Source organism: Corythoichthys intestinalis, chromosome 18 (assembly GCF_030265065.1).
Source record: "Corythoichthys intestinalis isolate RoL2023-P3 chromosome 18, ASM3026506v1, whole genome shotgun sequence".
NCBI classification, from domain to species: Eukaryota; Metazoa; Chordata; class Actinopteri; order Syngnathiformes; family Syngnathidae; genus Corythoichthys; species Corythoichthys intestinalis.
Genome location: NC_080412.1, coordinates 16,205,790 through 16,349,968, shown reverse-complemented (window position 1 = coordinate 16,349,968; position 144,179 = coordinate 16,205,790). Strand labels below are relative to the sequence as shown.

The 144,179-nt window shown below is 39.5% G+C and overlaps 2 protein-coding genes across 6 annotated transcripts; both read right to left on the bottom strand.

Annotated features, from left to right (window-relative positions):
- Positions 1-73,130: 73,130 nt before the first annotated feature.
- On the bottom strand, positions 73,131-81,376 carry ca4a (carbonic anhydrase IV a). Its single transcript, XM_057820947.1, has 8 exons — positions 81,227-81,376; positions 78,013-78,057; positions 77,762-77,926; positions 77,547-77,692; positions 75,820-75,912; positions 75,674-75,740; positions 75,424-75,587; positions 73,131-74,316 (listed from the first exon to the last, which is right to left on the bottom strand). The coding sequence occupies exons 1-8, from the start codon at positions 81,294-81,296 to the stop codon at positions 74,146-74,148; spliced, it is 921 nt and encodes a 306-aa protein (XP_057676930.1). The 5' UTR covers positions 81,297-81,376; the 3' UTR covers positions 73,131-74,145.
- Positions 81,377-90,908: 9,532 nt separating this feature from the next.
- On the bottom strand, positions 90,909-143,588 carry mtmr4 (myotubularin related protein 4). 5 transcript variants are annotated; one of them, XM_057821312.1, is made up of 20 exons: positions 143,479-143,588; positions 136,255-136,337; positions 122,722-122,811; positions 116,956-117,072; positions 111,178-111,207; positions 110,718-110,800; positions 110,402-110,568; positions 110,143-110,239; positions 108,846-108,959; positions 108,580-108,779; positions 107,389-107,517; positions 106,071-106,182; positions 103,580-103,775; positions 103,264-103,449; positions 101,811-101,981; positions 101,465-101,619; positions 98,700-100,050; positions 95,471-95,581; positions 95,287-95,375; positions 90,909-92,194 (listed from the first exon to the last, which is right to left on the bottom strand). In XM_057821312.1, the coding sequence occupies exons 2-20, from the start codon at positions 136,255-136,257 to the stop codon at positions 92,017-92,019; spliced, it is 3,579 nt and encodes a 1,192-aa protein (XP_057677295.1). In that variant the 5' UTR covers positions 136,258-136,337; positions 143,479-143,588; the 3' UTR covers positions 90,909-92,016. The 5 variants fall into 5 exon arrangements, with proteins under 5 accessions (XP_057677295.1, XP_057677297.1, XP_057677296.1 ...); XM_057821314.1 differs by lacking the exon at positions 143,479-143,588 and adding an exon at positions 143,064-143,111; XM_057821313.1 differs by lacking the exon at positions 143,479-143,588 and adding an exon at positions 139,562-139,707.
- Positions 143,589-144,179: the final 591 nt, after the last annotated feature.

Here is a 144,179-nt window from a genome sequence, read left to right as displayed (position 1 = left end):
TTGTGAAGTTAAAATCACAGTAAAGAACTGAAGTGCAACTGACAATATGGCAACTAACAAGACACGAGGGAATGGCGAGTGAACAAAATCTGTCAAGTAACACACACTTGCATTGCGACAAAACAAGAGACAGCTTTGGGAGATGCAAGAACTCATTGGCTGACACGGGAGGAGCTGGCGGAGACAACTTGACAATGGACTCAGACAAGTGGAGAATTGGAGGAAGACACACAATTCAACCCTAAATCTTCGGACAAAAAAGCAACCTCATACCGTTACCAAAACACGTGCAAAAATAAACCCTTATTGCTTGATATTAACTCATTGGCTGCCATTGACGGAGATAGAAGTCCAATCCATTTTGACTGGCACTCACAGTCAAAATGTCAGTCAATGGCACTGAAACATGATCTGTTACTCTACTTTCTGAGTAATAAAATCCTCATTAACCTATTGTGAAAGTCACATTCTTACCCATTCGGAAAATAATGGGCCTATATTTGAGCATGTCGTTGGCAGGCAACGTAACGACCTGTCTAATATTAGCTCCTATTAGATTAGGCGGCGAGTTGAACATTAAAATTAGACGTAAATGTGTCACCAGGCAAGGAATTCAGGAAGCAGTTGTCATTTCGGGTCAGTTATTGCTCATGTATTGTGGCATTAAATATGAACATTTCTTTACACTCATTGTGTCCTTTCCTGCCCTGACGATTGTTTCCCTCCTGAGGTATTAGCAATGGTTACAAGGAGCAATATTATGACAGATTGATTGTGTGGGCGCATGCACGATGGAGGGGAAGACATTTTTTGAAGCCTCGCTGCGCTCCACTGTGCCAACGTCTATCTGCCAAGACTCAAACTGTGATCAAGTGCCTTCTTCATCTCCACTGCTCCATTTTTCAAACCCGCTTTCCTTTAGCAACACTTGTTTTGAAAGTGGATGTTAACTCTGGATGTGCCGAAATGAAAAACGAAAGCTGAAAACTATATATTTTATGGCTGGGCAATGATTAAATTTTTTAAATCCTAATTATTCATGGATATTAACTGCAAATGATTTTCATTAAAGAAGCATATATTTTGAGTAGGAGTGTGAAATTATGACGTTTTAATCACGATTAATCGTGTGGGATTATCTGCAAGTAATCCTTAAAAACTAATACATGATTATTTTAAATGTGTTGCTATATTAATGAAATGGTACGTTGTATTTACTTACCGGGAATGTATTATTGCACAGTTAAAATATATAAACTATGGATGTACCGCAAAATTCTTGGCTGAAACCTGAAAGCCGAATATTGGGAAACACTTGGCTGAAAAACCGAAATGCTGAATAATACACATGTATACAATTAATTTCTACTTATTAATTTTTTTAATTAATATTTTATTTCATTATTTTTCGTGGACGTCGTAGAAAAAATGTGACAAAAAGAGGAAGTGGTCGTGCTATGAAATTATTGTACTAAACCACAGAAAATGCACATTAATGCATTTAAATACTACTTTATTTGTATACTGCTCGCTTGATTACACGCCAAACTACTCACACATGCACAGGCTCAAATGCACTAAACTCGATGTGATGCGGGACATCAATAGAAAGCAACATCAGAACGTGCGTGTAGCAGCGATGAAGCAAATTTTGTTTTCCTTCATTTAATAATTTATATATTTCTCTGATACTTCAAAATACTTCCAAACCACTGACATGTTGGCTGAGAGCTAGTACTGCTTGCTCGCCGTGGTTTGATTACATCATCACAAGAGGACTACAGTTCTTCACACTGTTTTTCTGAAAAAAAAAAAAAAAAAAAAGAGGACTTAAATCACATAATCTATTTCTATTCTTATATATAGATGGAACTTTGTGTGTGTGAATGTGTGGGCTGGGTGGATTTGGACAAAATTTTGCACGGTTGTACTTTATGTTATGTTGTACAGTAAGTGATTAGTTTCGGCTGGATATTAATACTGTAGCAACTGGTATTTATGTGTTACACCCGCAATGGTTCATGGGTAGTTGTGGCAACCATGACTGAGTGTGGTGGTTGCCGTCGTTATGTTCCGGTTTTCTGTTCTCTTGGTGGTGTGCTTTGTTTGGGGCACAAGAGTAACAAGTGTGTTTCTCTGATTCTTTTCCACGTCGCACGCTCCAATACTGTACACGGTGAGGGAAAAGCGATAGCGCACTAACTCTTTTATGGCGTCTTTTTACTATTACAGTGATCCCTCGCTACTTCGCACTTCAAACTTTGCGCCCTCAGTCCATCGCGGATTTTTTTTCAATTGAAAAAAAAAAACAAAAAAAAAACACAGATGAGCTTTCCCAAGCCCATCGCGTAGTTTCACTGTGGGGATGAGGTGTTGATGTTGGTGAGCTGCTCCATTTTCCCTCCACACAAGAAGTGTGTGTTACTCCCAAAAAATTCAACTTTGGTTTCATCAGTCCACAAAATATTTGCCAAAACATCTGTCAAGTGTCCAAATGCCTTTTTGCGAACATTAACAAGCAACAATGTTTTTTTTTTAGACAGCATTGGCTTCCTCTGTGGAGTCCTCCCATGAACACCATTCTTGGTCGTAGTTTTACATATACTGTAGTTGATGTGTGCGGAGATATTGGACTGTGCCAGTGATTTCTGTAAGTCTTGAGCAGACACTCTAGGGGTCTCTTTTACCTCTCTGAGTATTCTGCGCTGAACTCTTGGCGTCATCTTTGGTGGACGGCCACTCCTTGGGAAAGAAGAAACAGTGCCAAATTCTCTCCATTTGTAGACAACTTCTCATGCTGTCGAATGATGAACAGCCAGATTTTTAGAGATGGTTTTGTATCCTTTCCCAGCTTTTTGCAAATCAACAATCCTTGATCGCAGGTCTTCAAACAGCTCTTTTGACCGAGCCATGATGCACATTAGACAATGCTTCTAATCAAGACATTTCTTCCCAGGTGTGTGTTTTATAGTGGGCAGGGCAGCTTTAAGCCACTCCTCAGTGATTGGGCACACACCTGACTTAAAGTGTTCGGTAAAAATTGGTTTCAATTGCTCTTTAAGTCTCCTTAGGCAGAGGGTTCATTTACTTATTTTTCCGTCTTATGTCATTGTTTACATGCTATCCTCATTAAAATATGAAAACCTATAAATGTTTGGGTGGTTTTAGTTGAAGCAGACACTGTATTTTTATCTGGGTGATTTTGACAAAGATCAGATCACATTTGATGGTGATTTTATGCAGAAATGTGAGAAATTCCAAAAGGTTCAGATAGTTTTCATAACACTGTATATGAATATAATTTATGTTCCAATATTGCAATTTATGTCTGGTAATAAAATCCAGACATTTATTCTGGAAGTTTTCAAAATGTTTTTGGTAGTTTTTGAAAACAAAGATTTAAATTGAACGGTGTATCACCTCAACCAATACACATTAAAGGTAGTAAAAGTCAATACAGATTCATTTTGCATTGATCATTTAGCCCATCAATTAATTAGGTTCATATTCATGAGAAACTTTGCTTCACCCAATCTGTTTGGTCTTATCAGACAATGATCCAAAGCACAGAAGTAAATCCACTTAAGAATGGTTTAAGACGAACAAAATGCACATTCTGGAGTGGCCAAGTCAAAGTCCAGACTTGAACCCCATTGAGATGCTGTGGCATGACCTAACGACAGTCATTCATGCCAGACATCCCAGGAATCTGACTCAACTACAGCAGTTTTGTAGAGACGAATGGGCCAAGATTAGTCCTGATCGATGTACCAGACTGATCTGCAGCTACAGAAAGTGTCAAGTTGAAGTTGCTGCCAAAGGGGAGGCCACAAATTATTAAATGCGATGGTTCACTTACTTATTTTTCCCCCTTCTGTCATTGTTTACCTACTATCATCATTAAAATATGAAAAATTATGAATGTTTGGGTGGTTTTAGTCAAAGCAGACACTGTTTTTCAATCTGTATGATTTTGACAAAGATCAGATCATATTTGATGGTGATTTTATGCAGAAATGTGAGAAATTCCAAAAGGTTCAGATATTTTTTCATACCACTGTATCAAAGGCGTAGGTTTGCATAGGGATGGTGGGGACATAACACTGCCAACTTTTCAGGATGCACAATTTGTCCCCACTAACTTTCAAGCAACCTTATTTGCATTATAAAATAAGTTCAGTTGTACAGGTCATTTGCATTGTCTCCCAATGTGTTGTAGGGACAGAATTGACCCTACCATTATTAAGTAAATTATTTTCATAATGTTTAGACTTACAATTACCCCTTTTCGCATGCTGAATGTGCTGGTCTTTTCTTCTTAAACGCACTTTTGATTGGCTGATGACTTAACACCCCACACATGCACACACACCCATACGCACTCACCGACCCGACATAAATATGTTGACAACATGCTCCCTCCTCTGTTTTTTTCCGGCCAGCAGGAGCCACTGTAAGTACTGTGAAAAAGACATCAATCTCGTGGAGGTGGGGAACACACCAATAAATTTGCTACTGAAAGTCTGAGCTGCATCAGATTTAGCATAACATTAAACTGTGTGAACTTGTTAACCTGCAAAAATCGAGTAGGAAGCTGCTTAGAGAGAGGTGTTTTCTACTGTAAACCTCCATTAACTGTGAGAAATGTAGTTTTTTACATAATTGCTCAACACACTGATGCACTTTAGAGATGAAAACAAGGGGGAGGAAGGTGAAAGACACAACCAAATAAAGCAATGTATTACTCTTGTGGTGAAGGACAATGTAGGCTAACATAAAGTTCCATAAATTAAATCCAGACACTTATTCTGCAAGTTTTCAAAATGTTTTTTTTTTTTTTTTTTTTTTTAAAACAAAGGTTTGAATTGAACAGTGAACCTGAATCAACAGTGTTGGGCACGTTACTTTAAAAAAAAAGTAATTTGGGCCTGAGCACCAACATGGTGCGAAGTTAGTTGGATCCTCCTCAAAATTGGTGAGACTCTTCATGAGACATATGCGATGTTAAGTTATCAAAATGGTGAGTTTTCATTCACGGGCCTGACCTGGTCGGAGTACCAAATTCAAGCTTATTTCGGGATTAGGTTTAGGGTTAGGGCTTCTTCAGGGCAAATGAAAATGGCCAATTTGAAGTTCTGAACATGCTCAAAAACTCACCAAAATTTGCACATATTAAAAGGGTGACCTTTCATTCACGGGCCTGACCTGTGCGGGGCGGTTTTTTTGTGTGTGTGTGTTAGGGTTTAGGGTGAGGTTTCACACTCTGCTACTTCTTCTGTGGAAGAAAAAAAATACTATGTATTTTTCGATGAAATATTTGAGGGATAAAACTACTTCTTCTGTGGGAGAAAAAGAATACTATGTAGTTTTCAATGAAATATAGTAGGAATAAATTGGTTCATCTGATGACAGCAGTGAAGAACTGCTTTGACTCATTAAGGCTGTTGCTTTACACTCTGCTACTTCATCTGTAGGAGAAAAAAGATACAATGTATTTTTCATCGTGCCAAAGTAAATGGGGTCCCAAAGTCATACATTTTTTTTGACAAAACACCAAATTCAGAAAATGACTAATAACTCCACGATACAAAACACCAAAGTCAGAAAATGACTAATACCTCCCCGATACAACGTTCAATCTTTTTCATATTTAGCATGTACGTGATGTATCCCAGCCTGAACTCAACTTCATTGAAATATCACCCATTAAGCCTGGCGCCCCCTGCTGGGAACAAGAAATGTCCTTTTTTACGAGACCGACTGCTCCTGGAAGGGAAAAAAACTAATGAGCCCCCCAAAAAATCACCGAAAAGAAATTGGAGAAATTATTATTGTTATTAGGTGGTTGATATTTCTTATTTTCTTGCATTATTCTTTTTTTCATGGCAAATGAAAAGGACCCTTGCTTTTTTGACATTATGTCGAAGCGTAGGCCAAATGTATTTAGCATCCAAAAAAAAAAAAAAAAATCACTGAAAAGAAATTGGAGAAATCGATAGGTTCCCTGACAAGAAATTGGAGAAATCGATACGCTCGCCCTGTGCCCATTGAGTCCTGCTTGCAGGGCTAGTTAGTTATAGTTACTCACTACTTCTTCCAAAAAGTAACTGAGTTAGTAACCGAATTACTCTATTGTAAAAGTAACTAGTTACCAGGGAAAGTAACTATTTCCGTTACTTTAAAAACAAGTTGTTGTATGCCAAAGAATTTGAAATTTTCTGAGCAGTATTCGAGTCAGTTGAATAGAGAAGAACAGACAGGTAGTTGTGTTATAGGACCTTGTAATATTTATTGCACCTCACCAGCAAGTTTTATCCTACACTTGAACTGCAACAAAAATAAACAGATTTGAATTGCTTACCACAGATGTCGACAAAAGCTTTGCCCCGGGACATAAATTACACTTTACATGCACGTACTTTCCTTTGATTTCGACCAACTTGAAATAGTGTTTATATCTCCACCTCGTAAAGGACAAATTTTCCTCTGAATGCTCTGCCATCATATCCCTCTGCATCTGTTTTGCGTGTGTGTTTGCCGCACGCGCTGTTCCGGTTTGTGTGTGAAAACGCCGGCTCTGAAGTACATGCGCTATTAGGCTCGAGCGTTTACGTCACAGAATGGGGGATCACGTGAGATTTGACAACAACGCAGCCATATTGGAAGCAGGTCTGGCTCGCGGGACATTACCTTGCCAGTTCGATAAAGAGACAAACTCGTTACTATGGCGAAGAACAGATATGTGATCAATAGGGTTGTTCCGATCATGTTTTTTTGCTCCCGATCCGATCCCGATCGTTTTAGTTTGAGTATCTGCCGATTCTGATATTTCCCGATCCGATTGCTTTTTTTTGCTCCCGATTCAATTCCAATCATTCCCGATAATTTTTCCCGATCATATACATTTTGGCAATGCATTAAGAAAAAAATGAAATAAACTCGGACGAATATATACATTCAACATAGAGTACATAAGTACTGTATTTGTTTATTATGACAATAAATCCTCAAGATGGCATTTACATTATTAACATTCTTCCTGTGAGAGGGATCCACGCATAGAAAGACTTGTGACTTTGTATATTTTGACTAAATATTGCCATCTAGTGTATTTGTTGAGCTTTCAGTAAATGATACTGTAGCCATGCCCAAATGCATGATGGGAAGTGGAACCATGACTGCGCGTCGTGCTACCAATTGATATATCTTCTCTGCGTCAGGAAATAACATAAGGTGTTAAGAAAAAGATCAATTGCTACCTTGCTTCCCCACGTTGCTTCCCATGATATTTCTAATCATAGGGTGAGGCATTGTAAGACTTTATCCAATTAAAAAAAGGCTCCAAAGGCTGCCAAAACTCACTCTACTCATTTTACGCTGCCTTTTATCTCTCTATATAGGTAAAACGGCGCCATTACAGATTGAGTGCGACAAAGCGTGAGTGGGTCGTGCAGTGCATGCATTAATTGCGTTAAATATTTTAACGTGATACATTTCTTAAAAAATTAATTATCGCCGTTATCAGGATAAATTTGATAACCCTACCTTAAGCCTAAACTAAAGACTCTGGATGAATGTAACATATTATGTCTGTAACGTTAAATACAATTAGAAAACGATTTAATTAAAAAAAAAAAAAAAAATTAAAAAGGCATGGCCGATATTTTTTTGCCGATTCCGATACTTTGAAAATGACGTGATCGGACCCGATCGAATCAAACTTAAGGATGTGAACAATGTTGACCCTTACGAGCAAGCCGAAGACAAATGGAGTAAAGATGTCGACGGGCTTCCACAATTATGCGAAATGGACATTCTGCTATATTTATTGTTTGGTGTATGTTACTAAACTCATCAGCAATTCCGAAATTACAAATCGCTCCAAAGCTACGAACAGTTTTGCTGCGGATGGGTGCAGGACCTGCACATTATGACCGTATCAAACGGCAACTGCATCGTTTTTGCAAAGGTAGGCTATGTGTGTTTACTATTTTCATTGATGAGCATGAACGCACCCCAAGTCTTGGTTGACAAATAAACAGCCGAGTAGACTGGCTACGGCTGGTAGTTTTTTCAATTTATTCAATTTATTCAAAGTAAGTAACCCACCCCTTTTGACTGTCAGTAACGGTAACGTTGCTGTAACGGCGGGAAAAAAAATTAGTTAGATTACCCCGTTACTGAAAAAATAATGCCGTTATGTAACGGTGTTATTTATAACGGCGTTATTCCCAACACTGTGAATCAATACCAGGGCTGTCAAACGATTAAAATTTTTAATCGAGTTAATTACAGCTTAAAAATTAATTAAACGTAATTAATCACAATTAATTGCAATTCAAACCATCTCTAAAATATGCCATATTTTAATGTAAATTATTGTTGGAATGGAAAGATAAGACACACGACGGATATATACATACAACATACTGCACATCAGTACTGTATTTGTTTATTGTAACAATAAATCCACAAATGGCATTATTAACATTCTTTCTGTTAAAGTGATCCACGGATAGAAAGACTTGCAGTTCTTAAAGGATAAATGTTATAGTTACAAGTTATAGTAATTTTATATTAAAACCCCTCTTCATGTTTTCGTTTTAATAAAATTTGTAAAATTTTCCATCAAAAGTAGAGTTAATATAATAATAAGAAGAATAAAAATAACAATAATAAAAATAGAGTATAGAATAGTGAATTAGAATAGTGTATTTTGCATAGCTATTTTGATATGGAATGCCAGTTCATTTTGCATTGTTGTTTACCTGTGTGTCAGAATAGGGCCTCATTACTATAGACTGAAGTGCTTTTCTTTTTGTGAACATTATTTTTTTTTTGAGAGATAGGAATATTATTTTTGTTGTGCTTTCACTAAACGATACTTATGTTTGTTGTGAAGGAGAAGCTTATGCCAATAAACGGCGCGGTCCAAAGAACGCCTGTGTCCACTCGCCTTTACTGTATAACATATACAGTTGGGAGAACAAGTATTTGATACACTGCCAATGGGAAAATCCATTGGCAGTGAATCAAATACTTGTTCTCCCCACTGTATCTGTACAAATCTTACCCAAAATACAACAAGAGACACATAATTGCCACTAAAAGAAAGAAAACTTACCGAAATATGTGTGGAGCACAAATAGCAATTTGCATTGTGAATACAGCATAAACATCTCACAACTACTAATTCTCCCACGTTTAGAAGAAGTAACATGAGTATGGAACGGCGCTGCCCCCAAGCGGCCGGTGGCATTCTCGTCACTCTTAATGTCCATAAACGGCCTCATTGTAATCTGTTTGAGGCAATATGCCAGCGGGTCATTCATTGCATGCGTTTATTGCGTCAAATATTTTAACGTGATTAATTTTAAAAAATTAATTAACGCCCGTTAACGCGATAATTTTGACAGCCCTAATCAATACACATGACAGTTATTATAAGTCAATACAGATCTATTTTGGATTGATCATTTAGCCTATTAATTAATTAAGTTCATATTTGTGAGAAATGTAGCCCAACCCATGTAGTTCAACCCATCTGTTTGGTCTTGTTAATGTCCCGTCCCCAGCAAAAGTGTACATGCAGGTTATGCTGACATATCATCCCTACCAATGTTGAGACCAAACCTACGCCCTTGCACTGTATGCTGACATTTGCACAATACAGTGTGAATCAGGTGAAAAATATTTGTAGATGAATGTACAAACCTGTGACCTGCTGGCAACCAGTTCAGGGTGTACCCTGCCTCCAACCCGTCGTTAACTGAGACTTCAGCACCCCCGCGACCATCGTGAGGATAAGCTGTTCAGAAGATGAATGCGTGAATGAATGTACAAACAGTACGAGATGTGCTATAGCTTGAGATAGTGATGATTTCAGCAAGGACATAAAAACAAGCCTTTTTCATCCTCCCGGTGTTTGGAGGCTGGGGAATCGCAACCGATTTGTTCTCGCATTGCCATAGTGAAAATGTGTAAGTGAGTGGGTGGGCGGTGGGGACTCAGCCTGAAGGAGAGAAGAGAACTCAGACAAACGGTACTCCTCACTGTTCTCATGTGGAAATACGAGCCTTGAATAATTCATCGCCTGTGGGTGGAGAATAATAAATACGTGCGAACAAATTAATGCATGCTGATGAGCTGGAGAAGAAGAGGGTTTCCCCTTGCTGAGTGATCTCTTACCTGCCACTGACAGTGCTAGACGTCCGAGCCATTTGAAGTGGGAGGGTTGGCAGCGAATGAACGAACGTTCATTCGCTGCCACCCTCCCACTTCGAATGGCTCGGACGTCTACAAGTGATAAACTCATTGGTAAGCGGGTGCATCTTGGCCAGAGGAAGAACAAATTTTAATTTTCACTTCATTTTTCGAGAGCATTTCTTCCACCTGCCCACTCTTCTCGTCGTTAAAAAAAACGTTGAAAGGAATCGTCTTCAAGCGAGGTGAATAATGCATCACTGCAGCATCACGCAGAGTCGTGTCTACGAGCTGGGGTTTCCTCTTTATGAAGCGCCAGAGCATCTGAGGTTTACCTCCCTACTAGCATAGCGCACAGGTGCTGTTACACTATGTCTGCGCTCATACATATTCATGCACAGTTGTTATATTTCGCAGCGCTTCCAGTGTCGAAAGTAACCGTCACCCTCCCACGCAATGCCCACCGCTCTGCACGGCTAGTCTAAATATACTCCTCACATGGATGTAAAGAAGCAAACGACCCTAAGGCAAGACAAAAAGAGCTCACTGCGCATTTGCCCATTGAAATAATGTAGAAAGGTCATCATCATTAATGCATGCTGGATAAATACACCGGGGAGCAGTTAGTGTGTGCTGTCAGGTCTTAATTTTCTTGTATGTTTGTGTGTAGTAAGAGTTTAAATTGGTTATGTAAGGAAGAGCTCCCTGTTTAATGACTGACTGCGGGCACCGGCGCTGTCGTTTCAGCAGGTGCCGCAGCAATGATTCACTCCGCGGGTTGTGAAAAAAATGAAAAACACTTTGGTGTAAATCTTTTGGCCTTGTAGTAAAGGTCACATATTCACTGAAGAGGAGGTGGTGGTAGATCTAGATAGAAAAATGAGGACAATGCAGCTAGAGAATCAAGTTTAGTCATTTTATTGTGTGGAAAGGCTGATTTTATGAGTTGTTTTTAACTCTTTACTGGCAGTATCAGTGGCGGACTTGGCAATTTTGGGGCCTAAGGGGAACATATCCAGGGGCCCTCTTAATGGGTCAGGGGTTAAAAAGGTGAGAAGGGTGTGGAGGAAATATGTTCAGGTACACTAGGGCTGTCCTAAACGACAAATTTTCTCCTGATTAGTCAGCCGACTAGTTTTAACGATTAGTCAACTAATATAATATTTTTGTTGACGCTTATTAATTCACAAAACCATTTTGAAACACTTAAATTCTTTATTAAAGTACAAATAATCATGTAAATAACAATAATCACAAATAAACAATGAGGTTAAATGCTAATAGCATTTACTAGTGCAAAAGAATGGAATCTAAACAGATTCAGAACACTGACTTTGCCTTTCCAACATTATTCAAAACAATTCTTAAAAAAAAAAACATTCTAGCATTATTATTATTATAGTATACTACTATATATAATAGTAGTGTAATAATTATAATAATTATTCATTGCCAATCATATTTGTCATAAAGAGTGTCATTTGAAAGCTATTCTTAGTGTAGAATCTGTATTCTGTGATACACTGGGGAGAACAAGTATTTGATACACTGCCGATTTTGCTGGTTTTCCCACTTGCAAGCCATGTAGAGGTCTGTAATTTGTATCATAAGTTCTCTTCAATTGCGAGGGACGGAATCTAATACAAAAATCCAGAAAATCACATTGTATAATTTTTAAATAATAAATTTGTATTTAACTGCATGAAATAAGTATTTGATACATTACCAACTGGTAAATATTTCGGCTCTTAGTTCTTTTTTAAGAACCCCTCCTGTTCTCCACTCATTACCGGAAGTAACTGCACCTGTTTGAACTTGTTACCTGTATAAAAGACACCTGTTCACATGCTCAAACAAACAAACTCCAACCTCTCCACAATGGCCAAGACCAAAGAGCTGTGTAAGGACATCAGGGATGAAATAATAGACCTGCACAAGGCTGGGATGGGCTACAGGAAAATAAGCAAGCAGCTTGGTGAGAAGGTAACAACTGTTGGAGCGATTATAAGAAAATGGAAGAAGTTCAAGTTGACGGTCAATCTGCCTCGTTCTGGGGCTCCATGCAAGATCTCACCTCGTGGGGCATCACTGCTCATGAGGAAGGTGAGGGATCAGCCCAGAAGTACACGGCAGGACCTGGTCAATGACCTGAAGAGAGCTGGAACCACAGTCTCGAAGAAAACCATCGAAAACATTATGCCGTCATGGATTAAAATCCTACAGCGCACGCAAGGTCCCGCTGCTGAAGCCAGTGCATGTCCAGACACGTCTGAAGTTTGCCACTGACCATCTGGATGATCCAGAGGAGCAATGGGAGAAGGTCATGTGGTCGGATGAGACCAAAATTGAACTTTTTGGATGGGGCTGTGTATCGCCAGATCTTGGCTGACAACCTCCTTCCTTCAGTGAGAGCCCTGAAGATGGGTCGTGGCTGAGTCTTCCAGCATGACAACGACCCAAAGCACACAGCCAAGGCAACTAAAGAGTGGCTCCGTAAGAAGCATCTTAAGGTCCTGGAGTGGCCTAGCCAGTCACCAGATCTGAACCCGATAGAAAATCTATGGAGGGAGCAGCCCCAAAACCTGAAGGCTCTGGAGAAGATCTGCATGGAGGAGTGGGCCAATATCCTTGCTGCAGTGTGTGCAAACCTTGTCAAGGACTACAGGAAACGTTTGGTATCTGTAATAGCAAACAAAGGTTTCTGTACCAAATATTAAGTTCGATTTTTGTGATGTATCAAATACTTATTTCATGCAATTAAATGCAAATTTATTATTTAAAAATAATACAACGTGATTTTTTTTGTGTTAGATTCCGTCCCTCACAGTTGAAGAGAACTTATGATACAAATTACAGACCTCTACATGCTTTGCAAGTGGGAAAACCAACAAAATCGGCAGTGTATCAAATACTTGTTCTCCCCACTGTATGTACTCAACATATTATAATATTAATTCTTAAGTATGTGGGATTAACTCCAGAAATTGTAGTGTCCAAAAGGGCGTCAAGAAAAATGTTCAAATAATATTTGATGATAGCAGTATTAAAAAAATATACAAGACAATAAAACAAAAGAACAACAATACATATAGTAATAAGTAGGAGTACTAAATAGTAAAAGTAATAAAGTACACGGCAACACACAGCAACAGTGTGTGAAAAGCTTGTGAAGAGTTACAGACAACGTTTGGCCTCCGTTATTGCCAACAAAGGGTACATGAAAAAGTATTGAGATTAGGCCTGTCGCGATAACACATTTTAGTGGGCGATAAATTATCTCATAAATTATTGCGATTTGCGATATTATTGCGCCCCCCCCCCCCCCCCCCCCCAAATTTTTTTTGAGCTTTTACTTATTTATTTATTGTCATCATCATCGGTATCATTGACAGTTGCAAGATGTGATATGAGCAACCCGAAAAAAAAAACGAAGAAAAGACAAGGGCTGACGAGAGAAGCATATGCTTATCAAGTCCTGTCCCCTTTTAACCGATTTACAATAACACAGTGAGAATACAGTATATATTAATTGATCAAGTACACCCATTTAAACACAATAAATGTTTACTTTTAAATTGAAAAATACCTTTTAGGAAATCACAACTAAAAACAATAGACCATGCCTCTTTCAAGTAAAAGACAACAGTATTAACACTGCACAGAAACACATAATTATTGTCTTTTTTCAAGAAAAAAATAAAATTGCACTTAATAACTGAAGCATTTAGGCACATAGGTATAAAGTTGCAGTAACAGTAATTGCACTTCAACAACAACAGAGAAAAATAGACTAACTCAGTAGCAGTAACAAACATTTGGCTCCCAAAGGTATCAAATATCATTTTACAGAGGTAAAACGGTCTCATTTCTTCTGCAATGTAGCGGACTTCACTTTCCGTGAGGGAACGCTATTTTGCGTGGTGTCGTCTGTATTTCTCACATCAAGCGAATACCTCTAATTGTCAATTAACGTGACGAGGAGGCTCCGCTTGTTGCGATGCAGTTTTCTTACTAAGCAGTGAAAACTGGAGGGGATGATAGTGTTTCGAATGAGCATGTAGATTTATTCTGTTGGCCATCTTTGTTGAAACAACCTCCAGAAACATTTTGCAGACTGGTTCGTCCTCTTCCTCATTCCGTTCGCTCATTGCTGTGCCCCGCCAGTGCACTCGGCCCTGCCTCCATCCATTAAATGACGGTCACTCAAACTCAAATGTATAAAACGAACATACCCAGAAGTCAATAAAACAGAGTGGCACAAGGAAGCTGAACTTTAAACAGCGCTGTCAAGCACGTCTGCCACACATCTGCCGCAAGCGCGTGCGTCACGCGCGCACGCACGCACGTGCTCGCGAGGCGATAAATCACAGCAGGAAAATTACCGTCTTCAATTTTATATACCGCGCGATAAATGGAATTATTGCATATTGCGACAGGCTTAATTGAGATGAACTTTTGGTATTGAACAAATACTTATTTTCCACCATGATTTGCAAATTAATTCTTTAAAAAATGAAACAATGTGATTTTCTGTTTTTTTCCCCCACATTCTGTCTCTCATGGTTGAGGTTTACCCATGTTGACAATTACAGGCCTCGCTAACATTTTCAAGTGGGACAACTTGCACAATTGGTGGTTGACTAAATACTTATTTGCCCCACTGTATAGATAGAAAAATGAGGACAATGCAGCTAGAGAATCAAGTTTTGTCATTTTTTAGTATGGAAAGGCTGATTTCATGAGTTCTTTTTAACTCTTTACTGGCAGTATGACCCGGTTTTGCAGGGTATACTCAGACCCATGCAGTCCATAAGGCGAGCTAGGCAAATGCTAGGGGCGTCGCAGCGTCCAAAAGGGCGTCAAGAAAAATGTTTAAATAATATTTGATGATAGTAGTATTAAAAAAATATACAAGACAATAAAACAAAAGAACAACAATACATATAGTAATAAGTAGGAGTACTAAATAGTACAAGTAATACAGTACACATCCAGGCCCGTCTGCGGTTCGCTAGAGGACATTTTGATGATCCAGAAGAGCACTGGGAGAATATGTTATGGTCAGATGAAACCAAAATAGAACTTTTTGGTAGAAAAACAGGTTCTCGTGTTTGGAGGAGAAAGAATACTGAACTACATCCGAAGAACACCATACCCACTGTGAAGCATGGGGGTGGAAACATCGTGCATTGGGCCTGTTTTTCTGCAAAGGGACCAGGAAGACTGATATGTGTAAAGGAAAGAATTAATAGGGCCATGTATCGAGAGATTTTGAGTGAAAATCTCCTTCCATCAGCAAGGGCATTGAAGATGAGAAGTGGCTGGGTCTTTCAGCATGACAATGATCCCAAACGCACAGCCAGGGCAACAAGGTGTGGCGTTGTAAGAAGCATTTCAAAGTCCTGGAGTGGCCTAGCCAGTCTCCAGATCTCAACCCCATAGAAAATTTGTGGAGGGAGTTGAAAGTCAGTGTTGCTCAACGACAGCCCCAAAACATCACTGCTCTAGAGGAGATCTGCATGGAGGAATGGGCCAAAATACCAGCAACAGTGTGTGAAAAGCTTGTGAAGAGTTACAGAAAACGTTTGGCCTCCGTTATTGCCAACAAAAGGTACATGAAAAAGTATTGAGATTAACTTTTGGTATTGACTAAATACTTATTTTCCACCATGATTTGCAAATTAATTCTTTAAAAATCAATGTGATTTTCTGTTTTTTTTTTCCACATTCTGTCTCTCATGGTTGAGGTTTACCCATGTTGACAATTACAGGCCTCGCTAACATTTTTAAGTGGGACAACTTGCACAATTGGTGGTTGACTAAATACTTATTTGCCCCACTGTACAGATAGAAAAATGAGGAAAATGCAGCTAGAGGATCAAGTTTTGTCATTTTTTAGTATGGAAAGGTTGATTTTATGAGTTCTTTTTAACTCTTTACTGGCAGTATGGCCCGCTTTTGCAGGGTATACTCAGACCCGTGCGGTCCATAAGGCGAGCTAGGCAAATGCTAGGGGCGTCGCAGCGTCCAAAAGGGCGTCAAGAAAAATGTTCAAATAATATTTGATGGTAGCAGTATTCAAAAAAATTATACAAGACAATAAAACAAAAGAACAACAATACATACAGTAATAAGTAGAGGTGTGACTAAATATCGAAATGGTGATATATCGTGATACTTTGTATCCCAAAAGGTTATCGATATGCTCCTGCCAAGAATCGAGATATCGTTATAAAAAGGTGTCAATATTTTAAAAAAATAAAATAAAAAGGAACCAACAAGTTGCTACCAAAATTTTCCACCATAATAGTGTCTCAGTTAACTCTAAGGCTGTATTGACAGTGTACGACGCCCAATCCATTTCGACGGTGGGTTTCCAGGGCATTACAGGTCACTTGCGGTTCATTTTAGGGCATTTATAGGTCATTTTCTGTTGAGTTTGAATCACTGCCTATTCATTTGGGTGATTCCCAGGTCACTTCCTGTTCTGTAACTCAAAATCAACAGGAAGTGACCCATAAAATACCCCCAAATCAACAGGAAGTAACTGAACATCAACAGGTAAATGACTTTAAATGGCCCAAAATTACCTCATTGCCTGGCATTGGCTGCCACTGACGGCCATAGACGTTAAATCCGTTTGAAGTGGGAGCCATTTTAAATGGATTGGACGTCTACTAGTGGTAAACTCAGTCCAAATCACAGCAGAAGCTTGTTTTTCTTTTTATTAGATGTTGGTCAGGAAATCATTGTAGGATATTCTACAAATGTATCGATAATCGTTGTATCGCCATATTGTCAGATCGTTATTGTGAGCTTTATATCGCAAATCGTATCGTATCGCGAGGTACCAAGAGGTTCCCACTCCTAGTAATAGGTCTTTAAATAATAATGAAATCGTTTTTCTAATCCGCCTTCTGTCCATTTCACTGTTTCCTGTGATGCGGTAATTTCACCACAGTCTCCAATCTCACTCACTCCCCTACAGACCAGTGAGCTACCTGAAGGTGTTATTTTTATCCCCCGCAATTGAGCGACGTTTCAGTGACGACGTCATGAAAAGACAAAAGCCCTCCGGGTAGCATTTTAGAAAGAAGAGGAGCATAAACGTGAAAAAGACAGTTTTTTTTGTGATGAAAAAAACTTTTTTTAATTACATAAACATGAATACTTAGCGCATTAGCAAGCTACCGGTTATTTACAAAGACTTTAGATGACATACACTACCGTTCAAAAGTTTGGGGTCACCCAGACAATTTTGTGTTTTCCTTCAAAGGTCACACTTTTATTTTTCAAATGAGTTGCAAAATGAATAGAAAATATAGTCAATACATTAACAAAGTTAGAAATAAGGATTTTTATTTGAAATAATAATTTTCTCTTTCAAACTCCTTTTATTAAAGAATGCTCCCTTTGCAACAATTACAGCTTTGCAAACCAATGACATACTAGGTGTTAATTTGTTGAGGTAATTAGGAGAAACTTCACTCCACGCTTCCAGAAGCACCTCCCACAAGTTGGATTGACTTGATGGGCACTTCTTGCGTAACATACAGTCAAGCTGCTCCCACAACTGCTCAATGGGTTTGAGAACTGTTGACTGTGTTGGCCACTCCATTACAGACAGAATACCAGCTGCCTGCTTTTTTCATAAATAGTTCTTGTATAATTTGGAGATGTGCTTTGGGTCATTGTCATGTTGTTGGATGAAATTGACGAGCGTTGTCCACAGGGTATGGCATGGCGTTGCAAAATGGAGTGTTAGCCTTCTTATTTAAAATCCCGTTGACCTTGTACAAATCTCCCACTTTACCATCACCAAAGAAACCCCAGACCATCACATTACCTTCAACGTGGTTGACAGATGACATCAGTCACTCTTCCAGCATCTTTTCAGTTGTTCTGCATCTCACAAATGTTCTCTGTTGTCTTTGATCCAAAGTCCAAACCCCTCAAACTATGATTCGTCTGTCCATAACACTTTTTTTTCAATCTTCCTCTGTCCAATGTCTTTGTTCTTTTGCCCATATTAATACTTTCCTTTTATTAGCCTATCTCAGATATGGCTTTTTTTTTTGCTCCGCTGCCCTGAAAACCAGCATCCCGGAGTTGTCTCTTCACTTTCGACATTGAAATTGGCGTTTTACGGGTACTATTTAATGAAGCTGCTAGATGAGGACCTGCGAGGACTCTCTCAAACTAGAGACTCTTATGTACCATAATTTTTGGACTGTAAGGCGCACCTGAGTATAAGCCGCACCCACCAAATTTGACAAAAAAACAGCATTTGTTCACAGATAAGCCGCATTGGACTATAAGCTGCAGCACTCCTCACTGTATTATGGAATATTTACACCAAAAGATAGTAACCGGTAACACTTTATTTGACAGCGGCACCGTAAGACTGTCATAAGACCAAATGAACCACCATGACGCTTTGAACCAATGGGCTGAAAAGCATCATTGCTTCGAGAAGATTCTTTTGCCCATCACTGCTCCACCTGCTGTCAACACTGTTGTCCTCCAACATGCCTCCTAGCATGCGTTGCAGCACTACAGATGTAAATAACAATCAAAATTAATGTTCTCTGCAAATTATTTCTTCAGTTACTGTTTCAGTTTCATTTATTGCTACAGATGGTATTTGGTAACTCTTTATTTGAAAGTGGCCCCATAAAACTGTCATTAGACAATCACAATTATGACATGACACTGTTATGACAATTAATGAATGCTTATACCAGATGGCATTTAGTGCTATCCGGCAAATTTTCTCCCTTTTGAATGGATGTAAAAGATCCGAGCTGAACATAAATGGAGATAGTGACATAGTTTGCCGGATGACACTTAATGACATCTGTCATAAGCATTCAGTAATGCACATGATAGTGTCATGTCATAATTATGACGGTCATAAGACCAAATGAACCACCATTGCTTCAAGAAGCTTCATTTGGACATCACTGCTCCCTTGGAGAGACAGTCAACCTCTGCTGCCACCTGCCGTCAACGCTGTTGTTGTCCAACATGCCTCCTAGCATGCATTGCAGCGCTACAGATGTAAATAACAATCAAAATTCATGTTATGTGCCAAATTTTTCTTCAGTTGCTGTTCCAGTTGTTTCATGAATTGCTAGTTATGGTATTTGGTAACATTTTATTTGACAGTCGTGCCATAATAGTATAATAATTATGACATGACACTGCCATGAGCATTAATGAATCCTTATGACAGATGTCATTTTGTGTCAGCAAATTATCTCACTTTTGAATAGATTTAAAAGATCCGAGCTGGACATAAATTGAGTTAGTGACATAGTTTGCCGGATTACAATGACATCTGTCATACGCATTCATTAATGCCCTTGATAGCGTTATAATTATGATGGTCTTATGACGCTGCTCTCAAATAAAGTGTTACCTATTAACCCAAATAAATCAACAAACAAGCCGCGCTGGACTATAAGCTGCAGGATACTGAGGGAGGGAAAAAAGTAGCGGCTTATAATCCGGAATTTACGGTACTTGTCTTCTTGCTTGGTTGTGCAGCGGGGCCTCCCGCTTCTCTTTCTACTCTGGTTAGATCTTGTTTGTGCTGCTCTCTGAAGGGAGTGGTTCATAGCGTTATAGGAAATTTCTTGGCAATTTCTCTCATGGAATAGCCTTTATTTCTAAGAACAGATTGTCCAGTTTCACGTGAAAGTTGTCTTTTTCTGGCCATTTTGAGAGTTTGATCAATCAATAATGCTTTCTTGTGTACTGTCTTCAGAAGAGGCTTCCTCCTGGGGTGACAGCCATGCACACCAATTTGATGTAGAGTGTGGCGTATGGTCTGAGCACTAACAGGCTGACCCCCCACCTCTTCAAGCTCTGCAGCAATGCTGACAGCACTCCTGTAACGAGTCACATGACATTTTGGAGGGAAAATGACAAGCAGTACTCAATTTGGACATTTAGGGATGTGAGTTTTTTCATAGGGGTGTACTCACTTTTGTTGCCAGGGGTTTGGATATTAATAGTTATATTTTACGATTGGTGCATGTGCAAAACAGGTCAACAAATCACAATTTATAAAATTATTTTAAAAATATTAACGGAAGTTGAGCCTTCTATCATCAAAGTAGAATGCACGTAGTCTCGATATATGTCCATCAACGTACTGTAAGTGTTGTTGGGAGGCATATCAAGTTGTCTTCCCTTGCCTAACAGTGTTTTCCACCTGTAAAATAAACGAACAAAAAACTTGTAACACTTGCATTTATGCGTTTACATAATTGTACTATCGTACACTTACTATTAGCAACAGGCTAGCATTTGTTGCAGCCACAGCAGTACAGTAGTTGTAGTAAATAATATTAAAGATCATCATACTTACAATCATCATTGTAACAAAAATATTAAAGACAACAAGTCGTTTCATGTGCAAAATTTTAGCTCTAGTATTTTTTGAACACCGGACACATGAAAATGCAGGGATAGGAAGAACATACCTTCCATAACACAGCAGCAATAGAGCTACATAAACACCTGGTCTTTGTGGTGGCACGGGCTTGGTTCCATATCTGCCTTCATTAACATGTTGTCCTCCCATGATGGCAGATGGATCCGGTATTTTCAAATTGTCTTTTTTGAGGGATTTTGATGAGTAATGCCACTCCAACTCCACAGACGTTTTAGTTAGAGAAAGTGTAAATTGGAAGCCGCAGGCAGAAATGCAGAGGTAAAGCAGAAGTACCTCGGAAATTTGTCAATTAAGATGGTAAGTGGGCCCCACAGCAGACAAGGGAGAATTACAGTGATGTTATGCAATAGTTTATTCAGGGGAGCGCGAGGGTGGCAGCAGCTGGCAAAGGTGAGTTGACGGGAGGTCTAACAGGCGACGGTACAGATGAGAGGTCGGGCACAGGGGCTCTGGGATGAGAAAAGAAAATCAGATTAGCTGGGTGTGATACAAATGGAGGAATACCTGAATGCTTGACATGACTGATGGGGATGCTGAGAGAGTTGGTCTGGTGGCGACGATGAGCAGTTTTAAGAAAGCAACTTGCGATGTCTCTCACCTGTGGTTGTTCCACCTCCTGGCTGGCTGCAATCAGGGAGCCCTAACATTTTTTAATTAATAACTTATTTAATAATTTATCAACTCCCAGTCAAAATTGATTGGATGAAGAGTGCTGTCAATGGCAGCCAATGCGTTAACTAGGAAATGACCTGAAAATGCCTCAACATTAAAAGGGAGTGACCAAAAGTGACCTATTGGAGGGCAATGGATCCCTATGAAATTTCTCCAGAAATTGCATGTTCAAGTTGCGTATCATTTTGAGGACATTTTGATAGGCCGAGTGGTTAGTTTGTGTTTCTCCTCATAAAGAGGTCTTGGATTTGAATCAACCCGGCCTTCCTGTGCAGTGTTTCCTCCGTGCTTGTGTTGGTTTTTTTCCAGGTATGTCGGCTTCCTTCCACATTCCATTACGGTGCCTGTTAACTTAATTGAAGACTTTAAATTATCTACGAGTGATTGCTTGCCTCTTTTGGTGGCGTGTAGTTGACGGGTGAACAATCCAGGGTGTAGTCTGACTTTCGTCATTTATGCAAATGCTCAAAATTATTAGTACCCCTCTGTTTACACATTGGTTGCTATAGACGTCCAATCCATTTTGACTAGCAGGGGCTGGAAGCGGTCATTCCACTGACACTAAAGCCCCTTTCAGATTTACTGTATATTGTACTAAATTCCCTTGTAAGATGACACGGGATTTATCCGTGTCATGGATTTCAGACATGGGGAGATGTACAGGGAATAACCCGGGTTGGACACTTTCAGACTTGTCCCTTGTTGGCGACTTGTGCTCTGTGTGGGTAGGGTGGGGGGTGGGATTTTATAACCCGGACATTACATCATTTTTGGTCGTCATCGGCAACTAAATAAACCACACATTTCAGAAGATGGACGGTGAACTGTCTCTTTCTTGGCTCTAAGATCTATTAGCAATTTCATTTTGTTATGTTTTTCAGTTTAATTTTGCTATCTTTCAAGTTTGCCATGTTGATATTTGCGATGTTTGTTTACCGCCTTTTGTCTTACTTCGAAGAAAGAGGAAATGACAATCAGCCCGCCATGATATTTACGTCATCAGCCTTTGCGCTGTGACCCAGGACTAAAATGAGAAGGGTCTGATTGCAGGCCAGAGCCAAGTGACAGCTGCTTCAAACCAAGCCTACTGTTGGTACGATGGTTCAAAGAATAGCGTACCGCACGTATTACGTCACCTATGCTGATTAATATTCGTGACGTTAGCAACAGTTGCAAGGGAGGTCAAACTCGCTTGTCCCTCATGCTCGATGCATGTAAATAGTGAACAAAAGAGATGTTGGCTGAAAATGATGGGGAAAAGAGCCGACCTGATCCAGAGGTAGATTTTTATTGACACCTTTTTCTTGTATGCATTTCCTTACGTCACTGACAATGACATTCTCCTGTTTCAACAAGCTATCCTTTACCACCATATGCCCTGTCTTTGTTATATATTATATCCTCTGGTTGTCTCACGTCTCTCTAGGACTGTTCTTATATTGCTATCTTTGTATAGCAATCACAAATGCTACTCGGTGACAGCCAACGAACACTTTTAATTTTTTTCATTAATCACAAATCTTGATTCTATCAATTTATTTGCACTTCTCCCTTACTAAGGTTCTTTCTTTACAACAGAAAAGGTAAAGCTGTTAAATCTAGAGCCTACTTAAAGCCACACTAAAAAATAAGTAAAAAATATCAAAATGGCTTACCACTCAGTAGCAGGCAATGGATCAGGACTGTCATCTGTAGGACCACGCCGCCCAACAAAATGTTTACTGCATATGAAGGTGAATGGCTCCACTTAGCTGGCGTTAAAGTGGTCTTTTGGACGTCCGCACAAGTTGATTCATTGTTCACATTTTTTCCCTCTGAGTTTTTGGCTTGAAGAAAACAATGAAGAAAACATCCTTCACATGTGGACTCTAGAGTCGTTTGTCCAAGTTCCATAGCAGCAGTGTTTACTCGGCATGTTCTTTTTTTGAAGATTACTGGCAGAAAATAAGCAGTACTTGCATGGGTTGTATGCCAGCGCGCTTCTATGTTGACCCCCTTCCGGTTTACAATGGTGATGTCACGCAGCCTTGCGGTCTAAAAATAGCATTTGTGCGGTACGCTATTCCTTACCCTATACTTAGCTAGACACAGGGGTATTGTGAACACAGGGGCGTGCTTAAACATAGCTAGATTGTAACCTTTGGTATGTTTGGAAGTCATTTAATGTTGTAAATCAACCGTTAAAGTTGTTGAAATTGCTCCCGTTATTACATTATTGCTTCATTTCCCTTCTGTCTACTGTACTTTCGACATGTGAAATTGTTAAAACTGTTTCAGCATTTAACGATAGATTCAAGTCAAGATTTTGCCAATTTTGTAGCATTTTAGATAAAAAGTTACTCATCTTAGGTTCGCTACTGTTTACTTACACTGCCGAGTCTGTCATTTCGCATCTAGTTCTATACACATGTCATGTCTATGAGACGCATCAGACGCTATCACCAAAGCGTCATGTGGGCATAGTTTGTAGGGGTGTGGTTTGTACGAGCAGGGGTGCTGCCAGGCATTTTGGGCCCCATGAAAAGATATCACTTTGGGCCCCACCACCAGTGCCGGGACACACACACACATTTAGAGTATCAACTACGTAATTTCCTGCATTCTGGTGATTCCTTACACACTAATTTGTGCATTTTCTGCATTAATTTAGGATGAAAATATATTTATGTAAACATACAGCGTATAGAGCAATAATGAATAGACTGATATCATCTACAAGAAATGTACTGAAGGCTATCTTTTACAATCTAAATATATTTTTATTAGAAATATTCTCAAAGCAAATACCATAATGAATGACCTAGAATAAATGTTTTAACTATACTACACTGTACATTAACCAAAATTAAAATAACATAATCTTTAGAATGATATAACAAACAAAGCGAGCAGCAGATTTTTTGAACTTGTATACATACTGTAGCAAGTGTATTGCTCTAATGTAGCCATACATTTAACAGCTGTCACTGCATGATCCATGGTCCCTTGCTCAGCCCTATTCACCAAGAGCTTACTGAAAGCTCTCTAGCCAGCTGCAAACATTAAAGGGAGTGTGCAAAATATACGTAAAGCGATCTCGGGATCTCCACTATAGGCGACAGCTCCGAAGCGAGGTCCCTTGTTAACAAATTAAAGTCAATTGATGACAAACTATATTCAATAAATTCTTGACAAACTGGATTCAAGCCGATTTTAAAAAAGAAAATTTCCACACCAACTTTCAACATCCGTAGGGTTAGAAAATGCCATCATTATTTGGAATCCAAGTTTTTGAATAGGTGAATGTCGCGGCTGGGAAAATCCCGTATTTCTTACGGATAAACTGGGACCTCGCTTCGGAGCTTTGAAATAAACATCACGAGGTTCCAGATGGGGCTGGAGTGGGCTAAGATAACGGGTTAATTTTCAGCACTACACTGACACAAGACACCAACCTTCCTATGTGAAGTACTTTGTCACATCCTGTTGGCCTTTTCTACCCCTCTCCTGTTTTGCTTTTTCTATTCTTTCCTATTTTGATAAAAAAAAAAACATTTCTGCAGTACCGCGCCGCACTCCGAGTCATTGACTGGTGTAAATGCGAACCACTGCTCCCGGTCTGATCAAAGAAAGGGCGGACCAAACCATTTAATGAAAATACAGGGGCATATGCTCTCTGGGTGTTTACTTTTTGCCAAAAACAAAAGAAAAAGAAACCCTTCGTTTTATTCCTATTAAAATTATAATGATTAATATTTAAATTTGCAAACAATTACCTAATGTTCTAATTTTCTTTGTGGGCCCCATCAGGGCATGGGCCCTTAGAATCAATATCACTTTTCACCCCTATACCGCGCCCCTGTGTACGAGGCGTGGTTTGTGACGGCTGTCGCTTGGCTCTGGGCTGCAGTCAGGTTTATTTGAATTTAACGCTGCTTTCACACATACCATGTCTCGGGTAAATCCCGAACAATATACTGTATATACTATACCTGGTTATGTCCGTGTCATCTCTGTGTCAGTCGACCTGGGCAATTGCTTTCAAGACATAAGGGCTACCCATTTAAATCCCCGGAATTTAACCAGAGTTTGGCGTATGTCTGAAAGGGGCTTAAATGAGTTAACAATTTTAAAAAAATGTAATTAGTTTTTTTATTTATGTACAATAGTATCAAAAATGGTATCAAGTTCTTTGAGTGTCCATAGTTAACAATGTTTGTGTGATGACAATAATATTGTTGATTTTGGGAATTCCTGGGTCACTTCCGGTACATTTTGGGTCACTTCCTGTTCAGTTTTTTGTTGTTGAAAATAATGACCACCAATGGAGAAACACTGAATGAGTTTTTTTTTTTTTTAAATGGTAATTTTGGAGTATCGGAAATGGTATCGAGTATTTTTGAGCGTCGCTATCATCAGTTTTGTTCAGTGATCGCATGTAGGAAGACTGAGCTTAAGGATGATGCAAATTACAGTAATTGGGTTGTAACTAGCTCTATGAAAATGTTTTTTCTGCAGTTCTCAAATCCAAACCTTTCACCCTGTGAACACGAGTGAAGACAGTCAGTTCCCATTGCTTTATTTTTGACCGATAGGAGGTCCGCTCTCCTGGTGCAACTCTACAGCTGACAAAATAAACCAGAATTCCCACTCTCCACACTGTCACATCTTTCGGCACATTTCCCAAAGTGACTTAATTACAATTTAGAGAAAAACAATGCTTTAAACTCTGAACTATTTCCCCACTGCTGTGTCATTCCATCTATTCATAGTCTCCCGTGACGTAGCGGGCCATCAGAAAAGTATTAGTAGGTATTCTGATAATAGGTGACTAGCGCACACAAGCCGATATGTCGCTTCCTCTTCCTGCGTCTGAGGCGCTTGAGTCACGGGCGACATTGCAGGAGAAAGTCCATAGCGACAAAAAACACAAAGGATGTGTACAGTCTTTGGTCATTGTCCTCGTCTGGACACACGCATACAAACACACCCAAATTCTTTTGCTGGGAAAAGGTGCATATCTTAATTTAATTTAAGTAAAAATAGACGTCACAAGCCCCGTGCGCGGGAATAAAACAATGTGAAGAATTCCTCTACACAGTTGCAAAGGAAAGTTGTCTTGACATTATTTTTGATTCACTTGTTATACTTGAGGATAATCACTGATGCCCGGATGAGGGTGGCGTCTGCCACCCTTCGACTTCAAATGAATTGGGCTAATAGATGTAGATGCAGCCATAGATGTAAAAAAAATAACGTGTTTTTCAGATGGCAATGATGCATCCTCCCATCATTTAGTTTAACAATAGTATATGCCCAATCCATTTGAAGTGGGAGGGTTGGCAGCAAATGAACATGGATTGGACATCTAGCGCGGTCAATGGCAGCTAATGACATAAACAGTGTCTGACAAAGCCGTGATAGCAGTTACTCTGCAGTAATCTATACTTACAGTGGTATGAAAAAGTATCTGAACCTTTTGGAATTTCTCACATTTCTGCATAAAATCACCATCAAATGTGATCTGATCTTTGTCAAAATCACACAGATGTAAAAATGGTGTCTGCTTTAATTAAAACCACCCAAACAGTTATAGATTTTCATATCTTAATGAGGATAGCATGGAAACAATGACAGAAGGGGGAAAAATAAGTAAGTGAACCCATTGCCTAAGGAGACTTAAAGAGTAATTGAAACCATTTTTTACAAAACAATTTAAGTCAGGTGTGTGCCAAATCACTGATGAGTGGTTTAAAGCTGCCCTGCCCACTATAAAACACACACCTGGTAAGAATTGTGTTGATGAGAAGCATTGTCTTATGAGCATCATGGCTCGGTCAAGGATTGTCGATTTGTATAAAGATAGGAAAGTATACAAAACCATCTCTAAATGTCTGGAAGTTCATCAAGCGACAGTCAGAGAAGTTGTCTACAAAAAAATAGGAGAAGACAAACACATTTTGAGATTACTAAAGTATGACTAAACATCTTGAGATTACTAAAGTATGACTAAGACTAATACAGTGTTATGAAAATGTATCTGAACTTTTTTTAATTTCTCACATTTCTGTGTAAAATCACCATCAAATGTGATCTGCTCTTTGCCAAAATCACACAGATGTAAAAACAGTGTCTGCTTTAACTAAAACCACCAAAACATTTATATATTTTCATATTTTAATGAGGATAACATGCAGACAACGACAGAAGGGGGAAGAATAAGTAAGTGAATCCTCTGCCTTAGGAAACTTAAAGAGCAACTGAAACCAATTTTTACCAAACAATTTAGGTCAGGTGTGCGCCCAATCACTGATGAGAGGTTTATAGCTGCACTGCCCACTATAAAACACACACCTGGTAAGAATTGTCTTGATGAGAAGCATTATCTGATATGCATCATGGCTGGGTCAAAAGAGCTGTTTGAAGACCTGCGATCAAGGATTGTTGATTTGTATAAAGCTGGGAAAGAATACAAAGCTTTAAAAGTCTGGATGTTCATCAATCGACAGTCAGAGAAGTTGTCTACATATGGAGAGTTTGGCGCTGTTGCTTCTCTCCCAAGGAGTGGCCGTCTACCAAAGATGACGCCAACAGAGCGCAGAATACTCAGAGAGGTAAAAAAGAACCCTAAAGACTTACAGAAATCACTGGTACAGTCCAATATCTAGTATATGTGAAACTATGGCCTAGAATGGTGTTCATGGGAGGACTCCACGGAGGAAGACACTGCTGTCAAAAAAAATATTGTTGCTTGTTTAATATTCGCAAAAAGGCACTTGGACACCCCACAGAGGTTTTGTCAAAATATTTTGTGGACTGATGAAACTAAAGTTGAATTGTTTGGGAGTAACACACAAAGTCACAAGTCGTGTGGAGAAAAAATGGAACAGCTCACCAACATCAACACCTCATCCCCACTGTGAAGCTTGGTGGAGGGAAGATGATGATTTGGGGCTGTTTTGCTACATCAGGGCCTGGATAACTTGCAATCATTAATGGAAGAATGAATTAAAAAATATAGCAAGATATTTTGCAGGAAAACCTGAGGCCATCTGCCAGACAGTTGAAGCTAAAAAGAGGATGGTTGATGAAGACAATGATCTAAAATACTAAAGTAAATTATCTTCAGAATGGTTTCAGAAGAACAAAATACACGTTCTGGAGTGGCCAAGTCAAAGTCAAGACTTGAACCCCATCGAGATGCTGTGGCATGACCTAAAAACAGCGATTCATGCCAGACATCCCAGGAATCTGACTGAACTACAGCAGTTTTGTAGAGAAGAATGGGCCAAGATTAGTCCTGATCAACGTGCCAGACTGATCTGCAGCTACAGAAGGCGTCTGGTTGAAGTTATTGCTGCCAAAGGGGGGTAAAAAAAAATTAAATATACATACATACAGTACATATACAAAATATTAAATGTGACGGTTCGCTTACTTATTTCCCCCCCTTCTGTCATTGTTTGCATACTATCCTCATTAAAATATGAAAACCTATAAATGTTTGGGTGGTTTTAGTTAAAGCAGACACATTTTTTTCATCTGTTGGATTTTGACAAAGATCACACCACATTTGATGGGCATTTTATGCAGAAATGTGAGAAATTCTAAAAGGTCTAGATACTCTTTCAAACCACTGTAGCTGTCTCTTGGGGTCGTGTGGTGTATTGGGAACAGTAGCAGAAAGTGTGAAACATAAAAACTGTCTCTCTCATTCTTCTCCATGTCGCTCACCACAATACTGTACAAAGTGATGATAAAGCAATTGCGCATTTACCCCTTTAAGGTGTCCTTTTACTATTACTACATTACAGCTGCATCTCCAAGGAAAGTATGTGTTATATGCCACTCGGTTGTATTGCGCTCACATTACACAAACCTGAGCAACGCGAGGCCATAGTTTATTAGTATAAAAAACACAATTTTCATATATTTTCAAAAAACGTATCGGTACAGTTTCGGAATCGGCCGATACCCCATGGCTGGGTGTCTGAATCAGTATCGGGAGCCAGTAAATGCATCTGTACAATACTATTTGAAGACAAAAAACCATGCACTGATCTTCATATCACTTTTGCATTAACAAGATTGTGCTGTTTTACTATGAACAGAAACAGAGCACTGCGCTGAACTGTCGACCCCAAATTTCGAGCACTGAACCCATTGTGTGAACAGGGAGCGGGTCACCATCCTCCCTGGACGACAAGATAACATACTATGTGATTGTGGAGTGATGAAGCTCCTTATAGAAGTCAGGGTGGGGGACAGTGACATCACATAATGTAAACTCCCATCCGATGAGGATGTGCAGAGAAACCTAGAATCTAGTTTGTTTTCAGTTCTGAGGAAGTTGACGTGTACGAGAACTGGAGATAAGAAAAACAATACATCATGGGCTGATTTCATATGAATTAATAACATGACTACATAAATGGGAAACGGACACCTGACAGACTGATTAAAAATGTACAATCTTGGCCTATTGCAAGTACAGTTGTGTCACCCCGTTAAGTTTGTTGGAGGTGGGCCTTCAAAAGGCTTTGACTTTCTCACGATTACCGTTCTTATTTCGTCCCTTAGCAGACAGACCCCCTGCGGGAAACCTCAACGGTGACCACATCCGCCGTCTATAATGTTAAAAAGAAAGGACAAAGAAAAAAAAGACTAAATATTTATTTAAGCTTTTTGAAAGGCCACATAAAAGCTTTTTTTTCAAAGGCCATAGACTTTCACGTCCACAGAAATTAAAATGCCAGCCATTGACTGTAGGACCTCCAATCCATTTTTACTGGGAGGGTTGGCAGTGAATGAACGTATGTTACAATGGATTGAATGTCTAAGCCAAGGGTGTCAAACTGGCAGCTCGTGGGCCAGATTCGGCCCACGGCGTCATCTTGTGTGGCCCGTCAAAGTAAATCACATCCATTGACTTCTTGTTTTTTGCCAAAATAAAATGTCAAAAAAAATATATATATATTTGCTGTTATTTTTTGTTTAACAAATTTAATGTAAAAATAAAAACTAAAGAGAAGATGTAATGTTTCTTTTTTTAAATTAACGATTAACAACGATTTCCCCGCTTTTGTTTGTTCTTAAATCATTCATTTATCTTCAGAGCCACTTATCCTCATGAAGATCGCAAGGGTGCTGGAGCCTATTCTATCTACCTATGGGCATGGACATGCGTCGATTACTGGTTTCAAGATATACTGTGGTATGTAAACGTCAAAGTTTCAAAACCACAACAATTTTCCGTCATACCATCCCTAAGGTATTAGCTATTTTTTATGTCCCAAAAATGCGTGGAGAAATCCCTCGCTTGCAGCTGCAAGGCTAAACCCTCCCCCACTGGTTGTTGCTCCGTGTCAGTGAGTCAGCTGTGCTACACGATGGCTGGAGGAGGTGAAACTCCTCACCCCCCCCATCGAAGAAAACGAAATCGCTGGTATGGGAATACTTTGGCTACAGAAAGGTTACAGATGGCCGCGGCTTAGAGGAGGAGGGCCGACCGACATGTAAAAAATGTTTGCGCAGGTGGCAATACCTCCAATATGATTTTGCATTTATACAAAATTAAAGGTCAGTAAACACTAACATGAACGTTTCCCACCAGCTACGAGGGTTAAATTCAGCTTGTTTAGTGTGTCTAGGTGATAAAGCGTGGTGTTTTTTTCTCTCTGGCAAATGTCTATGTTGAGAAAGAGAGTGTGTGTATAATGTAAACATGATACAAGTCATAAACATGTGCTTTTTAATGGAAAGCAATTCAATGATTTTTGTTTTGACGGTAATAATGTTGAGCTGTGGCTGTGGGTTTAGGCTCACTGAAAGGACTGCATTTATTGAAATTTTATTTAGAATATTTTTTTTCTTTTCTTTTCTTTTTTTTTTTTTTTTTTAAATTTATTTTAACATTATACTTATTTTCCAATATTCTATGTATTTAAAAAAATAAAAATCCTGTTAAATGGAAAAAAGTATCTATATATTTTTTAAACCCGGGAATCTCAACATCTCAACAACCACATTTTAGAGCCGTAATCGTAATACCTTGATACCGTGAAGCCATGATATTTTGGCTCAAGGTTATCATACCGTCAGAATATCATACTGGCACATGCCTGTATGGGCACCAGGCCGTGTACATTTAAAAATAAAAATAATATGAAAATACATAAAAGATTACTTAAAAAAAAAAAAAAAACACGAATGAATAAACGTGCATTTTTTCCGTGTTTGTTTTTAAAAATCAAAAATACATTTAAAATCACAACATTCACTGTTTCCCACTTTTTTTTATTTTTAGAAAAAAGGAAACTAAAAATGGGAAAGAAAGAATTGTTACAGTGGTATAAAGAAGTATCTGAACCTTTTGGAATTTCTCACATTTCTGCATAGAATCACCATCAAATGTCTGATCTTTGTCAAAATCACACAGATGTAAAAATAGTGTCTGCTTTAACTTTGTGTGGTTTTCATATTTTAATGAGGATAGCATGCAAACAATGAAAGAAGGGGGAAAATTGAAACCAATTTTTACCAAACAATTTAAGTCAGGTGTGTGACCAATCACTGATGAGTTGTTTAAAGCCGCCCTTCCCACTATAAGGTAAGAATTGTCTTGATGAGAAGCATTGTCCGATGTGCATCATGGCTGGGTCAAAAGAATTGTCTGAAGACCTGTGATCAAGGATTGTTGACTTGTATAAAGTTGGGAAAGGATACAAAACCATCTCTAAAAGTCTGGATGTTCATCAATCGACAGTCAGAAAAGTTGTCTACAGATGGAGAGAGTTTGGCACTGTTGCTTCTCTCCCAAGGAGTGGCAGTCCACCAAAGATGACGCCAAGAGTTCAACGCTGATGTTTTGAGAAAATATTTTGTGGACTGATGAAACCAAAGTTGAATTGTTTGGGAGTAACACACAACGTCATGTGTGGAGGAAAAAAGGAAAAGCTCACCAACATCAACACCTCATCCCCACCGTGAAGCATGGTGGAGGGAGCATCATGATTTGTGGCTGTTTTGCTTCCTCAGGGCCTGGACAACTTGCAATCATTAATGGAAGAATGGATATAAACTTTATCGGATGTTTTGCAGGAAAACCTGAGGCCAGACAGTTGAAGCTAATAAGAGGATGGGTACTGCAACAAGCCAATGATCCAAAACACAGAAGTAAATCAACTTCAGCACAGTTTCAGAAGAACAAAATATATGTTCTGGAGTGGCCAAGTCAAAGTCCAGACTTGAACCCCACCGAGATACTGTAGCATGACCTAAAGACAGCGATTCATGCCAGACATCCCAGGAATCTGACTGAACTACAGCAGTTTTGTAGAGAAGAATGTGCCAAGATTAGTCCTGATCGATGAGCCAGACTGATCTGAAGCTACAGGAAGCGTCTGGTTGAAGTTACTGCTGCCAAAGGGGAGGCCACAAAATATTAAATGTTTATTTTTCCCCCTTCTGTCATTGTCTCATTAAAATATGAAAACCTATAAATATTTGGGTGGTTTTAGTTAAACCAGACACTGTTTTATCATCTGTGTGATTTTGACAAAGATCAGCTCACATTTGATGGTGATTTTATGCAAAAATGTGAGAGATTCCAAAACATTCAGAAACTTTTTCATACCAGTGTATTAAGAGGTTAAACAAAGCATTTGGACAGTTTTGAGGTCAACAATGTCTCAAGTTTATCGACTTAAAATAGGCAATGATTCATTTGCTAATCGATGAATCAATCTTGGCCGCCCTAGTTTACCTGATTCTCGGATTTGGTTGAGATTGTCAGGAAATCGTCCCGTTTTATTTGAGTATGATGTGAAACTCACCTATGTACTTTCCCAGAAGGTCATCAGGTGACTAATCTTACAAGTGATTCTTCCACTATTTAATATTGTAAAGTGGTCGCTCGCCTGTCTGAAAACACAGGAAAAGCGTCGAGATGTAAGCTTGTATGGCACGACCTCCCCGCAATGACCAAAAGGAAGAGGTAGAGACGGTGTGTCCACTCTGGGACAATGGGAACAAACCTGTGTCGCGTCACGGCACAACCATTCACAGCGCGCTGCCCCCCGTTGCTGGCAGGGAGGGAGGAGAAAGGTCAAGCCAGTTCAGGGCAGGTCGTCTGTGAGCTGAAGCGCTCCGATCTGGAGCAGAAACCCTTGCCCAACGTCACCACGGTGTCCTGCTCGCGCTGGCACCACCACCTGCCTCAACTGATATGATCAAAACGCTCATCAAGTCGCTCTCGTGAAATAGTTGCTGGCACAAGAAATGAGCGAGGAAATCCCTGTGGTGTTCGCAAGAACAATATAAAAAGTTGCTCCCTGCTAGAGGAACTGATCCGCATCGTACATGTAAGATAGGATCACTATTCATTAATGTACAGACATCTTGACAAGTCATCTCGTACCGTACTTTTGACGTCAGCCGTTAACCTGGTTCTAGGAATAATGTGCGTTTGACCTAATTTCAATGGCAAAATTGCTTTATAGCAAAGATCAACAATGGAACGGTGTATAAAGTGCAGTATCCTTTGTGAGGTGTGTCGTTACACATGAAGTACCTGAACGGATGCGGACCTCAAGGTTAACATCGTTTACCTGCTGAGTAGGCCTCAAAGATGAAGTAGTAAAATAGCCAATGTTTATACATTAGGAGCCAAAACAGAAAGAAATTCTTCCTCGGCTCGCGCCCAAATCCTAGTTTCTTGGAAGTCTTTTTCCATTTATCCTTGCGTTTTTTCATTTCCCGCATGTCCGAAAACGCAATTGCATGACAAGTGTACCACAGAAAATAAGTCATTGTTACAGTAACTATGAGAAAAAAAAACCTTGATTAGTATTAAACACAGGAAGTGACATATTCTCACAAATTAGGCCACTGCTCGTCATTCATTAACTTGTAACATATTCAGGATTGGATCAACAACATTTTTGGCTCCGGATTCCGATTCTGTGTGGTATCGGCTGATGCTGATACAGTACCGATACCATTTGTTTTATTTTTTTTTTAAAAACTACACAAATTTAGTTTTGACTAGTATTGTTTTTGGCAGCCCTTTTAGTTAGTTTTACTATTAGTCCTTTGGACTATGATACTTACAGTTGTATGAAAAAGTATTTCAACCATTTGGGATTTCTCACATTTCTGCATAAAATCACGATCAAATCTGATCTGATCTTTGTCAAAATCACACAGATTAAAAAACAGTGTCTGCTTTGACTAAACCCACACAAATATTGTTTTTCATATTTTAATGAAGATAGTATGCAAACAATGACAGAAAATGGGAAAAAATAAGTAAGTGAACCATCAAATTTAATATTTTGTGTGTATACTCTTGGCCCATTCTTCTCTACAAAACTGCTGTAGTTGAGTCAGATTCCTGGGATGTCTGGCATGAATCGCTGTCTTTAGGTCATGCCACAGCATCTCGATGGGGTTCAAGTCTGGACTTTGACTTGGCCACTCCAGAACGTGTATTTTGTTCTTCTGAAACAATTCTGAAGTTGATTTACTTCTGTGTTTTGGATCAATGTCTTGTTGTGGCATCCATCCTCTTTTTAGCGTCAACTGTCTGACAAACGGCCTCAGGCTTTCCTACAAAACATCCTGATAAACTTTTGAATTCATTCTTCCATTAATGATTGCAAGTTGTCCAGGCCCCGAGGTAGCAAAACATCCCCAAATCATGATGCTCCCTCCACCATGCTTCACGGTGGGGATGAGGTGCTGATGTTGGTGAGCTGTTCTATTCTTCTTCCACACATGACATTGTGTGTTACTCCCAAAAAAATTCAACTTTGGTTTCGTCAGTCCACAAAATATTTTGCCAAAACGTCTGTGGAGTGTCCAAGTGCCTTTTTGCGAACAACAATGAGCAACAATGTTTTTTTCTTAGACAGCAGTGGCTTCCTCTGTTGAGTCCTCCCATGAACACCATTCTTGGCCATAGTTTTACATTTGGTTGATGTATGCACAGAAATATTGGACTGTGCCAGTGATTTCTGTAAGTCTTTAGCAGACACTCTAGGGTTCTCTTTTACCTCTCTAAGTATTCTGCGCTCTCTTTGCGTCATCTTTGGTGGACGGCCACTCCTTGGGAGAGAAGAAACAGTGCCAAACTCTCCATTTGTAGACAACTTCTCTGACTGTCAATTGATGAACATCCAGACTTTTAGAGATGGTTTTATATTCTTTCCCAGCTTTATACAAATCAACAATATTTGATCGCAGGTCTTCAGACAGCTCTTTTGACCCAGCAATGATGCACATCAGACAATGCTTCTCATCAAGACAATTCTTACCAACTGTGTGTTGAATAGTGTGCAGTGCAGCTATAAACCTCTCATCAGTGATTGGGCACGCACCTGACTCAAATTGTTTGGTAAAAATTGGTTTCAGTTGCTCTTTAAGTTTGCTAAGGCGGAGGATTCACTTACTTATTTTTCCCTGTTTTGTCGTTGTTTGCATTTTATCCTCATTAAAATATGAAAACCTATAAATGTTTGGGTGGTTTTAGTTAAAGGAGACACTGTTTTTACATCTGTGTGATTTTGACAAAGATCAGATCACATTTGATGGTGATTTTATGCAGAAATGTGACACATTCCAAAAGGTTCAGATACATTATCATTACACTGTATTAGTCTTAGTCATACTTTTGTCATCTTAAGATGTGTTTATCTACTACTAGATTTTGTTGAAGATAACTCAAGACTAATTTCGTCTTGTTTAAGTTGACATTCACCAAAAATGTTTTCGTCTGTAAACACAAATTGATAGTAAATTGTGTGGCGAGTTTATCCATAAAGGCACTGTCACACCTCACTGTTTGTGCTTTTATATCACAATTTATTTCTATAAACTTAAACTGTCACAACACTCAATGGACAAAACAGAATTACATATAAGAATGGTTGAGGAGTTGGCTGAAAGAAAATGTGCTTTTGCGTAGCTTTTTGTTTTGCCTCAAGTGAAAGTACAAAAGGGCAGATGAAGACTCTGTGACATCAGACCCCCCATGTCCCACAACTGTCATTTTCGTGGTTCATTTTGGGGTGGTGGGGGGAGGTAAACCAAACAAGATATAACATAAATTCAGCTGCAGGGGAGGGGACATGACCAGAATTTGACCTGATATCTTAACATCAGTGTCTCCCGACCTTTCGTAAATATTTTTAAAATAATGATAATAATTGCTAATATCTATATATTTTTAAAATGACCAAAATGATCACTTATCCTATAAAGGGGTTAGGCTCTTAATCGTCAACTTAAGAATAGTTGTCCACTGTCGTGACCACTGTCCACGAAAGGGTTCATTATAAAGCGCCATTAACCCTTTAGACTTATTTAAGTCATTAACTGCCATTGATGCCCCCCTCAGTCAAAATGGATTGGATGTCTAGCGCTGTCAATGGCAGTCAATGAGTTAACAAGGAAAATGCGAAAAATTGTTCACTATCAAGAGTAGTGCAAAATATATATATATTCTTTTACCCCAAACAGCAAATTCCTTGTGACCTTTGGTCGCCAAAAGGAAAAAATAACTGAGTACATTTCATTATTGATACTTTGCAATACTTCTGACAACCCTTTTGCAAACGAGTATCGTGTCACCCACTGTTTCCAAATGAATTAGTGTCTTATTAGAGGGTCCCATTCCACACAGCTCTTTTGATGCTGACAAAAGCTGTTGTGTGCGCAGCATCGTGCCAGCTGAATCACTTGGTTGGAGGACAAGGACAGAGCAAGTGGTGCTGAGTGGGCTCCGGTCATGAGGAGTGCTTGTAGAATGGACTGCTACTGTGTATGAAGAGCAAATAATCAAAGTGGATTTTAAGTCTTGTGCCGTCGATGGCATACACTGCCACCTCTCCCGGTTCAAACGGATTGAATGTCTATGCCAGAGGTGTGAATCAGGGGGCCCGGGAGCCAGATCCGGCCCGCCGCATAATTTTGTGCTGCCTGTTAAAGTAAATCACCTCCAGTGACTTCATTTTTTGTGCTAAATACAGTAAAATACATGTAAAATTCTCAAAATAGGTGAATGTTTTCACACTTTTTTTGTTTATTCGCACATGGACTGCCATTTTTGCATACTGTATACCTTAATACAGTGATCTCTTATTTTTCAGGGCGAATGGGGACCTCCGCGATAATCAAAACCCACAAAGTAAAGGCGGAGCCTGTTGTCCAACATGCCGCCTAGCATGCATTGCAGCGCCACAGAGGTAAATAACAATCAAAATTCATATTTTGTGCTAATTATTTCTTCAGTTACTGTTCCAGTTGATTCATTAATTGCTAGTTATGGTATTTGGTAGCACTTTATTTGACAGTGGCACCAAAACACTGTCTTTAGACAATCATAATTATGACATGTCACTGTCATGAGAATTAATGAATGGTTATAACAGATGTCATTTAGTGTTATCCGGCAAATTATCTCACTTTTGAATGGATGTAAAAGATCCGAGCCGGACATAAATGGAGTTAGTGACATAGCTTGCCAGATGACACTTAATGACATCTGTAATAAGCAATCAATAATGCCCATGATAGTGTCATGTCATAATTATGACGGTCTTGTGACAGTCTTATGATGCCACTGTCAAATAAAGTGTTACTTATTATCCCAAATAAATCAACAAATAATCCGCACTGCACTATAAGCCACAGGATTCAAAATGAAGGAAAAAAGTAGCGTCCTATAGTCCAAAAATTACGGTATAAAAGAAAGCAATGATTAGTACATGTATACATGCATATATCTAGCTATTTTTAAATTAAATAACACATTAGTCTGCATTAGGCTTCTTCCCTGACTGACAATGATAATGATGATGATGATGATGAAGAAAACGCCTGTGCACTTCGATGGAGATGATGAAGATGACACAATGCACAGGTGTCATGAGATCCTTTTACAAAAATCTGCATATAACTTGAACCGCAAATTTCGAACCGCAAATTGGCGAGAGATCTCTGTATTTTACTGACTACCAAAGCACATACTATGTGAATACTATAATGGAAGTCAAAGAGTTAAAAATAGCAAACTATTTTAATATGATAAAATATATGAATAAATACATATATGTAAAATTGAATATTTACATTTTTCATTTTTTTTTTTCATTCATTCATTTTCCAACCCCCTTATCCTATGAGGGTCGTAGGGGTGGTGGAGCCTATCCTAGCTAACTATGGGCAGTAGGCGGGGTACACACTGAATTGGTTGCCAGCCAATCGCAGGGCACAAGCTGACGAACAACCATTCAAGCACACACTCACACCTATGGTATCATGTACGGGACGGAGGAACCAGTTGCATATCGCAGACACAGGATTTTATTGATATTGACAGGCAAAGAAAACAATCAGGTCAAGCAGTAATGGACAGTTGACATGCAAGAGTATGCTGAATCGCTGACATTGAAGGCAATTAGATCATGCCTAATATACTGTTCTCAGTTGTTCTTTGTGACACATTAAAGAGCGCACTGTCATTGTGATGGATGCTTTGTGATGCATGAGTATGATGCAATATGCTGGCACATGTGACTGAATATGCAATATGCTAGCAATATCCGTGATGGAATATGCAATATGCTGGGAATATGCTGGCACATGACATATGGAAAATTTAGAGGGCTCAATCACCCTACCATGCACGTTTTTGAGATGTGGAAGGAAACCGGAGTACCCGGAGAAAACCCACGCAGGCACGGGGAGAACATTCAAACTCCACACAGGAAGGCCGGAGCCCAGGATTGAACCCTTGACCCTTGAGAATATTTACTATTTCCCACATTTTTTAAAGCAAAAAATGATGAAAAAAAAGATAATGAAAATTTTGAGTTCAACAAGGTCTCGGAACTGTTTCTTGACCAGTGGCGTGGGAAGTGGGTTGCTGAGGGTGCTGCCCTTGGTGTTGGGGAGGAAAAGGTTTTGGTAGATTTTTTTGGGGTGGGGTCCAAATATATAAATAAATAAAACAATGAAACAATTGTGTATTTAACTTTGGGGATTCCAATTTATAAGTGCTGTCAAATCTATCGCGTTAACGGGCGGTGCTTAATTTTTTAAATTAATCACGTTAAAATATTTGACGCATTTAACGCATGCGCGAAATGACCCGCTCATGCATTACCTCAAACAGATTACAATGACGCACTTGAGAGATAAGAGGCAGAGAAAGGTGTCTTGTTTTGTGCTTCTTCTTAACAAAGGTATACCACACGCGACGTGCTGGCACTTTGTTTCTTTATTAGTACTTTCAGCTTCAACTCACTCCTGCATAATGTCAGTAAACAACATTGCCGCCGCGTGCAATTCAGGGTGCCTGGGATAATTCTATATCAGAATATTACAAAAGGTGTGTGGACACAGGCGTTCATTGGATCACGCCGTTTATTAGCATAAGCTTCGGCAACTCCTTCACAACAAACATAAGTATCATTTAGTGAAAGCACAACAAAAATAATATCTCTCAAAAAAATAATGTCCACAAAAAGAAAAGCGCTTCAATCCGTATTGATGAGGCCCTTTTCCCACACAGTTAAACAACAGTTCAAAGAGAACTGGCATTCCCAATCAAAATAGCCATGCAAAATACACATAAAAGTTACTCAGACTTTGGTCAAACTCTATTCAAACATTTCGTGTATTTCAACAAATACACTGGATTGCAATATTTAGTCACAATATACAAACTATCAGAGTTCTTGTACGTTGTGAAGCCAGCACGCAAATGACCGTGAAGTACGATGGATGGACCAGTAAACAGGGAGCAATGGTGTCAGTTGAGGGACAAAACACACTATTTGGCTTGATTTCTAAGTTAATTTAAAACTCGCCATTGACACCTTGTGGTGTATTTCAATCACTACCTTACGTAGTTAAAGACACTGTGGAAGAACGGCAGGGAGCCCATGTGACGTCCCGCTCGGCGACGTCAACAATGGCGAGCTACTAGTTTATTTTTTGATGGAAAATTTTACAAATTTTATTAAAACGAAAACATTAAGAGGGGTTTTAATATAAAATTACTATAACTTGTACAAACATTTATCTTTTAAGAACTACATGTCTTTCTATCCGTGGATCCCTTTAACAGAAAGAATGTTAATAATGTTAATGCCATCTTGTGGATTTATTCTTATAATAAACAAATACAGTACTTATGTACAGTATGTTGAATGTATATATCCGTCTTGTGTCTTATCTTTCCATTCCAACAATAATTTACAGAAAAATATGGCATATTTTAGAGATGGTTTGAACTGCGATTAATTATGATTAATTAATTTTTAAGCTGTGATTACCTCGATTAAAAATTTGAATCGTTTGACAGCCCTACAATATACTGGATATGTTGAAAAGTTTTTTTCATTATGTTTTTTTTTTTTTAATAACATGGTCACCTGCTGACACCTTGCTTGTTACTGGATCAAGTTGAATAAGGTGAAACAGTGGGGCAAATAAGTATTTAGTCAACCACTAATTGTGCAAGTTCTCCCACAGGACCTTGAAAGGCTTCTTACGAAGCCACTCCTTTGTTGCCCCGGCTGTGTGTTTGATAACATTGTCATGCTGAAAGACCCAGCCACGTCTCATCTTCAATGCCCTTGCTGATGGAAGGAGATTTTCACTCAAAATCTCTCGATACATGGCCCCATTCATTCTTTCCTTTACACAGATCAGTCGTCCTGGTCCCTTTGCAGAAAAACAGCCCCAAAGCATGATGTTTCCACCCCCATGCTTCACAGTGGGTATGGTGCAATTCAGTATTCTTTTTCCTCCAAACACGAGAACCTGTGTTTCTACCAAAAGGTTCTATTTTGATTTCATCTGACCATAACACATTCTTCCAGTCCTCTTCTGGATCATCCAAATGCTCTCTGGCGAACGGCAGACTGGCCTGGACGTGTACTTTCTTCAGCAGGGGGGACACGTCTGGCAGTGCAGGATTTAAGTCCCTGGCGGCGCATTGCGTTACTGATAGCCTTTGTTACTGTGGTCCCAGCTCTCTGTAGGTCATTCACTAGGTCCCCCCGTGTGGTTCTGGGATTTTTGCTCACCGTTCTTGTTATCATTTTGACGCCACGGGGTGAGATCTTGCATAGAGCCCAAAATCGAGGGAGATTATCAGTGGTCTTGTATGTCTTCCATTTTCTAATAATTGCTCCCACAGTTGATTTCTTTACACCAAGCGTTTTACCTATTGCAGATTAAGTCTTCCCAGCCTGGTGCAGGTCTACAATTTTGTCTCTGGTGTCCTTCGACAGCTCTTTGGTCTTGGCCATAGTGGAGTTTGGAGTGTGACTGACTGAGATTGTGGACAAGTGTCTTCTATACCAATAATGAGTTAAAACAGGTTCCATTAATACAGGTAACGAGTGGAGCCTTGTTAGACCTTGTTAGACCTCTTTGACAGCTAGAAAATCTTGCTTGTTTGTAAGTGACCAAATACTTATTTTCCACTCTAATTTGGAAATAAATTCTTTAAAAATCAAACAATGTGATTTTCTTTTTTTTTTTTTCTCCACAATTCTGTCTCTCATGGTTGAGGTTTACCCATGTTGACAATGACAGGCCTCTAATCTTTTCAAGTAGGAGAACTTGCACAATTGGTGGTTGACTAAATACTTATTTGCCCCACTGTATATGTGAAAAGGGGGCGTTAAACCGAGGACCTTTTAGTCTTCAAATGTGTTTGTGTGTCATTGCGCCGTCTAGCTGCGGGAAATTGCATTATAACACACAACAGGCACTTTCATATAAAATACAAAAACTCCAACACACACTCTAGGTGAATAGAACGCTGTCTTTGTAGGAGCCTAGTAGTTGTACGTAAACTATCCAGCATGTGTGTTTGCTGCAATGGTGCACGCCTTGTATGGAGAAAACGCGCGAGATGACAAATTTGAACCAAAGCGGCTGTTTTTGGATGACAAAAATAAACATCCTCAGCATCCCTTGCTGTGAATTCCAGCAGCCTTGTTGTTGACTGTCAAACTAGATTCATTTGCTAATCGGTTGTACAATTAATCTTGAGCGTTCAAGTTTACCTTCCATTGATGGCGAATAATGATGAATGTTCATTTTTCGGTGCCATTGACGGCGCCATTTTGCCTGGGGGGACCGAATGAACGAACTTTCATTCAACTTTCCAAGTCATAATGGATGCATGTTAATGGCTGCTAAATGAATTAAAAACTTACAGCATATGGGTTGGTCCTCCTATAGAAACCATAAATACAAAGTGACCTGTGACAAAGATGTTTTTGACACCCCCTAGTCTCTGCTGATTTTGGGGTAGCCGAGGTTCAGTGAACCCAATTATTTCTCACTATCGCTTTAAAGGGACAAACAACCCCTGAACAAGCAAGTTGAGTGTTTCTTTGTAGCTCCGAAATCAGCACAAAATCACCCGAAGTAAGCAAAGGGGGAGAAAAAAATCCCCAGGCGCAGGAAAACAGCTGAATGAAGCTAAAGCTGACATTTGAGAGGATGGTCAACCTTGCGCAGTGCAGAAATTCTGCATGTAAAATGATCATTTAATTTCACCGATAATAACTTGAATTGTAGCCTTTTAATGGCAGCCAATGAGTTCAAAAAATAATGAATAATCTATTCGTTAAATATACTTACTATATTAGGTAAAATCTTTGGGTTTTACCACCCATGTTTTTAATATTTTTTGGGCATTTTAGACAAGTGCAAAAGAAAACATCACAAAGAGATTTAATGTATTTTCCTCACGGATATCAATAAATATCCGCCCATATTGTACGAACGTTATTCTTTTTGCCCGATATTGTCATTCCCACGGCCTTGCATGCATTTTTGGAAACATGTTTGGGTTTTTCTTCCCCCACCAGATGAGCGACTTTCAAAACATCGGCCCCATAGATTATTAATATTTATTATTCACACATCCTGCCCTCATTTATTCTCCACAATGGGATGAGATTTTGTCTCTAACTGAAAAAACGGGGCAGTGTTTATTTGGGGAAATGGGGGTTGAATGAGGCATTATTTGGATCTGGTGAAAAATATTTTTTTAATATTTGACTCGGATGCTGCTGCCTTGAACCGCATGGTAAACTTCCATTTTACTACAATGATTTCTGCACTCCTTCGACCGTGACGCGATGTGGAAACCATCACGTAGTCAGACCCGAGGCATCTCATTTCCTTTTATTGTCATCCTAAACGGAATTCTAATGAGATTAGAGCTGAAGTGCTAGCGAGCAGGTGTGCCTTGAATGAAGGGGCTGTCAAAAATTGAAGATGACAAGGTTGATGGTTATATAAGAGCACATGACTGACAGAGGCGCTAGGAAATTATATTTTTAATAACTATTGATGTGGAGTATTGTTTTTGCAGCACTGCTGCTTTCCTGTGGTTCTGCAGCCATAATGTTGAAGTGTACAAAAGACAAAGAACAAGACATCATCAATCTCCATCCATTCACACCAGAAATACATTTTAGAAAATCAATTTCTATCTCATTTCCAGGGATTGAGAAAAAGTACCCCCCCAAAAATTCTACTTACCGTATTCACCCGAATATAAGACGGCCCTGATTATAAGACGACCCCCTCTTTTTCAAGACTCAAGTTCAGAGGTTGCGCTAGACTTTTTTGTTGTCTGTCATTTTGACTGACAGGGTCATAAAAATCCGGTCATAATCGATTTTTACCCGTCGATTAAGTTTTTAAAATGATTATAATGACATTGTGGTGACCATTTGTTTGGCATATTTCACCTTCCGTACTTGTGTTTCCATTTGGCCGAGCGGGTTACCGGCTACGACACAGTCACGTGACAGGGACACTTAAGAGCCACGCGCGTTCCGGCTTGAATAGAGAGTTCACAGAGAGCAGCAGAGCTACAGCGGCTGGACACAGAAATTCGAGCTAACAAGACTCTTAACATTGCATACCGCTTCAACATATTCAATAGTATTTAGTTTTCATTCATTTTAAATTAATATTCTGTCCGAACAAGCTTAACAGAGAATCCACACCGTGCCATCACACATCAAGCAGATGAATATGTAACTTTTTCTCCGCAGTGACAAAAACAGCTGACTGTGGCCCCAGTAGGTCGGCTACATATGGAACAATGAAATTAACAGTTCACCTGCTGTGGTCTGAACGCAGTATCACACTTTCCTCCTGGTGCGCATGTTATGACGGCAAGCCGTTAATGTGGATCCAAAAACACAGACCAGGAGATCAATAGAACAAATGTTTGTGTTTAATTAGTATAACAAAGGGCGCACGCTAGAAAACGCGGATATAACAAGTACAACTGAGGACGCACGCTAGAAAACGCGGATATAACAAGTACAACTGAGGACGCACGCTAGAAAACGCGGATATAACAAGTACAACTGAGGACGCACGCTAGAAAACGCGGATATAACAAGTACAACTTAGGGAGCACGCTAGAAAACGCGGATATAACAAGTATAACTAAAAGAGCACCCAAGATGGCGTGAATATAACAGAGTACAAAATCCTAACTACAAAAACCAGAAGAGCACAAAAGTAAATAAGATCAAACCAGAACACGACCGAAGAACGTCGGAAGGCACCGAGGATGACGATGAGCACACAGCGGTAAGCAAGGCAGGAACAAGCATATGCAATAGTCCGACACTCGCAGACGGTGACAGGAATCCTTAAATAGTGAGCGCTCCTAATGCGCCACAGGTGTGCGGCCACGGCCCCGCCCATCCAGCTGAATCAGATGCTGGAAAGAAAAAACAACTGAGAAGGCATACAGATATGACAGAACCCCCCCCTCAACGGACGCCCCCTGGCGGACCACCTGGTTTAGAGGGATGAAGGGAGTGGAAATCCCGCAAAAGCGATGGATCGAGGATCCAGGAGCGGGGGACCCATTGGCGCTCCTCAGGGCCATAACCTTCCCAGTCGACCAGGTACTGCACCCCCCTTCCCCGCCTCCTAGAATCGAGAATAGTACGCACCGTATATACCGGCCCACCGTCGACCACGCGAGGGGCAGGAGGAGGCACTGGTGGAGGGTTCAGGGGGCTAGTGGAGACCGGCTTGAGCAGAGACACGTGGAAGACTGGGTGGATCTTCATTGAACCGGGAAGCTGTAGCCTGACCGCGACGGGGTTCACCACAGAGTCCACAGCAAAAGGGCCCACGAACCTAGGGCCCAACTTCTTGGAAGTCCCAGCAAGGTTCAAATCCCGCGTTGATAACCAGACCATCTGGCCCGGACGATAGACCGGAGCGGGTCTTCTGTGGCGGTCAGCAATCAGGCGGTTGCGGGCTGCAGTGCGGACTAGTGCAGCCCTAGCGTCCCTCCAGACTCTATGGGCCCTCCGCAGGTGCACTTGGACGGACGGCACGACGACCTCGGCTTCCTGAGAAGGGAACAGTGGTGGTTGGAACCCGTATGCCGACATAAAAGGCGACCTCCCAGTGGCTGAGCTAATGAGGGTGTTGTGGGCATATTCCACCCAAGGCAGGTGTGAGGCCCAGGAGGCCGGATGCAGTTGGCAAACGCAACGGAGGGCAGCCTCCAGCTCCTGGTTGACCCGTTCTGTCTGTCCGTTGGACTGTGGGTGGTAGCCGGAAGACATACTTGACGTGGCCCCCAGAGCTTTGCAGAATGCTCTCCAAACCCGAGACACAAACTGGGGTCCCCTGTCAGAAACTAGGTCAGACGGAATGCCATGGGTTCGAAAAACGTGTGTTACCAGCAGGTCAGCGGTCTCCAGAGCTGAAGGCAACTTGGGGAGAGCGACGAAGTGCGCCATCTTGGAGAATCGGTCAATCACTGTCAAGATGACGGAATATCCCCTTGAGCGTGGAAGGCCAGTAATAAAATCGAGTGCAACATGGGACCAAGGACGAGATGGAACAGGCAACGGACGCAGAAGTCCTGCTGGAGCTTGATGGGCCGATTTGCCCCGAGCGCAGATGGAACACGCAGAAATGTAGTCCATGACGTCCTTTCGCATACCCGGCCACCAAAACCTCTGGGAAATGAGGAAGAACGTGCGGGACACACCCGGGTGGCAGGCAAACTTCGAGGTGTGCCCCCACTTTAGCACACCTGCACGCTGAGCGTCCGGAACAAAAAGTTTGCCAGCAGGGCAGCCTCCGGGCACCCTAACACCCCGTAGAGAGTCTTCCACTAGCCGCTCAACCTCCCATCGGAGTGCGCCGATGATCAGGTTCTCTGGAACAACAGGCTCCTCTGAAGACATTTCCTCCACCGGTTCATGAATTCTTGACAAGGCATCGGGCTTCCCGTTGCGTGATCCCGGACGGTAAGTAATCACATAGTTGAAACGTGTCAGGAACAGCGCCCAACGGGCCTGGCGTGTGTTGAGGCGCTTGGCAGCCCGGAGGTACTCCAAATTCTTATGGTCGGTGAGTATTTGGAACGGCACCTCCGTCCCCTCCAACCAGTGCCTCCATTCCTGTAAAGCCTGAACTATAGCGAGCAGCTCCCTGTTGCCGACGTCATAATTTGCCTCCGCGGGGGTGAGGCGGCGGGAGTAGAATGCGCAGGGGTGTAGTCTCTGGTCGACTGCAGACCTCTGGGATAGGATGGCCCCCACTCCGGAACTCGACGCATCAACCTCGACCACAAAAGGAAGATCTGAGTCAGGGTGAACAAGGACAGGTGAGCTAGTGAATGCCCTTTTAAGACCTACAAAAGCGGCTTCCGCCACAGAGGACCACACAAACGGGCGTTTATTAGAGGTCAACCTGGTAAGGGGCTCGGCCCTCATACTATAGTTCCGAATAAAACGCCTATAAAAATTGGCAAACCCGAGGAACCTTTGTAACTGCTTACGTGAAGTGGGGGTTGGCCAATCTGCAACTGCCTGAATTTTGGCTGGGTCAGGCCGTAATTGCCCTTTTTCGACGATGAAACCAAGAAATTGCATTGACCCGCGGTGGAACTCGCACTTCTCGGCCTTGACAAACAGCCTATTTTCCAGAAGCCTTTGGAGGACCATGCGGACATGTTGGCGGTGTTCCTGCAAGTTTCTAGAAAATATTAAGATGTCATCTAAATAAACAAAACAGAAGACATTTAGCATGTCACGAAGCACATCATTTATGAGGCTCTGGAAAACAGCGGGTGCATTAGTCAGACCAAAAGGCATGACTAGGTATTCAAAATGTCCGAGCGGGGTTTTGAAAGCGGTTTTCCACTCATCTCCATCCCGAATCCTAACCAAGTGGTAAGCGCTGCGTAAGTCTAACTTGGTATATATGGTGGCTGACTTTAACGGTGCGAAGGCCGAATCTAATAATGGCAGCGGATATTTGTTTTTAACAGTAATCTCATTAAGACCCCGGTAGTCAATGCACGGCCGAAGACCCCCATCTTTTTTGCCAACGAAAAAAAACCCCGCTCCCAACGGTGAGGACGAAGGGCGAATTAGGCCAGTTGCCAAGGAAGAGGTTATATAATCTCTCATAGCCTCCTGCTCAGGTTTAGAAATTTGATATAACCTCGAGCTAGGTAGTGGGGCATTGGGCTGCAAGTCAATGGCGCAGTCGTAAGGGCGGTGCGGAGGCAGGGTCTTAGCCTGGTCTATACTAAAACCCTGTTCGAGATCATGGTACTCGGCAGGAACATTTACTAAATTTACAGGCTCGGCAACTGTTTGGGCTTGATCCGGAAGCAGGCACGCCGAGCGTAAGCAGTGCGCGTAACAGAAGGAACTCCAAGTCACTACTTGTGTTTTAGTCCAGTCAATATTAGGGTTATGCATCTTTAGCCAGGGGAGCCCTAGCACAACCGAAGCCGATTTACATGGCATAACCAAGAAGCTACGAACCTCAAAATGGTTCCCGGACAGCTTTGTTTTAAGCGGGGGCGTTATAAACCTTACGTCCGCCAGGGGTCGCCCATCGAGATCTAGAACCTTTTTAGGAGTAGAGAGTCTTATTAATGGGCATTTAAGAGCATCAACAACACTCTGGTCTATAAAACATTCATCTGCCCCTGAATCTACTAAAGCAGTGAACCTAAAATTAACCCCCCCATGCGAAACCTCTCCCGGCAATTGCAGTCTCATTTCACCTCGAGTTTGTTTTAGTTCAATCGACTCGTTGCGAGGCAAATCATTAGACTGATTGCCATAATGTACGAACCTGGTCCCCCCTCTGGCGAGAGGAACCCCAGGGGCCGAAGATCCAGGACGACGTGAAGAGATCGCGTCACAGGCGGCAACGTGGTGTCCCGGCAAGCCACAGTAAAGACATAAGCCCGCCCTCATCCGTCTCCGCCGCTCCTCCGTAGAAAGACGACCGCTGCCGAGTTGCATTGGCTCCTCCCCCGCCAGGACCGGACTCCGCGTCGGCGTAGAGGTGGATGGTGATTCGACGAAGCCCTCTGCACGTAACGTTGCCGGACCGTACCGCGATGACGACCCACGACGGCCCCGCTGCTCCAAGGCTCGTTCCCTCTCGCGCTCCTTCAGTCGATTGTCCAACTTCACGGACAAGGAGATAAGGTCTTCCAGGCCCGAAGAATCCTCCCGGGCCGCCAACTCGTCCTTCACCGCAGACGACAGCCCCCTCCGAAAAATTCCACACAGCGCCGCCTCATCGTAACCGCACTCCGCGGCCAAAATGCGGAATTGGATGGAGTAGTCCGCCACGCTAAGCTCGCCTTGAAAAAAATCCAGCAGGCGGCTGCCTGCCTCCTTGCCTCTAACCGGGTGATCAAACACTCTCACAAACTCTGTTTTAAAAGTCTCGAATGACTGACGGATTGCGGGATTAGCGTTGCTTACCACCATTGCCCAAGTGGCCGCTTTACCGGCGAGGAGACTCATGGTATACGCTACACGGGACCTGTCACTCGCGAACGTATATGGCTGCTGGTCAAATACAAGGGAGCACTGGTGCAGAAATTGTCGACATGCGCCGGGTTCTCCCTCGTAACGATGGGGGTGTGGCAACACTGGCTCCCGGAAAGCAGCCGGTGGAACAACCGGAGACGGGGCGGAGTGACCGGGCGCCGCGGCAGCGTTACCTACGCCACCGGACTGTGCAGGTGGGGCCATATTTTCAATTCTAGTGGTTAGCGCGGTGATCACGTTCACTAGTTCATTTAAAGATTGTTCATGCTTGCTGATCATATGACCATGACCGGCAAGCGCGTGGCGAATACCCTCAGAGTCTGTGGGATCCATGGTCGGACTATTCTGTTATGACGGCAAGCCGTTAATGTGGATCCAAAAACACAGACCAGGAGATCAATAGAACAAATGTTTGTGTTTAATTAGTATAACAAAGGGCGCACGCTAGAAAACGCGGATATAACAAGTACAACTGAGGACGCACGCTAGAAAACGCGGATATAACAAGTACAACTGAGGACGCACGCTAGAAAACGCGGATATAACAAGTACAACTGAGGACGCACGCTAGAAAACGCGGATATAACAAGTACAACTTAGGGAGCACGCTAGAAAACGCGGATATAACAAGTATAACTAAAAGAGCACCCAAGATGGCGTGAATATAACAGAGTACAAAATCCTAACTACAAAAACCAGAAGAGCACAAAAGTAAATAAGATCAAACCAGAACACGACCGAAGAACGTCGGAAGGCACCGAGGATGACGATGAGCACACAGCGGTAAGCAAGGCAGGAACAAGCATATGCAATAGTCCGACACTCGCAGACGGTGACAGGAATCCTTAAATAGTGAGCGCTCCTAATGCGCCACAGGTGTGCGGCCACGGCCCCGCCCATCCAGCTGAATCAGATGCTGGAAAGAAAAAACAACTGAGAAGGCATACAGATATGACAGCGCATGGACTTGAATTGCGTGCCCGCTTGTGCAGTCCCTCTTTTTTCACCTCTTTTATCATCACCATCGTCGTTTTGGGGCTTTTTGAAGAAACTTCGGACACTCAGTTGCCTTGACATTTTTCAGAGTAAGGCCAACGACGTCATGCATCAAGAGGGACAATAGCTAATTAATATGCTCACTCGCCACCCTGTGGTCTGGGGTGTGAATTGCAACCTGTCAAAATGACAGATGGACTTCATTTTTTTCCGTCACCGTTTTAAAAAGTCGGTCAACGACGGAAAGTATTCGGTTAACGCGACCCCTGCTCAAGTTTGAAAAAAAGACTTTTTGAACACCAAATTATTTTTTAAACAGAAAATAATTACATTACATCTGAAACAAATGATTATAACAATATATTTGAGAGAAAAAGCATGTTATTTTGCCTCATTCAAATCAATATCTGAACATTTAAATATGTAAACTAAACATTCGTAAATGAATGCCTTCTGGTTTTTAAAATGTAAATAAACCAATCAATTGTGATAAAACAACAAAATTGCAATAACTGCATTAACTATCAAAGTGAAGTCTAATTGTAACTGTAGTCTTGAATCAAATCTGAATAAGGAAAAACATTGCAATAAAATAATGCAAACTGGTTAAACTTGAGAGTAGCTGATATCTGTCAAGACAGAACATCGCTTCAATGATATCTGGCGCCATCTAGCGTTGTAAATGGGTATAACGTCTAGACCGCGAATATAAGACGACCCCCCCCCCCCCCCTTTTCAGTCTTATTTCAATGCAAAAAACACCGTCTTATATTCGGGCCAATACGGTAAATAGACATCATTTGAACAGATCAGAATTGAAATTCTCAAAATTGCTCTTTCAATGTTTGTATCATTGTGTCATTTGTGCACATCAGTGTAGTTTTTGGCAGCCCTTTTAATTTCCGTTTTAGTCATTTGGACGATAATACTTGTTAGTCTTTGTCATATTCTACTGTAATTTTCAGACTATAAGCCGCTACTTTTCCCCTTCATTTTGAATCCTGCGGTTTATAGCCTAGTGCAGCTTTTTTTTAATTTTTTTTTTATTTTTTTTTTTAATTTGGGATAATAGGTTAGACTTTATTTGACGGTGATATCATAGACTGTCATAGGACAGTCACAATTATGACATTACACTATCATGGGCATTACTGAATCCTTTTGACAGATGTCATTAAGTTTCATCATGTAAATTAGGTCACTAACTCCATTTATGTACATCTTGTATCTTTTACTTCTATTAAAAACAATAATCTGCCAGCTAACACTAAATGACATCTGTTATAAGCATTAATTAATGCTCATAACAGTGTGATGTCATAATTATGACAGTCTTATTGCACCACTGCCATATGAAGTATTACCAAATACCATAACTAGCAATTGATTAAAAAAAAAGCTGGAACCGTAACTGAAGAAATAATTAGCACAGAACATGGGAAATGGTGTTATACTTGTATAGCGCTTTTCCACCTTTCAAGGCGCTCAAAGCGCTTTACACTATCTCGCCATCCACCTACTGGTGACGTAGCTCCAGGAGCAACATGGGGTTCAGTATCTTCCTCAAGGACACTTAGACGAGTTCATCAGGGGGAAGAAACGAACCCACAACCTCTGGGTTGGGGGACAACTACTCCACCACTGAGACATGCCACCCCATAAATTCAAACATGAATTTTGATTGTAATTTTCATCAATAGCGCTGCAATGCATGCTAGGAGGCATGTTGGACAACAACAGTGGTGACAGCAGGTGGCAGCAGAGGTTGACTGTCTCCCCTTAAGTGGGCAGTGATAGCCAAATGAAGCTTCTTGAAGAAATGAAGATTTGCAGCCAATTGGTTCAAAGCTTCATGGTGGTTTATTTGGTCTTATGACAGTCGTATGATGCCGCTATCAAATAAAGTGTTACCAGTTAATATCCTTTGGTGTAAATATCCCATAATACAGTGAGGACAGCTGTGGCTTATAGTCCAGTGTGCCATTTTTGTGCCAAATTGGTGGGTGGCTGCATATAGTCAGGTGCGTCTTATTGTGCGAAAATTACGGCAGTCATCTCAAAATGTCTTTGTCTAATATTTGTTGACAAAATTTCAAGACTAATTTCATCTAGTTTTTGTCAATCTTTACTAAAAATGTTAAAAATTAAAAAAATGTTACTCCAAAAATAATTACCGTAATTTCCTGAATATAAGGCGCACCCGTGTATAACGCGCATCCCAAATTTACTTGTAAAATCTAGGGAAAATTATTGTACCCATGTATAACGCGCACCCTAATTTTAGCTCCAATAAATAGAAGAATACAAGAACACAGAGCTCGTGTGCAGATACAGAAATGCCATTTTACTGACTGGTGAAAGCACAAGCATAGCACATTGGTAGTTTAAAACATTACCGTAAACTGACATAATGTACGGTAATAATATGATCTGACAACTTCTTCAACTTACCAGAATTCAGGAGAAAACAAAACAGATTTGACTTTTCTTTTAAAGGCTGCTGTATAACTTGGTCATTTCCTGTGTGGAAGTGATGCCTTTTTGGACATGAAATTGCACATTTTTACACAAAAACTCCGTTCATTTGGGTACGACTTGAACCATTCAAGAGCGACACCTTGAATGGCCACACTGTGCTCAAGATGAGAAATTAAAATCTCATGGTCAACGGCAGTGTTTTTCAACCAGTGTGCCGTGAGAGATCGTCAGGTGTGCCGCGAGAAGTTTTCCAATAACGCATTTTTTTTTTTTTTTTTTTTTTACGTCGTCGGGCGTAGTTTGTAACATTCACCTCCTTAAATAATGTTCCTCCCGACATCCACCAGACGGTGGCGCTGCTTTATTTACATTGAATGTGTTCTTCTTCTGTTGCTGCTTACTTTTATGTTGGAGTTCTGCAAACGCGTGTGTGCGAACCGCTGAGCTCCCGAGTGGTGGATTTATTATTATTTTTTTTGTGATTAATGTGCATAAGTCGAAGCTATATATATATATATATATATATATATATATATATATATAATTGTGTCAAATATTTTAACGGGATTAATTAAAAAAATTAATTACCGCTCGTTAACGCGATAATTTTGACAGCCCTAATATATATATATATATATATATATATATATATATATATATATATATATGTGTGTGTATATAAAATATTTGACACAATTAACGCACAAATGCCCCGCTCAAACATTAACATGACAGCACAGTGAAAGGTGTACTTGTTGTGTTTTTCGGAGTTTTGCCGCCCTCTGCTGGCGCTTGGTTGCGACTGATTTTATAGGCTTCAGTACCAATGAGCATTGTGTAAGTAATTATTGACATCAACAATGGCGGCTACTAGTTTATTTTTTGATTGAAAATTTTACAAATTTTATTAAAACGAAAACATAAAGAGGGGTTTTAAGAAATACAGTACTTATGTGCCGTATGTTGAATGTATATATCCATCTTGTGTCTTATCTTTCCATTCCAACAATAATTTACAGAAAAATATGGTATATTTTATAGATGGTTTGAATTGCGATTAATTACGATTAATTAATTTTTAAGCTGTAATTAACTCGATTACAAATTTTAATCGTTTGACACCCCTGATATATAATATATATATACATGTACATATAAAATAAAATACATAAAATATTTGACGCAATTAACGCACTTGCCGAGCTCAGACAGATTTAAATGACAGAAGAGTGAAAGGCCCACTTGTTAGTTGTGTTTTGCGGAGTTTTGCTGCCCTCTGCTGGCGCTTGGGTGCAACTGATTTTACAGGCTTCAGCACCCAGGAGCATTGTGTAAGTAATTATTGACATCAACTACTAGTTTATTTTTTGATTGAAAATTTTACAAATTTTATTAAAATGAAAACATTAAGGGGGGTTTTAATATAAAATTTCTATACCTTGTAATAACATTTTTCTTTTAAGAACTACAAGTCTTTCTATCCATGGATCGCTTTAACAGAATGTTAATAATGTTAATGCCATCTTGTTGATTTATTGTTATAATAAACAAATACAGTACTTATGTACAGTATGTTGAATGAATATATCCGTCTTGTGTCTTATCTTTCCATTCCAACAATAATTTACAGAAAAATATGGCATATTATATAGATGGATTGAATTGTGATTAATTGTGATTAATTACGATTAATTAATTTTTAAGCTGTAATTAACTCGATTAAAATTTTTTAATCATTTGACTGCCCTAATATATATACAGTAAGAAAGTCAATTACATGCAATGACACTTTTCGACCACCTGGGGGGCCTGCCCCCCCCCCCCCCCCTTTAAAATCCGCTTATGCTGAATGGGTGTCGTTCGTTTGTGCTACGTTTGCGCTACTTTTTGGGACACCCCTCTGTCATTGAGAGAGTTGGTACGCTTCGTCAGCCGCGATTGACGTCGAACGTCGTTGACAACAAACTAAGCAATTTGACGCTTATCTGTACACAATGACACAAGAACTTGCCATTCTGACAGCATTGACATGGTCATTGACTCAGCAATTTAATTCTTTTGGATGGACTGATAATTTTGAGCCAGGAACTGGCTTCTGCAGGAGTTCCATGATGTTTTGCTACTTGTATGATATTTTGCGGAAATTTGCGCCAAGTGTTTCGCAAATGGCGAGGACAAAAGGCAGAGATGATAAACCACGACACTATCAATGTTTAAAATCAATCACATCAAAACATAACAAAAAAATTAAACATTATTTTGTTGTTGTTGCACTATTTGCATTTTTATACCCCCCCCAAAAAAGTAAAAATTCAGACAGACAGACGGACTCACCGAAAGCCCTCCTAGTTCAAATGGATTGGACATCAATCGGCGTCAAAGAGTTAAGTAGGATTTTTGGGGTACTTTTCCACGTCCCTGGAAATGAAATAGGAATTACTTTGTAGGAAGGAATTTCTGCTGTGAATGGATGAAGATTGATGATGACGGTATATCCACCTATTGTGACCCCACCCTGGACTGGCCACTAGTCATCAAAAGGTCACAAAAAGAGACAAGCGAACTTTCATAGTCGCACCTTTATTGACCGGGTGTGCAAGTGAATCACTACACGGTGAGCTTTTGCAATATTTGTCAAGTGAATAATTTCTAATCTGAAGGTGTGTATTTCTATACAAAAAAATGTATCCCCAAAGTTATGACAAAATAAGGAGGCTTCTATTTGGAGGGAGGTGTTTATTTATTTCAAGGGGGTGCCTTTCACTACTAAAGAAACAAAATGAACAAGTCATCTTTGTGCAGACTGTTGCAATCTCTATGGATATGACACCATCTCATTTATTTAGTACAGTACAAACATACAGTACAGTGATAGCAGCTGGCGTGTGCTGAATCATATCATCAGGCCATTCGTGCCACAATGCCGCGTAGTACGTCACACTGTCACGCACCAAATTTGTCATCGCGAAAGGCAAAGCCTCTTTGCAAACTTTCACAACCTCAATGGACCGCACGCACAGCATTTTCATGTATTTTAACTTCAAGTTTAAAAAAGTATTTCTTCTTATTGCATGTGAAGAAGGCTTTCACATGACAATCCTGTCAATCATTCATTCATTCATCAATATTGAAAACTGTCACCAATGGTTCCCGCTCGGTGACTGTGTGAGTATTAATGGATGAAAGCAGAAATCTACTTAATAGGGATGAGTGAGATGGCCTAAGGAGACAATAAGAACAAAAGGCAAAACTCATTGAACTCATTGGCTGCCATTGACAAAGCTAGACGTCCAGTCTTCTTAGCACGTAACTCTTTCAGTGCAATTGGCGATGATAGATAATCATGTGGCTCTTAAAAACTAAATTAAAACTGAGTTTATCACAAGTAGACCTGCAATCAGAGATGGGTAGTAACTAAAGATGTCCCGATCGATCGGGTCCGATCACATCATTTTCAAAGTATCGGAATCGGCAAAAAAATATCGGACATGCCTTTTTTTAATATATATATATATTTTTTTAATTAAATCGTTGTTTAATTGTATTTAACGTTACAGACAAAATGTCTTACACTCATCCAGAGTCTTTAGTTTTGGCTTAAAGTAGGGCTATTAAATTTATCGCGTTAACGGCGGTAATTAATTTTTTAAAAAACTAATCACGTTAAAATATTTAACGCAATTAACGCATGCGCTGCACGACCCACTCACGCATTGTCGCGTTCAATCTATAATGGCGCCGTTTTACCCGTATATAGGGCTAAAAGGCAGCGTAAAATGAGTAGAGTGAATTTTGGCAGCCTTTGGAGCCTTTTTTAAATTGGCTAAAGCCTTACAATCCCTCTCTCAACAATTGCAATAGCAATGAGGGGGAAAAGGTAGTAGTTGATCTTTTTCTTAACACCCTAAGTTATTTCCCAACGCAGAGAAGATATATCAATTGGTGCCACTACGCACAGTCATGGTTGCACTTCCCATCATGCATTTGGGCAGAACAGTTAAATGGCTACAATATCATTTACTGAAAGCTCAACAAATACACTAGATGGCAATATTTAGTCACAATATACAAAGTCACATTTATCCTTTAAGAATTACAAGTCTTTCTATCTTTGGATCCCTCTCACAGAAAGAATGTTAATAATGTAAATGCCATCTTGAGGATTTATTTAAACAAATACAGTACTTGTGTACTGTATGTTGAATGTATACATTCGTCCGAGTTTTATTCATTTTTTTCTTAATGCATGCAATGCCAAAATGTATATGATCGGGAAAAATTATCGGGAATGATTGGAATTGAATCGGGGGCAAAAAAAAAAAAAGCAATCGGATCGGGAAATATCGGGATCGGCAGATCCGCAAACTAAAACGATCGGGATCGGATCGGGAGCAAAAAAAACATGATCGGAGCAACCCTAGTAAAGACCTTAAATAGCCCAAAATTAGCTCATTGCCTGGCATTGGCTGCCACTGACGGCCATAGACGGCCGTAGACATTCAATCCGTTTGAAGTGGGAGGGATGGCAGCGAATGAACGAATGTTCATTCGCTGCCACCCTCCCATTTCAAATGGATTGGACATCTACTAGTGATAAACTCATTCCAATTCACAGCAGAGGCTTGTTTTTCTGTTTATTAGTTGTTTGTGGAATATTCTAAAATGATTTCCTGACCAATGTATCGATAATTGTTGTATCATCAGATCATCGTTATCGTGAGCTTTGTATCGCAAATCATATCATGAGGTACCAAGAGGTTCCCACTCCTATTACTGAATGCTTTTGACGAATGTCATTAAGTGTTATCCCGCAAATTATGTCACTAATTCCACTTATGTCTGGCTTGGATCTTTTACATCCATTCAAAAGTGAGATAATTGCCGGATAACACTAAATGACATCTGTTATAAGCATTCATTAATGCTCTTGGCACTGTCATGTCATAATTATGATTGTGTAATGACAGTCTTATGGCGTCACTGTCAAATAAAGTGTTACAAAATACCATAACTAGCAATTAATGAAACAACTGGACCAGTAACTGAAGAAATAATTAGCACAGAACATGAGTTTGATCGTTATTTACATCTGTAGCGCTGCAATGCATGTTAGGAGGCATGCTGGACGACAACAGTGTTGACAGCAGATGGCAGCAGAGGTTGACTGTAACGGGAGCAGTGATGGCCGAATGAAGCTTCTTGAAGCAATGAAGCTTTGCAGCGAATTGGTTCAAAGCTTCATGGTGGTTCATGTGATCTTATGTTGCCTCTGTCAAATATAGCGTTACCGGTTAATATCTTTTGGTGTAAATATCCCATAATACAGTGAGGACAGCTGTGACTTATAGTCCAGTGCGGACTTTCTATGAAAAAATGCCGTTTTCGTGTAAATTTGGTGGGTCACGTCAGAAAATAACTGTTATTTTTTACTAACTTTTGTAATTCAGTATATCACGCTGGCCTGTTTAATCACGTGGCATCTTTAAAGAACCGTAGAAAATTAAGTATGAGACGCTGCCGTCAAGATTCCTCGAAAGCGCGGATTGTAATCTTTCTCCCAGTTTTAATTTGGCACCGATTTACCACGGAAACATAGACTTCATAACCTATTGACATAACACGGGAAACTGAGCTGATTCGTAGGGGGCCTATTTTCAAAAACTTCAAATTCAAATATTTACCAAACCAAAACTTCTACTACTGGCCTAAAACCAAAACAGGCACATATGATTAGCCATATAATAGTCTCCATGAGCAGCGGCATCAAAAAATTCAAAGTCGTTCCCTTATAAAATCCTGATTAATTATTTTTTACATAAGTATAACATAACTTAAAATGGCTATAAACGTCTCAGATTTTACACTAGATGGACAAAAATTACCAAATGCAGAGATAATCACCTATATTTTCAGGATTAATAGCAATATTTAACATATCATATAAGTTTTTGACCAAAATAGAAATCTTTTTTTTTTTTTTTTTTTAATTTACTGCAAGTTTTCAACAGCTAATGTATCATTCAATTTAACATCAGAAACATAATACTTGAGGAAAACTTGCAGAATCAATTATAAATAATATGTCAATTGATCATGAATAAATTCTATATACAATCACAACTTATTATAGAATAGAATAGCCCTTTATTATCACTATACATTATATACTGTTAGCGAATGAGGCTAGCGGCCGCCTGGCGTAAGAGAAGCTTTTCTGGCGAAAATTCTTGTGAATCTATGCTTAAATCCCCTAATTATTCATAGATATGGACGTAAAAAAGTCTCGATTCTTGGTTAAAAGCAAAGAAACCGTGCAGTTATCGTTTATTTTACATATGTATATTGACGAAGTGCAACGCTACTATGTTAGCGAATGAGGCTAACGGCCTCCTGGCTTAAACAGCTTTTGTGGCAAAAATTCTTGTGAATAAAGGCTTAAATCACTGAATTCTTTATAGATATGGACGTAAAACAGTCTTGATTCTTGGTTTGAAGCAGTGTTGGGAGTAACGCCGTTATAAATCACGCCGTTACGTAACAGCGGTATTTTTTCAGTAACGGGGTAATCTAACTAATTACTTTTTCCGCTGTTACAACGCCGTTACCGTTACTGACGGTCATACGCGGTGCGTTACTTACTCTGAATAAATTGAAGAAACTACCAGCCGTGTCAAGTCGACTCTCTGCTCTGTTGATTTGTCATCCGAGACTTGGGGTGCGTTCAGGTTCGAGAATAGCGCACGTACTTCTGACTCCAAGCTGTTTGTCCCTGCTCATTCAATTAGACAATGCTTTCCAAAGTTTGGTAACGTTTCTGTGTTTGCTACACCTGATGCTAGCCTCATTCCCATTTCCCACTGTCAGCCAGCAATAATTCTGCTTCCATCTTGAGGACGGCAGACGCTTTGAAAGTGACGTGAATTGTCGGGAAACGAGCCTACCTAATTGCGGCCCCTCGAGAGATGCGATGGAAGTGATTGTGATTGGCTGAGGGTTAGAGTCATGTGTCGTGGTAAGCCAATCAGAGCAGGTGATTTCACAAGCAAACCAGAACAGCGCGTGCGGCAAACACACACACGCAAAACAGATGCACAGGGTCGGGATGGCAGAGCATTCGGAAGAAAATCTGTCCTTTAAGAGGTGGAGATATAGACAGTATTTCAAGTTTGTCGAAATTAAAGGAAAGAACCTGTATGTAATGTGTAATTTATGTCCCGGGGCAAAGCTTTTGTCGACATCTGTGGTAAGCAATTCAAATCTGCTGAAGCACCTAACAAGTCAACTACCTGTCTGTTCCTCTCTATTCCACTGACTCAAATACTGCTCAGAAAATTTCAAATTCTTTGACATACAACAAGTTATTTTTAAAGTAACGGAAATAGTTACTTTCCCTGGTAACTAGTTACTTTTACTATAGAGTAATTCAGTTACTAACTCAGTTACTTTTTGGAAGAAGTAGTGAGTAATGTAACTAATTACTTTTTTAAAGTAACGTGCCCAACACTGGTTAGAAGTAAACTGTGAGGCTAGTCAGTTACGACAATTAGCCGCCTCCATGTGTAAACAAAGAAGAGAATTCCTGCGAATAAATGCTTCAATCGCGCATGGATGGTACGAAAAATATCATATTTACCTTGACTCCTCGAACAAATCACTCCTGAGACAATCCTTCCTGTTTGTATGCGGTACAGCTTTCATAGTATCGTAAGTAAATCTAAGCTTAAATTCGACATGAGCGTGTGCCGTCTACGGCTATTACTAAATGAAACTCGGCCCCTCTGATAAGGCGTCGCGCAAAGAATGATGAAGTGACACGTCAATAGCGATGATGTCTATGCACGGAAAACCAGAGATATGATCCTTTTAGTGTCATAATAGGAGATATGTTTAAATTTAAATTTGATAAATTTCTGTAGTTTTTTTTTTCTCTTGCCAGAATTCAATGTTTTTTTTTCTTTGGCTTAATGTGGTTATGTAATATGTTATAATAAGGTATAATAATAACAGTTCATATAGATAACTAAAAAAATATTGTTTTAAAAAAAAAATGAAAATCAAACATTTTAAGCAGTTACTCACAATGTTACCCATTACTTGAGTATTCATTTCTCCAAATACTGTTTTATTTGTACTTAAGTACATTTTTTAAATGTCTACTTTTACTTGAGTAATATTATTTTGCGTTAACGCTACTCATATTTGGGTAAAATTTTTGACTACTCTACAAACCCCTCTGCGTCCAATCCCTTCAAAGTGGGAAGAACGTTCATTCACTGCCAACGCTCCTACTTCAAAGGGATTGGACGTCTAGCGCCGTCAATGGTAATGAAACATGATAACTCTTGGGGATGAAAATAGCCCATGAGGAGGCAGCTATTGTATTGTAGCCACTGCCAGATGTTAAACATCCTCCTCTTTGATTCCTATTTGTTCCTGATACTTAAGTGGAGAAAAGTCCTTCACATCTTTTGTCTCTTCTCTTGCCATTTGCACGTGCAACATGAACAAGCCGATGTCATCTCAAAGAGCCTTTGGATTCCTTAATGGTGGCCGACAACAAAAGAAGGGAAGGGCAACACAATTAATAATTTGCGAGGAGATAGGATTTAGGAAACAAAATGCTGTTCGAGTGATTTGCGGTTGCGCTTGTGTAAATAGTCCGCTGTTTGACATTACGTCGCGTTCAGAGAGAACAATTAGTAAGAAATCAATTGGATTTGTATACATTTTTGGATTGGGTTTGCTGACAGTACTTTCATTTTTCAAGCAAAATGATTATTGGTGTGCAACAGCAATTTCTAAGTGGGAAACCATAAAAATGTATGTATGTAATGAGTGTATTTTGTCGTACTTTAACTCTCAAGACTATATTTTGAGGGTCTTGTATCGGACTCAAAAGTCTTTGTCAAGTAAGCTCAAGATTTTCAGTTGAGACCAGTGTTTTTTAACTTCATCAATACGATTTTAAGTGGAAGAAAAAAATCAGATACATTAAATTGTTGTGTTACTAACATTCCACCACACCTGCAAACTTAACAATGGAAAATCATTGGTTTTGTCTAAACCCTTTCAGTGACAGTGCTCACCAATGTTCCCTCCAATTTTTCATGTGTCTGAGCAAACACACAAGCTACTTGAGCACACTGTGGACTACAATGAGCAACATCAGATGTGTACACTGTGGCCACACACCAGATTATTCTTAGAAGAATGAAATTTCGGCAGAAATTTTCATTGTTTTGCTTTTGATATAAATGATTTGACCCGCTTAAAATGAAAAAGACAAATCTCGTTCATGAGATGTGTACTACCTATGTTTTACAGTGGGGCAAATAAGTATTTAGTCAACCACCAATTGTGCAAGTTCTCCTACTTGAAAAGATTAGAGAGGCCTGTAATTGTCAACATGGGTAAACCTCAACCATGAGAGACAGAATCTGAAAAAAACAAACAAACAGAAAATCACATTGTTTGATTTTTAAAGAATTTATTTCCAAATTAGAGTGGAAAATAAGTATTTGGTCACTTACAAACAAGCAAGATTTCTGGCTGTCAAAGAGGTCTAACGAGGCTCCACTCGTTACCTGTATTAATGGCACCTGTTTTAACTCATTATCGGTATAAAAGACACCTGTCCACAACCTAAGTCAGTCACACTCCAAACTCCACTATGGCCAAGACCAAAGAGCTGTCGAAGGACACCAGAGACAAAATTGTAGACCTGCACCAGGCTGGGAAGACTGAATCTGCAAAAGGTAAAACGCTTGGTGTAAAGAAATCAACTGTGGGAGCAATTATTAGAAAATGAAAGACATACAAAACCACTGATAAACTCCCTTGATCTGGGGCTCACCCCGTTGCGTCAAAATGATAACAAGAACGGTGAGCAAAAATCCCAGAACCACATGCTCACTGTATGTGAGAGTCCTGCTTTAACCATAAGAAGAGTCCTGCTTTGGCCTGGGTATGGTCCAGTTGTATGTAGCATGGCTGAGTTGATAAATCATAATGAACAAATGGGAGTACAGGATACCAAACTGTTCAGACAATAAGGACACTCAAGAATCTTATTCTCTCTCACTGAGCAGCTACACTGCAAAAACACTCCTCCTTAAAACAAGTTAAATTCCCTTGTTTTCAGTGTAAATCTATTAAAAATTAGAGAAATTATCTTCCAGTGCTTCAAGTAAATTTCACTCTGAGATTTCTTTAAATAAGGAAAATAGCTCGCTGAGTTTAACAGACTTATTTTGAGCAAAAAAATAGTATATTTAATCGAGAGAGAAAAAAAGCTTGTTTGTCAGAAATGTTCCTAATTCAAGAATAGATATTGTTCCGTTATTTGAAAGCAGATTTTTCTTGATTTAGTTGAAAAATTACCAACTTTTAGATATATGGATTTCATAATAACAAATATTAATATTTACTTAAAGTAAGTGGAATAATCTGACACATTACGCTGTTAACTAGTCTTTGACACTTAAAACAAGATGGAGAAAAGTATTTGACTAGATTTAAGAAATCATCTGATTAAGACTTTATAAATTTGCAGTGTATACATGACAGGTTAAAAAAGGGGAGAAAAAAACATTTCACCGCTTGTTCTTCTATTTGCACATACTGTGACAGCAAGTCTTATTAGCATGGTCCATGATTTACAAACATAACTTTTCACCACATACACACATAATTTGGAATAACAGGACAATTCTTTATAAAAAACAAATCTTTATTCTTTACACCAGGCTTCAACTGGGACCGTTGCACACGGCACCAGGCTTCAACTGGGACCGTTGCGGCCGTGTGCTTTGGTCAGATAAGACCAAGATTGAGATTTTTGGCAACAAACACTCAAGTGGGTCTGGCGTGCCACGAAAGATTCGCATGCTGAAAAGCACCTCATACCCACTGTGAAGTATGGGGGTGGGTCAGTAATGCTGTGGGGCTGTTTCGCTTCCAAAGGCCCTGGGGACCTTGTTAGGTGCATGGCATCATGAATGCTTTGAAATACCTGGACATTTTAAATCAAAATCTGTTGCCCTCTGCCCGAAAGCTGAAGATGGGTCGTCACTGGGTCTTTCAGCAAGACAATGACCCTAAACATATGGCCGAATCTACACAGAAATGGTTCACCAGACACAAAATCAAAATCAAGCTCCTCCTAAGGGGGTTGTACAAAAGGGGGTTGTACAAAGTATTAACACCAGGGGTGCTAATAATTGTGACACACATTATTTGATGTTAAATAATTATTTCTTTATGTGGGATTTTTTCCCCACTGAATAAATGCACTTGTATTGAAGGTTGAATTTTTCTCCTTTTTCCATAGAAGCTAAAAAACACATCTTTTTCAGGGGTGCCAATAATTATGGAGGGCACTGTATGTTATGTCTTTTTGGAATCAATTTGTTGGAGATATTATTTGGTCTAAGGTATGGACTTTTCCTAACATGTTTCTGTTGACAAATAAGGTCAAGGAAGTTTCTTTTAAAGTCATCCATAGATTCTATCCTTCAAACCATTACATGAAAAAATTCAAACGGGACATTGATACAAACTGTTCATTCTGTGGTAATCATCCAGAGACAGTTCAGCACCTTTTTTGGACCTGCTCTTTTTCCAATAACTTTTGGAAAGTCTTTTGCAATTTCATCAGCAGAAATTTACATGTGGACTTGAAACTCAAATGGGAAAATATTTTTTGTCGATATAAGAATCTCAAGAGTGAGAATGTTTTTATCATTAATCTACTCATTTTGTTATCAAAATTCTACCTCCACAAATGTAAATTTAGCAAGCTGTCACCTTCCTTTTCTCACTTTCATAACGAAACTGTATGCTATATAAAGCTGTTAAAAAAATCAGAGAATTTGAAAGCCGTCAAAACAGCCTATATGAATGTGGTTAAAAACACTTAAGACCTTTCAGCCTTTATAAGGCAAGCTAATATTTTGGTCATTAATGAAAAAATGGAGAAAAAAAAGAAATACAGTGGTACCTTGACATATGATAGCTTCGTCACGCAATCTTTTCGATATCTGACGTAAAATTTGACTCGCCATTTGTTTCCACATCCGATAACATGCTCGAAATACGACGATTTATCACAGCGCCGCAGTTTCTTTGTTTTCCTGCAAGACGGATGCACGACGATTTGCTTGCTAGAGAAATCAACATGGGTTCCAAGAAGGTTAGTGCAGGTGGTAAAAAAGGAAAAATATGACGCTTACCATTGAAATGAAGATGGAGATGATTAAAAAAAAATATATGAGCGTCGTGTGCGTGTCCATGATCTGCCTCAACAATACGGCTGTAGAACGATCTCATCGGTCCTCCTCTGACCTTCGTTCGCCAATCTTTAAAAGTTAAGGTGACAATTATTGTTGTGGCAATATAGCCAAAGAAATCGCCAGCTTCATCAGGTTTTTAATCATTTATTTCAGAACCTGTGCAACACAACACACCTACTTTCCGCCGCAGTTGACGCCAAGTCCTCGACAAAACATAAAAGAGAAAGTAAAATCTCTACCGCACTCTCCATCTCACTGCCACGCCAGCCACGCGGTGCATTCAGGTACAGCACGCAAAACACATTCGCCACATTAAAACCCAATTCGTTACATTATTATAGGAATGATTAAATATTATTATTATACTGCATTATTATTCAGATTTTTATTTATAAATTATTTGTTTTGTTATGTGTAATTGTCATTTGTAATAGTATCAACTCTATTTATTAAAGATTTAGTGTAGGTTTTCAGGCTGTGGAACAAATTAATGGAATTATAATGTATTCTTATGGGAAAATCCTGCTCGATATACAGTACGACCATTTTGACTTACAAACAAGATCCTGGAATTAACTTCGTATGTTGAAGTACCACTGTAATATGTGGAGGTACCACTGTAAACTTGAAAACTCGAATGTTACCTGGGGCCATACCCAAAATTTATTTCTTTGGCAATAGATTCAATTCACTTTGACTAGGAGAGGTAAATCAATATTATTTCATTCACCCTTCCCAATCAAAATGGATTGGATGTCTAGTGCCGTCAATGGCAGCAATCAAAAAGCATTGGATGTCTTGCATCATCATTGGCTGACAGTTAAATGTATGCCAAATGTTCATTTGCCCCTCCCAGTCAGAATGAATTGGACGTCTAGCTTAGTCAATGGCAGTCAATGGGGTTAAAAAATATAACCAATTTGTGCATAAGAAGGTTAATACTGGGTTCCCTGTATAACATACAATAGTGAGCAATAGCATTACTTACGTACTCACCCTACTCTGTAATACCCAAATTTGTCCTGTATTCCCTCTTCACTTATTAGCTGACTCTCCACCGCGCATCATGGGAAATTAAGTTGTAATGAGCTTGTAAAGGTCCTCACAGCTAGTAAGCATGCAGATAACATACCGTATATATATACACTCACATTTTTTCATCACCATCTCTTTGTTTTTTTTCTGTCCCCGAAAGTCATTTTTTGTCTAGCAAAAATAAATGTAAAATATTTAAACATATTTTTGAATTGATTTTCATATTTTTTTATGGTCTTGGTCTCAGATTGTGGCAATTTTCGGTTTTAGCTCCTTCAGTCAAAAAGGATTGGACATCCTTCGCTGTCAATGGACATCTTTTGCCGTCAATGGCAACCAATGAGTTATCTTGATTACCGTAATTTTCGGAATATAAGCCGCTACCTTTTTCCTTCATTTTGAATCCTGCAGTTTATAGTCCATTGCGGCTTATTTGTTAATTTATTTGGGTTAATAGGTAATACTTTATTTTACAGCTGTGTCACAAGACTGTCATAAGACTGTCATAATTGTGACATGACACAATCCTGGGCATTACTGATTGCTTATTACAAATGTCATTAAGTGTCATCTGGCAAATTACGTCACTAACTCCATTTATGTCCAGCTCAGATCTTTTAAATCCATTCAAAAGTGAGATGATTTGCCGAGTAACAGTAAATGACATCTGTTTTAAGCATTCATTATTGCTCATGAAAGTGTCATGTCATAATCATGAGTGTCTAATGACAGTCTTTTGGCACAACTGTTAAATAAAGTGTCACCAAATACCGTAACTAGCAATTAATGAAACAACTGGAACAGTAACTGAAGAAATAATTAGCACAGAACATGAATTTTGATCGTTATTTACATCTGTAGTACTGCAACGCATGCTAGGAGTCATGTTGGACATCAACAGCATTGACAGCAGGTGGTAGCAGAGGTTGACTGTCTCCCTTAAGGGAGCAGTTATGGCTAAATGAAGCTTCTTGAAGCAATGACGTTTTGCAGCCAATTGGCTTAAAGCTTCATGGTGGTTCATTTGCTCTTATGACAGACACTCAGCGGTTAATTTGAGCCGGAACATGCACCTCTCGATTTTGGATTCCCACGTGTTCTGGGACCTATTTAGTCCGATCCGGCACCTCTTGTGTATTAATATTAATGATAATATAGTGCCGAGCAATACAGAGGAGAATGTGAGGTGATGATTCCGTTGAAGTCATCTTCATCACTTTCTACGCTAGCGCCCTCTATTATAAATAACGCCACGAACCATTCCGATTTACAGAAAGGAGCAGACATTGAATACCACTGGAAACCACCACTCTAAGTAATGGTTGCCCAAACTTTTCATCAAGCATTTGGGCTGAACAGAAAACAGTCGCTTTAAATTGTAACGTTTGCTAAGTAAAGCTGGGCAGCGAAAATAACTCAGGAACCTTGATGCTTTTTACCCCCTCATTTTATTCTTCTTTCCGCCACCCAGCCCTAATGCAAAACAAACGACAAGTCACTGGCGGGCGGCTATGCAGTCCACCAATCGGAGCGTCGCGTTGAAGCATAAATTACCGTGCTGATGATAGCCCCGGTGATGCTACAATATAAAAACGTTTTTAAATTCGTTTTTATTTTTTATCTTCCGCTTGCTCCGGGGTCGGGTCGCGGGGATAAAATAATAAGATGCATAGATACATTTACAGAACATATTACAAGAATTGTATGTTGTTTCCAATCTGCACTTTTGGTTAGCGGTGCTTTCAACTCCGAACCATAGTAAAAGTCAACACCGCGCTTCCTTTCTCTCCCCCATACGCTCACCCACTTCTTCTTCTATGCCAAATTGGCTGTGCCGGTCACACTGAAACGGGACAGCGGCCCCTTGGAGATGCTGGTAACATGTTGTTTATAAAAACGTTACGTCATTTGAAAGAGTCAGAGATTTGTTGATACGCAGTGTTGTCAGTAACGCGTTAGTTAGTAACGCGTTACTGTAATCTGATTACCTTTTTCAGTAACAAGTAATCTAACGCGTTCATTTCTCTACACCAGTAATCTGATTAAAGTTAGTTTCCTTAGTGTCTCTGCGTTACTATTTTTTCATTGCCTCATAACGTATGTAGAATGAAGAATATTGTAGTCATGTACGAAGAGCATTTTGAATAGAAAATGCTAAAATAAAAGGTTCCCTGTACGTGTTTCCATGACAACCTCTTAGCTATTTCCTGTTTTGGTCTCGCGTCACATGTTGTGGGACTGAGGCGGGTGGACATTTGCGCCGAGTATTGAGATGTTGCGAGGGAATGTTGATCCGTGGATATCCATGAATGAATGTGAGTATTTTTCCTTCATTCTGGAGGGTATCAGCAAAAGGTTGGACCCCCTACATGCGCGGCCGTTTCATAGCTTTCCCGTTGCAACGACGGGCAGTCATCGCTCCAAGTTGGCAAGCTTTGTTTACATCATATGCGTGTTGCACATTCATGCCGTGAGGTGATGTGTTTGTTTAGCATCTGTGGGATGTGTTGTAAGTCCGACTGAGTGTAAAGTGCTTAGCTGCCGCCACGTTTTGTGGCCAAATTGACCACGTGTGTGTTGAGAGGAGTACTTCCGGGTTATTAATGTGCACGGCTGCACGCGCAACCGCGCCCGCCACCATCTTTGTGTTTATTGCACTGTACAATACACTTGTGTGTTGTTGATTATTGTGCCGTCAGTTTGCATTGTTTTACATTGGCACTGATATGCTGTTAACCATAACAAGAAATTCAGAAGTTTTGACATTAGGCTTAATCTTAGAGTTAGCGGGGTTTAATTGGTTGGTGGAGTTGATTTCAACAAATTCCAAGCAGTTTGTCAGATATTTGTTAGTTTCAGGGCTCCGGAGTGGCTAAGCTAGCGCAAAATTCTGATATTCCCCTTTAAATTCAATCATCGGAAAGTCAATTACATGTGATGACATTTTTCTGTTGTCATTCTTATGTTGAGGCGGCAAAGGGAGAAAAATGGGTAAAAAGTAACTGATAGATTACTTTTAAAGTAACTTAGTTACTTTGATAATGAAGTAATCAGTAAAGTAAATGGATTACTTTTTTTAGGCGTAATCACTAATCAGTAATTAAATTACTTTTTCAAGTAATCTGTGACAACACTGTTGATACGCTCAAAAGCTGCACAAACAAATCAGCCCCTGACATAAATTAGAAAAAACTTTCAGTATTTCAACATGCCTAAAAACGAACGAAACGAGTCAGGAAAGCAACAATGACAACAAGGAATGTTTTGGACAACTAAATATGGTAAGCTAAACAGGCCGCCGTGCCATTTTTTTTTATGTTTTACAAGTTAGACCTGTTGAGAAACTAATTGCTGACTAAGTCCCACCTGTGGTTATGTGGACAATTGCCCGTGCTGTGCAGAGTATAGCCTAAATAATTTTAAATTGTTGTCATAACATTCATACCATGGATATTATGCTTTAAATTTTTTTATGATTGTTTTGCTGGTACTATGATTCCATCTCTCTTGTGAAGCGTCTTTGTGTGGCTTGAAAAGCGCTCTAGAAATACAATGTATTATTATTATTATTATTATTATTATTATTATTATCCGAAATTAAGTCCCACAGCATGGCAAGTGGGCATTTGCATGTTGTTTCAGCACCATTTCTGCTTATATTCCGGGACCTGTGTCCGTCTCATCAACCCTGCGCTGTCATACAGGTATGTACTTTGCGTTCGGGCACCTTATGATTTACAAATTAAGCACTGCAGACACTCATACAATGAGGACAGCTGACGTTTATAGTCCAGTGCAGCTTATCCATGAAAAATGCCCTTTTCGTGTCAAATTTAGTGGGTGTCAGCATATTAGTCCTTCTCAAAAAATTAGCATATTGGGATAAAGTTCATTATTTCCTGTAATGTACTGATAAGCATTAGACTTTCATATATTTTAGATTCAGTACACACAACTGAAGTAGTTCAAGCCTTTTATTGTTTTAATATTGATGATTTTGGCAAAAAAAAAATCAAGAAAAACCAAAAATTAGCATATCATGAAAAGGTACTCTAAAGAAGCGACTAACCTAATCATCTGAATCAACAAATTATCTCAAAACCCTTGCGAAAGATTCCTGAGGCTTTTAAAAACTCCCAGCCTGGTTCATTACTCAAAACCGCAATTATGGGCAAGACTGCCGACTTGACTGCTGTCCACAAGGCCATCATTGACACCCTCAAGCAAGAGGCTAAGACACAGAAAGAAATTTCTGAGCGAATAAGCTGTTCCCAGAGTGCTGTATCAAGGCTCCTCATTGGGAAGTCTGTGGGAAGGAAAAAGTGTGGCAGGAAACGTTGCACAATCAGAAGAGGGGACAGCACTCTGAGAAAGATTGTGGAGAAGGGCCGATTCCAGACCTTGGGGGACCTGCAGAAACAGTGGACTGAGTCTGGGGTAGAAACATCCAGACCCACCGTGCACAGGTGTGTGCTGGAAATGGCAGAAGCGCCTGACCTGGGCTACAGAGAAGCAGCACTGGACTGATGCTCAGTGGTACTTTTTTCAGATGAAAGCAAATTTTGCATGTCATTCAGAAATTAAGGTCCCAGAGTTTGGAGGAAGACTGGGGAGAAGGAAATGCCAAAATGCGTGAAGTCCAGTGTCAAGTACCCACAGTCAGTGATGCGCTGGGGTGCCATGTCGGCTGCTGGTGTTGGTCTACTGTGTTTTATCAAGGGCAGGGTCAATGCAGCTAGCTATCAGGAGATTTTGGAGCACTTCATGCTTCCATGTGCTGAAAAGCTTTATTGAGATGAAGATTTCATTTTTCAGCACGACCTGGCACCTGCTCAAAATGCCAAAACCACTGGTAAAGGGTTTACAGACCATGGCATTACTGTGGTCAATTGGCCTGCCTACTCGCTTGACCTGAACCCCATAGAGAATCTGTGGGATATTGTGAAGAGGAAGTTAAGAGACACCAGATCCAACACTGTGGATGAGCTTAACCCTTAGATGAATAAGTGGGTCAAAAATGACCCGGTGAGGTTGTTCGAAATATCTTCGGAATGAAAAATTGTTTTCAATTCATATTCCAGGTATTCCTAAAAAACATGTTTTTGATATAATGCCATTCAAATTTTTGATGAACTTTTTATACATTTGAAGAAATTGTCATTTTTGTATTACTACCCTAAGCTTCCAAAAGTGGGTCAAAAATGACCCACATGCATTTTCTATGGAATCAAATGTGAATCTTTCATTCTTATCAACTTTGGCTGGCAGTAATAAATTTACCGTGGACCACACAGACTAGGTACGTTAAAAGTGACATCCCTTAAGAAGATTATTTTACACAGCAAGAGCTGATACGTGTACTGTAAGTATTATGTCCATATAGTATTTTGTGTGTGTGTCTTTCATGACTCTTTATTATTATTATTTATCAACAAATTAACATACTTCATAACTAGCAAGCTAACTAAGTCTAGGTTCATACCGCAGGTCTTAATGCACAATTCGGATTTTTGTCATATCTGTTTTTTGGAGTACCCGTTCAGACTGCCTTTGTCTATTCAGCCTGTTCAAGCATCACACATGCGCTCTAATTCGCAGTCCGAGGTGCAATGAGCAAACTGGCCCGCATGTGCAGTGGAGCAGAGAGAAAACCAAGCATTGTCAGGCTTATTCTCAACCCATTTTATTTTTTTATGACTGTTGTCAAGCCCGCTCCTTCCCCAAAAGCCGCGTTCAAGCTAGGCGCTAACGCTAACCAGCTGCACCGCTACCGTAGCACACTGTCTCGCTTGCTCTTTGCTGATGTTAATTGCTGCATGAATTCCAATTTGGGGGACTTGACAGTTCGGACCGCAGCCACATTCTTGAAAAATGTGGCCCGGAGGGGATTTTAACCACATACGAAAGAGACCTGGATCGAATTTGAAAATGTTCCACTTTTATGCGACTTTTCCCGTTCAGTCGAGTCGGAAAAACACGAAAAAATCAGATTTGTGCTAGATTTACAGCTGAAATGGTCCTACAGATGTTGGATGATGGAGAGGCAGTGACGGGGTTGGACTCAAGTGTCCGAAATTTCTGATGATGAGGACCCAGACTATTGTCCAGGTGGCAGTGGCAGTTGTCCACCTGGAAATCAAACTGAACAGGATCAATCTGACTCATAAGATTCCACTTTTATGTCCTCTGAAGAAGAAAGTGTCAAAATCATGGCCAACAGAATGAGTTGGTAGGGCTTTTACTAGACAGAATTACCTCCCACCCGGGGCAGAACACAGAGCCACAATATCCTCAGAAATCGGTCAGTGCCACCACAAGGGCTTAGCACCGCTGTCTCACCAAAAAGATGCATAGGAGCTCTTCATCATTGATGATAAAATACAAGGAAGGATGAAGTCTATTGCTGTTCTGTTTTTTTTTTTTTCCCCAAACAATGTTAATTGAATCATAAAGATATTTCAAGCATGAAATCATTCTTGTGTAGCCCTAAATATCATACTAATTAATATACAAGTGATTATTCTTCACCAAAATGGCATAAAAACACATTGGTTCTAATATGGGTCATTTTTGACCCACTTATGGAAGAGTGGAGGGTCCAATAACTTGTGTATCTAAGGGTTGAGGCTGCTATCGAAGCATCCTGGGCCTCCATAACACCTCAGCAGTGCCACGGGCTGATTCCCTCCATGCCACGCCGCATTGAAGCAGTCATTTCTGCAAAAGGATTCCCGACCAAGTATTGAGTGCATAGCTGATATAATTAATTGAACGTTGACTTTTTTTGTATTAAAAAACAGTTTTCTGTATTGGTCGGATGAAATATGCAAATTTTTTTAGATAGGGATTTTTGGGTTTTCTTGAGTTTTTTTTTTTTTTTTTTTTTTTGCCAAAATCATTAATATTAAAACAATAAAAGGCTTGAACTACTTCAGTTGTGTGTAATGAATCTAAAATATATGAAAGTCAAATGTTTATCAGTACGTTACAGAAAAAAATGAACTTTATTACAATATGCTAATTTTTTGAGAAGGACTAGTATAGTCAGGTGCGCCTTACAGTGCGAAAATTATGGTCATAAGGAAATAGCAACTGATTGACAAACAGCAGATTTATTAAAAATGCATATGTTGTTTATTGTTCAACAGTGTCACTTTCTTATACGACAGATTTCACAAGTTGACATACTCAAACGCATACAACTTGATGCACGTGACTATTTTTCAATACATAAATAATAGCGGTAACTGTGCATCTCATATCAATAGCCACATTCAGTGCATAAAATACATCATGTGCATTAAAATGGCATAGAAATATAAGTTAATGCATCACGAAACTATGGGGGAAAAAAATAGACAGCTTCATTGGTCATCACAAAAAATGTGGCTGGAAGATGGCACCCATCTCCATAAGATATGATTCACAGTCTGTAGCATTCAGTGCATCAGAACCCAGTCGCAGTCAAAAAAATTAGGAATTGGACGCTTCAAGACTTTGCGTTTGAATTTGGATCAGCAAGACAAGCAAGAAATATCGCCACACATCTTTCCTCAGGTGTCACCGTTTACCCAAGGATCACAACTTCAACACCTGATTGGACTTTGAGTGGGACAAAAAAAGAAGAAAGGCCAAGTAGTGACTTCTTTGACCGCTGACTTTGAAATGGAGCTTGTTTTTATGACTCAGTTGCGCTATTTATAGCGCTGTGCTGTTCTCGTGTGCCATTGAGAGAGAACGAAGCATCACGTGCCGCGTTCACGGGACCGCCGATATTATCGGACGCTAACTTTGCTTGACATTGTTCAAGGTGGATTGTGTATGTGTGTGCTTTTTTGATGATGCTGTGAAAAATCAGGGCTGGGGTCTGACTGCACTGTTTACTTCATGGCACATTCATAAGGCGGATTTTATGACCTACTGATTCACAATGCATGCATGCATGCAGATCAACCCTTATACACTTCAAGGTGTTCTTTTATCACCCTCATGTGTGTTGTAAGGGAAGTGGGGCCTCCAGGTGAGTCATGCACGCACTACGACTTGTGTAACCATTTTGTGATGGTGTCACAAAACCGGGAGTGATGTTCAATGTTCATGAGCGTCGCAGTGCAGCACGGGCTCCCCGCTCCTAATGGAGTCCCAAGGTCGTCGCCAGGGTGACCACGAGGAGGGCGAAGTTGACCAAGACCTTGGCGCCTCCGGACCGGAACACCTGGCGGCCGTTGAGGGGTTGCACCGGCCTGAAGGTACCCACCATCGCCTTCCCGTCGTGGAACCTGAGCTCGGAGAACGCCCGAAGCTGATAGAGAAAATCACATTCGAAGAGACGGCGTTTTAGAAGTCAGATCTTGTTATTTTTTCATATTAGTCAGTAAATCAATTGAGGATTAGGAAATATTTCTATATGATAGGCAAACAGAGGTTAAAAAATGTTCAATTAACTTAAAGCAACACTTGGTAACTTTTCAGTTTTGGTCAATTTTTGCGACGCCTGTGGACAAAAGCGGTAGTGTTGTGCCTTAAGGAAGATTGCGTTTCCATGAGGACCAGCGCACATCCGCATAGTGTCATAAAATAATGATGACCGCCTGCAGATGGATTAAACAACATTTCTGTTAACAGTAGCTGTGTGAAGGATGAAAAGTAATAAAGTAATGAATCCAGTTGTGGCTAAACAATAGCATATGATGGTTAGCAACTGTGTGGCCTAGTGTGGCTAACCTGCCTACCCAACCCAAACTTGTCAGCGCAGACGAGTTCGGTTGGAGCGGTGGTCATCACGCCAATATTTATTCTGTATATTCTGGTAGCCTCCCTTTCTTTTCCCTCCTCAGACAAAACATTTTGTCCCTTGTTGCTTTGCCATCTTTGCAGAACTCACACAAAAGCGTTAGCATCGACTTCCGTCTTTATAGTGAATGGGAAATGTGGGAAGTGACGTCTGCCGTAAAGCAGTCAGCACATTTGTAGTTTTTTTGTGTGGCAGGGTTCTTGCCACCCTCCTCAAAGTCAATTTGTGCCAGTGAACGCGATACAGACCCACCCAAGATATGAAAGAGTTGTCATTCAACTAGTTGTCAGTTGAAATTTCATCACAAATGTCACGAAAATATTTGATAAAGGTTGAAAAGTTGCTTAGTGTTGCTTTAAGCAGGGAAGACTGGCACTGAATACCCATGTGTCAGTGGCATTGACTGTGACAGACATCCAATATATTTTAACTGTAAGGGGCAAACGAACGTGGTCCCAGTATTAATATTCGTTCATTTTCCCCTCACAGTCTAAATGGATTGGTGTCAATGAGTTAATGGGATATAAACTTTCTATCAGCATGGCTTTAACTTAAAAAACACATTGACCAATCAATTTGTGTTCAACTTTTGACTTCCTTCTCACACATCCTAACCTGTTCAAAGCTGAGCGGGATGGGGTTCTCGAACAAGGTCCAAACCACAGCTTCTGTGCAGCCCGGTGTGGTCAGAGATCCCTTATAACGGTAAAAGTTGGTCATATTGTGCTCAGGTGGAATGAGTTGTGCCAAGGAGATTGGAGGAAGAGAAGCATTGGCGTCTAAAAAAAAAAAACAGTAAGGGCAATAAGAAGACTGTGGCAATTCTTTTATGCTGAACTTGTTTTGATTGAACTGCAGCACTTACTTGTTGTTTTGATGCTCCGCAGAGCGTTGATAATGGGGTCGTATTTTCGGTTGGCACTGTTGGACACCTTGAAAGCGGGAGGCGATTGATTTCACGTTGACTGAATTTACACTTCGGTGACAATGCGATTGGATTTAAATAGTTACCTCGTAGAAAAAGCCCAGGACTGCAACTCCTTCTGGATCTGCTAGTGCTGTCGTCAGATCTGTGTAGTGATGTTTCATGTGCACAATGTGCAGCTGCGTGATAGAAAGTTACAATGTCAGTGCTTTTCTTTTAGAAATGTGACTTTGTTAAAATGACTTGTATTTAAAAAAAAAAAAAAAATTAGGGCACTCATTTAAGTCAATGGCCGTCAATGGCACTGAAACATGAGCTTTCACAGCAAATTAGATGTCTATGATTGTCAACAGACATATGTAAAAAATGAACATGAACAATCAACTTTGGAGTGTTATTGGAGGCGATAAACTGAGTGTATAGTTCTGTTTTTATGCATTTTAATCGTATTAATTTGCTTTTAATTAATGTTTGGATTTATAATTTTATTAATTTATCAAAAACATAACGCACCGACTGCCCATTTAGCGGGGATAAGCTCAGCAACCCTGTACCCTCGTTTATAATAAATAAATAAATAAATATATAAATATAAATATAAATATAAATATATATATATATATATATATATATATATATATATATATATATATATATATATATATATATGGTCATGTAGGCTACACTTGTATACCAAATGTTAATACTGCGACCCCAAATGTGATGTCCACACATGTGGATGCCAAATCCTTAAAAGGTAGTTTTTTTGTTTGTTGTTGTTTTTTTTTTTATGACCAAAATTTTGAAAGGGCCATATTGGAGCAAAAAAAAAAAAAATGTCCGGAAACGCAAACAGTTGAAAGCCTTATATGCCTAATAATGAAGGCAACACAGGCTGTATGTATCTATCTTAGCTATATTAGCCTACTATCAAAATGACTAAGTTGGCTACAAATACATAAATAAGCCTTCATGATTACCGTATTTTCCGTACTATAAGGCGCACCTGAAAGCCTTCAATTCTCTCAAAAGCAGACAGTGCGCCTTATAATCCGCTGTGCCTTATATATGGAGCAATATTGGTTGATCGTGGCACGACATTCCATTTAGCTCAGCTCCATCTTGTGGATGCATAACGCAACGCCAACCACTACTACTACTACTACTACTACTACTACTGCGCCTTATTTTGCAATGCGCGAAAAAGGTTTTAAAATAGGCCATTCATTGAAAGTGCGCCATATGTGACATATTGTGTGGAAAATACCATAAATGTTTATTTTCCCTGCAGTGCGTCCTATAGACAATGAGGCACCATGTGACTACTCCTGTTGTACACCACCTCAAGTTCAACTTCATTACAATATTAATGAATTAGAAGAATGCTTGTGTCATGTTTGTCCTCCCACAAAAGCCATAATAAAACTAAAAATACATTTCCCTCCCATATCTTTTTTTCATTTTTAAACATTTTTGAAAAAGCTCCAAGGAGCCACTACAGCAGCGCTAAAGAGCCGCGGGTTGCTGATCCCAGCCCTATACAGTGTTAAATAGATCGGAGGCCCTTGAATCTAATTGAATCACGGCAGACTGTGGAATATATTTAAATATTGTTTCTGTGCATGAAGAATTTATATGATATCATATTTTCGTGATTTACACCCTTAACATCTATCGTGGTCAATGTACTAATGGACCAGTCAGGACACTTATATTGTTGTGTAAAGTTGGAACTGATAAAGTCAGACAAATAAGCCTTCACTGGGAGGTTTCATCGCATTTGCATGAACTCAAAAAGAAGTAAGCTAGTTACCTCCATTGGATACTGCTCTCCATCAATGGTGTGTTCAGAGCCCGGCCCACCATTGGTGCCCCAGTGCAGGTGGAACTGGACAGCCTTATAGGTGCTCGTCAAGCCTCCCCCCGAGATGGTGCTTAGGTGAGGAACTCCGACTTGAACTGGAGAAGACAAAAGAGTCAGCGCCGCATCCGGACTCCATCACTCGCACCACTTAACAAAAGGCTCACCTGAATGGCCGTTGTTCTTGATGGTCCCTCGGAAGATCTGCTGGTAGTTGGCGAATGCAAACGGAGTCAGACGCTCGTCTTTCAAAGTCTTTCTGGTGACCACGTTGATGGGCGATTGGGATTTTCCAGCGCATGCGCCGTTTGCGTGATTCCACTTGTCCGGACCTACGACACCAAGACACTATAAATCTGGCAAACGCTTGCAGTCTTGAGATTTCTGATGGTTCAAAACATATCGGAATCCTGCTTACCATTGCACTGATGCTCGCAGGTGAACTGGGACTGATAGCACCAATCTAAAAAAGAATAGAAAATCCATTCGTGCATATTTAATAACATCAAGTACTCTTCTATTTTAAACCGGGCTCTTATAACCATCCATACAAATGCTTAACACAACGGTACTGTTATTATATTCTCAAATATCTTTCCTTCCTTTCAGAATAAACACTAGATACAATCTCTTACAAGAGTGGAGACACGTTCTCACATGGTTTGACGGTGAGGTTTATTAATATTTCACAATCGGAGCGCACGTTGCCTCCCCATTCTCCGAGACAAATATCTGCCGCTATCTGACCAATCAAATATTTATGAAAAACACTCCTGCCATTGAAAAAATTGCGGGGGCAGGAGGGGGTCTCCCGCTCTGTTATTATAATTGTATGAAGGCTTCACCCAGCGTTGGAGAAGGAAGTCTTTGCCATGTGAACCTTTTCCTCTGGCTCCTGCACAATAATTGTTGCTAAAAAACAAACTCCCACCAGCACTTCTGCTGTGGCAGGCATTGTGATTCATGTCAAACCTGTCCAGTTCCTGGTGCGATCTTATCCGCTCTTCAGAAGTGGACTGGGTTTATTTTACTAATACGGCAACGCAAGTGTTTGTTACACATGGCAATGTATTGTGACGAAATGGAATATTTTCTTTTTAATTATGATTTACAAGGACCTCAATCTACTTAAAGTTCTTGAAGTTGTGATTGCTTGGGAGTTTTGTTTAAATGATGATGTTTTATTAGTACAGTTTTATTATCCAAATGCTATTGTTCTCATACAAAAGATGTAACAATAGTGTTTTTTCGTGTAGAGTGGGGCTGTACCAGATTAACCATTTCTAGGGCAAATGACTATTTTTGGTAATTAAGAAAAAACATAACTCCTTAAAGACCACATATTTGGACTCTAAATAACAACATAAAATGACAGATGTACTTCGACATACGATCGCTTCAACACCTGATCTTTTCAACATCCAACGTAAAATTTGACTGGCCATTTGTTTCTACATCCGACGACATGCTTGAAATACGATGACATGATAGCACCGCAGACGACACACAGCGGATTTTCTTGTGAGAGAAATCTACAAAAGTTTCAAAAAGGTTGGTACAGGTGGTGAAACAAGGAAAAATGTAAGACTTACCATTGAAATGAAAATGCAAATGATAGAAAAATATGAGCGTGGGGTACGCAACCGTGAACTGGCTTAACGATACAGCCGTAGAATGTCTACGATCTCCACGGTCCTCCTCCAACCACCGTTCTCCAGTCTTTATAAATTGAGGTGACATTGCGGTAACATCGCCAAAGAAATCGCCAGCTTCGTCAGGTTTTTATCATTTATTTCAGAACTTGTCCAACACAAAACGCCGACTGTCCGCTGCAGTTGACGTGTTCTCAAAAAAACATTACAAGTGGAAATAAAATCTTTGCTGCACCTATGTCACTCTGCCACGTCACCCACGCGGTGCGTTCAGGTACAGCACGCAAAACACATACACCACATTAGAACCCGATTCTTTACATTATTACAGGGATTATTAGTATTATTATATTATTCCGATTTTTATCTATAATTTATTTGTTTCGCTATGTGTAATTGCCATTTGTAATAGTACCAGCAGCATTTATTAAGGATTTAGTGTAGGTTTTTGGGCTGTGGAACGAACGAATGGAATTACAATGTGTTCTTATGGGAAAATCCTGCTCGACATACGGCCATTTTGACTTACAAACAAGGTCCTGGGACGAATTAACTTCATATGTAGAGGTACCACTGTATATTTATTATATAACTTTTACCAGAAGAATTTAAAAGACGTTCACATAAAATATGAGGTATTACATCAAATTCATTTTAACTGGAAGTCCAGTGAAAGGTTTTGTTTCATTGCCACTGACAACGACAGACGTCCAGTACATTTGGGGTGGGAAGGATTGGCGGCCACCACTTGATCGTTGCCAGCCCTTTCTGTTCCAAATGAATTGGACGTTTAGCACCGTCACTGGCACTGAAAAATGAGCATTCACGGTCAGTCTCATTGTCAATACAAATAAGTTAAATACATCAAATTTAGTTTTAATTCGTTTTAATTCAATTTGATCTAATTATTGTTTTTGTTAACGTTTTAGAAATACATGTCTGTTTAAAAAATGTACAAACATCATAAAATAGTCTTAAAACAATATATAACTTATTAAACTACTGTAATAGTTACTTGCACAATAAAGGATTAAACCGATATAATGAAAAATGGTGCACCACAGCGCGTGCGTTTTCATATGCTAGACAATGATATAAAATGTTTTAAGTTCAGCCAATCAAATCATCGTCCGCACATTTGTTGGCCAATCAGACGTCGTCACGAGTCTGCCCTCCGGCGCATGAAAGAAAAAAAATATTGGAACGGGGTTTATCTGCGAGCAAGCATTAAAAAACCACACGGAGCTAAGAGAATACAATTAACGCCGTAGTGGAAACGTATTTTTGAGATTTCATACAGTAAATGAGGATTTCCCCCCCACTCTAATGAACGGAAACGAGAATTAATTTCACATCCACACACACACATTTTTTTTAAAAAGACTGTCCAAAATAGGTTTTCCTTAATCAAATCACCAGATGAGACGTTTAAATTTGAACTATGGCGTCAGATTAAAGGTAGAATATCCTTAAAAAGGTTCTGCCGCAGAAAAGACGCAAACGCGTCATCGGCTAACGCGCAGGTGCACCACACATTCAGAGGAGAGAAAGCGGGAGAGTGGAGAATCCTGGTACCAACTCGCTCTCATTGCGCCAGGACAGCGGCACGTATGGACGGAACAGGTGTGCGCTCAACATGGAAGAAACTCTGATCCTTTCTTAAAAGACTATATATGCTTTTCACCCCCTCTCTTCTCATTGAAAATGATGCATCAACTAAATCAACTTCATCCCGTTGGAAAGAGAGGCGCACAGTTTCTGTAATTTACTGTACAATATTATTAATGCCTGTACTTGATATTATTATTTGAAAATGTTTGTTTAAAATAGAAATATAAAAAAATATGTTTAAAAGATGACAAAAATGTCAGATAAAGAGGGGCAAAAATAAATAAATAAAAATCAATTTTCTTCTAAAATAATAATAATAATAATAATAAAAAAAACAATAAAATCTCCTAACGAATGGGTTTGACTCACCACCAGCTCCAGCGCAGAGTCCCCAGGAGGATGCCAGGAGGAGGACGGCCACCAAGGTAAGATGCTGCATGTCGGCGTAGTTGAAGGCAACGCAATGAGTCGTTAGAAGGCAACGCAATGAGTCGTTCGTGGTCGCATTCTTGCAGGGGGGTCTTATACTTATCCATCAGCATGCCACACAGGAAAGGAAGAGACTGGCCCCTCCTCCTTCCATGGGCATCCTCCGACGTGGATCTTCAGTGAGGGACAAATTTTTTCCTCACCAATGACCATCTCACTGTATGTTGAGCCAAATAAAGCAGTGTTGCGTTAATGTGAAACAATATTATACGTATACATATTATAAATTTTCAAAAATAAATAGATAAATAAATCACTGAATGTAAAACATGATTTAGCTGATTTTATTAACTAATTGGCTGCTTTTGACGGCGATAGCCGTCCAATCCATTTTGATTGGCTCGATCGCTACCAGCTCCTCCCAGCCAAAGTGGATTGGACGTCTATCGTTGTCATTAGCAATGAAACATGACCAAACACTTATCTCCCAGTTAAAATGAATTTGGCGTCTTTTTTTAGTATATACGAAAGTAATTTGAGTGTACGTAATTTTTAAATTCTTAATAAGTTCTGGGAAAACTGTTGAAATATCATACATATTGCACAACACAGACGCCTCCATAATAATTCTTTTAAAAGGGAGGGGCACCCTTTTTAAATAAAGTACGTGACTATTCCTAAGTGTGTATATTTTACGTATCAGCAATGACGTCCTGGATTTACTGAGGAAAGGGCGCTATCTGGTGGTTATACAGGACGCTACATCTAAATCTAGATGGAAATTAATTCCTTATGTTAGCACGAGTCATAATTATAATAAAACATAGACTTCATAATACTTGACATGACACGGGAAACGGGCCGATCAGTAGGGGGCATATTTAAAAAAAACTTCAAATTCAAATATTTTCAAAACCAAAGCTGCTACCGACCTAAAACCAAAACAGGCACCTACCTTAGCCATTTATGAGTCTCCATGAGCAGCGGCATCAGAAAATCCAAAGTCGTTCCCTTTTAAAATCCCGATTAATTATTTTTTATATAAGTATAACAAAACTTAAAATGGCTATAATATTCTCAGATTTTACACTAGATGCACAAAAATCACCAAATGCAGAGATAATCACCTATATTTTCAGGATCAATGGCAATATTTAACACATTGTAAATATGTTTTTGAACAAAATAGCAACCTTTTTTTTTTTTTTTACATTTACTGCAAGTTTTCAACAGATAATAAATCTCTCAATTTAACATCAGAAACTTAATACTTGAGGAAAACATGCAGAATCAATTATAAATAATATGTAAATAGATTATTAATAAATTCTAGATACAGTCACAACTTATTATAGAATAAAATAGCCCTTTATTATCATTATTCAGTTATACAATGAAATTGTGGAGCATCCCTTTACAGTGCAGGATTAGTTAAAATCTCAAAAGTGACGTGCAATTATGAAATCTAAATAAACATAAATATAAAATGCATATAAGATAGTCCTATAATTCAGGCAGTGCAAATTATCGATGTGGCGTTACCAGGATGCCTTTTTCCATGCCTTGCGTTTTCTGGTCACCTCGACTTGTACGAGTCCCTGTTCCTCTCCGTCTCCTTTCTGCTCCTTTTCCTGCCAGCCAGCCACTCCAAGGCCTTGTTCTTCTTCGCTTCTGAAGTCACATCCTTGGAGAAGTTCGCACCAAAACAGTTGAAGAGGGACCTCCAGGAACTCCAGCAGGTGCTCTGTTGCTTCTTGCACATCAGGGAGTCCCACAGCGACATTCCGAAGAACGCCATCGGGAAAGATGGCTGCTTGAGGACCGCTCAGCCCGTTTCCAGGTCTCCCTTGTCCTCTGGAAAATCTCCAGGATGTCGGCCCTTTGTGTCCCTGTGTTTCTCCTTGCCCGTGCGACCGTGTTGGGGTTGATGACCGCCATGATAAGATCGATGCTCTGCTTCTCAATTTAAGAGCGCGCCAACACCTTCTGTGTCAATTTGTAGCCGGCCTTGACAGACTTGTAATTCTCCTACCAGGCCAGCACCTTCCGGCTCGAGAATCGGGCCGTCCTCATCCTCTCAGGCTCCTAAAAACATGTTTGTTTTAGAAAGATAGGTATTTTGATTCATCTGTTTTATAAAGTGAATAATGCTGACTTACTTCAGCCCCAGGACACCTGGGCAGCACCATACAGCCGTTGTTGTGGAAGCCGCTGTAGATGTTCTTCCAAAGGTGCACGGGGTCAAAGTAGACCATCTGCTTGGTGCCGTCGGCGTAGGGGTTGGTGTTGGACCATGGTGTTTCACTGAAAGTTATTCGATTGAAATATAAAATAAAATAAAACACGTAAAAGCTGATTGGTTTTTAATATGGACGCAGAAATGTCTAAAATAAAATCTCGAGATACAAAATCCAACATGGCCGCCGTAGCAAAACAATGAGGTTTTTACATTGAAATTCTTGTGAATAAATGCTTAAATCCCTGAATTCTTTATAGATATGGACGTAAAACAGTCTCGATTCATGGATAAAGGCAAAGGAAACCGTGCAGGTAGCATTATTTTATGTAAATATTGCGAATGTGCAGCTCATTTTTATGTTTACTGTGATGCTGACTTACCACAAGTCCACAACAAAGAGCTTTTTACGTTGAAATCGTCGTGAATACCGTAATTTCCCGAATATAACGCGTACTTTTTTTCCCCAAAATCAACTTGTAAAATCATGGTGCGCATTATAAACGGGTACATGGATGGAGACAGAAATATATATATATATATATTACACATATACAGTGCCTTGCAAAAGTATTCGGCCCCCTTGAATCTTGCAACCTTTCGCCACATTTCAGGCTTCAAACATAAAGATATGAAATTTATTTTTTTTGTCAAGAATCAACAACAAGTGGGACACAATCGTGAAGTGGAACAACATTTATTGGATAATTTAAACTTTTTTAACAAATAAAAAACTGAAAAGTGGGGCGTGCAATATTATTCGGCCCCTTTACTTTCAGTGCAGCAAACTCACTCCAGAAGTTCAGTGAGGATCTCTGAATGATCCAATGATGTCCTAAATGACCGATGATGATAAATAGAATCCAACTGTTTGTAATTAAGTCTCCGTATAAATGCACCTGCTCTGTGATAGTCTCAGGGTTCTGTTTAAAGTGCAGAGAGCATTATGAAAACCAAGGAACACACCAGGCAGGTCCGAGATACTGTTGTGGAGAAGTTTAAAGCCGGATTTGGATACAAAAAGATTTCCCAAGCTTTAAACATCTCAAGGAGCACTGTGCAAGCCATCATATTGAAATGGAAGGAGCATCAGACCACTGCAAATCTACCAAGACCCGGCCGTCCTTCCAAACTTTCTTCTCAAAAAAGGAGAAAACTGATCAGAGATGCAGCCAAGAGGCCCATGATCACTCTGGATGAACTGCAGAGATCTACGGCTGAGGTGGGAGAGTCTGTCCATAGGACAACAATCAGTCGTACACTGCACAAATCTGGCCTTTATGGAAGAGTGGCAAGAAGAAAGCCATTTCTCAAAGATATCCATAAAAAGTCTCGTTTAAAGTTTGCCACAAGCCACCTGGGAGACACACCAAACATGTGGAAGAAGGTGCTCTGGTCAGATGAAACCAAAATTGAACTTTTTGGCCACAATGCAAAACGATGTGTTTGGCGTAAAAGCAACACAGCTCATCACCCTGAACACACCATCCCCACTGTCAAACATGTTGGTGGCAGCATCATGGTTTGGGCCTGCTTTTCTTCAGCAGGGACAGGGAAGATGGTTAAAATTGACGGGAAGATGGATGCAGGAACATTCTGGAAGAAAACCTGTTGGTATCTGCACAAGACCTGAGACTGGGACGGAGATTTATCTTCCAACAGGACAATGATCCAAAACATAAAGCCAAATCTACAATGGAATGGTTCAAAAATAAACGTATCCAGGTGTTAGAATGGCCAAGTCAAAGTCCAGACCTGAATCCAATCGAGAATCTGTGGAAAGAGCTAAAGACTGCTGTTCACAAACACTCTCCATCCAACCTCACTGAGCTCGAGCTGTTTTGCAAGGGAGAATGGGCAAGAATGTCAGTCTCTCGATGTGCAAAACTGATAGAAACATACTCCAAGCGATTTGCACCTGTAATTGGAGCAAAAGGTGGCGCTACAAAGTATTAACGCAAGGGGGCCCAATAATATTGCACGCCCCACTTTTCAGTTTTTTATTTGTTTTAAATGATCCAATACATTTTGTTCCACTTCACGATTGTGTCCCACTTGTTGTTGATTCTTGACAAAAAATTAAAATTTTATATCTTTATGTTTGAAGCCTGAAATGTGGCGAAAGGTTGCAAGGTTCATGGGGGCCGAATACTTTTGCAAGGCACTGTATATAAACCGATTTTTTTAAATTGACACGGCCACGTTGTGTTGAAGAAACGTATGCGGCGACCCGTTGCCGACCATTACGGTCCGTGACGTCACCATTTTGTTTCAGTAATACTTCACTCTAATCGGCAGAATGATTTCTTCTGTGTTAAATTCTGCTTTTTTCACTCTTCATAAAACACAGAATTTAGTTTCTTGAACTCATTTGAGTCAACGTTTATTGCAGCTCCGCAGCTCGGACCATAACAATCGTAACAACACACTTCCTGTGTGTGTCCGTCAACTATATCTGTCCGTTGGGAAACTTAAACCCAAATAACAATAGTTCCTATTGTTACTGTCGTGTTGACAGCGATGAGCTCTCACGAATTTCCGATTTAAACGTTTTCACTTTCATTTTCTTATCAATCCATGGAAGAAACATTTATTCATCACGATGAATTGAGCAAGTTATACAGCAGCCTTTAAAAGAAAAGTCACATCTGTTTTGTTTTCTCCTAGATTCTGGTATGTTGGAGAAGTTGTCAAATCATATTATTGCCGTAAATATTGTCAGTTTATGGTAATGTTTTGAACTACCAATGGGCTATGCTTGTGCTGTGTTTCACCAGTCAGTGAAATGACATTTCTGTATCTGTACACGAGCTCTGTTTTTTTTTGTATTCTTCTATTTATTAGTGCTAAAATTAGGGTGCGCGTTATAAACGGGTGCAATAATTTCCCCTAGATTTTACAAGTAAATTTGGGGTGCGCATTATACACAGGTGTGCCTTATATTCGGGAAAATACGGTAAATGCTTTAATCCCTCCTTTTTTTAAAAAAATAGATATGGATGTAAAACAGTCTCGATTCTCCGTTAAAAGCAAAAAAACTGCAATTGGCAGTTATTTTACGTAAATATTGCAAGGTATAATGCCAATGCTGTGGCTGCTAATTTCTCCCATTGTTTTTTTTCCCACAACATTTCAAAATGCATGCATTGTACGAAAAATATAATAATTACCTTGAATCCTCGAACAAATCACTCCTCAGACAATCCTTCTTGTTAGTATGTGGTCCAGCTTTCGTACGTTTTAAATGTAAATCCGTCTTTCACTCCCACCGACTTCTACATTAATAAATGAAGCGGAGTCACACAGCCCCCTACAGGCAAGCGGGGCGCAGAGAATGACGAAGCTTCAAGTCAAATATCTTGATGTCTATGAATAAAACTACTTTGTTACAAAATTGCAAAAAGTAGTACTACCTTTAAAGGCGTTTATAGTAGTTTTTAGATTGCGAATATATTTGTAATTGTAAATTCTTACAAAACAGATGAGTCAAGTCAGTGCATTTACTTGTTGCTGTTCGCCCAATTAGGCTATTTGTACATGGGAACTTTAACAATTTTTCTAATCCTTCAATAGAATAAGACTGTCAGTGTTATCAATAACGGTGTTATTTTTTTCAGCAGTGAGTAATCTAATTACTTTTCCCATCTTTGCAACGCCATTACCGTTACTGAGGATATGAAGGGGCATGTTACTAAAATTTGGTCGAATGAAGCACGAGTTGTTTGTTTAGAATTGATTTTAAAACTTTTACTGTTTTTTTTTTATTTTTAATTCTGTTAATCGCCAGGCTCCTTCTTATTTGTTGGAGATATAACCCTCTGTAACTCTGGCAGGGTTCTTCGTTTTAATGGCCAGCTTGATCGATCTTTTGCGATTACTGCACCCATGTTGTGGAGTAGCCTGCCCCCTGAAATCCGCACAATTACTAATCTAGGCCTTTTTAAATCGCGGTTAAAGACCCACTTTTTTAGACTCGCCCTTTCTCCGGACTAGGGTAGCCTGGTTAAATTTCTTAAGGGTTTTAATGTTTTTGGAATTTATCAGTTTTATGGTTTGATTTGCTGTTTTGACTTTTAGCGCGATGTATTGTTTTTTTCTCAATTGTATTGTATAATACTTGCCTGCCTTTTATATAATCATGAACTATATTTTTTGTTTTTGCAAAACACTTTGAAGATCTTTCTGGTTTTTGTAAAGATCAAAATACATATTAGGGCTGTCAAACGATTAAAATTTTTAATCGAGTTAATTACAGCTTAAAAATTAATTAATCGTAATTAATCGCAAATAATCGCAATTCAAACCATCTCTAAAATATGCCATATTTTTCTGTAAATTATTGTTGGAATGGAAAGATAAGACACAAGACGGATATATACATTCAACATACTGTACATAAGTACTTTAATTGTTTATTATAACAATAAATCAACAAGATGGCATTAACATTAACATTCTGTTAAAGCGATCCATGCATAGAACTTGTAGTTCTTAAAAATGTTAGTACAAGTCATAGAAATTTTATATTAAAACCCCTCTTAATGTTTTTGTTTTAATAAAATTTGTAAAATTTTCAATCAAAAAATAAACTAGTAGCTCACCATTGTTAATGTCAAAAATTATACAATGCTCATTAGGAGTGGGAACCTCTTGGTACCTCACGATACGATACAATTTGCGATACAAAGCTCACGATAACGATGATCTGGCGATCCAACAATTAGCGATACATACAAGCTTCTGCTGTGAATTGGAATGAGTTTATCGCTAGTAGACGTCCAATCCATTTGAACGTCTATGGCTGTCAGTGGCAGCCAATGCCAGGCAATTAGGTAATTTTGGGCCATTTAAAGTCATTTACCTGTTGATTTTCAGTTACTTCCTGTTGATTTTGGGGTATTTTATGGGTCACTTCCTGTTTATTTTGAGTTACAGAACAGGAAGTGACCTGGGAATCACCCAAATGAATAGGCAGTGGCTCTGACTCAACAGGAAATGACCTGTAAATGCCCTAAAATGAACCGCAAGTGACCAACCTGTAAATGCCCTGAAAATCGGACAGAATGACAATGAATGCTCTGGTTTCGCATGAGTGAATGTTCCCAGTCTAAATGGATTGGGCGTCGTGCACCGTCAATGCAGCCTTAGAGTTAACTGAAACACTATTATGGTTGAAGTTTTTGGTAGCAACTTGTTGGCTCCTTTTTACTTATTTTTTAGACATTGACACCTTTTTAAAACGATATCTCGATTCTATGTAGGAGCATATCGATAAGCTTTTGGGATACAAAGTATCACGATATATCACCATTTCGATATTTTGTCACACCCCTAATGCTCATGGTGCTTAAACCCATAAAATCAGTCGCACCAAAGCACCAGCAGAGGGAGACAAAAAACACAAGTAACAACTGGACATGACAATGTGCTGTCATTTTAATCTGTTTGAGCAGGGCATGTGCGTTAATTGCGTCAAATATTTTAACGTGATTAATTAAAAAAATTAATTACCGCCTGTTAACGCGATAATTTTGACAGCCCTATTGTAAATATTCTTGTAAGTTAATTTTATTGCTGACACTGCGTTTCGGGGTCATCAACATGTTGTGCCCCCCCGCCCCAAAAGTCGAACTCCGCCTATGGTGCCTGGGAAAGAGCAGAGCGTAGGAGGGAAGGGGCAGGCGATGCTGTTGCAAATGCGAAGATGATTGACTAGGTGGCTCGGAAAGCTAGTATAGACATTGTTATCATATTTTTTTATATTTTTTATTTTTTTAATTAAAACAGTCGCTAGCCCATAACTTTCCTTGAATGACATATCCAAAATCTTTTTTTTTTTTTGGATCCATGAACCTTGTGTGATGTTTTGTAACCCAACAACTACAGCGAAGACAGGAGAGGCAGGAGATTCAGAGCCTCACCTGCATAATGAAAAATATATCTATATATATTGGGAGTGTGACGATACAAGTCACAGTCCAGTATGTACCGCAGTACGGGTATCATGGTTCGGTGCGGGTTATGTACAACAACAACAACAAAAAGCCTTTTTTCACTCACAAGTTTGTATGATGTTACACTCTTATATAGATGAAATAATAAAAAATAAAAAAAAAGTTAAAAGTGTGACCTATGTTGTTTTTTTAAAAAAAGAATAATTCTGGTTAATTAATATAATCAATTAATATAAACATCTTTGATGTGAAAGATCTTATAGAATGTGTAATGTAATAACATGTAGAACATGAAAAGTAACGTCAGTTACATTTATGAGTAACTAGTGACTCTTACAATGTGATAGCTCAGTTACTATAATTACTTTTTGGGAAAAGTAATTTGTAACAGTAACAAATTACCAGAAGTGGGTAGAGTAGCCAAATATGTCACTCAAGTAAGAGTAGTGTTACTTCAAAATAATATTACTCAAGTAGTCATCCAAAAATGGACAAGTACAAAAATTACTTGTTGAAAAGAATTAGTAAGTAATGAGGGAAATCATGAGTAAATGCTTACAATGTCTGATTTTTTAAAATGGTATTTTTTTTTCTCAGCACTTCACCTATATCAACTGTGGGTATTTATACTGGACTATAACTTATTACACGACCTTATTAGGCCAAAAAAGATGACACAAAAATAATTCAGACCAGAACTATGATAAATTACCCATCCAAAGAGCATGAGTGCCCTCTAGTGGAGAAAAAAATCTTACCTCTGATTGTTATAATACCATGAGTTTATTGTTGCGACGTCTCATTGGTGAAACAGACCTCAGGAGCCATCTCTGGCTAAAATAAAGTCACTATTTATAAACAGGAAAAATGCAACGACTAGTGTAGCCCAAAGTAGCAAAGTAAGTATTGTTTCTTCTTCACAAATCTAATCAAGTAAAAAGTATTCAGTATAAAATTACTCTAAGAGCTACATTTTTCTCAAGAAGTTACTCAAGTAAATGTAACTGAGTAAATGTAATGTGTTATTACCCATCTCTGCTAATTACTTCTCTGCTAATTACTATTTTAAAGCAAGATTAACAACACTGAAGACTGTGGCGACATCACCAGAGTGTGGTATACATGATCATATTGATTACTGCTTGATGTTGAAATTACCTTTGCAACTTTTTGAGGCGACGTGCAGCATAGTCCGCTTGATAGGTCAGAGGACCCATTGACGAGGATAGACGTCCAATCACCGGGCTCTTTATGTTGTCCTCCGGCTGTTAATTTAAATTAACTCATCACCAGTAGATGTCCAATTCATTTGAACGGAGAGGGTTGGCAGAGAAAGAACATTTTCCGCCACCCTCCCAATTCAAATGGATTGGACGTCTACTACCGATACTCATTTAAAGAGTTTTGATTTAGCCTTGAAAGAGAAATAAACTGGGAAACAGATTCATCATATATATTTTTTTAATCTTAGCCAATGCGAATGAACGTTTACAGTGCAATTCTTTACAACAGTTATTCATGAATTAAACGACCGGTTTTAGCCACCACCATGAATCCGATATCAATATTTATGTTACAGTTTAGAGCTTCCTCTAAAAGACGCCATCTGAAGAAAAATCCAAATCAGCTAATTTAGTAACATATGATCGTCCAGTGAAATCAATGCTAATCTTTCATAGCTAAGTGTCTTTATCATGAACATAGTAACCGGAAGCCAACTATTAGAAAGAAAAACATTGAAAAATAAACAAGTATGGCACAACTGAACACCCAGTAGACACAAACAAGTACGGTATGTTGGAAATGGAGAAACTGGCCGACCTCTTTTGAGAAAAAGAACTGTCAATCATATGTTCCATTTTTTCCCCCCAGTCTTACTGCCATTCAGGAGTACAATGAGGCTTTTTGGGGCCGTTCCGTTAGAGGTATGTCAGACCCTGTTGGACAATACTCAGTCATTTCCCAAAAGCACCCTCAATGACTTTCCACAACAACGTCACACAAACATGCTATGTCCCCAAACGCTTCACGTACCAACTTCCCGTTCAACGTTTTACATTCAAAGATACGACGGCGGACGTCTTCCTTTCGCTCAAGTTTGGTCTCAGGATTCCCTTCAATACACGACGACACGTAGAGGTGCACAAAATAAGAATACAAAATTAGACTTTTAAATACAATAGCAGCAATTCATTTCTTTCCGAGTCAAAAGCCTCCAGGGTCGAGGCTTGTCAGCGCCGAACGATTGTCCGTCTCGAGTATGACCACGGCATCTATATGGAGAGTGCGGGTGTTTGATACGCGAGGTGGGCTCAAAAACGGGTGCTGCTAGAGAACGCCGTGGTGCTCAGAGCCAAAATGTCTTCTGTCCGAGGACACTTCTCCCTTCCTATTGCCACAGTGCACCTTTAATTTCAGACAGCGACTCCTCAACACCCTCGCGGCCAAGATGCACAGCAGGTTCGGGGTGGCGACACCTCGTAAGTCCAAATTTGGACGAGAGCCATCCGGGACGTTATGAGCTACAGCAGACGCTCCGCTCAACTGGAGGCTGTGGCGATGGCCTTTTTCAACTGCTGGCTGCGGATCTCGCGAGTTCGGGACTCCAGGAGCTGGTCGTGGCAGGTGTTGCACACCAGAACCGGGTCGTACAGTTGCTGGTCCGGGATGGGGAGTTTCAGGTGACAACAGTCTTTACAGAATACATTGCCACAATTCCTGCAGGGAGGACAGAGACAGCAGTGAATATAATATTTCATGACTCCATTGCATTCACAATTCCCAAAAGCCCAACGGTGAACATGGCACATGTCCACTGTTCTCACGTTCTCTAAACTAAAAAGAAAAAAACCATACGTGGACATCACATTCAACATTTGGTAAGGGTGTAACGGTACACATAAATCTCGGTTCGGTACGTACCTCGGTTTTGAGGTCACGGTTCGGTTCATTTTCGGTACAGTAAGAAAACAAAATGCAAAATATAAATGTGCTAGTTGTTTATTATACACCTTTGTGCTTTCAACAATAAAAACATTAGCCTACACAAAGCTAGAATTCTGCACAAAAAGTAGCGGGTATTTAAAGACAATCCAACAACAATTTGCCTTTCAGACCCCGCGTATTGGTCAGCTTTCTTTCTGAAAGAAAGAAGAAAAAAGAAGTCCTGTGCTAAAGAGAAAAGCAATCCCAATGACAAAGGTTTTAACATGTATTTTACAAATGAAATGCCTCAATGAATCATTGTTTTTCTTATGAACGGTTTTCAAAAGATTTATTGGTGGATTTTCTCAAGTTAAAGCGCCACACAGAAATTCATCAATTTAATTGTGTAAGCAGGATCTGGGTATAATTCTTATTTAATTACAGGTGTTTAGCTCATTTCAATTTATTTTATTTAAATGGGCTATTATTTATTTTATTATGTGTTTATATTTTACAAATGTGATGTAGTATTCATTTATATTGTATATTTTATGTTGTATAACTTTAGTTCCTATGTGAATATTAGTTCCTACTTGTTTTGTTGTGGGGAGGGTTTTGTATTGAACACGGGGCCGTGTTGGTTATTATTATAGCAGAGAAGACAGTAGTAAATCAACAAAAACAAGTCAACTGTGCCCGGATCTACCACTCAAGAGATCGGATTGACTCAAAAAGTGGGTTACGATTGCATATTAGTTTGAAAATCGACTGGCTCCACCGTATTTTTACACGAGTGACTTCCGACGCGTCTAACACGCGGCCGCACTGCGATTGGTGTGCATTGGCTGATTGACTTAACCCCGCGTTTCACTGCGTTCTCACGGCGGCCATGTTGTCGCGCCGTTGACGTTTCTGGGTTATACTGTCCTGCCCTGTTGGTCCTCATTATAGTAAAGAAGACTGAGTAAATATAATCTACACAAAGAAACTGTAACTCAATTGACTCACAGCCTCGAAAAGTAAGGGTTACATTACGTCAGAAACTCGTTCGGTACGCCTCTTTTCCGAACACCACGTACCGAAACGGTGCAATACAAATACACGTACCGTTACACCCTTAATTCTAGAATATTCTACAAACAACTAATGAACAGAAAAACAAGCCATCTTCATCCTTCTGCTGTACGTTTATCACTAGCAGACGTCCAATCCATTTGAACTGGGAGGATGTTCATTCGCTGCCATTCCTCCCACTTCAAACGGATTGAACGTGTATGGCCGTCAGTGGCAGCCAATAGCAGGCAATGAGGTAATTTTTGCTATTTAAGGTCATTTACCTGTTGATTTTGGGGTATTTTACAGGTCACTACCTGTTTATTTTGAGTTGCAGAACAGAAAGTGACCTGGGAATCCCCCAAATGAATAGGCAGTGACTCAAACTCAACAAAAAATGACCTGTAAATGCCCTGAAAATCGGACAGAATGACTGAATGCTCTGGTTTCGAATGAACAAACGTTCCTAGTCTAAATAGATTCGGCGTCGTGCACCGTCAATGCAGCCTTAGAGTTAACTGAGACACTATTATGGTGGAAGATTTTGGTAGCAAATTGTTGGTTCCTTTTTATTTTATTTTATTTTTTTTATACACTGACACCTTTTTAAAACAATATCTCGATTCTTTGCAGCAGCATATCGATAACCTTTTGTGATACAAAGTATCACGATAAATCCCCATTTCGATATTTTGTCACACCCCTATTTGTAACATTTTTAAAAACTATTTATTGAGCCTTGAGAATTTCAAAAATTTTAAAACACCCAGTCTAATGTACAAGGTATTACATGGACTCGCCCCACCTCCCATGTCGGACTTTATAAAAAAAAAAAAAAAAAAAAAAAACAGGGCACCCAGTGGTCTGAGGATCTGGGCTTCCTCTAGAGGGAAATGAGTTCCCAATCAGAAAAACAGCCTTCGGTCACAATTCTCTCTCTGTAAAGGCCAGTAAAATCTGGAACGGTTTACCACCCGCCATCAGGGAGTGTCCCACAAAACGAACCTTCAAAACTCAGCTCAAGCAGTGGTCGAAAATAACCCAGTCCTGCAATCACTGACTTTTAAGTTCTTAGTAACCTATTGTACTGTACTGTTTTTTGCAATCTTTTGTTTTTTTGTCTTATTGTGTCTTTGTATTACCTGCCTCGGGACTGCGGATGTAAATTAGCATTTTTTTGGGCTACAATCTGGCATATTTACATCTTTTATATGTTCATCAATGTGCACTGTCCCTATTAAATAAATAAATAAAATACTGTAATTTTGGGACTATAAAATGCACCTGACTAAGCCACACCAACCTAATTTGACATGAAAAATATATTTTTTCCATTTATAACTATACTACACTATCAGCCTCGTGTCTACAATGTATTGTGGGATATTTAAACAAAAAGACGGAGCTCATTACCCTGTAAAAATCCATATATATAAGCCACACATTCATTCGCCCCTCCCAGTCAAAATGGATCGGACGTAAGTGCAGTCAATGACAGCCAAAATATTCTCAATTACCATTACTTTGCAACTGACTTTGACTATAGACTGACAATGAACATTCGTTCATTTGTCCCTCCCACTCAAAATGGATTGGATGTCTAGCACCGTCACTGACAGCCAACGAGTTCAATGCATGCCCTGTAAAGGGTTAAGTTATAGGGTTAATGTTATAAGGCAAGGTCATGCTTCCTTTGCTGAAAAAGACAATTGAAAATAACAAGGAAACCACACCACTGATTTTAATCAGAGAACATATAGAGATTAGCGAAGCACTTTTTTATGTTGATAAGAGATCATTTTTGTGTGAAAGGAAAACTTGTTAAGTCCCACCTGCAGTGGTGACGCCTCTTGGCTATCCAGAACTCACAGTCACAGTTGAAACAATGAGAGGCCATGTGGTCAGGCACCCACCTCGTGACCTATGGAAGCATACATTTGGATATTCAAAAGGTGCCTAAAGCCAATATAGCGGCAAGGAGGGTTGAGAAAGGCGAGCGCAGAAAAGCACGCTGACCTCTGTGTCCTTGCTCTCCACTCGATCCCAGCTGCCTTCAGACAGTCGGTCCTCGCTCTGGGTAGACAGAGAGTCTTCCTCAGGACTGTTGTCCGATTCCCGTAAACAGGTCTGAAAGCAAAGCCAGGGCACGGGTGGGGTGAGGAAAAGGCTTTGGTAACATTCACAAATGTGAAAAGCCTTGTCTTCAATAGCCACGTTTACATGCTGACTTTTATTCATACCGATTCAAATCATTCCGAATGGAAATTTCACATCAGCTGTTTACATGTCACTTCATCTATTCCGATCCAGCGTTTACATGTGTCTGCCTTTATTCCGAAAGGATGTTTGACAACTGCCGTCTGACATGCGCAGATTAATCAAAACAAAGCGTTACGTTGCAAAACATGGAGATCGATCGTCAGATCAGCTGCTGTTTTAACTTTTCGAGTGGAAACAAAACTTCAGAATAATACGCCGTTCATTTAAAAAGTTGCGTGGGTGCGCTGTGCGTGTGCTTGGAAGCCATGTTGCAAGTGACGTTACTTACGTCACCAAGTGACGTCACCACGTCAGTACGGAGCATGTGCCGAAAGAACGCAACCAGCCACCATTCCGCTTCCGTGTTTACATGATATAATTTTACTTCTAATCGGTTTGGGAAAAGGAATATTCCACCCCTGTGAATCGGAATGAAATTCCATTCGGTTTGGGCCTGTTCATTCCGAATGAGGTGTTTATATGGAACACATTTATTCGGTTTGAACAAATATTCCGATTGTAATTGGAATATTTGGCTCCATGTAAACGTGGCAAGTGATAGTGCAATGCGTAAGATAGCTACACAATCAAAAAATTTAAAGCTAGCAAAAAGTATTCTAAATAATTTACTGAAGATCACTTGAAAATTTAAGTTGTTCTTAATCAAACCTTAACTTACAATAAGTTACACTAATTTATTTTTTTTAAGTGCATTTTCCAAATGATTTCTAATAAACTTTCACTTCAATGTTAGCATGATAATTCTCTGAGTATGCTTTTGTAAATCACCAAATTTCCATTAATGCTTGAATATAAAGATGGTTGCTGCTGACTGGCAATTTTTATACCGTAATTTATAATCTTGAATTTCCTCCAAACTGAATGCCTAAAAATGTGCATACTTCGCCAGTTCTCATCAGATTCCAAACATCTGTGCAGTTTTGAGGAGAGACGAAAATCTCATTTTTAACCTCTTTCAGTGCCATAGACCATTATAGACGTAAAATCATATGGCTCTTGGAAACAAAATTAAAACTCTTTAAATGAGTTTAATACTACTAAGCGTCCATCCATCCCACTTCAAATGGATTGGACATCTAGCGATGCATATAGACTCCACCATCAGTTGACAAGACAGCTCCCACAGACATTGCGCTACGCCTTTCCGTAGGGTGCCGGACCCAGGCAGAAGTTGAGTTGGCTTTCACTGGGATAAACTCCGCTGCATTCTAACGCGGGATTTAGGTGGAAACAGGACAAACGTTTTACTGCATAAGCGCAAGCTGGAGTCCCTCAAGAGTGATTTGGTCGAGGATTCAAGGTAATTATTAAATTTTTGGCGTGATGGCACTTTAAAACGTTGTGAATACGATTACAGTATTTTTCGGACTATAAGTCACAGTTTTATTTCTTAGTTTGGCTGGGGGTGCAACTTATACTCTGGAGTGACTTATGTGTGAAATTATTAACACATTATTATATCATTTTACATGTTATTTTGGTGTATTGGAGTGACACTAATGGTTTGGTAAACTTGTTAGCATGTTCTTTATGCTATAGTTATCTGAATAACTCTTAATAGCTATGTTACGTTAACATACCGGCCTAGTACGCATTTTGTTGTGCATGCATCATGTAACATTATCATACTGTACACTTATTCAGCATGTTGTTCTCTATTGTATTTTTATTTTAAATTGCCTTTCAAGATGACATATCTTATTAAGTAAATTTCCCCCAAAAATGTGACTTATACCCCGGTGCGACTTAGTCCGAAAAATACGGTAAATGAATGGAAAAAATTAGCCTAACTTTAGCTTGAAATACAGTATTTACGTATAATGAATGATAAGATAACTGCCCGATTTTTTTCTTTTAACCAAGAGTTAAGAGTGTTTTACGTTCATATCTATAGAAATCCTGCTATTTAAGCATTTATTTACAAGAATTTTCAACTTAAAATGCTCTTTGATCAGTGACGGGCGCCACGTTGGATTACACAATACTGTAACTTTTGCTTGAAATATTTATGTAAAATGAACGATAACTGCCTGTTTTTTTGTTTTCAACCAAGAATCTAGACCGTTTTATGTTCATATCTATAGAATTCCTGATATTTAAGCAATTATTTACAAGAATTTTCAACTTAAAAAGCTCTTTGTTCCGTGACGGCCGCCACGTTGGATTACACAAGACTAACTTTTGCTTGAAATATTTACGTAAAATGAACGATAACCGTTTTTTGTTTTTAACCAAGAATCTAGACCGTTTTACGTTCATATCTATAGAAATTCTGCAATTTAAGCATTTATTTAGGAATTTTCAACTTAAAAAGCTCTTTGTTTTGTGACGGCCGCCATGTTGGATTTTGAGTCGCGACACAATACCAGAATTCAACCTAAATAAGTCACGATTGTATTAAAAAAATGCAAATTTTGCTTTTGTTAAGTAAAATTAAGATGATTCTACGTGCTTTCCTCAAGTATTACGTTTCTGATATGAAAATTGAGTGATTTATTAGCTGTTGAAAACTTAATTAACACAAACACTAAATAAAAAAAAAAAAAACTTACGTTAAATATTGCTATTGATCCTGCAAATGTAGGTGATTATCTCTGCATTTGGTGATTTGTGTGCATCTGGTGTAAAATTTTATAACTTTATAGCCATTTTAAGTTTTGTTATATTACTATAAAAAAATAATCGGGATTTTATTAGGAAACGACTTTGAATTTTTTTATGTTGCTGCTCATGGAGACTCATATATGCCTAAGGGAGTTGCCTGTTTTGGTTTTAGGTCACTAGTGACTTTGGTTTTGAAAATATCTAAATTATAAGTTTTTGAAAATAGGCCCCCTAAGGATCGGCCCTGAGTCCCGTCAACTGATAGTGAAGACTATGTGACGTCAATGGCACCCAAAGAGTTAAACTTTTGACCCAGGAAAGCTGTGTGGTAAGTGTCGTAAAGGAAAAATAATATACTAACAATATCATCCTCGTAGTCAACGTCAGGCTCTGAAGGAGGCGTGCTGTACTGTTTGCTCTCCAGTCTCATCCGCAGCTGTCGCACCTGCTGCCGTAGCACCTCCACTTCCTGTTTGTAGCACGCCTCGATCTGGCGCAGTCTTTGCTGCACGGCGTCCATGGGCACCGGCAGCCCGTCGTCGTCGAGGTACGCCGGAGTTTGGGGCGGGAGGGGAGAACTGCAGGCGGATGGCGAGGTGTACGATACGGGAGGAAGCTGGTGGCCCGTCAGTGAGCAGTTGTTGACGACAGGCGCGTTGAGAAAGAGCGCGGCGGGCTTCGCAGACGGCCATCCGGGCTGCGGGGGGCTGCCAGGACAACCGAGAGCTTCTTTACGGCAGCACTGGGAACCGCTGAGAGCCAGGCCGTGCGAGCGCAGAAGCTTGTACGCGAAGCGGCGGCTCTGTAGTGAGCGTCCGGGGTAGCGGCTAGCACTGCTGCAGGCAGACTGCATTAGGCCCTGGACGCTTTCCCAGTGCGGGCCCATTAGGGATATGTCTGTCAGCGGGCCCTGGGAGATGACATGGCTAGCATCTCCCTGGATGCGATCCAGTGTAGACGCTTCAAAATCTGTGGCTTCCTCTTTGTGAGGCTCAACTGACACCTGGCCCTTCTGCTGCTCATCATCAGTGAAACAATTCAAAATTGGACCACCGCTCTGTTCAGGTTGGAGGCCAAAGCAAATTTCATCTTGATCTTTGAGAGTTTCAGTGGAGTCATCCATGGGAACAAGAGGTTTTATATGCTTTAGATGAACCATGAGGTCTGCGGATTCGGGGAGGCCACTTTCCTGACTGTCAAGCAAGATGGCTGCGGTTGGTGGGCTGTCGTGGCTTGGTGGTAAGCACGGCTCTGATTTAGGGGTGTGCGGGGCGGGTACGGCAATTTCAGCAGTCTCACAGGGGCTCTCGGGATCCATTGGAGGTGTTGGAACAGAGGTGATAGTTGTATTTAGTGAAGGTTGGAGCGGAGTGTGAGTTTGGATGATGTCAGAATTAAGGGGGGCAGGAGGAAGAGGCAGGGATGGCAGAGGCTGAGTGGTGAGACAGGGCTCTTCTGTTACATCCTCACAAGATTCAGCACCATCTGAGGACTTTGGAGGATGTAGATGTAGCGGATTTTCATCCCTGCTTTCAGGTACGACCTCGTCAGAGCAGTCTACAGATGTACGATCTGGGGTGGGTGAAACCTCCAAGACGGGGCGATCCTCCTGGCAGTGCTTGTTAAGATTGGGGTCACTGGACGTGCGTGTCAGGGGTATTCCGTTCTCAAAAGCTGACAGAAGATTGTCCATAGAGCGAGTTTTGGGAAGTCTAGATATAGACATACGAGAGATAATTAGTACTTTTTTTCAAGTTTGTTTTTCATTTATTTGTTATTTACGGTGATGCTTGACAGCCATTGACGGCTCCAGTCGAAATGGATTTGACGTCTAGCGCAGTTTATGGCAACGAATGAGTGCCCTATAAAGGGTTGATGCATAGACTTCATTACCTATTGACATGACACTTCATCATTCTTTGCGTCACGCCTTATCAGAAAGGACCGAGCTTCATTTAGTATAGTCAGGCGAAGACGGCACACGCTCATGTCTAAGCTTGATTCAAGCTTGGATTTTTGAAGAACTAGGAAAGCTGTACCGCATACAAACAGATTGTCTCAGGAGTGATTTGTTCGAGAATCAAGGTAAATATTATATTTTTCGTACCATGCATGCATTTTGATTGTTGTGAAAAAAATCAATGGGAGAATGGGAAGCGCTACGGCATTGGCGTCATTCTTCGACATATATACGCAAAATAGATGCGTAACTGCCCGGTTTTTTGCTCTTTTAACAAAGAATCGAGACAGTTTTACGTCCATATCTATAAAGAATTCAGTGGTTGAAGCATTAATTCGCAGGAATTTTCTTCTCTGTTTACACATTGAGGCGGCTAATTTTTGTATCTGACTAGCCTCATAGTTGGCAATATTTACGCGAAATAAATGTTTTTTGCTTTTAACCAAGAATCGAGACGGATTTAAGCATTTATTAACAATATTTTTAGCCAGAAAAGCTCCGTTTACATCAGGCGGCCGCTAGCCTCATTTGCTAACAGTGTAGCATTGTACTTCGACATATATATATACGTAAAATAAACGCTAACTGCACGGTTTCTTTGCTTTTAACCAAAAATCGAGACTGTTTTACGTCCATATCTATGAAGAATTTGGGGATTTAAGCATTTATTCACAAGAATTTTCGCTAGAAAAGCTGTTTACATCAGGCTGCCTCTAGCCTCATTCGGTAACAGTATATAGTGCATAATGATAATAAAGGGCTATTCTATTCTATAATAAGTTGTGATTGTATATAGAATTTATTAATAATCCATTTAGATATTATTTATAATTGATTCTGCATGTTTTCCTCAATTATTAATTTTCTGATGTTAAATTGAGTGATTTATTAGCTATTGAAAACTTGCAGTAAAAAAAAAAAAAAATTAAGTTGCCATTTTGGTCAAAAACTTATATATGTTAAATATTGCTATTGATCCTGAAAATATAGTTGATTATCTCCTCATTTGGTGATTTTTGTGCATCTAGTATAAATCTGAGACTTTTATAGCCATTTTAAGTTGTGTTGAAAATAGGCCCCCAACGAATCGGCCCTGTTTCTCGTGTCATGTCAATAGGTTATGAAGTCTGTGGTTGATGTTATAATGCAGGATCATGACAATGTACCTATCAAGGGAGCGAGAAGAAAGTTCATCCCCTGTGACACTCGGAGACAAGTAGAGTTCCATAGAGTCATCCACAGCAGTGCAGGGAGAGGATGTGGGAAGGTAGACTGCTGTCCACAGCTGTAATGCTCGTGTGTGGCAGACAGGCTGCAGCACCTTGAAGTCAAACAGGAAGAAAGCCAACGCTATCAACATGTCACACTCAAAACCAGCAGAGGGCAGAATTTCACTGGAACAATCTACCACTGTGGAAGAAGCCAACAAATGCTATGTTCTATAGCATGTTATAGAAAAGATTCTGGTATCGAGTGTACAGAAAACAGTCACAAAAATTGTATAAAACTGACCATATCATGGCTTGGGATGTAGAGGAAATTCTGAAAGTTCTTGTTTCCTGTGCGAAGCAAGGACCAAACGGAGCAGGTGCGTTTGTAAATGTTCCTGGCCTCCCTCTCACGAGCATTGTTACATAGGAAAGTACCATAGAGACATGAGTATGTATGTTGCACCAACTTGACCTGAGAAAGGACAGATTAATAATCATTAAGAATTACAGCAGAATGGCAAAGCTAGTGAAGTGAGAAGGTCTTTTTTTTTTTTTTCTTTTAAAGCTAGTCTACAGATCAGTCAGTGGTATTCGCTAGAGGAATTCAAAAAAATCGATTATTACATGCATCGCGATTCGACACGTGACGATTCGATTATGATTCATAAAGGTTCAAAAACGATGATTTTTCCCTCATAACTTTATGGCAGCCGCTCGTAGCAGAACGAAATTCAAGACACATTTGCCGCCAGGGCACCGTTAACGGGTGCACGCACGTAATGATGAATGCTGCCTGTTAATGAGAGAGAGATTTACTCCTTTTTAAAAGACTGGAAAATAAATTTGTGTATGAGATAGGAAGGTACAGAAGCACGACCCGGCAGTCGCGCTTTTGTGCGCAAGTTATTTTTTAGAGCAAGAGGGGAAGAGAGATAGTTCGTTGCTCCTTGTCTTGTAGATGTGCAGCATTAGTCATTTCAATTGAAAAATGTCCTGAGTGTGTTGCTAAGACCCGTGTGCATCTATTAGAGGTGAGTAGACGAACCCTCTTGTAGTGTTTAGCCTTTATTGTTGTTGTTTTTGAGATGTTAATAGTTTGCGTGGAGCGCTAAGCTAATTAGCTAATTTGCTAACGTGTATTTCATATGCAGAACATGTAAAACCATGATTAAGTACAGCGGTAACACTACAAATATACGAAATAGCACAGAAATCTGTGAAAACAAAGTATATTGGTTAAAAGAAGTTATTTCTAAAGACATTTTGTTTCCAGAAAATTTGGGATTCATTCCAACTGTGTAAATTTTATTGTATTGTTGAGAGAAATAAGTACTCCCTTTAAAATGGTTAATGTTTTTGCACTTTCTTGAAAAAAATCAAATTGAATAGAAAAGCAGCTTAAGGGCAGCTTTTTGTTGTATTGGCATGTTTCCATCGTTCCTGTTGAATCATTAGGATATTTTAGATAAGCAATGGACATAAATTTGTTTGGCTACTGTATTAACTAGTAATGTACGATGCATCGATAATAGTGGTAATCGTGATAATCGCGATCTTCGTGAGTACCGTGATCATCGTTCAATAATCGAACCGAAGCACCCTGAATCGTAATCGAATCGAATCCTGGGGTGCCTAAGATGGCACACCCCTAATATTCGCCCCTCCCAGTCTAAATGAATCGGATTGTTTAGCGCCGTCAATTACATACATGAGGGCCCTATAAAGAGTTAAATAGGTGCATGCCGATCACCCACCAAGAAGGCCTCATTGAACTCAAACAGGCATGGGAACTGTTTGATCAGCTGGTGAACACAGTCGAGCCATTGCAGAAAGACGGGACACTGCTCGCTCACGTCATCGGTGTTCTCCTGGTGGCCACAGCGGTCCCCAAACTTGTGACCGTAGTCCAACCAATCGGTCTCCACAAGCAACTGAAAACCCTGTGAATCGCATGCTTATCACTACACGTGAGGTCATGATAATGTGGAACAATATAACCATCCTAATCTTATGTATATGCATCACGTGTCAGTGTTTTATTCATGTGGTTACAGATAAAACTACACCCACCTCTAGTGTTCTGTAATATGGATCCAACAATATCTTGGCCAAGGCAACAATTTGTGGTGTACGGTCCCATCCGTCTGAACAGTGCACAAGAACAGGACGGCTTTCTCTCTCCACAGATGAACACACCAGCGTGGCCGCCTTTAACATTACAGATAGATGTTGCAGCCAACGGGTACTCTCCAGAGCCGAAAGCCAGCTGGGGAAAAAGAACAGCCAGATCACTTTTGGAGACAAGGCCGCTTTATGAAAATATTGAAAGCAGTTATTGATCATGTCTTTAATCCAATAGAAATATAGACAAAACATAAGACCTACACTGTCTGTGTGCGATATATATTATAAAGCAGTAGCAAATTGGGATGTCCCTGATCCGATCACGTGATCGGCAATCTGGCTGATCGGGCCATTTTTCACAGGCTCGGAATCCAGAGTAAAGGATATACTTTAAGGCCTAAAAAGTAACAAAATAATCCAGAAATACAATGGCATTGCCAAAAGAAAAATATAGACGTTTTATACTCTGCAACACTCCCGGAAAAAGCGGAAAAAGAAGTACTGTATACAGGACAGTACAGTAACATGGTTGGAACTTTTGCTCAAAAGACTTTTTTTTTTTTTTCTGTATCGGATCGGGATTCTGTATTCTTAAAATCAAGTGATTCGCACTCTGACGCAAAAATATGTGATCAGGACATCTCTATTAGCAACACTTGACTTTGCAAGTTTCGATGGATAACTTGCAAAGTTATTGCTGAAAACTTACTTGAATTTATGAAGCTGAATTTATGTTGAGCAGAACTCAGGATTTTAAGTTAACTGTTTACTTTAACTAGGAGGAACTCAAAATTTTAAGTACACCAGACTTAAGTAAATGAGTTATGAATACCATAATTTTCGGACTATAAACCGCCTCTTTTTTCCTTCATTTTGAATCCTGCGGCTTATAGTCCAGTGCGTCTTATTTGTTGATTTATTGGGGTAACCTTTTATTTGACAGCGGCATCATAAGACAGTCATAAGACCGTCATAATTATGACATGGCACAATAATGGGCATTACTGAATGCTTATGACAGATGTCATTAAATGTCAATTTATGTCACTAACTCCAATTATGTCCGGCTTGGATCTTTTACATCCATTCAAAAGTAAGATAATTTGCCAGAATATGATTGTCTAATGACAGTCTTATGGCGCCACTGTCAAATAAAGTGTTACCAAATACCTATAGCTAGCAATTAATGAAACAACTAGAACACTAACTGAAGACATAATTAGCACAGAACATGAATTTTGATTTTTATTTACATCTGTAGCACTGCAATGCATGCTAGGAGGCATGTTGCACAAAAACAGTGTTGACAGCAGGTGGCAGCAGAGGTTAACTGTCTCCCCCCCCAAGGGAGCAGTGATGGCCAAATGAAGCTTCTTGAAGCAATAAAGCTTTGCATCCAATTGGTCCAAAGCTTCATAGTGGTTCACTTGATTTTATGACAGTCATATGATGCCGCTGTCAAATGAAGTGTTACAGGTTAATACTTGGTGTAAATATCCCATAATACCGTGAGGACAGCTGCGGCTTATAGTCCAGTGTGGCTTATGTGTGAACAAATGCCGTTTTTTTGCCAAATTTGGTGGGTGGCGGCTTAAAGTCAGGTGCGCCTTACAGTGCAAAAATTACGGTACTAAAAAAAGTGGCTACTTAAGCTCTCAAGTTAGCATAATGTATAGTAAGTGTTATTTATTTTTTTATTTACAAGAAGTGTATTCAGTGATCCCTCACTTATTGCTGTTAATGGAGACCAGAACCAACCGCCTAAAGTGAAAAACCGAAGTAGTGTCACCCTTTAATTTTTAACATATAATTTTTTGTGTATATAAATATCAATAACTGTATTTAAAATTCTATGAATGCATATCATTAGAACACTAATGAATAGCTTGAAACCTGTAAATAAAATATTAATATGAAAAACGTACATAATGTATAATACAAATACATACTGTACATTCATTCTCTCATGCTCTCTCATATAATACGTGTGTGTAAGTGTACATACATACGTAGATGTGACGTATTATTTGTTATATTATAGTATTATTACAGAAATATTTTTAGAACAGTTTTATTCTTATAACAAGAATAAAAATCCGCGATGCACTGAAGGTTCTAAAGTTGAGCCGCGAAGTAGTGAGGGATCACTGTATATCACTGCCAACAAGCTTTCAGGTAAAACAATCCTCCTAGATGTAAAGAACGCAGTCCAATTTTCAAGTAAACACTGTGGTAAACGCAAACATGACACATGGCTTCAATGTCTGAGTGACCAGACAGACAGCTGGCCCACTCAGCAGGAATGAGACTGGACCTGGGGCAGCTTCCTCATCTCTTGCAGTTTGGATTTTCCGTGGGGGTGAGAGCATTAACATGGGGGAGGGAACAAACAGGGGGACACCACGCTCAGAGAAAAAGGTCAAACAGATCCACTTACTTTCCTGGATCAGGTATCTGACTGCAGACGGTCCTTAGGGCCTGAAAACTATTCCGTATGGCATGGATGTTGGCCATTCCCATAAACATCACCTCACAGTTCGGGTAATACTCTGAACACAAATAATGTAAAGCATTACCGTTCAAAAATAATGGAATATTTCAGATCTGTGACTATTCTGAAATCTACACTATACAACATAAACATAATTTATGATTTTTCTGCCAATGCAGTAGTTCCTCAAAACAAGGGCGTAGGTTTGCATAGGGACGGTAGGGACATATCACTACCAACATTTCAGGATGCTCAAATTGTCCCTACCAACTTTTAAGCCACCTTATTTGCATTATGTAATGAGTAGTTATATAGGCAATTTAGATTGTCTTCCCATATGTTGTAAGGATAGAATAAACCCTACCATTATTAAGTGAATTATTTTTATTAAGTTCAGACTTATATTTATCCCTTTTCAACTTGCTGAATGTGCCGGTCCAATTTCTCCCCATCAAACGCACGTTTGATTGGCTGATGACTTGAACCCCCCCTCTCCGCCACACAGACACACGCGCGACAGTTTCACTTTGACAACATTCCGCCTCCTCCGCCCAGTTCGAAGAGGAGGGACACTAGAAGTTTTTTTTTCGCCAGCAGCAGCCACTGTAAGTAATGTAAAAAGACGTCAATGTTGTGGAGGTGGTGGAAACACCACTAATTTTCCTACTGAAAGTCCGACCTACATCAGAGCTAGCATAACATTAAACTTTGTGACCTGCAAAACTACTGTGGTCAGGCCAGCCTCCACAAGGAACAACGAAGTTAAGCTAGCCGTCCCTCATTCGGATCATTGATTGCATTAACTGCATTACGATAAAGCAACGCGATGGCTTCAGAGTGGAAGTCCCTGTAATTTAAAAAAAAAAAAAAAAAAAACGGGGAGCTATCCAAGAATGTTTTTCTTTTGTTTTTTTATAAATGAATTTGCACTTCAAAATGTTACTTCCGTAGTTTTTGAAAACAAAGGTTTGAAGCGAACGTTGTATTACCTGAACCAATATACATTAAAGTTAGTATAAGTCAATACAGATTTATTATGTATTGATCATTTAACCTATCAATTAACTAGGTTCATACTGTATTCGTGAGAAATGTTGCCCTGACCCACGTTCAACAATCTTTTTGGTATTATTAATGTCCCACTCCAGCAAAAAGTGTACATGCAGGTTATGCTGTTATATCATCCCTACCAATATTGAGATCAAACCTACGCCCTTGACTCAATATGATAGAGTGGGTAAAATGACCAATTTGTATTACTCACCTTCACACTCACAGCCGCCACCCTTTGCACGGTTGGCCACTGCAGCGGTGTAAGATCGAGCATCCAAAATAAGCAGCTTTTGTGGTACCGTGTTGTCGTCACAGACCGAGCTGCCGGCAAGTGAGGAGTCTGGCAACATAGGCAAAAACATATGGCTTACATGACTACGCAGTGGTATGAGATGCAACAAGCAGGCAGAGGAAAGTAGAAAATCCAATTTAACTCATTCACTCCCAGCCATTTTCACCAGAGCAAGGCCCTTCACTCCCGGCCGTTTTACTGAATTTTGACAGATTTTGCAAGGCCCACACAAAATTCTGTTCTATTGCTATATAAACATGAAACCCATCAAAAGAAAGATTGGACTCTCTTCTTTCAGCGTCCTCTCGTTTGTTTTGTTCGGTCGTCCGCCGCCTGGCATCATGACACCAGCGGTCCGACCGTGCTGCCGGCCTTTGATTGCTGTTGCATCGGGTTGCGGGTCTTACAAAATGTGCTACTGCCCTCCAGTGGCCAGTTTTATTGCTTTACAATGGGTTTGGAGTTTTGTTTTTTGTTTCTCAGATAGAGCGGAAAGCTATAGATGCTTCTTTAAAAAAACAAAAACGCAAAAGATGTATAAATACATTTTTGGGACAATGAAGCATTTAAAAATAGAACGTATTTTTACGTTTCTGGGAGCAAATGAGTTAAGAGGGAAAATGGGAATCAAGAAAGTATGAGACATTTAAAAAGATACTGAATATCCATATCTGCTGTTTTTTCCTCAATGCGGCCATCCATGTGAATGAATAATATATTGTGGCGCTGAAGAAGATGCACTGCTTAACAGCCACACTCGTTCGGAATATCCCTTGCAACCATTAGTTAAAGACCATCACAATATAAAATTTTGCACAAACCCACATTTAAAAAAAAAAAATCAAACTGGCTCATTTGATCAATTTTTTAAATTTTGGTAGCTGTTACCCAACATAAGGTGTCCATCAGAGTAATCAATGCAATAGGAAATAGTGCAAAGACAAAGGTTCTGTGTTTTGTAAACCTTCAAAGTATAACTTTTTATCTGCCATTGATGGCGACAGACGTCCAATCCATCTAAACGGAGACACTGGCAGCGAATGATTCCCAGTTCAAATGGATTGCCAACCAGAAACAGTCCTTTAAAGAGTTTTAATCAGGATGTTTTACCAAAATCACTGTCAGATGAGTCAGGAGCTTCTCCACGTTGTTGGCAGGCAGCCCCAACACAGGAAACCTTGGCACCCATGTCCATTTGACAAGCTTTGGCAATGGATGTCACTAGGTACTCATCATCTGTGTTCCTCCAGCCCCACCAGCTGATTTCTGGCTGGCTGCAGCGTGCGATTACTGCCCCGTTCTTCTGGTGTCTGGAAGTATCAATCAGCATCAAAAAATGATATTAACAAAATCCAAATGAGATATAATCAGCATACCTGTAGACCACCACGGGAATCCTTTTCCAGGATCTGAATGAGGCTACACTCTCTAGCTCCTTGTCAGTTATCCATATTGGAACCAGAAGCTTTTGTGGGTAACTGGAGCACAGCCTGGAGATAAAATGTTGTCTGTAACTTTACATTGTATTAACCATTCATCCATTATCTCATTGACTGCCACTGACAACGCGTGTTCATTTTTCGGTTTGTTCATGTTTCAGAATGAACGAACGTTCATTCACCTTTCCCAGTCAAAAGAGATTGAACGTTGAGCATAATCAATGGCAGCTAAAGAATTAATGTTAAATCACCTGTCAACAAATGAGGGAAAAGACTTAAAATGCGTCATCAAATGAATTGTTGTGTAGCTAATAGTAGTTAATGTTGTAGTTGTTGTAATGATTATGAAAGAACGGTAAGATTCTATTTTTTTTGTGCCAATTTTACTTCCAGGTTTCCTTCTACATTTAAAAAACAAAATATAATTCTTAACAAAAATATGTGTGTAGTTTCTCGTGAAAAAATCTCATCACACTTATTTTAAGACTGTTTTTACTTGCTACAGGAATAAATTAAATTGAAAATACTATTTTAACAAAGTTTTTTTAACGCAAGAAAATGTAGAAAAAACAGTATTTATGCAATAAATACTCTCATGTAGGGTGATGTGGCATTGTTGAGGCAAGGCCCAAACTGTCTTTCTGTATTGCATACAGTATGCATGTTTACAACTAGACTTGGTCAAATAAGGCGAGGCCAAGAAGTGTCCACAACAACGAATGCTAATCAGAGAGCCCCCTTTTGTGAAGTTGGTCCCCCCCATCAGACGCAAATTTATTTAAAAATTATGTCAATTATTTGTGCTGTAAAAAGTTTTGTTTGTGGAGTTATCGTTTTTAAGATATTTACAATTCTTTTATAGGTCAATCTGAGGTCAAGCAGCCCCCTATTTTGAATGAAAATGGCTAAAAATGGTGTCAATCGTTCATGCTTTGTTTGTGCTGCTATCGTTTTTGAGGTACTGAGATATTGTGTGATGAATTCACACAGCCACCCATCTACGGCGGAACAGAACCGCAATGGTTCCAGTCATTTATGCTAGGTTTATGCTGTAAAAAATGTCAAAACTATAAATAAAACGAAACATTTTAAAGCACAAACAAGCACAAACGATTAACATCATTTTTTATAAAAATTTGCATCTGATGGGTGGGGGGGGGGGGCAAATTCACAGAGGTAACAAACCCTTATCATTTAGTGCTGTGCGATTTATAGTCCAATTTATGCGACTTACTTATAGTTGCAATTTATGGCCGACACCCTCCAGATGTTTTGCGTGTCAAAGCCCATCCTTTTGACCTCCATTTCCATCCTTTGACGCACGTGATCACCTACAGACAAAAGGAACAAGGGCACACACACTTTAGAAAAAAAAAAAAGCACTTTCAAAAGGGTCTTTGTCAAAATGTGCGGTCAAAAAAGTAATCATTACTCAGATTTGTGTTTGTGTGTGTGCATTCATGTAGAATAGAATAGCTATTCGTAGTATAGACCTGGGCGACACAGATGAACATGCTGGTCTTCATCATCAGCACTGCCTCCCAAACACCATGCATGATAGGCAAGTGCGAAGAGGTCTTCGAGGCGTGACGGGTGAGCTATGGCTCTGCTTAGACGCTTGACCCACTCCTGACACTGCTTGAATGTTGTAAAGTGGCATCTGTAACACAAAATAAAATGACTTTTGAAAAAGGACCATTTATTTTGATGAGGTTTAAGATAATGATACCACCACAACACCTGAGAATAGCAGGAGACTTACTACTGGGCAAAAAACATTGTCTAATTTCCCCATTCCATTTTTTTTACCTGACAACTTTGGAATCTTTGCAAATAATGTGCAGCTGGCCCATATCTCTGCTCTCTACGCTTTCGATCAGCCTGAGGGGCACCTGAAGGGGGAGACAAAGAGCAGGTGTAATGAGTGTGGTGGGCCACTGACAGAAAAGACTGCACAACTGCTCAGATTACCACTTTTGGGTGTGGAATACACTAATCTACGCTAGACGGTTCAAGGCTTCAGCCACAAAAAAATACAACAATCCCGATTTGATCCACACGAGTATCTACACTATGAAATAATAAATGTGCGATATTAATAAATCAGGTGTTTTTGTTATTGCAGCACAATACCTGAGCAAGTTTGAAGGAAATTTTAGTATTGTATCGTTTTTACTGATATAAAATGCCAAGTGTCCTTGCAGTGTGATGCAAATGTACCACATCTGTGGCACCTTGTTCAAAGGGTGTTTTAACACGAGGTACTCACAGATATTTCATTGTCCACATCTGGGTAGGTCTAAAGCACACCGACAACATGGAGCACACAGAGAGGAAGGCCACAAGAAAGGAGGAAATGGAAAAATAATTAAAACCAGGGAAAAATAAAGAATGACAAGTAAACTCATTCACTGCCAACGACGAGTAACTCAATTAAAATCTAAATGTTTATGGCCAATATTGTAGTTGCTGTGTGTGTGGAAACTGATAAAAATGCCACTGAAAAATACAAACCCATGTCTGACATACCATGTGGTAAGGTAGCAATGCTCACAGTAAGTGTAAATTGCTAATACATAATTATTTCGCCACTGGAAGCAGTATTGTTAACCCTTTGTACGACAAGTGGCTATTTTTGATAATTAAATAATACCGTAATAATAAAAGTAACAACCCCATATGTGGACATCGCATTTTGGGTCATGAAGGCCACAAATTACATTTGTTATACAAGTGTGGCCTACATGACCCAAAATGTGATGTACACATATGTGACGCCAGATCTCAGTTATAATTTTATAATCATTGCTTGCTTATATATATTTTTCATGACTACATATAATGAGAAACTAATGTTAATTAAAAAACAAAACAAAAACAAAACTATATGAAATTAATAAAACAAAAACTGGCTCACAAGAACATTAATGTTGTACTTTTTCTCTCATAGCATTTAGCTCTTTGCTTACCATTGACGGCGTTTGACGTCAAATCCATTTTAACTGAGAAGGAGTGAATGAACATTCCGTCATTCATTGACGGTGCTAGACGTCCAATCCATTTTGACTGGGAGGGGCGAATGAACATGGATTTATTCACCCACCCTCCCAGTTAAAATGGAGTGGACATCTAGCGCTGTCAGTGACATTCGTCAAAGCTAATTGGACGTCCAGGGTCGTCAATGGCAAGCGAAGAGTTGATTGGGTTCCTTATAAAGCGTTAGTTTTTTTTTTGGTAGTTTATAGACCAATGTTTCAATGACAGAATTGTCACGACAAAAAAAAAAAAAAAAAAAAAAAAAAAAAAAAAAATCAAATTACCATTCAGTTTGTTTTACAAAAACTTTTTCATCGGGTTTCTAGGATTCTATGGCTTCTGCATTTAAAATAAATAAAATAACCTACATCGCAATGAAAGTGTGGCAGTGAATGAGTTAAAAGGGAGAAATCATGAGTTTGAAGGATGTCAGATAAAGTGGATCACACAGTGTGCTACTTGCCGCGTGAACACATGACCTTGCAATTGAAATCATGGAGGGAAAGACAAACATGGACAGGAGCAAAGGGCAACAAAACAGCTTGAAAGAATGAGGCTAACCTGTAAATGGTAGTGTGGGGTAAAGGTTGAGGATACTTTGCATTCATTCAAGAGTTCATCTATAGCCGCATCGTATACTTAGAATATTGTGAAAAATGTTCAATGCTTTTGTCAGCCATTTCAGAAAGTAAAACTCAACATTATATCGAATCATTACACATTGATTGAAATAAGAGGAAGGATCTGTAAGACATCCGCAGAGTATACAGCAGCGGTCCCTCGATTTACAGAAAGCTAGCCTGTTGAAGCTCCTTGATGCTCGTTTAAGAAAAGTGAGACACTCCTTAAAATGGCGGCGTGAGAACAACTCTTGGGTCACTTTTAATGTTTGGAGTAGCTCGGAATGTTGCAATTAAGAGACAACGAGGATCAGCCATGAAAGGTCTTCGCAAAAGAAGCTGCTTTTTTCCAGAGTGCTGTACCTAATCACAGTGACAGAATAAGTGGAAGGAATAATTGTGGTCTGAATAGGTGCTCCAGCAACAGGGATAATTGCAGCCTTGAGGATTCTCAACCTTCGCAAGGAGTGACATTTGTGCTTATAGCATCCATTTTTGATTGGTCTAAATATTTCTGAGATACTCAATTACAAGGTTTTCATTATCTGTAATTTAATCTTGACTAATTGGCAGCCATGGACGGCAATAGATCTGTGGGTGGGTGGCAGCGAATGAACATTCATTCGTTGCCACCCTCCCATTTCAAATGGATAGGACGTCTGCCAGTGATAAACTAATTTAAATTCACAGCAAAAGGATGATTGGAAGCCAAATGATTGAACGTCTCCTGCAGTCCATGACAGTCAATGAGTTAAAACTTGTAAAAATAAAAGCTTTAAATTTGCCTCTATGTAGCAAAAATATGGCACATTCTGAAACTTCTGCAAAATGAAGCTTTTTAAAGGGATCCACTGATCGAAAGGCTTGTAGTTCTTAAAAGATCAATGTTATTATGAGTTAAAATAAGTTGATATTGAAATCCCTCTTGATGTTTTCATTGTTATTCAATTTGTAAAATTACTTTAACTAGTAGGTTGCCATTGTTGTTGATGTCACATGGTTACGCTGCCAGAGTATGACTCTAGCGACATAAACAGTAATCTGTTCAACCTTTCAATTTGAACCGAGAGCATGACAGCACTGTCGATATTTCACAAAACGATTAGCAAAAGCAAAATGAAAAGGAAAGACGGGATGACACGAGAGTCGGAAAAAAAACAAAAACAGTGTTCTTCCAAAAGGTCCTACAAGAGGCGAATTTGACACCCAAAGTACCACCGTGCGCTTTCAGCTTGTTTTGTTTAGATGCCTACAGACAAAACATACTAAAGATCCCTTCAGAAAATACTTAAACATAGTTATATAAAATAAGGGTGGTTTAAATATGCTACGTGACTAATGTGGTCAACAGATCAACTATCTGCTTTAAAGTTACCACAAGAAAACACAACGCTTAAAAGTATGAGAGGAAAACCCATGCAAAAAGTATTTTGAGGCAATAAATAGGTAATAAAAGAATTAATAAAAACACAAATAGTAAGTACTCGCCGCTATAAACCGATGTGCGCATCTGTTGGACATCTCGCCGCGTAGAAGAAATTGGAGTAACCCGGTAGTGTTCGTCTAGTAACTGTGACAATCTACGTCAGGTCTCTCCAAACCGGTTCTCAAGGGCCAATGTGGGTCCTGGTTTTTGTTCCAACCCATCGAGTACCGACAGTTTAACCAATTAAGTTTCTGCTGAAACAAGCAGTACCTGACTGCAATCAACTGATTACGCTTGTAAGACACCAGATTGGTGCATAGGTGTTGTCTTGTTTTGTTGGAATGAAATCCTGACCCTACTGCGGCTATATGTGGAATAGTTTGGAGACCACTGATCTACGTCATCACCCCGAGCCTCCATTGCACGCATAAAACATGGCACCCTGCGTAGGTCAAAACATGTACTAAATATTATAGATTTTTAAATCAATGGCAATATTTTATGTGTTTCTAATAACATATTTCAGTAAAAGAGAACAACTGTGGCTTACTAGAGAGCCTATAAGTCTATGTCTGAGTTTCCCTTTAAAAATAATATTCTAACTAGAGATGTCCCGATCCGATATTTGGATCGGATCGGACGCCGATATGGGCAAAAAAATGCGCATCGGTATCGGATCGGCCGACACTGAAAAATTCCGATCCAGACTTTTTAAATTTCGATCCGGGTTTTCCAGCGCACCGATTTACATAATCCATTCCAGTTTTTGCTTCAGTTTCCCTAAAATCCGGTCCGCATTTTATGGCACACCTTCAACACACTACATTACCGTCTCCCAATTTACCGACTTTATCGGTAAAAATGTCAGCTGTGTGGGATCATTTCACCTCAAAGGACGACAAAGACGAAGAGGCAGAGTGCAACATATGCCACAATAAAGTCAAGCGTGGTGGTAAAGCTGTTAGAAGTTTTAATACAACCAACCTAATCAAGCATTTAGCGAAATACCACCACATACAATATGAGGAGTATGTTAAGAAAACCAAAGACAAAAAGAAAGGTCCTACGCAACTAACACTGGCAGAAACTTTTGCTATGCGTGACAAACTGGCACTCGACAGTCCCAAAGCGCAGGGAATAACAAGAGTCATTGCCGAAGAATTCATTCTGGATCACGAGCCATCATCTCTAGTGAGTAAAGATGCACCATCCAACACTTAGAACCACGGTACAACATGCCCAGCCGTCATTACATCCTTGCGCGATTCAGCCGTGGAAGATTCGAGAACGATTCACAAACATCCAAATTCCGATTATTGAAATATGTCAAGTTAAGCGGAACTAATACGCAGCGCTGTCTTCGGGACGCAATGAGAAACGGACTGCATTGCGTCCCGAGAGTAAACATCATGCTTGTCATAGACCCGGTAATGCCAATGCTCGACTCACGGCTTTAGCTCAACTCATGCCGCTGGATAAAAAAACACAAGAATACCTGACTGCTGCTGACAGCCGCTACAAACTACGTCACCATCGTTTTACTATAGATAATGGATATCATATGTATATAGAACTAGATGCAAAATGACAGACTCGACGGCGTTAGCAACATTGAAGTATGGAAAATTAGACGCGTTAGTAAACAGCCGCCATTTAAAAGCAGGAGACTGCCCTAGTAGGCTGTTGTGAACCTTCCAAGGGAACCTAATTAACTTTTTATCTAAAATACTCCTAAATCGGCAAAATCTTGACTTGAATCTATCTTCAAAACAGTTTTAAAACTTTCACATGTTGAAAGTAGACAGAAGGGAAATTATGGAATAACGGGAGCAATTTTAACAACTTTAACAGTTGATTCGCAAAATTAAATGAATTGAATGTAGTTTAAAGCTGATGATACAGACTGGGGACTTGAGTATTTTATTTACTGTTTTAAAATGTTAACTTGATACTGAAATAGTCGTTTATTTAAACCCGAGAGGCTTTTTATACAATTATTGTAACTAATGCACGAAACATTAAAAGCATCTAATAGCTTGGGGGGGTTTGTGGGATTTTCCACTGAGGTTGTTTGTGTGTTTTGCTTTTTTAAGACAGTTTACAATATTATTTCCACGATTTACTGACTGACTTTGCCATTTCTGTTTGTTATTTATAATGTTTTGTGTTCGTCACTGAATAAACAGGTCAGTTTCTTATTACCAACCGTTGTGTGATATTCAAACTCACCTAATTCAGCTGGCGAGTTGTTATCAAGAGTACTAAAACCCTTTTCAACATGAGTCTGGCAACTAAGTAAGGAGGCTAAATAACTTTAAACTTTAACACATGCTCAGATAGGCCGGTATCGGTATCGGCCAGTATCGGTATCGGATCGGAAGTGCAAAACAATATCGGTATCGGATCGCAAGTGCAAAAACCTAGATCGGGACATCCCTAATTCTTACTGTATTAGATGCACCTGTATGTTTCAAGCGCCACAGTACCTAGTCAGTATGATGGACATTGTTAGTTTGACTTTTCCTTAAGCTTGCCATCTGTTGTAGAATTCCAGCCTTTCTGGAAAATGTCCCAAGGATTTGGGTAGGAGCAGGATTACGACAACTGAATATAGTACAAAAGTCTGCTTGGATTTAGAGTGCTTTGTTAACGTGACAATTCAAATGCTGTGCTCTCAAGTGGCAAAATATAAAATCATACAGCCATTCGATCAGTAATGAGCACTCGCAATGGTACCCCAGTCTATAAAGAACTAACAGACCATACGACATGATTAGCGACCTGGCCCTTTGAGTTGATTGATACAGTAAGTACAGTAGTAGTTTGGGTTGAGTTACTATAGGTCTTTGCGATAGACTTACATTGATGACCATACGACATGATTAGCGACCTGGCCCTTTGAGTTGATTGATAAGTACTGTAGTTGTTTGAGGTGAGTTACTATAAGTCTTTGCGATAGACTCACATTGATGACTGACTCCTTGAACTTGATGTGGAGCCTGTAGTTAGAAATGGCAATGACAGCCTCATCTGCATGGCCAAGATACTCCACCCCTTCCCCCTGAAGAACTGGGAAGGGGACCTGTTAAGGCACAATACACAGATTGTTATAACACAAATAGTAACAAAGCAATAGATCAGCACCTTGTATCATGTAGACTCCTAGAATATAATGTAGGAAATGAAGGTTCTCGAGAGGGCTTGGTATCTTCACACATCGTTGCTGTACAACACACAATAAATATTGTTTGACATAACATTACAAATTGATAAGGACTTTTCGCCGTTTGGCATTGAAAGCGTCATTAGACTGAACATTAACGAGTATCAGTCCCATGTTTATGTGGAGTTCCAGAATTCAGCTCTGGGCAAGATGTAAGGCAGCTATCCTGCAGACTGGTTGCCAGTCAACAAAGGAGACAAACAACAATACCACCTATAAGCAACATTTGATCTTGTAACAACTACTCTGGGAAAATCCAAGAATGGGGAAACATGCAAACTAGACGAAACACATGCTGTCCAGGGTCAAAATCGTATCATACAAGTGCAAACAGAAAAATCTGTGTAAATGTTAATCTTGTAGATGTCAATTTAACTTTAAGCTCTCTATATCAGCAGATGTCTCTCTGGATTTTTGTGAGACTACAGTAGAGGGATATTTCTGCACAAGAACTAATAAATAAATTGTACTGTATTGTTGCCGTTTTGATAAGTTACAAAGCGTAAAAGACCAAAGCTAATTTTGTACGGGACAACATACCAAAATTCAAACTACAAATTTATACTGTACAGTATATACAGTACCTATCAAACCAAACACTGAACATCACCAAAAACACACCATCCCCACTGTGAAGCATGGTGGTGGCACCATCATGCTGTAGGGATGTTTCTCAGCGACCGGACCTGAAAGGCTTGTAAAGATAGACGGCAGAATGAATGCTGCAAAATATACCGATATCCTGGGGGACAATATTTTTCAGTCTGCAAGAGAAGTACGGCTTGGGAAAAGATTTATATATTCCAACAAGACAATGATCCAAAGCATACTGCAAAAATTACACGGGAATGGGTTTAAAAAAAATAAAAATAAAAAAAAATCCTAACTCCTATCAAGAATTTGCGGCTGGACTTGAAAAGGGCTGTTCATGCCCAATACCCACGCAACGCTTGAGCAGTTTTGCAAAGAATGGAGCAAAATTGCAGTGGGCAGATGTACAAGACTGACTCACTGACAGACTGACAGACTCAGTGCTGTGATTGAAGCCAAAGATCCACCTAAGAGTACTGACTTGAACGGGGTGAATAATTATGCAGCTATTTTCATTTATATATTTTTATTTTATTGATATTAGTCTGCAAAAATCTATATTCACTTATACTTTTAAACACTTTTTCAAATACAATTCCAATTTTGTGTTAAAAATTCCAAATTGTTTTGCCCATGAATGCAATAAAAGAGTAAAACATCCAAAAGGACTTGTGCATAAATCTCGGTGTGAAACATTTTACTGTACTGGATTTTCTAATCGCGTAATCGTTTGCCTAATGTAAATCAGTACAGAGATTAAGTGATTTTTCATTCACCTGAAATAAAAGCTTGCAATGTGCCATCAGTGTTTAATCTTGACAGATGTGTCACCCATTTATTCTTGACTTGCGTGACCTCTTTACACACATCACAGCTGCATGATTATCTGCCTACACTAACATGTCTTCCTGTATCAACATTGCATCATTATTACAACAGATTGCAAACCTTGCCCTGCAGTTTTGGCTATTGGTAAACCACATTAGCTTTTCCTGCATTATCATGCAATGCTGAGTCACGCAGTGGAGAATCCACTGACACATGTCAAAGAGGACATGTACAGTGGGGAGAACAAGTATTTGATACACTGCCAATGGGAAAACCCAATGGCAGTGTATCAAATACTTGTTCTCCCCACTGTAGTTGACCAGATGGGGATTATTGAAGAATATCAGAAAATCAAGCTTGCTTAAACTGGGTAAACAACACAGTCTTAATTTGTCTAGCCCAAGTCACAACAGACAATAGAAGTTGGGATAAAACATTAAATTGCAATCGTCTTAAAACTGGTAATACATGGGGTTTTTAAGAGGAAATTCTCTCGTCAGTGTAGTGTATCTAAATGCCACTACAACTGCTGTTGCATTCGCATTGCGCCTATCCAAGTGCGCACGATGGTTGGATGCGTGTGGGTACAGTTTAACCTGGGAATCTGAATGCATGGTACTCTGAACACTGATACCGAAACAGCCAAATATAGGTAGTAGGCTGGCTGAGATTAACTATTCAGATACACGAGGAGGCTTCTATTTATAAAAAAAGATTTTTCAATAACAACGGTAAAACATTAAAAACTATATACTAATGCTAAAATGTCAAGTCTTAATTGCAAATGGTTTTTAAAAAATAATTGTAAGAGATGTAGCCAATTTATATTGATTTAAGAATAGTAGAAATGAGAATGAGGGGCTTCATATCTGTGCGCCACCCTGTGAAACAGACCAAAGATATCATGCTAAGCATGCCATAGTTAACATGTTGTACTGCCAGAAAGCAATAAAGCAGCTGCACTCCAAAAGTAGATGCATGAGTCACTGAGAGCCTGCGAGTGAGCAGAAGATGGTGTCACATGTCCTCCACGGGACTTCACCAGCAGAAATAATTTAGATAAAGGGAGAGCGAGACTATAAGAGCGAGTGATAGCGAGCGAGAGAGAGAGGCTTATGAATAACAACGGCTTGTGAGTCGTGACTTCCGGTTGAGGAGGCCGGCCAGTGAGAACATGCAAGTGTGCACACACAGCTGCATGCATGCATCACAGCAGAGAAGGCAGCAGAAAGTGTTCCGCGATATATTTAATAGGGGATTGCCTGCAAGAAATCTTAGTTGTGCGTGAACTATCAGAAGGAGTTGCCTTCATAGAAATTAAGACACAAGGTCCGAGTCCATGTGTAAGGGGGAGGGGAAACAACGTCACTTGGCAAAGTTAATACAAATGTAAAAAATGGGAAATATTTCAAAATGTTTAAAATGAAAAAAAATATTTGGTTACAGCAAAACATGTTGCAAAGTACTGATAATCCATGATATTTCATGTGGTTCAGTGGCAGGTAAACTAGGGCTGCCATGATCGACTAATTGAATAGCAATTAACAAAAACCAAGAAATAAATAATGAACATGCTCTTTGTTTTGTGTTTTATTTTAAAAACAAACAAAAAACGAAATATTCTCATATTTCTAGGCTACAGAAATTTTACAAAATTTTAATTTAACAAAAAACTTGAAGTCAATGCATATGATCTACCACACAAAATGAGGCGGGGCGGATCTGGCCGCTAGCTGCCAGTTTGACACCACTGTTTTTTCCTGGAGAAAATCTAAATTTGTCCTGTAACCATTAAAAGTAATTGTTGACAGCACTACATGAATGCAACACAAAATTGGAAAACATGTTGCTGTTAAAGGACAAGCACATCATGTGTTTCTCATGTGGACCTGTAACACTGATCATTTTGTTGTAATCTCTTGCCTATCGCCATGTTGCAACCTGTCCATGCGTGTGTGTGGAACAACCACCCGCAGGCACAACTTAACATATGATTAATGCGCCCTTAAAAAAACCAAAAAAAACAAGGCAAAGCAAAGTGCAACAACTGAATGAACCTTACTGATGGATTAACAGACCCACTGGAGTGAATTTGGACACAATTGGTACTAACAAAGTTGTTTTTCGTAGCCCTTTTAATTTTCTTCTTAGTCTTTTGGACGATAATACTTATTAGTCTTAGTAATATTTTCGTCATTTCAAAATGTGATTGTCTTTGTCTAGTTTTTGTCGACTTTTAATCAATATTTTCGTCTGTAAAATAGGAAAAGGTTTTCAATGAACATTGACAGATGAGCACATATGCATTTACAAGCAGCTACAAATCTATCTCATAATAATACACACTCAGCAGGAAAACAGTAGGCGACATTATTTTCAATTAGGGGCCGTTTACATGGTGACTCTCCGAGAATACGAACAATTTCAAATTTGCATTTGCGTCTCCGTTTGAACAATGTCGCAATTCCGCATGAAAACGATGTAGTATTCATGCCAGGCCCTAGGGGGCAGTGCAGATTTACTGGGCGACAGAGAATGATGCACTTTGACCCCTCCAAGCTCCCTCAGCCCGAAAAAAAATATACCCGCCCTCTCGAAGCAATGTCATCTTTGTTTTGTTCAAAAAGGCACAAAAACTGAAACGTTGAACATATTTAATTTGAAAAAATTATTAAAACGGTAAACTAAAGCCGACATTCAGCCATATTTGCTGTTTTTAATGTTTAGTAGCACCGCTGCACACGCCCAATGTGACGTGTAATAGTGCTGACGTTAACAGCGCGGTCTTGCGCCGCAGGAGCCTTTGATATGCATGCCGAGGAAGCCCCCCCCAACCCCCCGCAATTGGATTCTTCCACTTTGGAGGCAGAATTCAGAATTTTTCGTTTTCGCCGACACTACGTGCACGCGAGGCGAGTCCACAACTCAGTCATTGCATCTTTGTGTCGCAGAGTCGCCATGTAAACTGCCCCTTAGTTATACCCACCTGGACGCCACAAACTGTACGTAAAAAAAAGTTGTCCGAAAGTTTAAGAGGATGCTCGCTGTTAGCAATAGCCTAATGCAAACGCGAACGTGAATGCTATGCAAATGCTACGTGTTACATTTAGCACTCAGCACAGACCTTTAAAGGCTAAAGCAATATTGCATATTCTCTCTTGCCAAGATAAGAAGACAAATCTTACTGTGTGTGTGTGTCTTAAAATAAGCAATGGGGAGACTGGAGAGGACACTAGACAAGTGGGTGAGTTGGGGGGAGTGCAGCACGTCACATGAGTGACACACAACAAGGCAGGCTAACTACACATAAAAATGTCACACATTGTGAACATGTGACGGAAACTATGGCGCATTTTCGTCTCATTCTCTTCTCGTCAGACGAAAATGGGCATTCGTGTCATTACGTTTTAGTCTCCAAAGACACGTTTCTAGCATGTTATCATATCATTGTCATGAAAAATTGTTCGTCGACTAATTTTTTTTTTTTTTTTTGGTTATAGTCATTGTTGATGAAAAAAACACTAGGCACTGAATAATGTGGCTGTTTTCATCCTTCTGTTGTGAATTTAAACAGGTTTATCATTAGGAGACGTCCAATCCATTTGAACTAGGAGGCTGGCAGCGATTGAACATTTGTACATTTGTTCATTCGCTGCCAACGCTCGGATCGGACGTCTATTATTGTCAGTGGCAGTCAATGAGTTAAGTGTGTAGCAATGACTCCGGGTTAACTGAAGCTCTCCTCTCCTCTTTTTTAATAATGTTATTTGCATTGTCATAGCAGATTGCAGCTCCCTTTTCTTTGCACTTCAGTGCTTTCCAATTAGCCTATCCTTTGAAAATAAATATTTGCTCAATTCTTACTTGTATTAGTGCTGCCAGAGTCTTTAACATTACACAGAAATACTTGTCAGCTGAGCTTTGTAGATGGGTGTGGCACAGGAAAAATAGTGTTCTAAAACTCAGTGTATTTACATGTATACAGTATACATTTTAAAGCATTCATTAGCGACAGGAATGCAGGTAAAAGAGCTTACTGAGTGAGTAAACAGTATTTGCCAAAGGTTGGCCAAACATCGTTCCATTTACCTGAAGACTTTCATCTTCCTTCACCAGCTCCTTCTGGGGGAATAGATCCTTGGCCTTGATGTACTCCAGACTGGGAGGCCCCTCTTCACCCTGTAATAAGCAGTTAAAAAATAAATGTCATTCATTTAAGCTGATGCATTATGGAAATAAGATCGGACAATAGAGTCTTAAAAAAAGCACAATAAACCCAAAGTCCATTACAAATGGAGCACAGGAGTGGTCATTGAGCAAATGAATGTAGCTCCCACCCACGCATTGGCAGCTAGGCTGGGCAAAGAGCTGCCATTTAGAAGCCACAGTCAAATTACACAGTCTGAAACCTCCGCAAGTAGCAGCCACTTGCTTATGTCAAACCTTTAACTTTGCCTGGTAATGAAAGCCATACTCTACGATGGAGTGGGTCAGGGGCGAAGAGTTATGATTTTCATGAAAACGGGGCGCCAAATAAAGTATATTCCAGGATACTCAAACAAAAGTGTATAAGATGGTGTATTTAGTTGGAAATTATCCTTGGGATAATTGTATGAAATAATGTTATTAGGATGGTGGCTGACTGAGTTGCACGTCCGACTCACAATTGTGAGATGAATGGTTCAATCCTGGGCTCCGGTCTACCTGTATGGAGTTACAGTTGTATGAAAAAGTATCTGAACCTTTTGAAATTTCTCACATTTCTGCATAAAATCACCATCAAATGTGATCTGATCTTTGTCAAAATCACACAGATGAAAAAACAGTGCTTTAACTAAAACCACACAAACAGGTTTTCACATTTTTATGAGGATAGTATGCAAACAATGACAGACGGGGGGAAAAAAGTGAACCATCGCATTTAATATTTTGTGGCCCCCCCCTTTGGCAGCAATAACTTCAACCAGACGCTTCCTGTAGCTGCAGATCAGTCTGGCACATCAATCAGGACTCATCTTGGCCCATTGTTTTCTACAAAACTGCTGTAGTTCAGTCAGATTCCTGGGATGTCTGGCATGATTCGCTGTCTTTAGGTCACGCCACAGCATGCTAATGGGGTTCAAGTCTAGACTTTGACTTGGCCACTCCAGAACGTGTATTTTGTTCTTCTGAAACCATTCTGAAGTTGATTTACTCCGGTGTTTTGGATCATTGTCTTGCTGCATTATCCATTCTCTTTTTAGCCTCAACTGTCTGACAGACGGCTTCAGGTTTTCCTGCAAAACATCCTGATAAACCTTTGAATTCATTGTTCCAATAATGATTGCAAGTTGTCCATGCCCTGAAGCAGCGAAAATGCCCCAAATCATGATACTCCCTCCACACATGACATTGTATGTTACTCTCAAACAATTCAACTTTGGTTTCATCAGTCCACTAAATAATTTGCCAAAACTTCTGAGGAGTGTCCAAGTGCCTTTTTGCGAACATTAAAAGAGCAACAATGTTTTTCTTTAGAGAGCAGTGACTTCCGCCGTGGAGTCCTCCCATGAACACCATTCTTGGCCATAGTATTACATATAGTTGATGTGTGCACAGAGATATTGCACAAAAATCCCTGTACCAGGGATTTCTATAAGTCTTTAACAGACAATCTAGGGTTCTTTTTTACCTCTCTGAGTATTCTGCGCTGAACTCTTGGCGTCATCTTTGGTGGACGGCCACTCCTTGGGAGAGAAGCAACAATGCCAAACTGTCTCAATTTGTAGACAACTTCTCTGACTCTCGACTGATGAACATCCAGATTTTTAGAGATGGTTGTGTATCCTTTCCCAGCTTTATACAAATCAACAATCCTTGATTGCAGGTTTTCAGACAGCTCTTTTGACCGAGCCATGATCCACATCAGACAATGCTTCTCATCAAGACATTTTTTTTACCCCGTATGTGTTTCGTAGTGGGCAGGGCAGCTTTAAACCACTCATCAGTGATTGGGCACACACCTGACTTAAAATGTTTGGTAAAAATTGGTTTCAATTGCTCTTTAAGTATTTTAGGGAGATGGTTCACTTAATAATTTTTTCCCCTTCTGTCATTGTTTGCAAGCTATCATCAATATAATATGAAAACCTATAAATCTTTGGGGGGGGGGGGGGGGGGGGTTAGTTAATGAGACACTGTACTTTCATCTGTGTGATTTTGCCAAAGATCAGATCACATTTGATGGTAATTTTATGCAGAAATCTGAGAAATTCCAAAAGGTTCAGATACTTTTTTATCCGACCGTAGCATGTTTTCTCTATGCCTGTGTGTTGGTCCAACATAGTACATTGTGTACAGCTGTAGCTTGGATTGCCATTGGTTGTTGGGTCTATACAGTGATTGGCTGGCAACCAGTTCAGGTTGCACTCTGCCTCCTGGGATAGGCCCTAGCATGCTTGCGAGGCTGTGACCCTCATGAGGATAAGCGGTACAGAAATGGATGTCATTAGGACACATTTGAAAAAATGGGCAGGCTGAAAAAGCAAGGGGAAATAAGGTCATTTTGAAGTACAAAGCAAAAGTAATACTGTACATTTTGGGAAGGCAATTCCGCGCAATCATACTCAATAGCAGTTATTAGACAGCACAATGTGTTCAATCGAAAATAAATTATCAATCCTGTACATTTTTTAGTCTGCACAACATGAGCTGCCCTTGTTCTTTGGGGGCACTGTTTATTAAATTCTCTTATGGTGAAGTTTTAAACATAAAATTAAAATAAAGACATAACATGGTGGCAGTCAAGTTATAAATTACAATGTAAAAGGCAAGGCGCTTCAGTATGAAAAGATTTTAGGATATGGAGCACAGCTGGCCTGAGCTCAGTTTTTTTTTTTTTTTTTTTGCCTCGTCACTGCTGTTAGCCAGCAAACCCTCCCCCCGCTGTGGTTCAAGTGCAAATGAAAGTGCTGAACCTGACAGGCGTGCCTACTACAGTATACGTACAAGCAAAAGCCTCTTTGAAAAAACAAATGTCACGTTTAAGAACACATTTAAAGTCTTCATACGATGATAGCAATAAAAACCAGAGGCCTTCAAGGCTAAGGTAGTAGATTAATCAAGGGATATAACAACAACAACAAAATATATTTATATATATTAATCCATGCACAAGGGAAAAAAAGGCTTGCACAGGCTCCAAGAACAAGTGTGTAGTTGTCATGGCGACAGCAATCGCTTGATGTTAAAGCATTTGGAAATTTTTTTCTCCTTACTCAAAAGATTACTGAATCTACTTGAAGCTTTGTGAGCAGATTAGAGAACAACTATTATATTGAGAAAATGTGCAATATACCACCTACAGTATATATTAGTCATAGACTGCTCTGCGCATACTAAATAGGATTAGGATTTTTCTTACAGTTTCACAGAGAGCAGGTGAAGGTCAGATGACAAATGTTAATAACTAAAACAGAATTCGGGAAACAGTACCAATTTCTCAAGGAGAAATACGCCCTGATGCAGACTACATCAACGGGTCAAGAGCAAGAATGTCAGAGCATGACAAATCTTTCCAAATGTATCTCTCCGCCCATCCCTTCTCTAGCAACATAAATATTTCATAGACCACAGTGTACTGAACATTCTGTCCAATTACAGTGTCATAATGTGAACTACCGTATTTTTCGGACTATAAGTCGCACTTGAGTAAGTCGCAGCAGCCCCAACATGCACAAAGAAGAGGGGGAAAAAAACCCTATAAGTCACACCGCATTTTTGGAGGAAATTTACTTGATAAAATCCAACACATAGAACAGATATGTCATCTTGAAAGGCAATTTAAAGTAAAAAATACAATAGAGAACAACATGCTGAATAAGTGTACCGTATGATAATGTTACATGATGCATGAAGAACGAAATGCGAACATGGCCGGTATGTTGACATAACTAAGCTATTAAGAGTTATTCAGATAGCTATAACATAAAGAACATGCTAACAAGTTTACCAAACCATCAGTGTCAGTCCAAAACACCAAAAGAACATGTGAAATGATAAAATAATGTGTTAATAATTTCACACATAAGTCGTTCCGGAGTATAAGTCACACCCCCGGCCAAACTATGAAAAAAACCGACTTATAGTCCGAAAAAAAAAGGGTGTAAGTAAGCGCTGGTGAAAGTGTAGCTCCAAAAAGTAAGATACCAACCATTCACCTAACACACAAGTCTGTCTGTCAATAATCTAATTCCACCTGCTCAATGAGAAATGTTCATACTTTTTAATCCAAGCATATTGCGGGATAAGTGAATGAATGTGTTTTATAGCAGTAGAATGATTACAAAGGTGGAGACGATAAGAACAATATGCTGCTTCCTAATTTCATGAGGACTGGCAGTGTTCATCCATTTAGAGGGGCATGGACAATAAATTGTACTGCCAGTGACGTGGAAGAAGAACTGATGACTCAGCAGCACCGCAGACACTTGAAAAGCACCATAAAATAGAGAAATAAAATGCCTGCTCGTGTGTGTGACCAGGAATAAACTGCTGCTTTTATTAATAATTAATAGTGCAATTTCATGTAAAAGTTTTAGCATTGCCTTGGTTTATGTTAAACAACACCATTTCTCAGACGATGATCAAGGACATTTATACTTAATGAAATGCCATTCACCAGTTATACTGCAGAAATATTAATTTTCTACGATTTAACCTTGAGGAAATAAGCATTGCTGTTCAACGACATCAGCGTATGACACATTGCATTCTATTCATTTATTATTCAAAAGCACAGGGGAAAAAACGTTGTCGAGGGTTTACAGCTTTATCTAATTATGTTTTAATAAATTTGAATTTATCTTTCCATTTAATCTTGTATGTTGTGAAAAAAATATATAATTTATCCTCAATAAAAATTTTAAAAAATCTTTTGGTGAATCTTTTCATTCTTCCGCTATGACTGTAAAGTCAAAATAAATTAGACGTCTAGCGACGTCAGTGGCAGGTAAACATGGGCCGATACCATTAACCTTTCATAGGGCACTCTGTTAAACTATGGTTTAAAAAAAAAAAGAGGCTACTTTAAAGTGCTATTAGGGGCCAGATACAGAGTTTCGTCTCATGATCCAAAAATGCTAAAAAATGCTCAAAAATCAAAAGTGACTCAACATCAACAGAAAGTGACAAGTAAATCCCCCAAATCAACAAGAAGTGACCCTAAAATCAATTGAAAGTGATTTGGAAATGCTCCAAAATCAATAGGAGGTGACTTGGAATTGAACCTACAAGAACAGAAAGTGACCAAGAAATGCCTCCAAATTATTATTGAATAATTATTTTACCCTACAAAGGGCTAAGAGCTTGGTAGATCACAACAGTTTAAGAGACTACGTGCTGCAGTGAACACAAACGAGCACTGATAGAGCAACACGTTTCATCCGAGCAACACACATTTAAACCGGCGTGTTCCAGACATCCAATAAGGATCAGCAAGCGGACCATTCAGATCCACACCACACAACACGGTGGCGTGGTGACTATAATAAAAGTAGATTTTCCATCAGTCTGCACTGGTTACTCAATAACTGCAGCGCTCACGTGTATCGAGCAGCACCACAGACCCCCTCCCTTCAGTGATTGGCAGGCAGGCCCACCAGCAAGTTAGGGTGAGGTGGGTTTTGATGTACAACCACTTATACATGATTAAAAGACAATGATGAAATAAAAGCTCGTGGACTTACAAAGCAATTGAGCATGGAGCAGGATGCCCTTCCTGCAATGCTCATGTCGAGGTAATGTGGGGCTGTGCTTGGATGACACACAGCACGACAATAGCACGAGGAGCCGGCACCATCATTCTTCTCCTCAAGAAGATCCTCTTCACCCCTCTTCTACTACGAATCCCTTCCGCTTACCTTCCCCTCGGCCCCACCTATTCCACCGCTTCTAGGAGAGTTCTGTGTTACACCACGCCGGTCCCGGTGGCTCTTCGTTCAGGAATCCACTGCACCCCACCACACCCCCCTCATGGCCATGTGTTAAGACGGCCCCGGCTACACAGCTAGGAGGTCCAAAAAAGCCGCCCTTCTCAAAAAAAAAAAAAAATAATAATAATAACGACAAGCCAAAAAAAATGTTGGCAGTCCACTGGATCAGCGGCGATGTTGGGGGGGGGGGGGGGGGGGCGTTCAGATGACTGCAGAAAGATGCACCCTGTACTGTAGTAAGAGAGGGAAACGCACGAGGAGAGATTGAGAGATGGCTAGGCAGAAGGAGATGCCAGCTAAGCCCCGCCCTCTGCATTACCATCAATATCCCTCTCTCATATTCACACACTCACATTGCTTTTCTGGTCTCCCTCTCATCTCTGTCTTCCACCCCCACTCCCTCCTTATTCACCCTTCACCGACATCTCAAATACACCGCTCCCTCAGCAACGAGGCAAGGTGCAGCTCACGCAACAGAGGATGCTCTGGCGACTATGTATTCACCACCATCGGACATGAGCTGCTTTGATGATGAAGCACATAGCTGCCAGTGGAGGCTTTGCTTAACACTTTCAGTACCATTGACATCCAATCACGTGGCTCGTTTCATCCTTCTGCTGTGAATTTGAATGAGTTTAACACTAGTAGATGGCCAACACATTTGAACTGAGAGGGCAGGCAGTAAATGAATGAACTCTTGCCCTTGCAGGTCAAAAGGATTGGACCTCTATGTAATTTGGGGAGAAAAATGAATTGTGTTGCGGTGGAAAAGAAGGGGAGGGGTTGATGAGGAAAGGGACTATGCGGAGAGCTCCAGTGACACAGCATTCTACAGACAGACCACATCTTGTCCTCTAACTTGGAATGTGACTGATAACTACAATATCTCACTCTACTTTCAGCCAAGGCATATTCTTATTCTCAAGGTCACTATATTTCAGCAGTGTAATTGTCAGTCATAACACAGTGGGACAACTAGACCTCATCCATCACCACCCCATTGCTGAAATAGCTGTTGGGACATTTATTTACCATCAGCTGTATGACCTCGCGCTATGTAACATACGGCACACATGGCACATGTCCCGTGTGTGAAATAACTATCCATATTTCCAGTGATATATGCTAACTCTTTCAATGCTATTGACTATGATGTAGCTCTTTTGATCCTTCTGCTTTAAATTAAAATCACATCACCAGGAGAAAGAACAAATCTTGCGCCATTAATAACAGCCAATGAGTTAACGTAATTGAAAAAGGTGGTAACTAGTGTTGCACTGATACTAGTATTGGCAGTGTTGTGCATAAATCCATTCAATGAACGATCGTTCATATACACGTTTTGGGCGACCGTGTAATGAAAGCATATTTTTGTTTCAAGAACATTACTGTGAACAAGCTGATTCTCGTGGTTGTGAGCGGCGTTCATAACCTCGTTCGTTGTCAAGTACTGGTGTTGTGCAGCAAAGAACATACGCGACCACTATGGTATATTTGATGTCAATTTTATTTTATGCACTGTAACTCTTGCCCACATCTCACTAGATATCATAAATGAACAGTGATTTCCCACTTCCCCCAAGTCTCATCTCATTGGCTGTGTGAACCTTCCAGGGTGATCACAGGACAACGTAGTCCGTATACCACATTCATGACTTCAGAATTAGAGCCTTTCAGACAAAACTGCAGATAAAGCCATAGGGTGAAAACACTCTTAAAAAAAACAAACAAAAAAAAAACCTTAAAGCTGCCTAAGGCTGTCACGGCTGTGTTGTTTTAGCAAATATGGCAGCTTTGGCTCCCGAAGCTTTTATTGCGGCAAATAACCATTCTTTTACATCCAGTTGGACTTTAAATGTTATACAAAAATGTTAAATTAACAAGTTGCACCATAAACATACTTCTGCAACATGAATACAGCGTAAATAAATAAATGAATAAACAAATAAATAAATAAATGCTTAAGGGCACGGGGAAGACGCAGTGAGAAAGAACTTTCCTTTGTGTGCGTCAATGACCAAACCTATAGAAAGATTTTAGTGTTTACTTTGGAATCACTGCATTTGCTGCCGTTTGTAATGTTACGCATAAGTGCAGAAGCGCAAAGTTGCAATTTCTTATGGGGTACAAAATGTGACAGAACACTGACCCAGTACCAGTGCAAGTGCGTTTTACGAACAAGTCAGTACCGACATAGATTTGAAATTGAATATGAAGATGAATCTGACACAGTTTCAGTGTTTAAGTGCATAAAATAATTGCTGTATGTGGTTCTCATAACGACTGTCAATAATAGCTAGCAGCTATTATTGGGGAGAAGAAAAAACTACAAAAGTAAAAAAAAACAAAAAAAAAAACTACTGTAGTTCAAAATTTTGAATTATGAACGATGAACTGAACAATTCATTTTAAAATTTGGGAACTGCAATTTGAACTAGTTCATGTAGAAAATTAACTTTCCCAACACTGAGTATTGGTACCGATTTGGCACTAAAATGACATAATCAGTATTGAGAAGTACTAAGAAATAACATGCCGAAGCTGTACAATCTAAACTTTTCTAGGTCTATTTTCCAACCGCTTGTTGCCCTACCTAATATGGCTGACACTGACAGCTATGCATGCAGCCGTAAAAAAAAAATTGAGTACTGGTTACCCTTCCCGAGATGATGATAGACATACATCCTTTTGCTGTTAATTTATTTGAGTTTGTCAAAAGTAGACATCCAATCTATTTGAAGCAAGAGTGAACGCTGCCAACCCTCTCACTTCAAATGGATTGGACGCCGAGTGTCGTCAAAGGCAGACAATGAGTTTCGTAATGTTTGACCAAGCCATAATAGCAATTAATTAACATTTAAGTGAGTGATGCAGTAATTATTAAAAAAAAAAAAAAAAAAAAAAAAAAAAAAAAAAAACGTTAAAAAATACGTGGTATTAGTACTGTACCAGCACTGGCCAATACTACACAGGTGGGTGTCGTTATTGGCACAACACTAGTTCTAACCGAGGTGACGGACTCTAATGAAGTCATTTAGTTTCTAATTTCAGGACATGATTGGCTAAAACTGTATTTGATCTTGACTACATGACTGGACAAGTCATCATGTTTACTAAAATATAAGGTGCCTTTCCGTAAAAGAAGTTACTTTTTGTTGTGCACTCCACCAATCTGGGAACCCAGCCAATTTGGACGGCAGGATTTTTAGTTAGTTTTGGAAGGATATTCATTTTCATTCAAGATTGTCCGTTTTCAATCAGCCAAACCCTGTCTGAACACACCATGAACGGGCCTTAAGTTATGGTAGATAAACAGCAGTATCTGGCAACAAACATGTGCATGGCAGATGAATCATCTAAATGTGAGGCATGCTTGGGAGGATTTTTTATAAAAGCGATGATGCACTTTTGAGCAGTGTTATGAGCAGCCCCTGTCAACTGGGTTGAGCTTCGATGTAATGAAGAAAACTTTAGTGTGTGTACTGTTCACCTAATTTGTTAACACTGGCATAGCTTACAAAGGACCAAAACAGAGACAGTGGAGATATTCTCAAGTTGTTTTAAAAACAAATGTTACCACTGCCACTATGGCTTCAAAATAAAAGAAACGAATACATAAACAGTTCATGAAAATAAGGTGGTTAAGAGGTTTTTTTTTATATACTTAAATGTTAAGTAGAGAGATACATGTACATAGAAATACGTATACTGTATTTGCATGTTTGCAAAACTTTCACAATAAAAGCCACAAAATATAACATTTTCTACAAAATAGGTCAGCCGCTTTAATGATTGCACTGACCCTGTTAAAACAAGTAAGCATTAAAAAAAAAAAAAAAAAAAAAAAAAAAAACGCAGGCTTTACACTAGTACAGAATGTTGGTTCCTGGTAACAAATTACCCTTAAAAAGAAAGACACGTTGGATACATTACTTATCAGGTGGATTACAAAAAAAAGGAAGTTATTTTGAAGGTCTACTAGTATTACAATGACCTAGAATGAACTATGGGTCTACAAAAATATACCATACCAAATATACAGGCAACTCATGTGGGCCAGCAAAACACACTCCCTTCCGCAGCAGCCTGTCCCACTAAGTGCTCAAGTGTTGTGTTACCATACATTATAACTCCTGAGGCAGGATAAAATAACGCCATTGTCCTAGCTTCCATGCTGGCATTATCCAGCTTACAATACGGCAGCACGAGTGGAAAACAATATGAACTCAATACTTCTCTTATTGTCTCGGTGAAAAAGCTGGAAAGCAATTAATCACTGCTTCACAAGACTGGATTAAAAGGATCCAATTACCCATGGAGCAAAATGTCTTCTAATCCCACCTGAAAGAACATGACCCAAGACTACTGAGAAGGGAAACTATCAAAATCAGTGATACTACAATTGTACATAGGTAACACACCATTCATAAAAGGTTTGTGTCATAGCTTTAAAATAAAAAAGGAGACTTTGAATACAGATTTCCACTTTCCAAAGTAACCCAATTGAAGTGTTGCAACCAACTAGTGTGCAATGTGTAAAAGGGCTAACTCTGGACAAACTAAAGCCCGTGCTCTCTAATTTACATGCCTGAACGGGCACTTTATTTGCTCATCAGCCTGCCGTCAATTAAACCAACTGCTTGATTATGTGCTCCATAAAAGCAAAGCGCTGGGCAGCCCTCCACGTTTGCATTCTGTCCACGCAGTTGACCGGAACTTTGGGACGCACCCCCACCTCTCATTTGTGCTGCATAAAAATTCGGCCGGAAATGTGCATCATCTGGTTAAATTTATCTTCTTGAAGTAGTTAATGAAAAAGCATGAGGAGACTAGCTTTGTCTTTTTATGATGGTGCCATTCCTACACTGTTATTTTCTCTCCAGAAACCGTTTTTCATTTCAATTTTTCAACCTTGACCGTTTTAGTCCTTAAATATGACTGATGCTTTTTGGCAGAGTTGAAGCGACCCATCTTCATGGACAGAGCATCCAGTTTGGCAGAGGTGGGTAGTAACACATTACAATTACTTCATTGAATTTACTTGAGTAACTTTTTAAGAAAAATGTACTTCTAATAGTAGTTTTATGAAGCCATACTTTTTACTTTTACTTGAGAAGATTTGTGAAGAAGAAACGATACTCTCACTCCGCTATTTTGGGCTACACTACACTGCATTTTTCCTCTTTATTCTAAACAATAACAATAACACCCAATAATTAACTCCCAACAATAATCACATGACCATCACACCAATCAGACTCAAGCTTGCCGTTCAATGACCACTCCGGCTTGTTTAATCACGTGGCGTCTTAAAAGCACCGTAAAAAATGAAGTACAGTGGTACCGCTACATACGAAGTAAGTTCGTTCCAGGACCTTGTTTGTAAGTCGAAATGGTCGTATGTCAAGCAGGATTTTCCTATAAGAATATATTATAATTCCATTAATTTATTCCACAACCCGAAAACCTACACTAAATCTTTACTAAATACTGCTGGTACTACTACAAATGGTAGTTACACATAGCAAAACAAATAAATTATAAATAAAAATCAGAATAATATTATAATAATACCGTATTGGCCCGAATATAAGACGGTCATGATTATAAGACGACCCCCTCTTTTTCAAGACTCAAGTTTGAAAAAAAGAATTTTTCAACACCAAATTAATTTTTATACAGAAAATAATTACAGTACATCTGAAACAAATGATTATAACAATATATTTGAGAGAAAAAGCATGTTATTTTGCCTCATTCAAATCTTAATATCTGAACATTTAAATATGTAAACTAAAGTGCAATCACATTGGTAAATGAATGACTTCTGGTTTTTGAAATGTAAATAAACCAATCTATTGTGATAAAACAACAAAATTGCAATAGCTGCATAAACCGTCAAAGTGAAGTCTAACTTTAGTCTTGAAACAAATCTGAATAAGGAAAAACATTGCAATAAAATAATGCAAACTGGTTAAACAAGTAGCTGAGATCTGTCAAGACAGAACATCGCTTCAATGATATCAGGCGCCATCTAGCATCGTGAATGGGGAGAGTAGCTGAGATCCGTCATGACTGAACATCGCTTCAATGATATCTGGCGTCATCTAGCGTCGTGAATGAGTATAATGTCTAGACCACGAATATAAAACAACCCCTTCTTTTTCAATCTCATTTCAATTCAAAAACACCGTCTTATAATCGGGCCAATACGGTAATAATTCCTGTAATAATGCAACGGATCGGGTTCTAATGTGACGGATGTTTTTAGCGTGCTGTACCTGAACGCACCACGTGGCTGACGTGTCGGCGAGTTAGAGAGTGCGGTAGAGATTTTACTTTCTCTTTTAATGTTTTGTTGCTGCCGTCAACTATGGAGGACAGTAGGCTTGTTGTGTTGCACAACTTGATGGAATAAATAATTTGAAACCTGACGAAGCTGGCGATTTCTTTGGCAATGTTACCAGTATAATAAATGTCACCTTAACTTATAAAGACTGGCGAACAGAGGTCGGAGGAGGACCATTGCGATCGTAGACATTCTACCACCGTATTGTCGAGCCAGTTGACGGATGCGCACACCACGCTCATATTTTTCTATAATTTCCATGTTCATTTCAATGGTAAGCGTCACCTTTTTCCTTTTTCACCATCTGCACTAACCTTGGAACCCATGTTTTCTCTCACAAGAAAATTCACCGCGTGTCCGTCTTCCAGCAAAACAAAAACTGCTGCGCTATCATAAATCGTCGTATTTCGAGCATGTCATCAGCTGTAGAAACAAATGGCGAGTCAAATTTTACGTCGAATGTCGAAAAGATCGCGTGTTGACGTGTTCGCATGTCAAGGTACCACTGTATTCGACAGAGCGCTGCCGCCAAAATGACTTGAAAGCGCAGAATTTAGCCTCTCTCCCACTTTTTATTTGGCACCGATTGACCATGGAAACCCAGAGATATGATTCTTTTAGTTCCAAATATGTTTTCTCTACTAGAGGGAATTCATCCTGTTTGGATGAATAATGCTTCATTTCTGTAGATTTTTCCTCTCTCTCGCCAGAATTCAATGATTTATTTTTTAACATTAATAGCATGTTTTATGTAAACCAGGGCAGTGCACTGCTTTCTGAAAGGTCAGTAGCAATTTACTTGTTTTTCTGTGTTTGCATTTTCTGCCATTCTTATATCTGTTTTTCTTCTATTGTCTTCTTCCATCGTCAACCCTTCACCGAGGGATCAATTTCCCCCCACAACTAATGTATATCTATTGCCCCGTGTGATAGGTTGGGGGAAAAAAACTGGTTATGAGCAGTTTTGCAATTTAAAAAAAAAATTGCAGGTTAAAAACACGTTCCAGAAAGGGCAACTTTGCAGCTGCTGATCAAATAAATCTAAACATTACTGCAAAATTTGAACCAGAAGGGGGAGTCAGTCAAGCTATGTGAACGTTTACCGGAAAAGACAATAGCTAGAGAAGCACAGCAGGTTGCTTAACATGTTACAACACAAAGCATTTTGTCTGGCGTGCGAGAGTGGAATGCAACTTCCTGTTTGAGATTGAGAGTTGTACATTCCAAAATATAATTGTTGTGTAGTCTAGAAAATGCAGAGACATTTAGGAAAAAACACCAGCACCATCCTCATTTGCTCACCATGCTGAAGACAGAAGGCGTGGGTTCTCTATGTTCCGCCCTCTCCTTCTCTCGACCGGGCTTGGCCTTGCCACTGACAACTCCTGCCAACATAAGGGAAAAAAAAAACTTTTGAGATATAGTGGGTGTGTTCGGAAAGAGGTTTGTGCGTGGGCAGTTGAGTAGTGTGTAATGCCATTGCAAAGGCCCTCGATTGGAAAGTGGCCCTTCCCTGGTCTAAGGTCCAGCATGCAGAATAAAAAGTGCTACTAAAATCATAAAATGACTCACAAGACATTGAGGTTTAATTGGCTGCCGGAAACTACAAGCCATCTTAAGTATAGTGAGCAAGTACATGTAAAACAGAACATTCAGTACTGCAGAGAGATGTGCAGGTTAATGCATGTTTAAGACTGAAGCCAGGAAATAAATTCCACATTTGCACTCCACACCCAACACACAAACTATGTTGCAGCTATTGGTAATGTGGATTTCCGGAAATGCACGACAATGTGCTTCAGCTAATCGCTCCGGGTATTTGTAAATGGAATTTTGAACCGTTCCACTTCACTTGAAACAAAGGTTTTTGCAATCTGATAATAGTTTTTAGTGCAGGCAAGGTTATACTTGTCACTAAGGGAAAGGCGAATATAAGATTCTGAGAGTATGATAACCTAACGCCAAAATATTGTGGTATCACAAAAGCTGTAGAATGTATTAAGAAAATCGAGTTTGCAAAAATAAGCTATTTCTATTGACTCTCTGTTATTTAAAAAAAAAAAAAAAAAAAAAAAAAAAAAACAATATGTAGACTATTTGGTATATTAATACAGGTGTTGGTTACTCCCAGTGCTTTATAAGCCAGACGGGCTGCCAGGCTTTTGTCATTCAAAGTATAAAAAGTATACTTATTTTAAATGTTGTTATTTTAGTAATCGATTAACTAGTTAGTTCGAGTAATCGGATAAGGAACGTAAAAAATTAAAATACCTGAGCTAAGCCTCAAACGGTATAAATATATATATATTAGGGCTGTCAAAATTAGCGCGTTAACGGGCGTTAATTAATTTTTTAAATTAATCAAGTTAAAATATTTGACGCAATTAACGCAGCTGCCCCGCTCAGACAGATTTAAATGGCGGTACAGTGAAACGCTCACTTGTTAATTGTGTTTTATGGAGTTTTGCCGCTCTCTGCTGGCGCTTGGGTGCGACTGATTTTATAGACTACAGCACTGCATTGTGTGAGTAATTATTGACATCAATAATGGAGGGCTACTAGTTTATTTTTTGATTGAAAATTTTACAAATTTTATTAAAACGAAAACATTAAGAGGGGTTTTAATATAAAATTTCTATAACTTATACTAACATTTTTCTTTTAAGAACTACAAGTCTTTCTATCCATGGATCGCTTTAACAGAATGTTAATAATGTTAATGCCATCTTGTTGATTTATTGTTATAATAAAAAAATACAGTCCTTATGTACCGTATGTTGAATGTATATATCCATCTTGTGTCTTATCTTTCCATTCCAACAATAATTTACAGAAAAATATGGCATATTTTATAGATGGTTTGACTTGCGATTAATTACGATTAATTAATTCTAAAGCTGTAATTAACACGATTAAAAATTGTAATCGTTTGACAGCCCTAACACACACACATATATATATATATATATATATATAAATCTATGTACAACAAAAGAACAATTGGCTAACTTACATAGCAAAAGTCCGCTAGCTTTAATGATGTAAAATGCTAACTTTTCTTATTATTTTTTACAATGCTCTTAACAAATGGTTCAGACACATATTCCCACAAAAAACGGCTAAATATACCTATAAACTAAATTATGAATGTATAAAAATAAACTTTAGCTCCAACAAAACTTAGATTATGTTGGTTTTAACAGGGAGCCGCTGGATTAAGCCATGTGAAATGAGGTGGACTAGAGGGCAGTGTATCCACCCAAATCAATAAAGGTAAATGCAAACACTTTCAAAACAAACCATTACAACGCCACTTTAATTAAACGAATACTTGAAGCAGCAAATTCAAATTTTTTTTTCTAATCGAATACTCGAGTTAATCGATTAATCATTGCAGCACTACTGCTGTTTAACGTTTGGTGATGCCGATGAACACATGATGGTGAAATCTTATGGTCAATATAAGAACAAACTAGTCACAGCTCTGCCATTGCAGTGAATTGCATTGTATTTTTCTGTTTGTTAAAACTATTTCAAGACTCTGCCTTTTTGTAACCCTCTAAATATTGTTAATGGTTATGACGTGTAAGTCATAACTTCAAAATTTCTGTCAACCTAACATTTGTATTTTATTTATTTATTCATTCATTTTCCATGCCGCTTTTCCTCACGAGGGTCACGGAGGTGCTGGAGCCTATCCCAGCTAACTACGGGCAGTAGGCAGGGTACACCCTGAACTGGTTGCCAGCCAATCGCAGGGCACAAGGAGATATACAACCATTCACGCACACACTCATACCTACGGACAATTTAGTGTGTTCAATCAGCCTACCATGGATGTTTTTGGGATGGAAACCGGAGTTGCCGGAGAAAACCCACACAGGCACAGGGTGAACATGCAAACTCCACACAGGAAGGCCGAAGCCTGGGATTGAACCCTTGATCTCTTGCCGCCCTTTATCTATTTATTTCCCTGGTAAATTAACTGATTGTCTGCCATTGACTGCAATAGACATCTATTCCATTTGAAATGGGACGCTGGGAGGGAATGAACATTTGTTCACTCGTCGACTGACCATCCAGTTTAAAAGGACTGGACATCTACAAGTGACAAATGAATTAAAATTCTCAGTAGAAGGATAAAAATATGACTGAACGAATGGACGTCTATCATCGTCAATGTTGTTGAGGTTCAGAATACAAAAATATTTCTTTATGTTTTTCCAGGATAGTAAATAATGGATTCATGATGTCAACATCACATTTGCCGAGTTCAACATTTAAGCTTCCAGTCAATGTTTTTTGAAGTCCTACAGTGCAGTGAGCAGAAGAGATAAGTTGACCAGAGTGTAACATATAACACACGTCTGCAACCAGACATAAACCAAACACTGTTGACTTTATTGCACTATGGCCGTGACGTTATATTGAACAAACATGCCGGGAAGCACAAGGACAATTCAAACCTGACATTTTTCACAGAGCCGAGCTGTCGTCTCACTTCCCTACACTTCCCCCTCTGACACACCCCCTTCTACACACGACTCCACAGTGTGGAAAAAAATGCTTCACCACCATGCTATAAAAAAACTCAGCGTGAATTTCTTACCCTACAAAATGAGCAGGGACCGTGTGTCTGAAGCTTGCTGGCAGAAACCTCTGAAAACTTAATTGTTGGAGTTAAAAGTTGTGTCTTGCATAGAAGCATTTGTTGCCGTCAACCAACCACCCAAACACACACGTACACACACTGGGTGTAATCCAGGGCATGACACACCTCCTTCCCTCCCTCCCTCCCTCCTTCTCTGTATCTAGTACTTGTTCTGGCCTCCCTCTGATTCTTCAGTGCCAGATTTGTGAAAGAAGCAATACTACTTGGCATTACACCTTACCCACCTCCACTCAAGCCTCTATTGAAAGTTGAACACAAGAAAAGTTAACCACCATGCAAAGTCAAGAAAGAATGCTAGTTTGTATAGTTTATAAAAAGGGTTTATATGACTTTCGTTTTTAACAGCAATTAAAAAAAAGTGTCCAGTCAGCGCTTTGAACCCTCATAAAAGCTTTAAAAAAATTTTTTTTTTTTTTTTACCTCAAACCAATTAATCAAAAATCTGTTCTGCATGAATAGCATGTTTGCTACTATTTACTCCATAAATGCCAACATCAGGAAAAAGTTCATTTAGCTTTCTTGGTTAATTAAAATGTGGAATATCATACACATATAGATTCAATAGAAAGTTATATGCATTATTTTTTTTCCAGAGAATTTTGAAGTGTTTATCTTATAGTGACTGGGGGGAAAAACAGTGCCACAATTAGTGATCTGATAGCAAGAACTAGGACTCATTAATACTCAGAGGTGATTTCACCTAAAGCTGGGTTCCCCACTTCACATTACTAGCACACTCACCTTACCTTACCACACCCCTAACTGATCTATCTCCCCTCTTATCCTTCAGTTACTAGCACCGCTACTTAAATTAAGTAGCATGTGTATTTAATGTTTATTTTGATCGTTTTTGTTATTTATTTGCTGCCGCCCCCCAAAAACCCCTTTCTTCCGCCGCTTTCTCTGAATGAACAACAAATTATAAACAACCACAATGGGAAATCACCCATGTGGCACATTAAAGCTGTTTTTGTAAATACACTCAGATTCCCATTTTGCATGTCTCAGCAGCTGAACAGGACAGGCTTTAAATACAACAACAACAAAACAAAGTTACTGGGGGGAAAAATATGACCAACAAGAAATTAAAACGCATAGACAGTAAAATTATGTTTTTTATATGGGAATTAGTTATGGAATTCCCCTTCTCAAAGTATTTTCCTTTCCAGTGTGTTTCATGAATAGGTATGACACAAAATGACTTTCATTTTCCATGGAAGGACTGATAAATTATTCTAATCATATAAAATGTTTTTAGGCAATCATCTAATTTATTGAGATGGACCTGTACAGTCCAAGGTATTAGAGGACCAACAATTTTGACAGTTAGTGAAAATCAGCAAATAATTTATAAATATATATACTGCCTTTCCCAAACAACAACAACAACAAAAAAACATTAAATGAAAAGGATAACGCGCCAATGTCTTTTCAACAAGTTCATTCCTCCCAAAAATGAAAAATATATTGCCTAGTGACAGAATTAGCACACGCAGAAGCAATAAGTCTAACTTTAGGAAAAAAATATACAGTGTATCACAAAAGTGAGTACACCCCTCGCATTTCTGCAGATATATAAGTATATCTTTTCAATGGGACTACACTGACAAAATGACACTTTGACACAATGAAAAGTAGTCCGTGTGTAGCTTATATAATAGAGTTCATTCATTTTCCCCTCAAAATAACTCCAAATATAGCCATTAATATCTAAACTCCTGGCAACAAAAGTGAGTACACCCATTAAAAACTACGTACATCCCTAAAGGGTCAAATTGAGTACTGCTTGTCATTTTGCCTCCATAATGTCATGTGACTCGTTACAGGAGTGCTGTCAGCATTGCTGCAGAGATTGAAGAGGTGGGGGTCAGCCTGTGAGTGCTCAGACCATGCGCCGCACTCTTCATCAAATTGGTGCGCATGGCTGTCACCCCAAGAGGAAGCCTCTTCTGAAGACGGTAGACAAGAAAGCCTGCCTGTCTCATCAGACCATAGGACATGGTTCCAGTAATCCATGTGCTTTGTTGACATGTCTTCAGCAAACTGTTTGCGGGCTTTCTTGTGTACGGTCCTCAGAAGAGGCTTCCTCCAGGGGTGACAGTCATCCACACCAATTTGATGTAGAGTGCGCCGTATGGTCTGAGCACTCACAGGCTGACCCCCCACCTCTTTAATCTCTGCAGCAATGCTGACAGCACTCCTGTAATAAGTCATATTAAATTTTGGAGGGAAAATGACAGGCAGTACTTAATTTGGACATTTAGGGATGTACGTAGTTTCTAAGGGGTGTACTCACTTTTGTTGCCAGGGGTTTAGATATTAATGGCTATATTTTGAGGGGAAAATAAATTACCTCTATTATACTGTATAAGCTGCACACAGACTACTTTTCATTGTGTCAAAGTGTCATTTTGTCAAGTGTTGTCCCATGAAAATATATACTTAAATATTTGCAGAAATGCGAGGGGTATACTCCCTTTTGTGATACACTGTATGTACCTGTATACACATACATACATACACAGTAACGGCCAAAAAATTGGACACACCTCATTTAATGCAACACAAATGAAGGTACCAACCACATTGATAAAGCAACAAATTACACTAATTAACCCTGAAAATGCATACCTGCTAAGTCAAAAAACATTTTAGATGACTCCCTCTTGAAGCTCATCAAGAGAATGGCAAAAGTGTGCAAAAAAAGTAAACGGAGCAAAGGGTGGCTTCTATCAAGACACTGTACTCGAATATTACACGTTTTTAGTTATTTCACCTTTTTTGCTAACTACATAACCCCACACATGTTCATTCAGTTTTATTACCTTCAGTGAGAATTTACAATTTAAATAGTCATGAAAATAAAGAATACAAATGAACAGAAGGTGTGCTGTATTTAAGACAGAAATTATGCATATTATTTACATTACTTTTGTTCAACAATTAATTTTCTAACCCTTCATAGGCCAAGCGACTTTGTGTAATTAAAAGATAAACAACAAATACCAGGGGTCCACAGATGTAGCCACCAAGTTTTATGTCATGTGGTCTACATGGCCCAAAAGGTGATGTACACATACAGATGCCAGATCACAATTATATAGCATCATCGCTAAGTACATCATAACACACATGTTCATTCATAGTTTTATTACCTTCAGTGAGAATTTACTATGTAAATAGTCATGAAAATAAAGAAAACGCACGAATGAGCAGGTATGCCCAAACCTTTGGCCTGTAATATATATATATACACACATATATATACACACACATATATATATGTATAAATAAACAAAACAAAGTATCTAATTAGGCTAACAGCTTCCAAAATATAAGTTGTAACCGTGGACCTAAAGCAAGACGAGGTCATCACGTTGGTAAATCAGGGCTCCAAATAATAACAATAATGAAAAGTTCCCGCTGGACGTAACAATACCTGCTAAATGGAGTAAATTCCGTTACCCCAGCTCGTCACTCACCAGGTGCCCGTCACCGTAAACAACAGGTGTGATCGTTTAAAAACCCGGTGTAAAGTTTTAGACACGCCAAAGGAAAGTGAAAAGACATGTGACACGCTATCTTATAACGACCAAATCACGATAAGCCTATAACTCAAAACGAAAGTGGGTGAAGTGGACTGTGTTTGCAAACGTTAGCATATCAAGCTAGTTACCGGCCCCGAGTACTATAGTTGACTGAGGCTATATATTTTGATCGCTTTGGACTCGCAAATCTCAGCGAAGGTCTTTATTCAAGTCTCTAATTTACATGTCTGACACCCCATAAAACGTCACGTATGCATCGTTTAGTGTCAGGTTACATCATTTTAAAAGTTAAATCTAGTTACTCACTCTAAGAGAATCAGCTGACACGACGGTGACTCAGTAGACTCCACAACTTCCGCATTCTTGTGCAGTGACAAGTGCCTCAGCCAATCATGAGAGAGAAAATGAGGTCTTGCAGCCCAATTGCGAAAGAACATTCACGCTGCTCAATGAAAAGCCGCAGTATCAAACCACGTGATCCATACACGCCCACAGGAAAGCCAATCACGTGTCAATTGAACCCCGGAAACCACCAATAGAAAATCACAGCGCGGCAGAAACGGGGCACACGTACACGTCGCCGTACTTGAACTCCACTCAGGCACGCACACGATAAAATAGTACAGATTGTTCTCAGTGTGTTAAAATGGGAAATAGGTCAATATCGAATATACGTTCAACAGAGACACTTTGGAACTGCGTGTGATACTATTCTGGTCTGAATTTTATTCCGTAATGTAATGTGTAACCATCAATCACTGACATATACATGGCAATTTACCTTCAACAATTGTGTCTCCTGTTTTTTCATTAAAATGTGATCAACATTATTTTCGTGACTCGGTTTTTATCGACTATTGATTGATATTTCGATTAACCCTTTGAGAGACAGTGGTCAGTCACTACAGTGAACAAATGTTCATTCGCCCCTCACAGTCAAAATGGATTGGACTTATGGCGCCGTCAATGGCAGTCAATGAGTTAAATGTAAGGTTTTAAAAAATATT

Excerpts from the sequence above, each read along its gene's own strand:
- ca4a (XM_057820947.1), bottom strand. The coding sequence starts at position 81,296 with ATGCAGCATCTTACCTTGGTGGCCGTCCTCCTCCTGGCATCCTCCTGG. Across the intron at positions 75,913-77,546 it reads GAGAGCAGTATCCAATGGAG|CTGCACATTGTGCACATGAA; the intron begins GTAACTAGCTTA and ends TCTATCACGCAG. Across the intron at positions 75,741-75,819 it reads TCCTGGGCTTTTTCTACGAG|GTGTCCAACAGTGCCAACCG; the intron begins GTAACTATTTAA and ends CCCGCTTTCAAG.
- mtmr4 (XM_057821310.1), bottom strand. The coding sequence starts at position 128,402 with ATGAGCATTGCAGGAAGGGCATCCTGCTCCATGCTCAATTGCTTT. Across the intron at positions 110,240-110,401 it reads TGTTCATCTGTGTCGCCCAG|GTGATCACGTGCGTCAAAGG; the intron begins GTCTATACTACG and ends TTTTGTCTGTAG. Across the intron at positions 106,183-107,388 it reads TGGCGGCTGTGAGTGTGAAG|AGTATTACCCGAACTGTGAG; the intron begins GTGAGTAATACA and ends ATTTGTGTTCAG.